This window comes from Rattus rattus, chromosome 3 (assembly GCF_011064425.1).
Source record: "Rattus rattus isolate New Zealand chromosome 3, Rrattus_CSIRO_v1, whole genome shotgun sequence".
Lineage (NCBI taxonomy): Eukaryota > Metazoa > Chordata > Mammalia > Rodentia > Muridae > Rattus > Rattus rattus.
In genome coordinates this window covers 80,021,417-80,148,551 of record NC_046156.1, presented here as the reverse complement: position 1 = coordinate 80,148,551, position 127,135 = coordinate 80,021,417, and the positions used below count along the sequence as shown (strand labels likewise).

The window sequence follows — 127,135 nt, the reverse complement described above, 5'->3', positions numbered from 1 at the left end:
ACCTCACACCAGTGAGAATGGCTAAGATCAAAAACTCAGGTGACAGCAAATGCTGGCGAGGATGCGGAGAAAGAGGAACACTCCTCCATTGTTGGTGGGGTTGCAGACTGGGGTTCCAGAAGCTGGAAAGAACCCAGATGCCCTTCAACAGAGGAATGGATACAGAAAATGTGGTACATCTACACAATGGAATATTACTCAGCTATCAAAAACAACGACTTTATGAAATTTAGGCAAATGGTTGGAACTGGAAAATATCATTCTGAGGATAACCTTAATCACAGAAAGACATACATGGTATGCACTCACTGATAAGTGGCTATTAGCCCAAATGCTTGAATTACCCTAGTGGCTAGAACAAATGAAACTCAAGACGGATGATCAAAATGTGAAGGCTTCACTCCTTCTTTAAAAAGGGGAACAAAGAATACCCTTGGCAGGGAAGAGAGAAAAAGATTAAAACAGAGACTGAAGGAACACCCATTCAGAGCCTGCCCCACATGTGGCCCATACATATAGAGCCACCCAATTAGACAAGATGGATGAAGCTAAGAAGTGCAGACCGACAGGAGCGGATGTAGATCGAATCTGAGAGACACAGCCAGAATACAGCAAATACAGAGGCGAATGCCAGCAGCAAACCACTGAACTGAGAACGGGACCCCCGTTGAAGGAATCAGAGAATGAACTGGAAGAGCTTGAAGGGGCTTGAGACTCCATATGTACAACAATGCCAAGCAACCAGAGCTTCCAGGGACTAAGCCACTACCTAAAGACTATACATGGACTGACCCTGGACTCTGACCTCATAGGTAGCAATGAATATCCTAGTAAGAGCACCAGTGGAAGGAGAAGCCCTGGGTCCTGCTAAGACTGAACCCCCAGTGAACTAGACTGGGGGGAGGGCGGCAATGGGGGAGGGTGGGGAGGGGAACACCCATAAGGAAGGGGGGAGGGAAGGGATGTTTGCCAAATGTACATAAGAAATACTCAATTTAATAAAAAAAAAAAAAAAAAAAAAAAAAAAAAAAAAAAACACCATTCGGCGGGTTACTTTAGGTGAAGAGTACTAATTTTCTAGTATCCTGTCTCTTGACAAATCCTGTTTTCAGTTGCTTAGAAATGTACATAACAGAGCACTGCCAGTTCCTCTAAAGGCCATTAATGGCTACTTTCCTTTCTTTTGCCTAGATAGGTCAAAAGTTTTCCCAGTACTCGCAGTCCTCCAGTCCTCCAGAGCTGGAGTAATCCTTCTACAATAAATATTCTTACCTATATGCTTAAAGTTTGACAGTGGCTTCCAATATGCAGTTCTCAACTTCTGGCCTCATCCTTAATCATCATTTTTTGTTTTTCCTAGGAGGCTTCACTTGGTATTTCTCTAAGCTTGTATGATTTAGTAGCTTAATCTCCCATAGTGTGGTTGATATATCATTTGTTACTGTAGCACAGAGAATGTGCCCCCTACAAATCTCTATTTGCTGTTTGACAAAGCTATATTTATTCATGGTTTAGCATTATATAATTACAGAGTTCTTTCTTTTATCTTTGTATATCTCATGCCACTAAAATATGAGCATCAAGAAATCAAAAGCCTTCTTGTTGTAAACACTGCTGTGGAGAAGTGCCTAAAATATGAGTGGACAATAATAGTAACTAGATTAAAGATGGAAATGTGTTCAGTCTGCACTGTGTAATGTTTTTCTAAAGCATATGAAATTAGTGATTTCATATATATATATATATATATGGAAGTCAGTATGGCTAGATTTATGGTATGTTTGATTTTTCAGTGAATGTATACTTGAAAATGAATGTCTATGTAATTAGCATATTTACAGATGAGGAAATAAAGATGATTTTAATATGGCTACAAGTGACTTTCTTAGTCATAAACTATACTGCTATGGCAAATATCATGAAAAAATATAGTGAGGAAGGATCCATTTTGCTTATATATCTGGGGTCACTTCCTTTGGTGAAAATCCTAGACATCTTGCCATGGCTTCCTCTGCATTCTTTCTTATATTATTTAGGATCCCTTGCCAAGGGAGTCTTATTGCTCTCAGTAAACTAAGGCCTTCCACATCAACTAATAATCAGGACAATGAACCTAAGACTTGCCTGTACACTAATCTTACACAGGCTTTTTAAAATTACACATCATTCTACACAAATATATCTAGGTTTGTGTCAATTTAACAAAAAAATTTAGCAAAATAACTATTTATGTTACTAAGTAACTAAGTTATTTTTAATATATATAATATATATTAAATATATTATATATATATATATTGACTTCTTGTATGAAACAAAATAGCTCTTTTCTGGAGTAGTTGTTAAAGTCTGACTGATTATCATATCTTAAAGAGGAAATGTCCCAAAAGGCTTTGTCACTGAATTTATCAAGAGGGGAGTCACAGTGAACATGTTTTCCTGTTGCCAACACCCTGAGCATAGGCATAGTAGCAGTCATGAGGTATATCAAATTCTTATTATCAAGACCTTCATTTATGAGAGATTAACTTTGTGTTTTTGGCAGTGAATGTAACACTATAATTCAGGCTTAAAAATAATTAAAAGAATGTACACTCAACCTCAGAATATTTTATAAAATTAAGAATTATACATGTGATTGTAAAGTATCATGTTTGTGTTAAAAAATGTAAAACCTTATGACTTCTGAAAACGAAGGCTGACCTCAGTAGGGTTCCTTCAGTATGCTTCAGAGTAAGTAAATGGTTCGTCTCTAATTGACTGTTACAATCAATTAACAAAGGAAGACTATTCTACCCAATTCACATCTTAAAAAATTCTGCAACATGAAACATGAGAAAGAATAGTACAATACACAATTCTCAGTGTTTTGCACAAGATTTCAAAGAGACAGCTCCAAGGGAGATTATTAAAATCATATCTTTTATGATTATGTGGAAATGATAATTCATCTACTGAGTAGAACATTAGGCAGACATTTAGTTTAAATTTGAAATACCACTGCAGATGTTGGCATTTGAGTTTTCCTTCACTTATTTTCTTACAAAAAGATAACAGTTTCCAAATTATCATATTACAATGTCATAAGAAAGGAAGAAAGAAAGATCATTAAAAAATTTAATGTTGAAGAGCCTCTGGAAAGAAAGAATATTCTAAAACTTAAACGGTCACTGAGGCAATGAACTTATGGCAGAAGAGGAAACAGCTAAGTCTTATTGTGGATATCCTGAAACATGTCTCTTTGGAAACTCTGTCTAAGAAAAGCAAGTGATATTTCAAGTACAATTAATTCAACACTTCAAAACTATTTTTGCAGTGAAGATTCATAAGTGTTACTAAGATAAACATTCTTCATGATACCTAAGTAAATATATATCTGCAGCTTATGACTATTCCTTGAGCACTGCCCAGGATCTTAAGCTTTGTTTACCATTAGTGGGAGGAAAAAATAACATAGTCATAAAAACATATCCCCCAAAATAGAAGAGAGACAACAAATGAGCCGAGGGAAAAGAAAGAAACCCAAGATAAGAGCACATTTGTTCAAATGCATCCAACCAGGAAAATCACATGGCCATGAACACAAGACCTTGATTCAGAGAATAAAAGGAAAAATACCCTGAAAGCATTAAGAAGAACTGGAAATGAAAACTGGTTTTGAAATTAACAGTTATTTAAATTATTTGCCTGTATTCTAAAAGACATTGGGAAAGGGTAACTGAAAAACTAGACTCAGAGGGTTAGGGTTGGTAATGCCAGCATGCAGTTACTTTTTTAAACACTATTAATATTCAATAAAATACCACCCAGACGTATTATGTTTTTCAGAGTAGTTAAATTCATACTTTATAACCCTTTTATAACCCTTTTCTATCTTGTGCTTTTATTTAACATTATGCCATCAAGCAATTTTTTTGGTATTTATTTACATTTCAAATTTGATTCCCTTTCCAGGTTTCCAGGGAAAGCCCTCCCACTCCCCTTCTATATGGGTGTTCCCCTCTCCATCCTCCCCCAATTACCACCCTCTCCCCAACAATCCTGTTCAATGGGGGTTCAGTCTTGGCAGGACCAAGGGCTTCCCCTTCCACTGGTGCTCTTACTAGGATATTCACTGCAACCTATGAGGTTGGAGCCCAGGGTCAGTCCATGTATAGTCTTTGGGTAGTGGCTTAGTCTCTGGAAGCCCTGGTTGGTTGGCATTGTTGTTCAGATGGGGTCTTGAGCCCCTTCAAGCTCTTTCAGCCCTTTCTCTGATTCCTTCAATGGGGTTCCCGTTCTCAGTTCGTGGTTTGCTGCTGGCATTCCCCCCTGTATTTGCCATATTCTGACTGTGTCTCTCAGGAGAGATCTACATCTGGTTCCTGTCAGCCTGCACTTTTTTGCTTAATCATCTTATCTAGTTTGGTGGCTGTATATATATGGGCCAGATGTGGGGCAGGCTCTGAATGGGCATTCCTTCAGTCTTGTTCTAAACTTTGCCTTCCTATATCCTCCCAAGGGTGTTCTTGTTCCCCTTTTAAAGGAGTGAAACATCCGCATTTTGGTCATCCTTCTTGAGTTTCATGTGTTCTGTGCATCTAGGGTAATTTGAGCATTTGGGCTAATATCCACTCATCAATGAGTACATACCATGTGTGTTTTTCTGTGATTGGGTTAACTCACTCAGGATGATATTTTCCAATTCCATCCATTTGCCTATGAATTTCATAAAGTCATTGTTTTTGATAGCTGAGTATTTGATATTGTGTAGATGTACCACATTTTCTGTATCCATTCCTCTGTTGAAGGGCATCTGGGTTCTTTCCAGCTTCTGGCTATTATAAATAAGACTGCGATGAACATAGTGGAGCATGTGTCTTTGTTATATGTTGGGGCATCTTTTGGGTATATGCCCAAGAGAGGTCGCAGTTTTAATGTGAGCACTTGGGAGGCAGAGGGAGGCAGGTCTCATCTATAGAATGAGTTCCAGGATAGCCAGAACACTGAGAAACTGTCTTGAAAAACAAATGAAAACAAAAACAAAACCCAAAGTAATAAAAAACAGAAACAAAGTAGACGCTAATGTCATTTTCCTCACATTGTCAGAGGACTCGCATTTTATGAAGGATGTCTACTGAAAGTAATGGGAATTTTTTTTTTTTCTGATACATGATGACAGAAAATTGGCAAAACCTGGGGTAAACCTGAGGCCCTTAAAGAGGAGTTAGATTTTGGATTTTTCTTATTATTAAAGTTTGAGCCAGAGATAAATGACAATTAAGATTTTCCTCAAGACTCCTGAATAGAGAGATACATGAATGAAAGGGAAGTATAGGCTTTTCTGTAACGTATTTGCATTGGCAACACTGACACGAACTGACATTTCCCCCTCACAGATTCCCCTCTTCTTTCCCTCATCTCTTTTCCTCTGAAAGGGTGCCCTTTGGCATTCTCCCACCCTGGTAAGTCAAGTCTCTGCAGGATCAGGTACATCCTCTCCCACTGAAGCCAGACAAGGCAGCTCTGTTGGGGAATGAATACCAAGTCAGGCTACAGCTTTAGGCAAAGCCTTTGCTTCAGTTGTGAGGGACCAACATGGAGAAGTTACATGCCTGCCATTTATATGCCAGGGGCCTTGGTCCAACCCATGTATGCTATTTGGTTAGTGGCTCAGTCTCTGAAAGCCTCCAGCATTCTTGTTAGTTGGCTCTGTTTGTCTTCTCGGGGAGTTGCTTTCCCCTTCAGGGCCTTCAATCCTTTCCCCAACTCTTCCATAGGAGTCTTTGACCTATACCCAGTGTTTCGCTGTGAGTATTTGCGTTTGTTTCAGTCAGCTGCTGGCTATAACCTCACAGAAGACAGTTACACTCTGCTCCCATCTGCAAGCATAGCAGAGTATTATTAATGTCAGGGATTACTGCTTGCCAATGGGGTGGGCCTCAAGTTTGGCTGACTATTGGTTGGTCATTCCTTCAGTTTCTGCTCCACCTCTGCCCCTGTATTTCTTTTTCTGGAACATCCCTCTAATGCTTGTGGAATTGGAAACTCTACAACTAGTCTGGAAATTAATCTTGTTTTTTCTCAAATATTGAAAATTGTTCTACCTGAAGATCCAATTATGCCACACCTGAGTATATACCAAAAATGTGTTCTGCCATACCACAAGAACATGAGCTCCACTGTGTTCATAGTAGCTTTATTCATAATAGCCAGAAACTAGAAACAACCCAGATATCCCTCAGCCAATGAATGGATACAGAAACTGAGGTTCATTTACATATTGGAACACTATTCAGCTATTATAAACAAGGACATCATGAAATTTGCAGGCAAATGGTTGGAACTAGCAAATATCATTCTGGATGAAGTAATCCAGACTCAAAATGACATGCATATATGTACTCATTGATAAGTAGATATTAGTCATAAAGTACTAGAAACCCATGATATACTCCATAGTGAAAGGAGAAAGAGGGCCTAAGAGAGGATACTGGATCTCACTTAGAAACGTTAATAGTCATAGAAGGCAGAGAGAGGAAGGGAAATTTGTGGTACGGGGGTTGAGAAGAGAATGGAGATCAGTATCAGGTAGAGGGAAAAACAGGAAAGATAGCCAGACGTTCATGAGAGTGAATGAAAATCTGCAACTAACAGGTTTGGGGGTTGGAGGGTATCTATAGGACATGAGAGAGACATGGGATAAAGGAAGCACCAAAGAATCAATGGGGATGACCTTAGTGGAGATGCCTAACAAAGGTGACAAAGCACATAAAGTGGCCACTTCCTGTAGTCAGGCAAGATCCCAGTGGAGGGATAAAGACACCTACCTACCAAAAACCTGTGATCTAAAAGAGGAAAGATGTAAAAGTGCTGAGGTAGTCCAGTGTGATGGGACCAAAGAATGTTGCAGAACATTGGCTAACAGGATGTGTAGGGCTCAGAGAGGTTTCCTCTAGATTGTTATGCGATTATGTAATCTACTAAGTAATCTGGGTTCATCAAAGTCCAGTTTTGTTTGTCTCATTCATGAATGCAGAAATTGCAACACTCTCCTAACATACATTCCAGAATGATGCTTCCTGGGTCCTTAAGAAAGAGAGCATTTCTTAGGTGGGAAAACTAAGGAAAATCAAAGAAAATTTATATGCTTCTCTATATGAGGTTAGAACTTTTAAATAAACACCTTTCAATTAATTTTTAAACAAAATATTTAATAGCATTTGAAGTGGAAATTTCTGGATTTTTTAGAATGTCATTTATGTTGAATGATGTTCTACTGGGACACATAGGTGAAAGAATGTTTACTGAAGCAAATGACGTATTGCTATAATAGACAAGTAAAAGAATGCATGGTGTTTAAAAGGAATACAAGCATGACCTCACAACAGTGGGAGCTGGAGCACTGGGTTGCCTTGTTCTGCCTTGCTATTCTTTCTGACATGTATATATCGGTTCACTTTATGTTGCTTTGCTAAGCTTCACTTGTGGTGACTTCACAGATAGAAACTTGCCAAAGAACTTCTCATGAGGTTTCTGTGGTTTCTGCAGACTCAAGCCAATTGCTAAGCCTCACGATTTCTTCTGGATTGGGGTGCAGTCGCTGATTCATGTGTGGTATCTGCTGAGTGGGTTGAAGTAACTTGCTGGATCACAAATGATGCTTACCAAGTGGATTGGTCTGCCGCTGCTGATTCATATTTCGTGTTTGCTGGACTGAGAACAGCGATGATTACAGTTGTCCTAAAGAACCATTTCTAAACAGGTCTAAATTCCCTTATGTTGTAATAATTTTACTTTCCTACTACACTGGTAGGAGGTGGGCTAGAGAGGAAAAACCTTTATTAGAGCAGCTTGAGAAAACTTTATGCCTAAAGCATTAGCATGTGTTGAGGATATATGAAAATGTTTGCTTCAGTTGTCACAATTGGCCTTAATGTAACAGATGAGAAAGTTGTTTATTTATATTTATAACTATATGAATATATTTCATGAAATATATATTTCACTTAACTAGCTTATAAAATATTACATTAATTATAATGATTAATTAGGTGAATATTGTTTGATCGCCATAATACTTTTCTCATGGTACATTTTCTATCAGATGTAGTCCCTTAACCCATTTCTTTATTCTACTTCACTAGTGGAAGTTAAGAGATATTTTTAAAAATGGACATGTATGCATGCAAGTCATATTACTTTTCTATTGCTGTAATAAAATACCAAAAACAAAGGAACTTCAGAAGGAAGTGTTTATTTTGTGCATGATTCCAGAGAGATAACATTCTACAATGGGAAGCATAGTAGCAAGCATCAGGCATGATGGATTGAACAGAAAACTGAGAGTTTACATCTTCAAACACAAGTAGGAAGTAGAAAGGGTGGAAAAGATATTTGATGATGCTATGCATTGCCGAAGATAGCTCACAGTGATACATTCCTTCCAGCAAGGCTGTACCTCTTAAGCCCTCCAAACAACACCAACTGGTGATCAAGTGTACAATATGTGCTGGTGGGGACAGATAACCACAATGTTATCTCACCTGAGAAAGTAGGCTTCCCACTCTTAGCAGAGGCTGGATCCAAGCATACTGCTCTATCCTTGCCAAGAAAATTTACCCAGTATTGTACACAAAGTTCATAATTACCTTCCCTGAAGGAGGTGCTAGGGAGCAAATTAAAGATGTGCCCCAGTGCCTACCACTTGTTGTCTATAGATCTTTAAGAAGTCTTAAAGCTACAAGGCCCCTAAAAGTGAGATACAGTACACTTTTAAATAAAATTCATTCAAGTAGAAGTCTGGGGAATGTGTGAGAATGGATCCTAAGGATATAGAATTTTGGTGAAAGAAACAAAACTGGATCAGGCTGATATTATTGATATGGACCAACTGAATGGATATTCTAGACCTATTATGGAAGCTTTCACAGTTAAAAGGGGTTTATTTGACTGGTAGCTTGTGTATTTCTCAAATGACATTCTATTTAAAAAAGAAATGGAGATGACGGGTAATACTTGGCTTATTGTTAATGAATGCAATTTTAAGACTCAGGGAATTTGGAATGCTGGAATAGATAAACTGTGCAAAACCTAATCCTTTACAGTGGGAGAACCTAGAATACATGTCATTCCCTACAGAAAATGGTGAATGGGTAACATGAAAAATGTTACCACTTCAAATGCTGGGAGAGACACCAGTACATTTGAACAGCCAGTGTTCTTTTCCTTCTGGCTGATCTTAGTTTTGCAGATACTGATACTCAGTGGATAAATTAATTGTAATGCTTGAATGGATCCCCAGATTAGCAGAGGTCAGAGGGCATTATTGGATTGTCAAACACACAGCAAGTATGGCAATGTAATGTGCAGTATAGGCAAAGCAATATGTGTAAAAGTCCGACCTATAGAGACCTTTGGTACTGGATAATTAAACATGGTGTTTCTAGGAATGAAAGAGAAGACTTCTAAGTGCTTTTCCCATCTATGTACACAGAAAAGCTCTAGAACAAATGCAAGAGAGGATAAAATTTCCTGTAGCAATCAGGAATCTTTGTCTGTCAGTTTCCAGACTTGAGCCAGTCAGAAGATCTAGAATTCCTTGATTGAAGGGAAGGCCAGTTCCTCTTCAGTGAGGATCATGTTAACACACTGAAGTTTTCTTTTTAGCCTTCTTCCTGTCTTTTCTTGGAAGGACCCTTGCTATTTTCTAGAGTAAATAGACAGTGAAGAATATAAACAATCAGATTTGCCTGGCCTGTTGTGTACTAGTGCTTGACTGACATTGAGGCCAGCATATCTAAAGGCAAGCTGCAGTAAATACAGTCAAGATTCTGTTGCAGACATGATTATAATTGATATGAATGATTCTGTCTTATTATGTTAAATCATGTTTACATGTACACACATATATTAGTCATATATTTGTGTTTTCTTCCCTCTATATTTTTATCATGTAATGATAAATAAAGATAATATTGTTTAAGTGTCAATCTATATTATCATATTTATGTTGTAAGGCATTGATAACTAAGCATTCTTCAATGAACTTTGCTAACTATTCTAAAATACATAATACATTTGTGGTTGTGCATGGGACGGTTATGGTATGTTAGGTAGAGTTATTACTTGATTATTGTTTTCATTGAGAAATCAAGCATGACTTAAGGGAATGCAGCTGTGTGTCATGCTGACAAGGGATGGATTTATAATGAGTAATTATGGTGTCATGTTGGATTCAAGTTAATGGCAAGTTTCAGGGCATTCCTGTGAGTGATTTCATTGATGAGGATATTTGAAATAGGAAGGCCAGTCCTAAACATGAGATGAACCTTATGATGGCAGCGCAGATCAAAAAATGTGAAAGAAGGAAATTTTGCTTTTTACTTGCTTCCTATAGCTTTGGTTGTGAAGTTTACTGAGTCTTGCAGTAGTATACCTTTACTGAGATTAGTACCTACTTCTTAGAGATGCCAAAGAAGACTCCAGTACAGACGTTCTCCATGAATTCTCCAGGATTGCAACACTTTACTACAACTGCCTACGTATCCAAACACGTGTATTTAACAACTTCTGTACTCTAGGCCTTTCTACGGTGAGGCAGACTATATATAATACTAGGCCATATCCTATAAGGCACTCAAATAAACTCCCTATTAATATAACTATTCATTTTGTCATCCTGTTCCTTGAGAGAACACTTATAAAAATTTTTATACATCTTAGATCTGATGGTGACCTGGTCTTTTCTTTCTTCTCTTTTTGTGTAAGAAAGTTGGATTTAACTTTCTTGTAGATTAAGTAAATTACTCATGGATTACCTTCGTATTGTAAAAGGATGGCAAATAACGGTTCACATTCAATATCTTTAGGAAAAGCCCCCTTCACCCTACATACTCCCTTTTCAAACAAGTTTGTAATGAGAACTGATGCCGTTGAGTATGGTACACACAACCATGATATAGAATTTCACTAATTCTTCATTTTGATTTCTTTTCTTATCGATGTGTAGATTGTCTTGTTTATTAGTTATTGAGCTAATTGTGTCACAGCTAAAATTATTTTAATAATCATCTAAGAAATTATGATTGGCATGAATTTAATTACATTAATTTTAAATTATTCTGATCTTTATGAACTTCAGTACAAGTGTAGGGGAATGTCAGGGCAGGGAGGTGAGAGGGAGCAGTGGTTGGGTGAGGGAGCCCCCTCATAGAAGGGGGTGTAGTAGAATGGGATAGTGGGTTTCTGGAGGGCAAACTGGGAAAGGGGATAATATTTAAAATGTAAATAAAAATATACAATAAAATGAAAAAAACATAAAGAAAAGTTAATATAAGAAGGTTCTTTTTTTAGAAGAATGAGACTTGATACTTTCCTTCTTATAAACCAAAATTTGAACATTAAACCACTAAAATACACATTTTCAGTTTATAGATTATCAAAATAATGTTCTGATCCACCTTAACTGGCAACATGTATTCTTATACAGTCCAAAGCATATTTATTTGTCATATTTTGAGAATGAACCACAAACTCAGCTAAATTAAGTGACAGTTCAATGGCTTTGTTTGATGCTCAAGCAATTGTTCCTCAAGCACTAACCCAAAGCAAGACTGATATGATGTGAAATTTGGATTCACAAACACTTCATCCATGAATAATTTAAATCAAACTTTTGTTTCTTCTGTGAATCTCTTAATGGTGAGTCTCTGAGAGTTCCCAGACACTGGTTTCTGCTGTCCATCCTATAGCACAGCGTGGATGCAGAGGAGTCTATTCTAGAATTTCTGTGCATATTAGAACCACATACTTTCTGCAGCTGTTGAATTCTGAAAGGGACATTTGACAAATCATGCTCACAAAATGATTCCTGAAGCATGATTTGTCTCTCATGACAACAAGTTGGCATGATTTTCAACAGTAACTGAAATTTCTTGTCTTTTTTGTTAGTTACATTTTATGTCACTACAACTGTTCCCAGATCCTGTAGCCCTATTTTCATATTCTCTCTTGCCTCTACATATATGAATAGCCAGCTTTTTGTTCGTTTTACTATTTGATATTGATACTAGACTTATGAATAAATTATAGGCAGCAGTAATATAAACTATAACATCCATTGTTTCAAAATCCAATTCAGGTTTTAACGATAGTTTTATATAGGTTTCTCTGAAAATGCAGGATTAAATAAAAGCAGATGATGTAACTTTGAGGCAAGAGCTGTAATGTTATTCAGAAAAGTAAGATCAAAGCAGCACATAATTAATTCTCAATGTTTATACTGTGAAAATTAATAAAAACCACTTTCAATGACTCAGTTCTGAGACATTAGGTAAAATACTAAGTGAAAGGTGTAAGGAATCGATATACTTCTGGCATTTCTTCTATGCTGTATAATAGCATTCTTGGTATATATGGTGAGAGCGACTGGTATTTTTGTCTTCATCTACAGGAAAATGAACATTTTATAAAGGGTAAATCTATTAATTAGAGATCTGTACAAGTCTCTTTCTTGCTAGTGTAATCGTTAAATTGATTTTTCCAGTCCATCATGTAATTGCTCCAGCGATGGAATCCTGCCTTCCACTCTTGCTCTCTTTCATCAATATCTCCTGTAAAACATGGAATACATTGCATTAATCTAAAGTTTAATCTCTGTTTACATCACCTGAAAAATAATTCTAATTATAGAAGCCATTTTCTGCAAGTGTACTTCACAGTAAGGTTTTAATTTTCATTATGTATATCAGCTTCTCTTACTACTGGCAGATCTCTTAATATATTTTTATGTAGCATATTAAACAATGAAAGCAAAATGCATATACAATGAAAATAAAGTAAAAGTACAAATTGGATCACGTCAGTTTATATTATATGTCCTATGGTTATTTTCCCAGAAGACATGTAGATATTCCTTCCATTATTTAACTCTTTGAAGTACTTCAAAAACTTCTTGCTTCATGATACAAAGTACACATGAAGCTATTATCTTCATTAAACATACTCACATGTGTGAATATTTGCTAACATATAAAGAGAGCTTTGTAATTAACATGCAACACAGGTTTTATACTCGTTAAAATACATTTCATCCCATATGATGCTCAGTTGCTGATGCTGTTGACCACGTGAAGGCAGCTTAGTAATTCCTTTATAAAACAGAAAAATAACTAAGGAAATATTAGCCTTCAAGTAGCTTGTGAATCACAAGCATTTTCATGTCATAATTAGATACATCATTAATCATTATTCTTCATGTGTAAATATATCTGTTTGAGAAGAAAAAGAAATTTTAAAAAAAACCTGAGGCTAAGAGAATAAAATTCAAGATTTATAAAATCATAGAAAGTAGAGTTCTGGCATTGAATTTGTAAAAAAAAATATTGATTCTATCATTAAGAATTAAAGTTGTGTCCTACCAAGACTGAACTCCTAGTGAATGGGATTGTTGGGGAGGGCGTAATCGGGGGAGGATGGAGAGGGAACACCCATATAGAAGGGAGAGGAAGGGTTAGAGGATGTTGGCCTGGAAACCGGGAAAGGAATAACAATTGAAATGTAAATAAGAAATACCCAATTTAATAAAGATGGAAAAAAATTAAAGTTTTATTGCATTCATTAGAAGAATGTATCTATGCGTACCTATCAGTTTGTTTTATAGAGACTTCTAAATTAAAGGAGGAATTATGACTTGTAACATAATTTCTTTTTTTCCTCTTTACAGTGACAAAACATTATGGCTTGGACACTGTGATGTGAAAAAGCACTATGATATGTCATAGTATGACTACATTTATAAAGAAGTTAAATCTATTGTGCAAACTTCCTCAGAATTTTTGCAAAGAGTATTTGTAAGACTCCTTTTACTGATGTGCTATAACAGTCACTAGATGGAAGGATCTGTATGAAAATAAATTTATATCATTTGAGATATGAAGTACAGTGAAAGCGAGAACTTATCCACTGACTTTATCACTTTCATTAATATATGAAAAATAAAGGAACACAGACAAGTCCAAACATACACAAATAAATGATGTGAATTTAAAATGTAGAGATATTAATAACTCATATGGAAGTAATGAGGGACAAGAACTATGTCAGTTAGTTAAAATAAGAAAAAAAACTTCCAACCATAAAATTAAGTGTGCATGGATTTTTTAACCATTAAGAAGACATTGAAATATATTAAGTACAATTACTTTTAATTATACATCATATAATTAGAAAAATTCTATTGCATAAGTTGATTTATATATACTATTTCTTGAATTAAAAATTACCAGTCAGAGGCAAATTTAACATTAAATATTTCTATGCGACAGATAAAGATGCTTCGAATACATTTTGAAAAAATGATTGTAAGTTAAATATGAAGTACAAATAAAAATAATGAAAATAGCAATGCCTGCATATTCTTGATACGGACTGGAAAATCAAAAGCATCACTCCCTGGGGAATGGACTGAATGTTGGGATGAGTATAACACAAAGCAGGAGAACTCTGGATGCAGCAAAATCCAATACATCCAGGAACCAACAACCAGGACCGCTAGACCTCCACTTTGAATTCATAAGCAGCTGTGCACAGGATACTTTGTTCAGCGTCCCTGGCTATCAGGCTCCCCCCTCCTGCATGCCTTCCTACTATGATTCAGTGCAGGTGTATTCTCTTCAAAGTTTTCCTGATCCTGGACCATGCCTCTGCCAGTTCATTGTGAGTTAGCATGTGTCATTCTTATGTGGGGCTCTGTCCAAGGGCCTCCAGAATAGAGCACACAAAGTTATCATATAAATTGACAAAAATGAAAAGAAGGAAATTTTTGTATTATACAATATTTAGTTATACTCCTCACAATCATATAAGAATTTGCTAGATACAAACTATTATAGAATAATAATCTACATGAATCCACTATAAACATTCAGTTGTTTAGTAACGGTTTCCTTTTTCAAACCTTTAATATTTTGTGGCTAATAGATGACTCTTTTTATTTTTTGAATAATAAGAATTTTTTGTAATTTGTATTAGCTAATGTTTTAAAACCCAATTTCTTCTTCAAACGTATTTTTAAACTCTGACCCATATTGTTCCTGTCTGAAAGAACTGTAGGGACAAAAATGGAGAAGAGCCTGAGGAGGTCCAACGACAGGAACAAAGGGCCCAAACTGGGATCCAGCTCAAGGGAAGGCCCCAAGGACTGACACTATTACTGAGGCTATGGTTTGCTCACAAAAAGACCTATCATGCCTCCACTCCAAAAGACCCAACAAGCCTCTGAAAGAGTCATATGTAGATATTTATACCCAACCAGTAGACAGAAGCTTCTGACCCCTGTGGTTGAATTAGAGAAAAGCTGGAAGAAACTGAGGATAAGGGGGACCCTGTAGGAGGACCAGCAGTCTCAACTAACTTGGACCCTTTAGATCTCTCAGACACCGGATCAACAACCAGGCAGCATATAACAGCCGATATGAGGACCCAACACATAGGCAGCAGAGGCTGCTGGGTCTGGACTCAGTCAGAGAATATGCACCAAACCCTTAAAAGACTGGAAGCCCAGGGAATGGGGAGGTCTGGAGGGGTGGGGATATTCTCGTGGAGGCGAGGTGAGGGGATGTATGTATGGGATATGGCACAGTTTGAGGGTGAACTGGGAGGAGGATAATATCTGGCCTATAAATAAAAAAGATTAAATAAAATTTTAAAAAAGAACAGGAAGAAAAAAGTGTTTCTGTTAGATTTTGAACTTATAATATAAAAACATCATTCCCCCATCTCTTTCTACCCTCATAACTCCCCAAATGCTCCTCTTTGTTTTCAAGTTCATGTCCTCTTTTTCCTTTAATATATATAGGATATATATCCTATATATATATATATATATATATAGGATATATATATATATATATATATATATATATATATATCCTAGCAGCCACCTAGACACCTAGCCATCCAACAATGAAAACATTCTAAGCTGATTTTAGCAAGAATATCAAGTGATATTTTGAAAAGAATGTTACACTATATTAGCCATACCAATAAACAATTTAACAATGTATTAATATCTTCAAATAGATACAAATAAACTTTATCCTAAACATGAAAGAAACTTTTTCAACTTTTCAAAAGAGCCAATGACTATAAATGTATGAATAAAATTAAATTCAGCAAAGGTAAAATTTTTATTTACCATATGATATAAAACAAATAGTGCAGTTTTATTTTCTAGACAATAATTGTCTAATACTAAAGTGCCAAATGCAAAGAAAACATGAATATTTATACTAAAATTTTCATAAGTGAACTCAAGGCATATTTTGACCTAAATATTTCCTGATAAAAGAAACGTTCTTTATGAATAATCTAGTAATCCCCATCTGAATTTCTATGACATTTTATTTGGGCATAAATATAATGTGAACAAGGTTAATTGTTTATTCAAATTGGCACATGACCTATTAATTTGCTACATAGTACTAAAACAATTTTTATTTTTAATTTTCTAAAAAAAATTATTTTATATTTTTAAATTTACATTTCAAATGTTATCACCTTTACCCATTTCCCATTCATAAACCCCCCTATTCCATCCCCCCTCCCACTTCTTCTATGAAGGTGTTTCCCTACCCATCCACCCACACCTTCCTGACTCCCCACCCTGACATTTCCTTATACTGGGGGGGTCCAGCCTTGGCAGGACCATGGGCTTCTCCAGCCGTTGGTGCCCAAGAAGGCCAATCTCTGCTACATATGCAGCTGGAGTCATGGGTCTGTCCATGTGTACTCTTTGGACAGTGGTTTAGTCCCTGGGAGGTCTGGTTGGTTGGTATTGTTGTTCTTGTGGGGTTCTTATGTAGAAGCCCTTCAGCTCCTTTAATCCTTTCTCTATGTCCTCCAGTGGGGACCCCATTCTCAGTTCAATGGTTGTCTGCAAGCATCTGCCTCTATATTTGTCATGATCTGGCAGAGACTCTCAGAAGACAGCTATATCAGGCTCCCATCAGCATGCAATTCTTGGCATCAGCAATATTGTATTTTTAATTAAAAAATTATATTCACTTTGTGTAGGTCTTTGTGGGGGAGGGGCTGTGTAGGTGACTGGAATGCGTGGAGACGGCAGAAGAAGGCATCCAGTTTCCTGGATCTGGTGTTAAGGGCAGCTATGAGTTGCCCGATCTGGGTGACGGAAACTGCTTAGGGTCTTCTGCAAACGCAGCATATACTCTTAGTTACTGGGCTCTCCCTACAGTTCATAAATTGATTTTTTTTATCTAATTTGTTTCTATGAGTGATTTAGCCACTTTTAAATTGCTTCAAACTGCACAAACAATGTTACTAGATATAAAGCAGGAACAGTTTGCTTCATTTCCATGTGTTTGGTGGGTTGTGGGTAATTGGAGACTATAAACGAATAATTTTATTTGTTTATTTGATGATTCACTGGAAAAAATGGAAAAGAGAAGTGGATAGGCATGGGAGGTTATATTTAAATTCATTTTCGTTATCATTGTTTCTTCTTACATTTTTGTCTCCTCTGCAAGTAGAAGATTCTCTTTTCTATGAAAGTGATTACTCTTTGTCTTCAAAACAAAAAAAAAAAAGTGAGCAAACATCAAGCAAAACTGAAATTCTTTGTTGGCACTGAGGAAAAATGTTTTCGGTTCCTTGGACAATGGTACACTGAATACAATTGAAACTTATATCTCACATTTCTGAGGATAAAACTCAAGACTCAGGGCACAGGAACTTTGGTGAAGATTTTATTACTGATTCATAAATGACACTCATAATTCTGTCCATGCACATACAGGAATTGGGAAATTATCTCAGTTTTGCCTTTAAAAATTACTAGTTTATTTCATTTTTAATAACAACACTCACTGGTCTTACAGATGATGGCCTCACTCTTCCAATGTCATCATTCCTTAAAAAACCCCCACCTTCTAATCCCTTCAATCTCAGAGTTTGTATTTAAATATACGAGTTCAGGATACAAATATTCAGTTCACAGTAGGCAATGAAAAACATTCCAGATTTCTCATGAAAATAGAGCTAGAATTCAAGTTGACAGACAATGACTTTGGCTATCTTGGTTTAAAAATCATCAAATTCATCAACTGAACAGAGGCTCACTGAAAAGCCAAATTCCCATCACTGCCTTACTTTCCTAAGTTCAACTTATCAAAAATTGCTAACTCTTTATGCAATATGTCAAAGACATTAATTTTCCTGTCATAATTTAGGGACTGAACGAGATGCTAGAGAGAGTCACATTATAATCGGATTGTGTATTGTAAAGGCTCCGTGTACACAAAGATAAACAGTTAATTTGATTTAATCATAAAGTTAACTTTTGTTTGCTTAGTTTTTTAATAATGATAAATCCATAAATGTTAGTGAAACATTTTTCTCCACATCACTTTTACATGGTCTCATCATTAGTTGTTAGTCTTGCTAACTAATTTTAGTTATTGGTAAATGATTCTGCAAATGACCAAGTTAAAGGATGTCTGAGATAAGTACTTTTTGTCCATTTTCATACGTGTGCATGATGTTTTTCATATAACCAGTGTGTCTCTCCTCCCCTATGTCTAACTTCCAAGAATGATACTGTATTTGCTTACATAAGTTTGGGGGATCAAAATTCCAGTCCTAATTTTTTCTTAGCCAACACTTTGAACACTGGGTCTTCTCCCCAAACCCTAAGAACACTTAAGTTTAGATGTGGTCTTCTTTAGATTTAGAAAGAAAGACTCCTCAATAGTGATCCAAGCAGTTAAGAAGTCACTGTGTCTAATGCATTTCCTTACGCCATAATTCAAAGCTAATGTAATTTTTCCTTAAAATCCATCCTTTACTCTTATTGAGAAATTATTTCTATCACTATTGAAAATAAATAATTTCTGTCTTTTTATAAAAATAAATATGAGAAACTATACTGTAATATTCTTACTAAAAATATGAACCTTAACATATAACACAAATACTGACTATTTTATTTTTGAGATACATGTAATAATTGTCAGATACGGGATGAAGTATAGCCTAGAAGTGAAGTGCTGAAATCCGTGTGTTTAAACAAGTCTTAAGAATCATAACTTTGAGAACGTTTATTGCTTAAATGTAAACTATGGCTGAAGTGGTGTTTAAAAAACTTATTGCTCTTATATGTGAAGTGAAGTAAGCATTTCTTGTTTAAATAAAAGTACTCTGCTGTAATTCTTTGAAATTTTCTTTTGTTTGTAGAGCTACCTTTGGAAAAATTAAACCTCAAACATATGGGAAGCATTATATGGTAAGAACAGTTAAAGTTTTAAATTTGAAAAATATAGAGTATAGCTTGAATATATTTTCTTATAGATGTAATCTCCCTAAAATTATTTGGTTTAAAACTAGAAGCATAAAATTTCAAACTTGATTAAATGTAAGAATTTTTAAATAAATACAGTTTTAAACCCCATATAATTTGTTTGCTTTAAACTTTAATACATGTGTGTGCATATGTTCATGTGTGTATATTATTCATTACTCTCTCTATCTCATGTGTGTGTGCATGTGTGCATGTGTGCACGTATGTCCATGAACAGATGCCAAGTTACTTTTAACTGTTTGGGTGTGAGTAGAGTTGGGTCATATTTGATGTGGAGATGTCTTCCTTAATGCCTCCATAACTTCCCACTGTCTATATGTGTATACACACACACACACACACACACACACACACACACACACAACATATATATATATGTCATGTAGTCTCTCACTGAAATTGAAGCTTGTCATTTCGAATAGGCTGGCTAACTAGAGAAGTCCCCATACCAAATCTACTTGTCTCTGTCCCCTTCGCCCAGGATTGGTTTGGGTGCACCTACATTCTGCTTTATGAAAGTTATTGTGGAGAATCTAAACCAGGGTCTTCCTGCTTATACAGTAAGTACTTGTCCATTGAGTTATCTCACCAGCCTCATTAAAGTATATTTAACTTGAAAACATTAGGTGTGATATTCAGAGTCCACTAGATTTTTAAACTCAGAATCCAGTAGATATTTAAATACAAAATAATGTTCAAGATGCACAAAATTTAACAACCCAAAGCAAATTAGGGCATTTTACAAATTTTGCTTAAGTTAAAAAGATGTTCATTGCTTTAGCAAGCAGCTACAGCTAAATAAAATGGACGTTTTGGTGATAGAAAAGTTTTGTTTTGTTGTTTTGTTTTGTTTTCACATGGAGATTTTGCATCCAACTTTCGAAACTACTGGTATTTCAATCATGGTACATCAATACGTAAACTATCACAGGTTCTCTGTTTGAACAACAACTCTGTTGCCTTGTAACAAACACATCATTTATAATAATCTCCTCACTCATTAATTTTTCTTCAATGTAGAACCAAACACTCTCATTTAAGCCCATTTCATGTAGAGATTAGAATATGTCATTTGTGGTATGTTCAATGGTATCTGTTTGGTTTCTTGGCAGATTGAGTTACCTCATTGTTACTCATAGCTGGAGCACACAAGGACAGCACTGTTGCTCTGCCAAGGGACACAGAGACCCATTTCTGGATATATATTATGTCACAGAACATTTAGTCATACTCACAGCACAGATATATCATTAACCTCTTTCAAACAGATGGAATAAGAATGGCTAGTTTGGGGATCAATATCTGATAAGCAAAGGGCATATTAAACAATCTGACTCATCTCTGATGAGCTTAGTTTTTTCCAAAAACTAACAGAAAAATCTCTGAAAAAGAAAGCAAAAAATGTACCTTAATGTTTGATTTATAGCACATACTTTGACAATGGGAATTGATAAATAGCCTGTCATGCAATGGCTAGTTGAAATCAGATACTTTTTATTAATTAAAATAATCCTATATTTTAATATAAACAAAACATTTAAATTTAGAGCAAATACCAATTATTGCTAAAGTAACATTAAGATATTATTCCATAAATATTTAAGTTTGATCATAAATATAAATTACTTCTCACATAAAACAATATATTTTAATGGCCAAATAAAATTGAACAATTAAAAATTAAAATTGACAATGCTACCTTCACTGTTTGATGACTAAGTGTTGTAGAGCCACACATACAATGACTAAGTTAAAATCATTTAACAAAAAACTTCTTGATAAAATGAGTGCAAATTCAACAAAATATAAATCTACCAATCATAAAGAATTACTGTTCACTGAAGAACTAAATGACATGCCATTAACATTTACTTTTACTGTAATAAATAAACAGAAGTAAAATTTCTGAAAATAATTATTAATGTTAGGTTAAAATATATCTAGTTAATAAAGATTCTTAGAGACAGAAATGTTAAATATTTTTCTAAGATTAAAATTAGAAATTGTAGCTACAAATTTAAGGCAATAATTATTTCATGTTTAATATTAACCACATTTGAGAGGAAATACACTACACATTATTTCTGTATGTGCACATGTGCTTTGTGAAGATAGGCTCTCTCAATGAACCTGAAGCTCACTGACTCTACTGGACTAGCTGCCATCATCCTCAAGGTGTCCTCCGGCCTTGGCCTCCTGGCAGCAGGATTACAGGTACGGGCTTGCCATAAGTTCAGAATTACTAGCATCAAAACTCAAGCCCTAAAGATTGTACAAGCACTTTACCTGACGAGCTATCCATCCAAGCAAGCTGTCTATATATATATTTTTATTATTGAAAATATTTTATATACAGTATATTCTAACCAAACTTTTATTTCACTAGTCTCCTCTAAGATCCTCCCCATGTCCCTGTCCATCCAAGTCCGTAACTTTCTTTTTCTCTTTACAAAAGTAACAGTTAAACCATTTTGGCCTATGATCAAATAACAACTATCCCAAGTCTGAATCATCTATATTTCCATAGTTTTGTACAATGCACAATCTATTAAAGAAGAAAATAGAAAAAGGACATACCTGTCATTTCCAAGACTTTTGGAAAAAATAGTCTCCAGAATTGGCACTGGGGAGCCCGGAGTTTAGAGTGTATTTTTGACTTCTCTGTGTTCAAGGTTAGGTATTTTTGTTCATTACTTGTGAAGACAGGCCACACTGTGCTATTGCCCTGAGTCCCATTGGGATGTCTAGATAATTAAACAGAGACATTACAGTTTTTATGAGAACATTGTTGGATAAAAATATTGTCCTCTGAACGTTCTAATAAATTTCAAACAATCTGAAAAGAGTGGCTCCATCTAAATGACAAGAAGAATAAATGAAATGATATTCAGGATGTCTAGCATAAATAAACTTATTTTAATAACTTGAACTAACATGTTAAAGGCAGTTATAGAAACAAATATTCCCATATTTTGGTATAATATGGGAAATATTTTAATTTTTAGAAAATATGTCTTGATTTACACTTAAACACACTCAATAAGGCAATGTTCATTTTACCCCATTATCTTTCTGTATAAGAGACCTAAATTTTGTTCTGTTACTTTTAATTTTTTACAGTCCAGTTTTAATAGTCAACATTTACCTCATGAATTCAATCCTCATGCATTCGGCTAATTTTCGTTAATGCAGTCAGGATATGACATTAAGCATCTCCTTATTATACTTTAATCTTACTCTTCTAGGAAAGTGTCATGCCTCATTTTAAAATCCTCTTATTGATCTTTTGTTTTACTATTTAAAAAGTATTTATTACGGACAACAAAATGTTTCATCAGGTACTTGCCCCAATTAATCAGGTACTTGCCCCAGATAATTTCCGTTTGATTCCAGGTAAAAGGAAAGAATTTATTCCTGAAAGTGGTTCTTTGATTTATACATGGGATATATATATATATATATATATATATATATATATATATATATATTCCATGTACACATATACATATACTCAAACAAAATTTCAATAATTTGCCCTTAAATTCAGTTCAAATTAAAGAACATGACTTAAACACATTTCTTACTATTTTCAAGTATATAAAACACTCAGTATGAATTAGAATTATTCTCTTTAATGTCCATCCTGTTTCCTTAAAAAGTTAGAGTGAGAACAACTATGGAAGTAAAGAACCACCAGTTTTACACGCCCTGAAACTGCATCTAACAGAGACAGGATATCACATTTGAAAAGACATTATCCAAGAAATGGGAATTTGGGTAAAACAAGGAAAGGAGAATAGGAGCAGAACCAGAAATATATTCAGGAAAGCCAGAGAGGGGACAGACATATATAAAGTGAAGAACGAATCTGATACTTACACCAGATAATGATAAGCGGTGCCTTCACGAATAAGAACCATGAAGCTAGTCTGGGGTTAGATTATTGCTGTAGTCACAATTACATCTGACAATCAGAAAGACAGTGGAGTTTCACTTGCGTAGGCTTACTGTTCTTCCAGGGAATGAGGCCTCAATTGTAATGTGTTATGTAGAATACTATGTAAGGCTCTGATGTAAGTATTCGCATTTCTTTAATGAAAAGAGGTCTGAAGTGACAGAAATCAAATTTTTTCTGTCCTCTCAGCTTTTTACCTTACCCAAAATAATAGAGGAAAACATTTACTTTAACTTTCTATAAACTTCCTATGAAAAACTCCATTATTCAACTAGGATTTATATATTGTTACTAGAAAGAAATTTGCAAGTAGTATTTGGAGATGTAAAACTTTGAGGTTGAGTGGAAACTCTGAAATGAAAAAAGTTTGGAAGAAAAGCTGATGTTCATCCAAAACAGTTATCTACAGCAGATTTTGCCAGGAACTTGTGCTGAATAAGCCCCATAAATTCACATTTCATCACAGGTGCAGGAATACTCAAGCATGAATTTAGGAGCTTTAGCAACAAATAGCTTCCTGACGGACTAGTTGATTTTATGTGGGAATGGGTGATTGGGTAAGGATTATTAATAAGCAGAGCTATTTAAGGTAAACCAATATCAACCTAGAATTGAGGCTTACAGCTTTAGGGTATTATTTGAAGGAGGTCAAGAGGAAAATATAGTCTGATCACAGATGGCACGCTGCCTGGGAGAATCACGGAGTTCTTCACCTTTCTTTAAAAGCTGTAGAAACCAACAGGTCCAGCTGCTGGAGGCTGGATATTAAATAAAGGGAACCAGTGGTGTGATTCAAAATGGCAATTTTGATGCTCCTAAACTACCTACTTTCATTCTAATTCCTCTCTAATTAACTTATGGAAATGTTGTAAATGCACACTCATTCCTGGCTTCTGAAATAGGGACCTAAGACAGAGCTGACGTTTTCATGAGTTCAAGAGCAGAGCGGTAATGTCAAATTCAGTGAGCACTTAGCTAGCTTTGTCCTTTGAAATGACTTATAATGTCCTACATTGTCACTTCGGGGCAATAAATTTCCTCTGCTCAAGGATGCAGATATGGTTTTCAAAAACATGACTGAAGCAGCTATTCAAGTGACAGAACAATTTACTCTCTAATTTGAACAAATCTCCCAAGAATTGAAACTTAAAAAGAGATATAATTGTCTTCCTGACTGTATCAATTAAAAACTTGTGAAATGTAGTATATTTCCCAGACACAGGATTCTGAAACAGAATGTAATTCAGAGCTCACTTAGAAGATACATTTGAACATCTTGAGTTTGCTATTTCTGTGAAACATTTTGTGCTTTTGTCACAAAATAAAGACTTGAAAGCGATTATAACATAAAATGTGTCAAGAAGCAGTGAGTGAACCTTTATTTTTATTGCCAGGTACTTTTCACTTTGAGATATACAAAATGCTCAAAAGCTCACTTATGATTTTTCTCTTATGTAAATGTGGAAGGTTATGAGGCACAGTCAGGTTAAGAAACAAAAGCAACTACTTTTTTTCTGCCTAGGTACAAAGCTGTTTTCCGTATCTTATAAATACCTGGGCAGACATTTAATAATTTCATTTATGGAACAGATTAAGAAAATCATAAGTATTATTGTAGGGCATCCTGGTAAGAAATGGTAAGCATTTAGTTTTATCTTTCAGTTTCCTTATAAAATGCAATCCTACCCCTGCTTTATTAACAGAAGAACTAATGTAAATTATGTGGCAGGGAAATGGTTCTGTCAGTAGTGTTTGCCAGAGAAAACATGACAAGCTGCATTTGGATCCTTGCTCTCCATGTAAAATCTTGCAGTGGCAGCTTTTCTGTAATTTCCAGGACTGAAGCAGGAGACAGATCCCTGATGCTTACAGTCTGGAGAGTCTAGATGAATTAATAAAATTCAGGTTCATTGATAAATCAGGTCTCAAAGTAATGTGGAAAGTGACTCCTGAAGAAACCTAATGCGTGTCTGTGGGCATGCATGCATACGCACGCGCACGCGCACGCGCGCACACACACACACACACACACACACACATAAACACAAACACACTCTAAAACATATATACATATACAACTAACATACACAAAGAATACTGTGAATTAATTTATAACATAGTTATAATAATGTAATAATGTTAGATATTTAATTTTAAAGTAAAAGTATTTGGGGTGTGCTTTAAAATTCAGTAAAATAAAAATCATGGTCAATAATTATAAATTGAAGAACCAACCACCTGAAATAATTAGATGTTTGGTAAAATAATTTGGAAGACAGAAGTACCTTAAATATACTATTAAATATCCAAATATTGATGAGTATGTTGTCCAAAACATAAATAAATGAAGTTCTATGTTAAGAACTGGAGGGTATATTAGAGAGTTTGAGCCCATCCATCCATTTGTTCCACCAAATATTTCAGTAGTTTTATTCATTTTTTATTTCAAATATTACTTTAATCATTTGATGCTGAACATGATATCTATTCTATAAAATATATACCAATGAGATAAATAAAATACAGTAGCAATGTGTATTAGATAGACTACAAATGAAGAGTGTGAAAACTAGTGAAAGGAGAATGAGTCTCAGAGAGAAATATAAATAGTTAACTCTTTATTCCATGTTTAAAATGACATCTGCCTTCATATTACTGAGATATTGTGTGATCTTTTCATACATGAATATACTGCATACATAATACACACACTCATTTCCTAAAAAATCATCATCAATATGTTGAAAAATATGACTTGATTTTGAAATTAACCTTCACTTTTTGATTATCACACTATATCTGATACTATATACTATAAGTTGTCTCATTATGTCCATGTGATAATTTTGTTTAATAGAATGACTCCAGTTAGGGATGGCTACACTGATAATTCCAGTCTGTAGAGGGCCGCAATAACATTCGCCACCACTAGATGGCGCTGGCTTCCACTGCGCCCCACGTGGAAGGCCAGGTCAGTCAAGATGGCGCTAGCCTTTACCGCGCAAGCCGGCTCCCTATGGGGAGGTTAACTGTGTGCGCATGTGCAAGAGTGCCTTCTTGCCAGGTCTTTGCCCATTTCCGGGGCGTACCTGATGAGGTCATGAGTAAGCAACCAATCAGGTGTGGGTGCGTACACGGGGGATAAATAGGGTGCGCCTGGCGGCGCAAGCGGGGCTTCCACCATGAGAGAGGAATAGACAGGAATAAAAGTCACTCATAGTAAGAATTTCTATGTCTCGCGTGCTCCTTGCCGGCGGGAAGTCGTGCGTGGGACATCTGGTGCCAAGAAACCCTGGATAAAAACATCGCCGGTGCCACGGGAAGCCTCCATTTCACGGGAGAAATTCAGAAGCTATGAGTGGGGTAAGACCCTGAGAGACCATGGCTAGCCTTGATCTGCTCCAACTCTTACCACTGCGGACGGCAGGTGCCGCTAGGGTTGCTCTGGCAACCCCTGGGGCTTTTTCTATTGACCTTTGAGTTTCTAGCTACCACCAAAGCGGCTTCAGAGGTCGCGTGGGAACTGCTCAGTTAAAACAACAAAGCGGAGAGTGTTGGGGCGAGGGCGGAAAAGATGGTCAGAAACAGGGGGTAGTGAAAAGTTGCAACGAGAAAAGGATCCTGACCGATCTCAAGCACCAGGCCCTTCCAATTCGGAAGCGAAAGATTGGGGAAAGAACGCCCGGGTGAGGAGAAGGGAGGAGATAAAAGGAACACAGCATTTTGGGAGAAAAATTTTGTCTTTGTGCCTGTTAGAAGTGTGCTTAAGCTCCGGCGCCGGCTCTGGGGACGCCGCGGCGTCCCTGCGCTGACGCGACAGCTTTACAGAGTCATACTGATCAGATTTGATAGAGACAGACCGCCTGAAAATTTATTCAGGAGAATCAAACAAAAGGACATCTCAGTGCCTGTGCACAGCCTGATGGAGTTAATGTAATTGGGTTGTGAGTAAAAATATTCAGGGCTGTGTTTCACTTCCATACCATTGGCAAATGTCGGTCGTGCCGCTCAGATAATATATCTTAGTATCTTACAGGAATTGGGTTTCAACACGTTGGTGGACTAGTCCAGGAATTAAGACAATCCATCGCCCATATCAACTCCACCCGAGTGGATAGTCACCGTGGACACCATCTGGTTTTTTCCCTCTTTGTCTATTGTTTGTCTCTGGTGCACCAGGATGTCCCCCTGTCTGTCAGTTTATGTCTGTAATTTATGTTTCTCGTTGTTTAAATGTTTTATGTTTCATGTTCAAAAGAAAAAATGATAAAAACCTTATCTGCCGGCCGTACACACCTTGACTTGGTTTTAACTCGGTTCAAAAGGGAACAAATGAATAGAAAAAGGTTTCAATCAGGTCTTTAAAGCCCTGTGCCTAGAGCCAGGTGTCTAGATTAGCTGGAGGAGCTGCTTAGAAGCTGGCTAAGCGTCTACACGGGCTGATCTTAAAGGTGCTAACAGCTTCTCAGCTTCTTTGGTACGAGAGTTGATAGCTGTTTCTCTTAGAAAAATCCCTGACTGGTTAATTGACTCAACAGGTGACAAGGTGCATCTCTTAAAATCATAGCTAAAAGGTAAAAATGGTGTTTGATATGTGTAGCCACTTCAATTTTGTTTCTCATTGGTTTTAAATGTATAAATATGCTCTGCTTGCCTTGGTTGTGGACTATTGGCTTTCAAGTTATTGGATATGGTTAAAAAGGTATAATATTGGTAACAGAAAGTTGGCTTAAAACTGTAATTTAGATGAAGTAATTCTAGATAAACGTGACATTGGGCCACCCTAGTGAGACAGGTCTAAATTGAGGTAATATTTTTATGGAATTCTTATGCTAGAAACCAGGCTTCTAAAAGAATTTAGGACATTGTCTCGAAAGGTATTGGAACCCGCGCCATTGTGCGTTCAAAAGGTAGAATTGATAGTCAAACTTTACAACATAATAGATAGACTTGTGGTGCCTTGGTGACTAGATTGTTGTTGGGGGTTGAGTTTTGCTTTCCATAGGTGTGGCTTGCCCTGAAGTTATCTGTATTCTAATGCTAATTTCCACTGCCCGGAGAACAGCTGCCTAGTCACATACTAAGAGCTCAGGTGACCTTGTGGTGGTGGTCTGCTGTTACAAGGAGAATTTAAGATTGTGATTAAGGATTGCCAGTGTTACATTGACTAACTCAAATTTATTTATAATTGAGAAAAAATCAGACAGGTAGAGATTGTATTGGATAGAGATTGTTACTAGATTTATAAAGGATTGATGAGGTTTTAGAACTTATGAGAACATTACCGCTTGTTTGCTTACTCCAACTGCCATTTCAAGATAGATTTAGAGGATTGTTTTTATACAGTTTGTTTACATCCTGTCGATTATGAGTTTTTATTTTGTGAGCTTGCTTATAATTTTAGAGATCCCATAGAGTGATATCATTAAAAGTGGCTAATAGCCTTATATTATGTAATTTTGTTGCTTCTTCAATGTAAGAAGTTAGAACTTTGAATCTTTCAGTGTATATGAAAAATTTTACTACAAACTTTTGCTCTCAAAATGAGCTTTAATATTTGGGGAGTAGCATGTTACACTACTCCAGAAAAGAATATTTGAAGCTAATTTCAAGCTTCTAAAGATATGTTAATTGGCTAAGTACCTCCCCTTACCAGAGGACTTAGATCTTTGTTATGAACATTGGAGATAAAACTTCAGCTGTGTTAATACAGAATTGTAGGCTAGAGTCATAGAAGTATTTTAAAAAGTAACCTGGTAAAACATACCTTAGTCCAAACAGCAATATAATTGGTTATTACAAAATACTGATATTTGGCCTATTACATATACAAATTTCAGACAAAATTGATAACTTTACTCCTTACATGCTTTTGTATTTACTGTAAATTTGTACATGCAACCCATAGAATATGCGCTTCCACTGTTTTTTAAATGTTAAAAAATCAAGCTTTCAATTCATATACTGATAGCCAATGTGTGGCTTGTGGTTTTACAATTGATTAAAAGGTTTTCCTTTTTTTTAGATACTACTAGCCCTCAAATTTTACAATTACTTAATGTTTTATTAGAGACAGGTTTTCTACTTGAAATCAGTGAGTGATTCCAGTGTAAATTGTCTGACAACTTACTGTCCTTTCAGTGCTCTGGCTCAGAGAACTAAACAAAACCATAGACCCAGCTCTTTGAAAATGATAATGGAGTTGATAACACACCCTCACGAAAAGAGGAAGACTCAATTTGCTTAATTTCAAAGCCCAGCCTCAACATGCCAAATAAGATTTCTAAACAAGGCTAAATTTGGACCTTGTTTAAAGGATTTGACATTTATAATTAATGCTTATGTTTAGGTAAATAAAGTTTGTGAGGTGCTGGAGAGATGGCTTAGTGGTTAAGAGCACTAAATACTGTTCCTTTATAGGACATTTAAGAACTCAAACTGGATTGCCTAGACTCCTTAACTAGGGAGGACAGATACCAGACAGATTAGGCCTTACATAAAAAAAATTAGTAAAAAAATCTCATTCTTTATATATCCAAAACAATAATGCTAGAAACAATAATTTGGTATACAAGTCAAATTATAAATACAAGTGCTCAGTGTCCTCAATTTAATCCTCGAGGACTTATCTTAATAAACAATATTTTAACAATTTTAATAAATAAAAGAGGGAGCTATCCCTGAATGCTAATAATGCTCCTTTTATTTCAATTTTAAAATTTGGATGCCAAAGTTTATGGCACCCTACAACTAGGCATACTCCTGCCTAGGTGAAATAGAGAGATCCACATATTGACATGATCCTGTCCAGATATTTTATATGGGAAGAGGAATGTTTGTGTTTTTCTACAGGATGCTACAAAGTGTACCAGCTGCCTGGGTGGTTGCTGAGACTTGCTGATCCTGGTTACATGAAGATTCAGCTCTCGTGGTTCGGGTCCCTAGAGTCATTCCTCTGCCCTGAAAGGAAGACGGAAGATCCCCCCTTCACCTTTTGTCATCACAGAAATCTTGCCGTTACTACAGTCAGTGTTACCGCTGCGTGTGTTCCCGTCCCACTGTGGCCTACGCTCAGACTCTGTACACTGCTGCTTGCTGACTCCAGCTGTTACCCCTGTCCCTTCATTTCCTTGGTGACTCTTGCTGCCTTAACTGGTAACTGGTGTTGCCATTTTACAGACTGTAGCTTCACAGAAAGCCACCTGTGTAAAGCTACAGTGACTGGAGAACTCTGTCCTGGTCATACAGATCTCAGAATTTGGTTCCATTGTTTGCTGGTTGTTCCAGAGAAAAATGACTGATCCTGAACTGTCCTGGAAAAGACCTTGACACTTTCGCTGCTATTGTAGCAGCCATTACAGCTGCAGACATTGTGTCTGCAGTGTCTGGAGTTATCCTCCACCAATCTATTGTTAGACAAGTACAATGGGTGAACTTTCTGGAGTAGTTACTAACAATTGGGAATTCTAAATTTCATTATAGGAGTGGCTTGACCATGGCCCTTGGTGACAACAGCTGAGGAGGACCAAATGAGGTGCCCACTATTTATCGGGAGTGGCTCTGTTTGATACAGCCCTATGCTGTGGATCAGTATTCATACCATGGTTGGTTTGCAAACTCAGACCTCAACAATAATGTGACAAGGCCGTTATTCACTCAAGCACTTATGGCCATTGTACAAAGGGCCTCCACTGAATTTGGTTATCTTGCTCAGGACTTACTCTGTATCTGAGTTCCCTGCTCCTGCACCCCAAGGACCTGTGGGTCCATTTGCACTGGGAGGAGAGGGTTTCTCTCTGTATTCTGAGTTCTCTGCTCTTGCACCCCATAGATATGTGGATCATTGCACTGGGATTGAGAGAGACTCAGTGATTTCCTTTGATCAGCCCCTGCACATCGCTGAGGTTTCCTCATTGCGCGATATGGGTGATCATGACTGCTATAAAATTTATAAATAAAAGGGTGAGATGTGAGGGGCGCAATAACATTCGCCACCACTAGATGGCGCTTCCACGCCCCACGTGGAAGGCCAGGTCAGTCAAGATGGCGCTAGCCTTTACCGCACAAGCCGGCTCCTATGGGGAGGTTAACTGTGTCGCATGTGCAGAGTGCCTTCTTGCCAGGTCTTTGCCCATTTCGGGCGTACCCTGATGAGGTCATGAGTAAGCAACCAATCAGGTGTGGGTGCGTACCAGGGGGATAAATAGGGTCGCCTTTTGGCGCTAAAGGGCTTCCACCATGAGAGAGGAATAGACAGGAATAAAAGTCACTCATAGTAAGAATTTCTATGTCTCGCGTGCTCCTTGCCGGCGGGAAGTCGTGCGTGGGACACCAGTCTTGGAATCTACTGGATGTGATACATAGGTGCCCTGTATGAGGTGGGCATAAATGAATGCAGTAGCTACTGCTGTTAATTTGGGGCAGGTGTCAAGTGGTCTTCAGATGATCTATATGGACACATTGCTTAGGAATTCTAAAATATTGATATATGAATACAAAGTTACAATCACTGAGGGATTAGAAGAATTGTAGAGAGATATTTGAGGAAGGTTAGAAAACAAATATGTAGAAGAATAAGTGTGAACATTAAGGTCCGATTTTACATGGTGAGACAAGATGATAATTGTTCAAATACTACAGGTGGTATGACTACCTATAAGAAAGTTTTTTCAGCATTTTAATACAGAGTAATGGTAAGGAGAAACCATATTGAATACCCTAATTGACCAGCACATATTGTAGACATATAGTAAAGTATCACATTGTGTTTTATATATGTCCAAATAGTATGCATTAGCTTTATGTTTAAAAAGCTGGAATGAGAGTGTCACTTATTTAATCATTTTTTATCCATTCCATAAATTTTATGTGATACTCTATAAGATACATAACTGAAATTCTAATACTATTTTAAAATATCAGAAGAGGCAAGAAGATACCTGTTTTGATCACTTATTAAAAAGTTAATTCCATATTAAATTTGAGATTGAGTAAATTTGAGTTAGTATTTGTGTAATGAATTATTGTGAATAATCCTTACTACTGACAGAACATCTACATTCAAAATGTTTTGCAATGTATTTAATATGGTGTTTTACTAGGAACACCAAGTCTGAGCCCGTGTGTTATTTTGAACACAAGACACTGCATTCAGAAGTGCACATTTTGCAGGCTGCATAATAACTGTTTACTCGGGTCATTTTTCAAGTCCTTCCCACTCATCTACTCAGAGAGGCCTTCCCTGATAAGTCCACCAAAGCAGTCACCATTTCTACTTTCTATTGCTTTATCCTATGTGCTACACTCTCCATTCCTTCTTCTGTCCTCCCTCCACTGTCACTCCTTCAGTTTCTCTCCCTTTCTTTCCCTTTCTCTCTTTCTCTGACTCTATTTTTTCTTTTGTCCTTGAAGTCTAAGATTCATCTGAACCTTCATTTGATTGTCCTATTCTCAGTAGGTAGCTAGGCCTGCATCGGTTAAAGGGAGGAAGAAAATCCAGGAATTTTTATGAGTAGTATATAACGACGTTTTATGTTATACATATGTAAATACATATAATAAATAAAATATATACAATTTTTACAGCTTCACATATTAAAATGTGTCACATGTACTCATTAATTTTCTATGATATTTTCACATTTAAACAAATTAATTGATAACAGAGTATGAACTGTGTCTAAAGTTTCACCTTTATAAAGTAAATATGGAATTTAGTGCTATCAGGAGTAATGACGGTCTACATTAGCAAAGAGAGCATGAGAAAGTAAGGCATGAATTTCATGACTAGCAGAGTTGCCAGCTAATGAAAATGTTCACACCTTATTTCTTTTATTTTGACATATTTATATAATGGACAGGCAAATTAACTTTCACATAGTAAACAAATCCATGCTCAGTCTTTCCATCCATGAAAAAAAATAAAAACATGGCATAGATCCATTTCAGGAAGACTAGAGAAACACCAGGCCTGTTAGATTTCTAAAGCTCTACTAGCGTAAGATATCTGAAGAAGGAAAGTATTATTTGAATCCATGGTCTTGTAGGTTTCTAATTATGGCCAAATGCCTCCATTATTTTTGGACTGCACAATGGTATAATACCTCTATGTTGGAATTGTGCAGAGTATGTGACCATGGAGATGTTGAAGCAAAGGTAAAATGGACAATTGGCCTATGTCCTCCAGTGCGCCTGCTTCTTCCTTTCGATTCCTTTCCACAAATGCAGTTACTTGTCAAGTCATAAATGGACTGATCCATGGATAAAGCCTGAATCCTTCTTGTCCATTTCTAACTTCAAAGCCCCTGAGATGGCAATACTGGAAATTTAGGGAGACATATCTGATCTAAACCACAACATGAATGAAACATACAATGATAAATGAAAGAATGACAAATGGAAATTAAGAAATAAATAAAAATAGGGTTTCTTCCAAGTTTATCTACTGGGCTTCATTTTGCGTAAACAAAATTCTTTAGGCCAAATTTGGTCATCAAGTAGACTTCAAATTCATTCTAAGAGAATTTTCTGCTGCTGTGATATCTTGATAAATTTGTCCAAGTTTTATTATTTATTTCATATAATTAAATGTTCTAAAGTCTTTTCAATCCTAGAAATATGTCAACAGTGGCCTTTTCAATTTAATGAATTAGCTATAACATTTATCCTAATTACATACTCAGCTAAAACAAAGTTTAACACCAGTGGATCGCATTAAGCATAGTTTATTAAAATTAAGCCATGAAACAATTACATATAGTTGATGTATAATCTCTCCATTTTCTTCCAAGGCAGAGTCCTTGGCTTAAGAAATTTAATATTTTTTTCTTTTCCTTTATAGGATATTTTTTTATTTACATTTCAAATGTTATCCCCTTTCCCAATTTCTCCTCTAGAAACCACCTACACCATTCTCTCTCTCCATGCTCATGGATTAACAGGATTAATATACTAAAATGGCCATCCATTTACCACCCTCCTTCTGCCTCCACACCTCTGCATTCCCCTACACTGGGACATCAAGCCTTCACAGGACCAAGGGCCTCTCCTCCCACTGATCCCTGACAAGGCCTGTCCTCTGCTACATATGCAGCTGGAACCTTGGGTCGCTTCTTGTGTACTCTTTGGTTAGTGGTTTAGTCCCTGTGAGTTCTGGGGTGTCTGGTTGGTTGATATTGTTGCTCTTCCTATGAGGTTGCAAACCCTTTCAGGTCATTCAGTCCTTTCTCCAACACAATTGGGAACCCTATTCTGAGCCCAATGGTTGACTGCGAGCATCCACCTTTGTATTTGTAAGAATCTGGAAGAGTCTCTCATGTGATAGCTATATCAGGCTCCTGTCAGCATGCACTTGATGGCATTGGCAATAGTGTTTGCGTTTGGTGACTGTATATGGGACGGATGCCCAGGTGGAACAGTCTCTGATGGTCTTTCCTTCAATCTCCACCCTTTGTCTACATATTTCCTCATGTGAATATTTTCTTAACCTTTTAAAAAGAACTGAGGCATACACCCTTTGGTCTTCCTTCTTGAGCTTCATGTAGTCTGTAAATTGTATCTTGAGTATTCCAAGTCTTTGGGCTAATATTGACTTATCAGTGAGTACATACCATGTGTCTTCTTTTGTGATTGGGTTACCTTACAGAGAATGATATTTTCTACTTCCATTCATTTGCCTAAGAATTTTATGAAGTCATTGTTTTTAATAACTGAGTAGCACTCCATTCTGTAAATGTACCACATTTTCTGTATCTATTCCTCTGTTGAAGGACATCTGGGTTCTTTCCAGCTTCCGGAAATGAGGCTGCTATGAACATAGTAGAGCATGTGTTCTAGTTATATTGTTGAGAATAGTTTTCGCTATCCTGGGATTTTTGCTATTTCAAATGAATTGGCAAATTGCTCCTTCTAACTCTATGAAGAATTCAGTTGGAATTTTGCTAGGAATTGCAATGAATCTGTAGATTGCTTTTTGGGAGATGGCCATTTTTACTATATTAATTCTGCCAATCCATGAGCATGGGAGTTCTTTCCATCTTCTGAGATCTTCGATTTCTTTCCTCAGAGACTTGATGTTTTTGTCATACAGATCTTTCACTTGCTTCTTTAGAGTCAAACTAAGGTATATTTTATATTATTTGTAACTATTGTGAATGGTGTGGTTTTCCTAATTTTTCAGCCTGTTTATCCTTTGAGTACAGGAAGGCAACTGAATTGTTTGGGTTAATTAAATTTAATTTTCTGAACTTCCTAGCATCTACAAAGTTAATTTTAAAGCATCTAAAATGATTCAAAACATTTTTACTTTTGTCCATACACATATATACAAAAATTAATCTGTCTGTACTGAGATGACAAGGAGCAGCGAAACAGGTGGCTTGTAAAGTATAAAGATTATTTGTCACTGATCTGAAGCCTGGAAAGCCCCAGGTCCAGTCACTGGCAGATAAGCTGTCTTTCAAGGGCCCATAACCTGGTTCATATTTATTTTTTGACTTCTTATTTAGTATGACAAATGAAGGAGGTTGTTTTTCTCTGGCACAAGGAAACCACTTCAGTTCCTGAGAAGTGGGCTATAAATAGCCTAGTAAAAGTCCATGGGCTGCTAGAGTCTCACACGTGAGTTTTAAAACTTTCATGCATGGGAATCTAATCTTGTGTTTAGATGTGGTGAAAACCACATTTGCTGTATAGTAAGTAAAAAGTGCAAGTATACACTGCCAGATAAATTCCTGGATGTGCTTTTTATGAACTTGAATATTAGAAACATAAAGATACAAAATATATAAACTTTAAGTATCTTTAAAATAGTATATAAATATAGTATAATATGACAATGAATAAATAAATAAATAAATATTAACTAATAAGAATTAAGAGTTGTAGAGAAAATCATATCTCATTTACTTCTACGGATGTTCAGTGTCTATCACATGTCTAAGCGAAATATTGTTCTTGCAGTTAGAACTGAAGGATTCATCTGCAAAACTTTGGCTGTATTTTTAGTCAATTCATCATCATTTTTAACATACAAAATAATTTTAATGTAATAATGAAAGATACTCTTATTTTCCATGTTTGATGGATGAGTTATAAATATTACTATTCTAAACTGAAGTAAAATGGATTCCTCAAATAGATCGATACGTGTGTCATTCATGTCACACAATACCTTGTGTCTTATGTCACATGTGTGCTTCAATCACATTCGTTCATTTAAATCATCTCAATTACTTATTATTTATTTATTCATTTATTTATTTATTCATTCATTCATCAATTCACTCATTCAGTTATTTGTGTGTGTCTCACCACAGGGTGATGATAACTTTTAGGAGTAATGTCTACAACTTTGGTCCCAGGATTACACTCACTCTGATAGATTTGGTTCTAGGTGACTTTCTTGTCTAAGCTTTCTTTCATTTTCAAATTGAAACTGAGCTCATTTTTATCAATGCCTAGCTAAATTTGTCCTTTTTGGTTCATTATACTATAAAAGAAGAATTATGACTGGAAATATTGCTTTCTGGTGTAATATTGTCAAAGTAATTATGTACTGAACCAGAGAATAAATGCCACAATAATTTACTGGTACATTCACCAGGTGAAAAGTGGCAAAACTGGTTATAATTCATACAAATATCTCCACCTAGGTCAGTTACTGGCAGCATGTATTCTACTCAATAGAAATATAAGCACTTGGATCACTTTATTTATGCCTTCTCTTATAGTGTATCTCTTAGAAATTGTGGGGATGCGGGAGATAATTATTTAAAAGCAATTTTCTAGGTTCATCACTGTGTTAGGTTCTTAGGTAAATCTTGAGGTTCGTTCTTCTTGTCACGAATCTCATTTCAGAAAGAAAAGAACAGTAACATCAAATCTCAGCAACTTTCAATAATTCAGTAATTCATATATTTTGAGTAATGCTCACATTTGCACTGCTTATAAATATTTTGCTGCTGGGTCTTGTAGGGTGACTCTGGAGTTAACTTTATATGCTGTTAAGTCTCAGACGCCCTGCTGCTCCAGGCTGCCCTTTAAGCTCCTTATGCATGTTATGAAACAGATATGCATGACACACAAAGAAATAAAGGTTATGAGAATGTTTTAATTACAGTCTTATCCTTCCTAACTAATGTGTTTCAAGCATTTTTTTGACTTCAAAGAGGACATAGAATACTGCTTTTTTAAAAGTAAGAGAAAACAATGAAAGAAAAACAAGTGTAGAAGAAAGTAAAGAAAGATTCAGAGAACATCTTATGAATAAAACCAAAACCAATAAAATCCAGTTTAATAATCTGATCAAAACACAAGATTTATCAATGTGCCAGGCTTCCTAAGGAAAGGAAATGAGAAGAATTATTTCCACTAAGGTTAGTAAAACATAATATGGTTTATTAAAGTAAATGTATATTAGAAACACAGGGTATCCTTATCACATTTCCTTCAACTTTAAAAGTAATTAATAGCTACAGCTACTGAAGGCATATAAACTATTAAAAGAAGTTTTAGTGTTGACCAAAAGCAAACAAGAATTATAATACTTCTAAAAATATATGTGGCAGAATGGTGCCACACATCTAAGAGAATAGTATTCACACTCAAGATTTCAACAGTGATCATAAAACTCCCCTAAATGTTCAGGGTAAAAAGTTGGGTAGCATCATGTAAACAAATTGATTACTGTAGCTTCCTGGTGCTCTTTATAATTATTTGAAATTGTGATCTGAGCTGAAGGGGCAAAGGGTTTCCAGAAAAGGATTTCTAAATCACTTGTGGAGTGTTGGTGAGATGGCTGAACATAGCTAACGGTCTGAAGATTATTGGTTTATTTTCCCTCCATATTATTTTGACAGAGTCTTGTTTTATTAGTGGGAATGTTAAAAAGAAATACCAGGGAGTTTATCTCTTCAAACTCTCCAGAAAATAGACTGGGGTGAATACTAGAACAACTGGAAGTTAAGCAAAACCTTTCCTTCCTTTCTGAACCCCTCCTATCTTTCTGTTCATTGCCTTTCTTTCCTTTTTACCATTCAACCTTCATTCCTTCACTTCCATTTCCTCCCCTCCTTCCCTTCCATTTCCCTTCTTCTTTCCCATCCCTCCCTCCTCCATCCTCTACTATTTCCTTCCCTTTTCATTACTTTTGCATGATTATCTAGACTTATAAGTTATTTTCTAAAAGCAAATATGCATGATTTGATGTCCACTGAAATTTTCAAGTGACCACAAAGTAAATGTCAACCTTTAGATGGAGTCTGGAATCCAGAGGAACTATAGCCCTATGCTTTTGAGAGTTCTAATGGCCCTTCTCTTGATAGCAGCAGAGTTCTGATTTAAAAGTGCTGAAGACGTTGCATTAAATTTAGATAAGGAAACAACTGGAAACTTGAGAATGTCTCCTCCTCAGCATTGGCTGAGTCTTCATGCTTTACTCTTCCTGCCTATTTGTTCAAGTCTAGACCATACAATATAGCAGTGTCAGGAATTAGTTGCAGAAATGCCAAGATAATGTCTTGGAAATTGTTCTAGTGTTTGGAGATCTGCATTTTAAAGGGGTGCAGGAACATTCAGAAATATTTGGGAAAATGAATGCCTTGAAAACAGACCCAAACCAAATGGGAATTTGAGCTAAACAGACCATTTATTTTAATTCCAATGTTTTGGTTTTTTATATTTTGTTTTCTTCCTTCCTTCCTCCCTTCCGTCTCCCCCCCCTCGCTCCCCCCTCTTTCTTTCTTTTCCTTTCTTTCTTCTTTCTCCTTCCCTCACATCATTCCTTCCTTCTTTACTTTTATCTCCCCTTTCCCTCTCACAATCCTTCCTTTCCTTCCTTTTTGATCCTCCATCTCTCTCAGTGTGTGTGTATTTGTCTGTCTTTCTGTGGTGTGTGTGTGTGTGTGTGTGTGTGTGTGTGTGTGTGTGTGTGTGTTTGTGATGTTTCAATTAGTGAAAAGGCATTACATTTTTTTGATCAATTTGACTAGACCATAAAGGGGAAAAAAACAGATATTACATTTTGTTCACTTATGTATCCCTTCACACAAATTTTATTGGCCTGAAGACTGATTAAGTACACAAGCTATGAGAGTTACTGATTTTGAATAGAACATCAAAGCCACTGAATTGTATTAAATAACATCATGAACTAGCAAGAAGTCTTAGTGGATAAAGGAGCTTTTCACTAAGACTGAAAATCTACATCTGCCACCTTGACCAATGTACTAAGAGAAGAGAATCTATTTTTGCAAGTTCTCCTCTGACCTTCACATGTGCACACACATGGAAAATTAAATTTAATAATAAAGTACTATAAATTATTATATATTACAAAAGTCAAACTCTTCAGTGTGACTATGAAAAAAGGACTGGTTATTTTTGTGTCAAGCAACTGGTATTTATCCTGAATACAATGTACTTAGTGTTCATGTAAGATCTACCACATCAAAAGTTTAGCCAGAATACAGCAAATACAGAGGCGAATGCCAGCAGCAAACCACTGAACTGAGAACAGGACCCCGTTGAAGGAATCAGAGAAAGAACTGGAAGAGCTTGAAGGGGCTCGAGACCCCATATGTACAACAATGCCAAGCAACCAGAGCTTCCAGGGACTAAGCCACTACCTAAAGACTATACATGGACTGACCCTGGACTCTGACCTCATAGGTAAAAATGAATATCCTAGGAGGAGCACCGGGGGAAGGGGAAGCCCGGGGTCCTGGAAAAGACGGAACCCCCACCAGGGAACGGGGGGGGGGGGGGGGGGGGGGAAGGGGGGGGGGGGGGGGGGGGGGAACACCCATAAGGAAGGGGAGGGGGAGGGGGATGTTTGCCGGAAACCGGGAAAGGGAATAACACTCGAAATGTATATAAGAAATATTCAAGTTAATAAAAAAAAAAAGTTTTAACTAAATATGAATGGTGTACTTCAACATCTAGTTTTTGGATGTTTTTTTATTTTAGAAACTACTTTATGGACTATAATAATAATTCATTTATTTGAGTTTTTTGTTTTTTGAGATTATAATATAATAACATAATTTCTCCCTTTTCTTTCATTCTTTCCTTCCTTTAAGCCCTGCAATTACCCCTCCCTCTTCTCTTTGAAATTCATGATTGGAATATTTCACTAATTATTATTGTCTACATATGTGTGTGTGTGTGTGTGTGTGAGAGAGAGAGAGAGAGAGAGAGAGAGAGAGAGAGAGAGAGAGAGAGCGCAGAGGGAATTTTTGTATATATATTATATATGTATATACATATCACACAAATATATTATACATACGTACACATATGTGTATGTATGTCTATGTTATTGTTGTTCCTTCTAATGTTATTTGTATGTACTATTCAGAGCTGATTTTTATGCACCAGATACTCATCTGGTGTATTCATCCCTGGAAAAGACCACATCTCTCACTCCCAGCTTTACTTTGTTACCTATAGTTCTTTGTGTATGGCTAAGGCATAAGTTTTCCTTGTCCACTTTTGCATATCCATTTGTATCATCCATGATTAGCACACATTTGGGCACTCATGTTGGTAAGAGGATGGATACACTTTCTGACAATACCAGGAGACACAATCTCAGCAAAATCCCAATTTACTAGATATTATAATCTTTCTTATTCCTCCTCATCAATGTTCCTTGATTCCTTTTTGTCAGAGTATTTTGTAGATGTATCCTTTGGGAATGAACTCTGCAACCCTGAATTTTGATCAGTTGTGATACCCTGTAATGGTTTCTGTCTGACATAAAGAAAATATGCTTGACAAAGGTAAAGACTACACTTATTTATGGGTTTAAGGGAGAAATGTTTATAGATTATTGTTAGAAATTATGCTGGTTTAGTAAATTAGTGACTTAGATTCTACATGAGTAACTATGACTTACACTGAGTAGTTAGGATTCCAACACAAGGCATTATTCTCCTCTTATTGAGAGTGTACTTCGTCCAGTTAGGGAGCTATGGGTAACCATCAAACTATGTCGTATGCTATTGCTCCCTTAGGGTTATCAGGTCATGCTGCCCAGATGTGGTTCACAAACATCTCAGCTGGATAAGACTATGGGCTGACTGCCTCCTTTTAAAGAGAAGTAATTGAGACCATTATTCTAAAACCACTTAGGCACTAGTTCCTAGGTAAAAAAACAAATTAACAAATAACAAAGGAACAAACAGCAACCAAACAACACAATTCAGTATAAAAACAGATTAGGGACCCACCTCTTTTGTAGCAAGTAACAACTACGTTTCAGATATTGCCAGAGGTCCAACTGAGCAAACTTTGTCCAAATAAGGTAAGTAGCTCTGACATTTTGTCCAAAACTGATCACGTGGTTTCTGTATTTTGCCTCCTTGCTGAGGCAATGGAAACCTACTGTACACTCTCCCCCTGAACTCACTGATTCTCTTCTCATGTTGTGTTACAAAATTGCTCAATTGTTCTTTGTGGTATCAACCCTGCACATTTGCTTGGGCTCCTGAATGATCTCAGAGGAGAAGTAAATATGAATGAGGCAGAAGTAACAGCTAACAGAAAGTTCTAGTTGACTTAGTTCAAGAATTTTATATTTATACACTTATGGTATACCCTTTTCATCCATTTTTTTATGAAACATATTGTATCACTGTTATTCATACATGCTGCAACACTTCGCCAAGTCATATTTCAACCTGCATGTGAGGGCCAGTGGGACACATTATTTAGAAACAAAAACTTTGAAGAGGGGTAGTTAAAATTTAACTTGTGTGATTTATGTTATAAGATGTGGTTTACATTTGAAACTATCACTCCTATAATGGGGCTGAATTACTGAGTAGATACATTGAGGAAAAGGAGGATGATTATTGGAGTAAACCGGATAAAATACTATGGACGACTTAAATCAGGAATGTGACCATGAACAGAGCATGGTCCAAATTATTATGGTATATATTTTAAAGGCAGACTAATAATATTTGCTGATACGCTAAAGAAAAAAATTAAACACAGCAAATACATGTTTTTAAGCCACTAGTAAATGAGACATTTGGAGAGCGATGAATAACTTTATGAGTTTACACATGATAGTTTATACCATAGTAATAAAGAAGGTGATTTATGAACAAGTACAATAAACTAGAATGCAAAATATCTGAAAATGAAGCTCAGCAAAAGCAAGAAAACCAGAATCCAACCAATTATTTTCTTGTTTCCCGGCAACCCCTATGTCTCCTTAGTGAATACATGATCATATTATAAGTACTGTTATAGCTTTTGGACAAGATAAATATTTTGCTTATATATTTGTGAAAAATTATGATGAGGGAGATCAACTAGTAACTAATAAGAGGAATTAAAGAAATATATTTTTAAATATTTATATGTGTGTGTGTGTGTGTGTGTGTTTGTGTGTGTGTGTGTATGCACACACGTGAGGAGGTATTTTTGGAGGCTCGAAAAGGACATTGGATTCCCTGTACCTCACCTGGGTTTATATGAAATTGTGAACTGTCTAATGTGAGTAATAATAACTCAACTTTATTCCCTTACAAGAGTAGCAATGTCTCATAAATTCCAATTCATGCATCTCTCCAGCCCCTGGAAATGGAACTATTATGTGTGGAATATTACAGTAAAGTTTTATATTTTATTTTTATAAAACTTTATATTTGTCTTATACTATATGATACAACCATATCATTATATTATTAAACAGTTCAACACATATTTACCAAAATGAAACAAAAACCCTACTTAGACATACGTTTAGCACTGCTACACCTAATAAACTTTTCAGTAACCTCTTAAATTTGACTAACAACAAGGCTAGACTATATAATACGCAGTGAATGCCAAAACTATAAGCATACTGTTTAAAAGAGGAATCTAGGTGAGTTGTATTTTTAAAGGTTAGATAGACCAAATTTAGTGAAACACTTGGACACTTGCTTTGGGGATAGATCAACTGGATCATCGATGATCAGTCTTTTTTGTTTTCTTTTGTTGTTGATATTTTTTCTGCTTACCTTTTTTGTTTTGTTTTGCTGTGTGTGTGTGTGGGTGTGTGTGTCTGCACGCTCAAGCCAGGCCTTTGCATTTGTTTGTAGTTCGGAAGACAATCTGTGATATTTCACCTGCCACCATTAGAATTCCAGACAGGGCCAGGAGGCAGGGGGCTGTGGGTAGGTGGATGGTGAAGCACCCTCACAGAAACATGGGGAGGGAGGATGGTGTACAGGAGATTCTGAAGCGGAAACCAGGAAAGGTGATAACATTTGAAATGTAAATAAAGAAATATCCAATAAAAGATAAGACAAAAAAAAAAGAATCCTAGACATTGGACTCAGGTCATCAGGCTTAGTAGCTAAATCTTTCAAGCAATAAGCCTTCTTGCTGGCTCTGGTTTTATGTATAAGCATATGAAAGAGCAGAGTTGTTTTTGAGATAGGGAAGTCTATGAAGAGGTTATTAAACATATGTGCTAGATATATAAAGTTTGACATGTTTATTAAAAATGTCTAAGGGAATTTGTGCATAATGCCTAGGGTTTCAGTGAAAAATCCAAGCTGCGGTTGTAGCTGGATATCACCATTGCCTATATTAAGAGCAGCAAAGTAGAATTATATTTCCTATGGGATAAACGTAAAAATCATAAAAGCTGTTAAAAGAATGAGCTTGGCTTTATACATATTAGAGATGAGAAGAGGAAAATGGTAAAGGAGATATTTTTAATGACTTATTTCATTTTAAAATGTGTGTGCATGCACATGTGTGTGGGCATGTGAGTGTGCATGTGCGTGTGTGTGTGTGTGTGTGTGTGTGTGTGTGTCTGTGTGTGTCTGTGTCTGTGTCTGTGTCTGTGTACATGTGTGAATGTAGAGAACCACAGAGTTCCAATCAGGATATCAGTCCCTCTAGTTCTGGAGTTAGATATAGTTGTGAGTCAACTGAAGTGATTACTATGAATCAACCTAGGGTCCCGTGTGGAACAAGCAAGTGCTCTTAAACATTGAGAGTCTCTCCAGTTCAGCAATGGAAATGAAACAGGAAGGGGATGTGAAGCCTGATGATTTAGGAGGTTCTCAGCAACTCAACTGTAAATAGTGCTTCAAGGCATGAGTGCGTGCCAGGTCCTGGATGGCTGTTTAAGGGGAGGCATGACACAGTTCCTGCCCTGGAGTACTGCCAGGTTGTTGATCCCCATGATTCCCATGTGTGCTGATGGTTGCTGTTGCCCTGAGCTAATCTGCTCTCTTTACTACTTTACTTTCAGTCTTTCACTCTTGGGGATATATTTCCCCCTGTAACTCAGAACTAACCACTCCATAGTAAATGAAACAAAAGCAGTTCTCAGGAAGGAGGAATAGAGATGGTCATGATGCTATGGAGGATGAAGAACATGCCTTCTGCTTGGGAAAGGATCTAGTCAACAAAACCACAGAGGCCTAAAACCCTACATGGCACTTTGTAGAAATAGTTCATTGCTAGACTTGGCCTTGAATTTGGAATCATGAGGAGATACATGTACCCACTGTTCCAATGACAACTACATTAATTAGCCAGGGTTAACTTGGGGATAGAGTTAAAGTTGTCTGAAGAAGAAAAGGTATGGATAGAAACAATAGGAATTTATATATGATTTAGGAATAAATACTATTAGGAGGAGGGTGTACAAGGCTATGGGATATCTAGGATGAGAAAATGAGGATTAGAGAATTAAGAGGTGATTCAAAGCATATAAAAATTTAAAGCTTTGTTCTAGTTATTTGAAAAATTGGAGATGAAAATGCCTGGAAAGATGTTAGAGAGAGCTAACCAGTTTACTTCCACAGAATTCAAAACTTTGTAAGGAATCAGTTTACTTTTAGTAGGCTGTCATCTTTCCATTCTTACATGAAAATAGTTATGAAAGACAGCTATCTGCTATACCAGGAAACTGCAAGAGCTGTGCCCAGCTATCTGTGAAGAACAGAATGTGTAAACCTATAAGAACACGTGCTTTTGCTTTGTGTTGAGTTTCTGCTCTAAGGAAATGGGCATTGGGACAATTGATCAGGGATTCATAGAATTTATGGAAATTTAAGGATTTTTGAAGATTATTAACAATGATCGAAGTCTTGATGATGTTCCTTTAGTATACAAATGGTTGGGTTCAGATTCTCTGGTTGGGAGAAGGCAACAGCATGAGAAGTGAGAAATCAAAGGAGTGAAGAAAGGAGAAGAAAGAATGATAAGAATCTTCATGGAACGGAGAAAGTCCCTGAACTGACAGCTTGCATCTACTATTGACTCCAAGTCATTATCGAATCAACACTGTTCCCATTCCTGCCTTCTCAGGACCCGTCTCACACTTAGGCTGGACTTCCGGCAAGTATGCCAATACTGAATGCTTCTGATAAGCAAGAAACCAGGGATGATCTTTAAGAATGATCTGTTAGGGGTTGGGGATTTAGCTCAGTGGTAGAGCGCTTGCCTAGGAAGCGAAAGGCCCTGGGTTCGGTCCCCAACTCCGGAAAAAAAAAAAAAAAAGAAAAAAAAAAAGAATGATCTGTTAACTGGGAATGCAGGAACAAGTTTATGCACTGTGAAAGTGTGCAATGTGTGGTCACAGGGATTGTGGACTACTGAAAATGTGGAACAAGGAGAGAAATGTAGGCAATGGGGAGAAGTATTTAATTTTCTAGCTGCACTGTCAAAAAGAAAAGAGAAGCAGGGAACTAGAGAAACATTTAGAAAGTATTAATAAAGTGGTGGGGGATTGGGCTCCATAGAATCCTTCCTGAATGTAGGCAGAGAGAGAAAAGGATAGGATAGAGCAAACCTGCCGCTAAAGGGATGTGGAGACTTGTAGGTTTCATGTGCATGTGTTAGTCTTGTTTTTTGAGGCAGGGTTTTATGTAGCATAATCTGGCTTCAGATTATCTAGGATGCTGAGGATGATCTTGAACCTCTGACCGCCTGTCTTCACTGCCCAAGTGCTGGAATTAGAGGTTGGTAACCATGCTAAGTTTTGGACTGGTTGATTTGATGAAGTAATTGAATCTCAGACATCGTTTTTGATTTTTTGTCTTTTGCCTATTGTTTTGTCTCCTTTTCAACTGACTTTTATTTTAATATTTATTCCTTTGCACTAGTGTATGTGTCTGTGTGTGTGTGTGTGTGTGTGTGTGTGTGTGTGTGTGTATGTGTGTGTGTGTGTGTGTGTGTGTGTGTGTGTGTGTGTGTGTGTGTGTGTGTGTGTGTGTGTTTGTTCCCAGGCAAAACTGTGATTACATATTTAGGTTTTTAAATTGTGATTTCTTGGTGAAAAAGACCAAAGCTAGGTATAGAATATTGCATGAGCTCTGAAAAAAAAATTAAATTCCTACCTGATTTTGGTGTACAGCAGAGAAGAAGAATACTGAATAGTAATAATCTGCAGTGAGTGCGCTGTGTAGAACTCAGTGGTACAGAAATACTGGTAAACTGCTTAATCACCAAAGCATTCTGGGAATAAGTGTATAATATGTATATAGCATGTCACATAGACAAGTTCATGACTTATAACTGATACTCTGTAAATATTTACTAAATTAATTAAATTATAAATTATTACGCAGATGTGACATAAAATTTAATGCAAAATTGCTTTATAAGTATATTTATATTCATAAGGTTGGATAAAACAAAGAAGCTGGAACCAGATGCCCAAATAAAGACTTAATTTCATCTTTATTATAATAATTATCTAGTTCAGTTTAATATGTTTGAATAATAGTTGAAATGAAAGACATATTTTTCTGATAATTTTAATTACCAAAATTGGTCATTTTGATATCAGAATTGATTATGCAAAACTCTATTATTTAATTAGAAAGGGGAAAATAGCATGAGTAGAACTCTGTAATTTAAGGAAGCCATAAATAATACCATGTCACTTAGCAGATAGAAAATCCACTATTTCTAAAATAACTCTTCTTGCTTAAGAAGTCATTTTTTATTTTCATTTTTCTTTGATGGAAGAATGGAGAATAAAACATTGTTAATAATTTGTATTTGCTAAAAATTGAACTGAGGTGTGACAGACAAATGTCATTAAGTTTCATTAGGAAATGAAAAGCATCCAATAGGTGGTATACTTTGGATATTTCTAACACAAGTTATGCTTCCTGAGTTATAGTGTTGTACTTCATTTTCTGACTATTTTTCACATTGCACCCATAATTTTATATTGTAGTATCTCATGATAAAAGACATTTGCTGTCACTTTCCCTTGAAAATTATATGTCTAATAATAAATATGTAGGCTTATATTTTTATTTGAATGATCTCCATGTATAAAGCAAAAAACAAAAATAGTACCTGCAAAGAAGCTTTAGTTGTTTTTAAACCTACTTGCTCTAAGACAACTCATCAGTTAAGAACATTTATTCTTGCAGAGACCTGGGTGGGGCTTGGATTTAAAGTCTATGCTACAATGAAAAATAGCAGTGAAAACTGAAATCTAAAGTGAGAAGATTTTAGTGGTATAACAGAATTGGATAAGAAGCACATTGCATGCCATATTTAGTAATTTGATCTTTCCCAATTTAAGTGTGTGTGTATGTGTTTGTGTATGTGTAATTGTAAGTTTGTGTGTGTGTGATGTGTGTGTGTATGTATGTGTGTGTGTGTGTGATGTGTGTGTGTATGTGTGTATGTATGTGGTGTGTGTGTGTGTGTGCTTGTGTTTGTGTATGTGTGTGGGGTTTGTGTGTATGTATGTGTGTGTGATGTGTGTGTGTGTATGTGGTATATATGGTATGTGGTATATGTGTGTGTGATGTGTAATGTGTGTGTATGTGGTGTGTGTGTGTGTGTGTGTGTGTGTGTGTGTGTGTCTGATACTTTTGAGAAGATGTATTCAGAAATTAACTAGGTCAATGACTGTGAAGACTCTTTGTTCAGGACTATAAATGTGGTAAGTTCAGGTTGCCTCTCTGCTCTTTCTTTTTTTTTTGTTCTTTTTTTTTATCTGTCATCTCTAGCATTTCCTTCCAGTTATTCACTTCAATAGTTCAGAGTGTCTGCAACTGGATCCTACACACTGTGAACACAGACTTTCAAGACAAGACAAAGAATTCTATCTTGGGAAAAACTTGCAATTTATAAAAATGACTATTTTGGGTCTTTACACATTTTCAGAACATTGATATTGAATTTGAGATACAATTTCATCAAAAGTTGAATGCCTAAAAAATAAGAAATCTTATGCTTACAGAAAGAATACATGTATATGAATCAATAGATAAAAACTCAGAAGTTAAGTAAATGTCTACTGATATTTGTAGGCCTGCCAAAAAGAAATGACAAAATTTTTATAGTCAACTTGTAGTCTGGTTGAGTTTTAAGACATTTGTCTCTGTATGACAATTATTTATCACCCATTAGATTAAAAATATATTTAGCAATTATAAAAATCATAGTGTGTTTGAAAATAAACAGGTTGATTATTATGCATCTCATGTTTTGTTGATATGGCCTGGAAGGTTATCTCTTTTCTGAAGGTAATTGGAGGAGAAGTAGATATGGACAGGAGGGGAGGTGGTGAGGAGAGATTGGGAGGAGAGGTCGGAACAGAACTGTGGTTGGGATAAAAGTTATGAAAGAACAAAAAAGAATTACAGAAAGAGAGAGGTGGGCAGGGAGGGAGGAAGGAAGGAAGAAAGGAAGGAAGGAAGGAAGGAAGGAAGGAAGGAAGGAAGGAAGGAAGGAAGTGAAATAAAGGCTTCATTTCCAATGCATCTTGATTCAGAGGAGGGTTCCAACCTCAACACTGCACTGTTAGTGTATAGATTAGGATTCATTGCTGAAAGCACTATGCAGAGGAGTTAGAATTTACATACTAGAGCCAACTTGGCAGAAACATCTCACTGTTGACACTTCTTGAAAGTTTATCCTTTTTTCTGGGGCCTTCCTTCCTTTCTCTGTTTACTAGCTTGATTACATTACTTTCTCTCCAGTGTGAGGTTTTGCCTCACCACAGTGTAAACAATGGAAGCCAAATGACCACAGACTTTACCCTCTGAGACTGAGCCCAAATCAACATTTTTACTTCCTGAAATGTTTCATTGAGCACCAAGAAGCAACCTACCTCACTAGGTACCTGACCTGATTATATGGGGGAACAGGACAAAGGTGTCTTTGGAGCTTGCCTTCTATGTGATAAATATAATCCAATCAAAGAGACAGTGGTCCAGAGCATTTACAGTGGATGAGTTCTTCCAGATTTTAATGTTGTTTGTAACTACTGGAAGTGTTACTGATGCCATCAAAACGTAATGGTGCTTCTACAGCTCCATAACTCCTGTGTACCAGTCTCATTCTCAACCAATCTGCAAGTGTTCTCAGCATCCAGTGATGTAGTTGTTAAATGTTGTGATTTTTAAATTTGATTCAACAGATTAAAAATGATAATTCAAAGTTAGTGGGGAAAAGAACAAGAAAAGTACCAGTTATAATACACCAGTTAGGTTGTTCAATGATAGCATCTAAAATTAAAAGAAACTTTAATGTACCTGTGACAATTTTCTTGTGTTGATTTAATTTTCAAATTTTCAGGTACTAAATGAACAGTGCATTGTGTTCCTGATTTTACCACAATAATATTTTCCTCTCTCCCCTATATTTCTACCTGATTAAGTGAGCATATTCCAGTTTCTAACTAAAATGTGAAAATAACTTTTAAATTTTCATCATTTGATTGTTTCTCTTTATATCTTTGCATGTTTATCTCTCTAGTACGATCAATGTGAGAAAACATCAAATGACATATCAATAAACTCTTAATTTATTCCCTCTTTAAAAGAATCATGGTTATTGACTCTCAGTCATATTGAAAACATGGCTGGGAGATGTATTATATTTAAGCAATGCATTTTAGCATTTTGATTCACTTATTTATACCCAAATACATCCTGGACCAAAATTATAATACTAAAAAGCAATAAAATTATGTTAATTTTCAAAGCCTATTTCTGTTTCAATAGAAAGTGTAATTAAAAGAATTTTAATATTTGAAAGTTATGAAATATTTTTAATGAAATCTATATACTCATTACATATATGGTCTCCATTGTTCTAACAGCAGAAAAGTATACAATTAAAATGAAAAATAAAAACTTTTAAATATCTCATGATATGATTTAAGGAAGAGATGATTTTTAAAGCACTCCTAATTTTTCCCTAGTTCATTATAAGCCTAAATATTTAGTAGAGTATTTGAACTTTAATTTGGTGGAGAAGTCTATACTAAGATTTGTGTATCTTGAAAACTTACACATTTTTTTGCAATAATTAGTTCTATTTAACTTCTACAATGATTTTCTTTTGATAAATAGGTGGTTTTCTGTGCTACAAGGTCTGAGTAAATTGCTTTCTCATATTTCTAACTTTAAATTTTGGGAGAAATTAGTCTGAATATTCTGTAAAAACACTCTGGTTTAATTTTTGTTCGTTTGTTTTCTATTTTTCTCTCATTCTTTGTTTCAGGGTTCAACAATTTTTCAAATAACTATTACAAAACATTCACTTCCAAGAGTAACTAAATAAAAAAGAAAAAAGTCTGGAAAAAATCTATAACAAATTGGAGAGCTTAAGATACTCCAGCTAAAGGAGTATCTACCTCTCTTTCATAAAGCTCAGATTAATTTCTGCCCTGCAGTATCAATCCTCCTTTCCTCAGCTTCCTAGCATCCCTGGGGAATCTGGACTGTTCTTGCTGAGCCCCTGGGACAATCCCTGGAAACACAGTGGACAGCACTGAACTACAATGTCACCCTGCAGACTCTGTTCTGCGGTCTCCACTGCAGTGACTCAGTTGTCAAAATCAACTTCCATTGCAGTGTCCAGATATGTATTTCTCCTTTCTTACCAACCCATGTACCCTTTGCTAATTTCTCTCTGACACTTTGCTCCACTTGCCACCAAACCATTGCTCATGGGGGAAACTTTCTCTTTTCTCCATTCTATTAACTTTAAGTTGAGTTTATCAGAGCTGGCAAAACTTAAAAACAAAACATACATTCAGCAAAATGTAAAGGTAAAATTTAAAGATATAGGTAGTGAGAGAGTATTTGTCTGATATAAATGGATTTGGTCTTAGTACAATAGGAAATAAAGAAACAAACACACAAAAAGGAAGGGCAGTGCATTTCTCTATCATGTGACACAAGCAAATTCTTATGTATTATCTTACAATCCTCTATCTTACCTACCTACTTACCTACCTACCTACATGCATACCTACCTACCTACCTACCTACCTACCTACCTACCTACCTACCTACCTACCTTACCTACCACCTACCTTGTGATGGAAATGATTGAATTCATAGCCAACAGCATGATATACTAACAGTCTACCACTAATCTCCCCATGAAAAGAAGAAATAAAGACATCAACCCACCACAAAACCTTCAACTCAAAATTTGTCCTGCCTTCAAAATGTGCAGAGACAAAGAGAGCAGAAATGGAAGGAATGACCAACCAATGAGTGGTCAAAATTGAGACCGACCCCATGAACCAATCTCTGAAACTATTAATTCCTGAAACTGTCTACAGCTATACTTGTAGAAGGAGCCTACTTCAACTGTCCTTTGGGAGGTCTCACCCAGCATCCAGTGGTAACAGATATAGAGATCCAAAGCCTAACATTAGATGAAGCTGGGGGAGTCTTGTGGTAGTGGTGGGGAAATGAGTGAGGACAAGGTCATTATTAACTATTAGTTTTACAACTGAGAAATACTGACAGAGTAAACTAGCCTGCATGCATGGGACATCCCAGGAACTGAACCATCAACCAAAATGTGAGCTTGGGCTTAACTTAGGCTCTCTGCTCAGGTGTAGCCAAAGTGCTTGGTCCAGTTCCTGAATGACTCAAGTGGAGCTGTCCCTGAATCTGTTGCTTTCCTGTAAGTGTTCTAGCTACACGGTTTCTCTGGCCTCAGTAGGAAAGGATGAAACTAGTCCTCCAGTGACGTGATGAGCCTTGGGAAGGTGAGGACATGGGACCTGGAAAAGCTCCCCCTACTCAGATTAGGAGAGGAGGATTGAAGGAGGGGGAGAATCTCTGTGAGAAGATATTGGGAGCACTACTATTGGGATGTAAAGTGAGCAGATAAGTAAATTAATGTTTTTAAAATGTGTGGCTAATACTGAGATAATTCTTTGGAAAGTATACACAGAATACTAAAAAGAAACCAATAAAGACATGGACTTTATCAGAAAACTTCCATTTTTGGGGGGAGTTGTTATTGTTTGCTTGTTTGTTTTTGTGTGGTCATAATCTTTATTAATTATTCATTTTACTACTAAGAATGTTCTATGAAAATACTGTGATATTAATTTATTAGTAGTTATTTCTTTTATCAGCTAAACTTTACATTTAAAAAGATGTCCTGTATATTATGTAGTGATTCCACTTAAAACCAGAATGGCTTAAGGTATTTTATGTATAGCTCTCAAATATCCAAAACAACGCAGAAGAGAAGAAATTAATATTATTTTAGAGAAAAGGAAACTAAGGGTACAATGCATAGAATTATTACCTCTTTTCCTTTTCCAGATGATACACAAAACCTTTATTAGAAACAGAGCAAAGTTTAGGGAAGATGTACCTTGATTTCTCCACATTACACAGAATTCAATTTGAAGCACTGGTTTGCAGTAAGAGCTGTGCAATTTTGAATAATGTAAGCTTTTAAGCCTCCCAATCTTATTTCCACCTGCTGATGGTGATGAGTGCTGCTGCGGCAATGAATGCAGCACTAAGCAGGACGCTAGAGTATGTCAGCAGCTAATACACAGAAGCTCTTACGGTAGGAACAATGCTAGATCTCAAACTCACTTATCCAAATGCTCTTTGGTCAGTACTTTCTTGAGCTATCCTTGGGCACAATGAACTACATTAAGTGTGCTTATTTATAAAGTGAAAATAAACCTTCATTAAGGGGTAGGCCTAATCATAATCACTCTATTTTAAAATATTAATTCTCTAGCAGGTATTCTATTACCCTGAATGTTGAAGAAGATATTAAAAACTCTACATGGTCTATGGATTCAGGGCCAATATTCTGTGTCTACTTTAATATCACTGTATGTAAGATGTTTTATTATGCTCCATTTTTGTTTTTTAGGCTCTTATCTTGCTTTTACTTTGAGATAATTCAATTCTGGTATAATGCTTGCTTTCTGCTTTGGCTTCCACTTGCAAATATGAGTTTGCTCTCTTACCCAAAGGGAGCCAGGAGCATGGGAATCTTCTGGACTCCTAAGGTCAACACTATATCCTCTGCCAGCCCTCTTACTGCTCCATTTTTCTGTTACTTTTTCTTTCCTCTATCTTTCAAATTGGCATCATTGGAAATCTGCTCTAACTACAAGTATATAAGTGATACAAACCTGTGTGGTAGCTTATTAGAGACCAGCTTATTTCTCCCAACACCTTTGGAAAGTTTAAAATTCTATGCTTCTATGTTATAGCAAAAAACTTTTAATATTTCATGTATCTTAAAATGTTAAAAATTGAGCTTTAGATTTTGCTCTCTCAAATGCATCTAATGAAACGATCATGCTGTTCTTTGGTGTCTTTTAATTATTTTTATATTCTAGATCCATTTCAACAGTAAACCCAGTCGTATATTGCTATTGCAACTGGTATAATTGCAATTTCCATTTCTCTTATGGATAGGGAGACTATCCTTTTTAAAAATATCATCCATTTACTTTTTGTGAACTATTCAATTGACTGATTGTGTTGTGTTGATTGTTGCTTAGCTTTTGTAGTTAGCATATATCCTGGATATTAATCCTCTATCAGGTATAAATCTAAAAAGTATTACTAGATGATTAAAGGGAATTAATTGGAAGGGTAATAAAAGTAAATTAGTAGTTGAGCCGGGGAAGTATGCTGAACATTCAATTTATCTGTTAAACATTTTAAATAATAAATATTTTTAAATTAAACAATTCTATTTTTATCATCTTGCACACAATTCAATGCCAAATGGATCAAAGACCTCAACATAAAACCAGAAACACTGAACCTCGCAGAAGAGAAAACAGAACTAGCCTTGACTTAGTTGGCACAGGAAAAAGCTTTCTGAACAGAACACTGCTAGCATAGGAACTAAGATCAACAGTAATTGAAACCTCATGAAACTAAGCAGCTTCTGTACACCGAAGAACACCATCATTCAGACAAATTGGAAGTTTATAGAATGGGAAATGTTTTTATCAGCTACACATTTGAAAGAGGCTTAATATCTAAAATATACAAAGAACTCAAAAAACTATATATCTATAAAACAAATGGCCAAATTAAAATATAATGTACAGTTCTAGACAGAAAATTCTCAATAGAGTAAACTCAAATTGCTGAGATTTATTTAAATAAATGGTGAACATCCCTACCCATCAGGGAAATCAAGTCAAAACTACTTTGAGATTTTGTCTTATATCTTTCAGAGTGCCCAAGAACAACTAAAGAATTGGCATCTCATGCTGTCAAGGATGATGTAAGAGGAACTTATGCATTTCTGGTAGGAGTGCAAAGCCATACAGACACTATGGAAAGCACAGTGGTGATTCCTCAGGAAAATGCGAGTGAGTCTACCTCAAAATCCAACGATATCAGTCCTTGAATAAGGGTATTTCATACTATCAGAGAGACCCTTACCCAAACATGTTCATTGCTGATCTCAATAGTCAGAAATTAGAAACAAACTAGGAGCCCCTCAACAGGATAATGGATAAATAAATGTACATTTACACAGTGCAGTATTACTCAGCTGATAAAATAAATGACATGAAATTTGCATTCAAATGATAAAAATAGAAAAATTACAAGTAAGTTATCCTAGACCCAGAAAGACCAATAGAGTATGCATTTATTTATATGTGGGTATTAGCATTCAAGTCAATTATAATCAAACTTCAATGTATAGAACCAAGAAGCTAAGTATAGAACAAGTGGCTTGAGGGAATAAACAGATCTCATTAGATAATAAAAATAAGAGATATCTATGCAGGAATGAGAAAGTCTGGATATGGAGGATGAAATCAGGTAGAAGGATGAAAGAGAGTCATAGTGGGGAATATGGAATACTTGAGGGGTAGTACAAAACCTAATACAGTAGAATCCTCCTAAATTATATATGTATGTAAAGGTGATATAAATCAAATCACCAAATGATGGAGAAAACAGAATCACAAAGAAGCATCAACTACTGGAATTGAGTTATAACTAATTGAATTATTGGCTAAATGGACTCCATGAGAACCTCCAAAGTGTCCAGACCATTCCCAAGGCTAGAGATTGGTCTCCACAAACTGAAAGAAAGGTCCCATTGTGGAAGTGACCATTAGAGTAGATATCCTTCGGAATTAAGGCAAAAACAAGTAACAGTGATAAAAATGATGTACTAATAAACTGACCCCTAACGATGTCCTGCTATATTCAATATACAAGGGCCTTGTTCAACCATTATCAGAGAAGCTTTGCCTCCTCTTATATCAAATGGGAACATATATAGTGACACATAGTCAGATACTATGCAGAGAATGAAAGATCTATAACATTCAGCTCGAAACAGGATGTTTTAATCTTTTCCTTCAGAATTCAGGGAACCCTTGGAAGAAAAAGCACAAAGAATATAAAAGCCAGAGTGGATGGAGGATACCAAGGCATCAAGGCCCCATGAATGAACTAAGCAAAACTAATTTGAACTACAGAGACTGAGGCAGCGTGCACAAGGCCTAAAGATATCTGCAACAGATCTTCTACATAAATATGGGTTCTAGCTTAGTGTTTTTTAAGGAATTTCTCAGCATGGAAACAAATGAGTGGGTCTCTAACTCTTGCACCATTCCTTGGGCTTTTTTTCTTTATGTTGGTCTCTCTTGGGTCAGAGATTATCTTGCATACTGGGTAGAAGTATCACCTGTCAATAAAAGTTTGATGGCCAATGACCTGAGGTAGGATTAAAAGGAAGAACATCTGGGAGAGACAAGGGAACAGTCATGTTAGTCAGTCATGGAAGATTTGCGACCCAGACTCTGAGGAGATAGACATGAAACTGAGGGAAAGTAGCCAGTCATGTTGCATACATAGAATGGGATAATCAGATTGTGTAAGTTATAAGCCAGTCAGGGAATAAGCCCAACCTTACGGCCAAGGCATCAATTCATAAATAATTGTCAGAGTTGTTATTTAAGAACTGGGATACAGGTAGAATGAGTTGAGGTCTTGTGCAAATTTAATGTGATAGTTTAGTTTTACCTTTTTATATTTTACTGTGTTATATATTTTAAAAAATGAATGAATGTAAATTTAGATACTTCAATAAAGGTTGACAACAGAACTGGCATGTATACCTGTTGAAAGAGTGAAAATCAGTTTTCTCTTATGGAATGACATTGGATACATTAACCACTCTTGTGACGATATAAAGTATATGAGTAGTTATCCAGCAAATAATGACCTCCACAGTTTTGTGTCTTGTTTTATTTGATTTGTGTGGTTTTTATTTGTATGGTGTGTGTGTTGCTTTTATTTATTTATAGTTTGGTGTGTTTTATTTGTTTTATTTTTGTTTTTTATCTTTTTTAAGATATACTTGTATCATGTTTTCTTGGTTTAGGGCATTTTTCGTGCAATTTTTTGTTTTTATTTTGGTTTGTTTCATTGTTGGTGTTTTCCTTGTTATTTTTTGAGAAAGAACTTCAAGTAGATGGGTAGGGTGGAAGAAAGGAGTTAGAAGAACTTGGTGAAGGGAAGAATATGATCAAAATATATTTAAAATTTAGAATGTACAAAATAGCATAGAAGTACAGTTATAGTCCCTGTTAATATTAATGCTGAATACATAAAAAGTCAATAAATAATGTCATAATGTTAATATAATAATACCTATCCTGGTGACATAAAGTAGGAAATAACCCTAGTAATTTCTAGCTTACTTATCTCTGGTGTTGCTGACTGCAATAGGAAGGACATAAGAAGAAAGAAGAAATTCTTGAAAGTCATCAGTCTAACTAAACAGAGTTTAGACAGAAACGACTGTTAAAAATATGTCCTATTTTATACAGTCATATATTCACAGTAACATTTGACTACTATGTTATGATACTGTATCACATTCAATGCTCTCTTTTTATATACCTGATCTTCTGGAATACAATTAAATGTGCATTCTTCAAATAATTACTTCTAAAATATGACATTAATTATAACATTAGGTTGGATATATGTATAAATGGGTAAATGTTATATGCTTTCAAAATATAAGCAATATTTGGAGGAGTGTATGAAATAATTCACATTATTACCAAGTAAATTGCTGCAATAAATGTGGTTTTATGGTTTAAATTGTCTTCTTATATTAATGTAGATGTTCAACCTAGAGCATAACAAAAGTGTACTCCAAATATTTATAGAAATGTACTTTATTTTCTACCCTTCTTCATGTATTTAATCTTTGGTAGAAGGGAATATCTGATTTTTTCCCTTCTCTTTCTACTATTATTGATGATAAAATAGTGATGCTCTATGAAAGCGCTCTCCAAGCAATATGATCTTGAATTTAAATTGCCCCATAATACAATTTGTCCTTTTCAAATAAGTTCTATTAATGCATCATTTTTTTAAAACCTACATTTATATTCTATCTGTTACAGGAACTTCCAGGAATGCTGCAGTTAGCATTTATTGTTCCATCCATTTCTAAGTAATTCCTCACCTAATTCCTAGGGGGAGAAAGACCTGAAATAGTAAAACACCAAAACTGTCAAGATAGCAGCAGAGTACATCCAGAGGGATTTCAGACCTGGTCTTTCTGCAAAGTCATCAAAATGTTCCATTAGGGTTAATTATGATAATGTACCACAAATAATTATAGAATCAGAGGGTAAGGATATTTTTCGTCAGTCTGGAAATCACATGAACTATTATCTGTCACAGAATCTAATTATAAATCTGATAAAAATTGGAATAGAAGGCCAGATGACAGTCTTTCACAAAGTAAGCTTATTTCCGCATTTCACGATGTCTAATTTTAGTCTACTCTCCGTCCTTATCTCTGAAACATTAACTGGGAAGGCAGTAGCATGCTAACACATTGGAATTACAAGTCTGCAGTTAAATGCATTTTCTAAGCAGACTTAATGACTGCTTTTAATAATTCATGGTGAAGGTATAAGGAACTGAATGTACTGGATCATCTCTCATCAGCTGCCTACCAGCTCCAATGCACTGTATGTCCTTAAACTACCAAATTTCATCGTAGAAATTAAAAAATTTCACTATTTCATCATTTCTTTATTCTAATGATGGTACACATTCCATACCCTGCCAGACTGATGCCCCCAGTTAATGTATCTTGAACCGATTTTCTTCTCCTGTATTAAAGATGACTCCTATTAAGATTTATATTTGAAAAGAGTTCTAGAATCTAATTGTTGAAGTGGAAAACACAATGAAAATCAAATTAAAATTAAGGTGATAGCTCACTTAAGTCTGCTTGAGGGCATGTAACTATAACCGTCAATGTGGATGCAAACTAACCCTCTATCCTGGTTAGATGACTTTGGAGACTCCTTCCAACTTTTTCATGGCTTCCCTATTTTGAGAAATTGCATGAAGAAAGAAAAATACAAATGAGATTGAAAGAGCAACATACTTATTTTAATTTCTTTCTTTTATATAAACTAATACATTAAAAGACAAAAATTAAAAGCAATTTCTTGTAATAAATTTTAAAAACACATCATTATTGATATATTCCTACTTGTATAATAACATCATGCTCATGGATATGAACTTTTCTGCATGTGTGTGAGGTGTATGTGTTTGTGTAAACATGTACAAAATCTTAGTATTCCCAAAAGGATTTTTATCACATTAGGATCTATAAAAAGTCCAGTTTCTAATATTATTTAACTATGTAGCATGGATTTAATGAAATTAGTCCCCACAGACTTACATTTCATATACTTTGTCCCTATAGCTACTGAAACCATTTGGAAAGGATGAGGAGTTGCAGTCTTTTGGAGAATGTGTGATGGTGGATTTTGAGGTTTCAAAAGAGCAGGCTGGTTAGTGATCACTGCCTTGTGCCTACATATCAGATGTCTTAAGATTTTACCTAGTACAGTCTCACTATGCTTGCCTGGATGTAGCACATTTACTTAAAAAGGTCATGTACTCTAACACTCTGAAAACGTAAGTCCAAAATAAACACTTTCTTTTGTATGTTGCCTTTATCTTGGTGTCATAACATAGCAATAGAAATAATTAAGACAATTACATATATTATTTAACAAAATACAGTTTTAGAAATTAATAATATCACTGTCTTCACACTAAAAAGAGGAAAGAGCTGTATATATTTATTTTCAATTATTTCAAAAGCCAAACAAACAAAATGTTTGTTTAGAAATACTAAGCCTGATAAAGAACTTCAGCAAAGTGGAGGGGTATAAAATTAATTCCAGTAAATCAGTAACCTACCTCAACTCAAAGGATAAACAGGCTGAGAAATGACACCCTTCAAAAGAGTCCCAAATAATGTAAAATACCTAGGTGTGACTTTAACCAAGCAAGTGAAAGATCTGTATGACAAGAAATTCACATCTCTGAAGAAAGAGATTGAAGAAGTTCTCAGAAGATGGAAAGATCTCCTATGCTCATGGATTGGCAGGATTAATAGAGTAAAATGGCCATTTTGCCAAAAGCAATCTATAAATTCAATGAAATCCCCATCAAAATTTCAACTCAATTCTTCATAGAGATAGAAATAGCAATTTGCAAATTCATTTGGAATAACATAAAACCCAGGATAGTGAAAACTATTCTCAACAATAAAAGAACTTCTGGGGGAATCAGCATCTCAGACTTCAAGCAGTATACAGAGCAATATTGATAAAATGAATAAATAGTCTTGGTAAAGAGAAAGGCAGATAGATCAGTGGAATAGAATTGAAGACCCAGAAATGAAACCACACACCGATGGTCACTTGATCTTTGAAAAAGGAGCTAAAACCATCCAAAGGAAAAAAGATAGCATATTCAAAAAATGGTGCTGGTTCAACTGGAGGTCAGCATGTAAAAGAATGCAAATCAACCCATTCTTATTGCCCAGTACAAAGCTTAATTCCAAGTGGACAAGGACCTCCACATCAAACCAGATACACTCAAACTAATAGAAGAAAAAGTGGGGAAGAGTCTCGAACACATGGGCGCTGGGGAAAATTTCCTGAACAGAACACCAATGACTTATGCTCTAAGATCAAGACTCGACAAATGGGACCTCATAAAACTGCAAAGCTTCTGTAAAAGAAAGGACACTGTGCTTAGGACAAAACTGCAACTAACAAATTGGGAAAGATCTTTACCAATCCTACATCTGATAGAGGACTAATATCCAATATATACAAAGAACTCAAAAGATAGACTCCAGAGAGCCAAATAACCCTATTAAAAATGGGGTACAGAGCTAATCAAAGAATTCACAGCTATTAATTCTTTATAATAAATAAATGGAATGTATTCCTAACCTAATGGAATAATATTCCTATCCATTAGAAATGGATAGGAATGTCAGAGAAGTACCTGAAGAAATGTTCAACATCGTTAGTCATCAGGGAAATGCAAATCAAAATAACCCCGAGATTCTACCTCACACCAGTCAGAACAGCTAAGATAAAAAAACTCAGACTACAGCAGACACTGGAGAGGATGTGGAGAAAGAGGAACACTCCTCCATTGTTGGTGGGATTGCAAACTGGTACAACCTCTGAAAATCAGTCTGGAAGTACCTCAGAAAATTGGACATTGCACTAACTTAAGACCCAGTTATACCTCTCCTGGGCATACACCCAAAAGATGCTCTAATATCCAACAAAGATACATGTTAGACTATGTTCATAGCAGTCATATTTATAATAGTCAGAAGCTGGAAAGAGCCCAGATGCTCTTCAACAGAGGAATGGATACAGAAGTTGTGGTACATCTACATAATGGAGCTATCAAAACAATGATTTCATGAAATTAACAGGCAAATGGAATGAAGTAGAAAATATGATCCTGAGTGAGGTAACTCAATCCCAGAAAATCACATATGGTATGTACTCACTGATAAGTAGGTACTAGCCCAAAAGCTTGAATTACAAAAGATGCAATCCACAGACCCCATGAAACTCAAAAAGAAGGATGACCCAAATGTGGATGTTTCACTCCTTCTTAAAATGGGAACAAAAATATCCATGGGAAGTGATAGGAAGGCAAAGTTTAGAATAGAGACTGAAGGAACAGCCATTCAGAACCTTCCCCACATGTGGCTCATATATATACAGACACCAAAACTAGATAAGATGGATGAAGCTAAAAGTGCATGCTGACAGGAACCAGATATAGACCTCTTTTGAGAGACAGAGCCAGAACATGTCAAATTCAGAGGGGAATGCTAGCAGCAAACCACTGAACTGAGAATGGAACCCCTGTTAGAGGAATTAGAGAAAGAATCGAAAGAGCTGAAGGGGCTTGCAACCCCATAAGAACAACAATGCCAACCAACCAGAGCTTGCAGGGACTAAACCACTACCATAAGATCATACATGAACTGACTCATGGCTCCAACTGCATAGGTAGCAAAGGATGGCCTTGCTGGGCACCAATGGAAGGAGAAGTCCTTGTTCCAGCCAAATTTGGACCCCAGTATAGGGGATTGTTGGGGGTAGGCGTATGTGGAGGGGAACACACTTATAGAAGGGGTTAGGAGGCTTATGGACAAGAAACTGGGAAAGGGAATAACATTTGAAATGTAAATAAGAAATACCCAATAAAAAAAGAAAAAAAAGTACATTTTTACTAATATTTAATAAGTCATTCCTCCTTTTATAAAATTCACTATAATAAGAATCCAGAGAGTAAAATGGTGTGTTCAGTGATTAACAACATGTAAACTGTGATAGAATTTAAATGTACTTTTTGAACGTACAATTTTATTTCATGATGCTAAATTCAAAATCAATGATCTGTCACAACATTCATTGCTAACAATAAAAGATAGCAAAATACTGTGCTTTATTTATGAAACAAAATGGTAAAATAATTTTATTAATTCTGAAGCTTTTTAATTTTATGAATTTATAATTGAATATTTAACTAGTTCTAAGTCAAGAAGGCTAACATTTGTTTATTTTAGGGGTGTAGAAAATATATTTAATATAACGTAAAAATAAACTTACATATTTTATTCCCAGTGAAGAAAACTTGAATTTTTAAATGGAAAGGACAAATATAAAGCCCTTTTGATAATAAAATATTTTTAATATGCCAATGGGATGTGTATATTGAAATTCTCATTTTATAGGGAAAATATGTATGATTTAGGAATGGCATTAGAAGAAATTCAAGAATAAGCAAAGGATATGTATTACTAATTGACATCTGTAAATCTGAAATTAATTATATTGTAGCTTCTAATTTGTAATGAATGTTCCACTAAATTTGGCTTGGTATTACTATTGTTTGTTATCACAAAGTAGCTAGAATAATAACTGTTATTATTTTCTTTTTTAAAATAAACAAAATGTAAAGAGTTTCCATACATATTTGAAAATACTTTATTGGGAATAAGAAAAGAGTCTAGCCCTGCTAAGCAAAACCTCTGATGCATGCCTTACCTCTGAAAGGTAAGATAAGGTAAGTTAAGATAAAAATCATTATATATAACATAGTGATGTTTGAGTAATTGAATGCCATATGTAAAGGGTGCTGCTGGGTGCCATTTATAATAGATCAAAACTAGATTATCCAACAAGTAATCAACAATTTAAACAGTTGACAAGGCAAAAAAAAATGAATTTCAAAATGGAGTACTAAGCATGAGAAAACATCTTTAGAAAATGAATATTCCCAAGCAGGTCTGCATTTGCCGTAAAGCTTTACTTAAAGTAACTTACTATGTGGGCTGATGATAGAATGATCTCAGACACAGTAACATTATCCCTAGGAGATAAAGAGATGGAAACCAGACCTCCTGGCAACTGAAGACTGTTGGGTACAATAGCAGAACAGAAGCATGGTGACCTGGGTGCGGCATGCTGTAGTTCTTGGCTGAGTACTGAGTTGAATATCTACAAAAGTCAACTGTGAGAAACTGATCAGAGACCACAGAACCGGAGGAAAAATAGAAAAGACAAAATAGAGAGAACTGGGAAAAACTGTGTGTGTGAATAACTGAGTTTGTGAATATTTTAGTTTTATCTCATTAATATTCCATTAATACTCAATACTTAACTAAGTGGAATACTTACAGGAGGAGTAGGAATCAGTGAGGCATGGTCTTTTGTCACAGCAAAATACCCTCAAGCCCAATAAGCTGTATTATCTTCTACGAATACCAAAGTTTTAATTCAGTTTCTGCATCATTGATAAACCTGCAATTTTCTTGGCTTTTTATCTGCCAAAGGCCCTTGTGTAAAGGCTCTTTTGCTGACCTGCTCCATGAGATGGCATTGGAATCTTTAAAATCTGGATCAAGTGGAAGCAGTTCAGGTACTAGGACCATGAAATACATTTTACTATTGTGGGAATATACTTGACAGAACAATTTAGATTTCTCCTGTTCTCAGAGGATCTAGTCACTGGATGCCATACTCCATACAGCTAAGCATAAGCTCATGATGCTGAAACTGTGTGCTGGAAGGACCAGGAATGAGAATTACAAGGAGTTTTGTCACTCTACTCATATGTATACTGTTTTCAGTCTGTTCCTATAGACAGTCCATACTTACAGTCAACTTTCCTCTTCAATAAACCATATCTGGAAAATCAAGAACACACCCAAAAGTGTGCCTCAGCAATTCCCCCTGTGATTTCAAATTCAATTAAATTAAAAATGAACACCAACTGTCAAATTTTAAATTGTTCCAACTCTCGTTTTCTTTTTTCTCATTTGTTTCTCTCATAAGAGAAAACTCATTGATTCTCTAAGTTGATTTTGTGCATTGTGTCACAGTGATGGAAACCTGACTAAGACACAACTAAACACCATATTTGTAAAGAAAATGAGTTTAAATATTAGTTGAACTATATGTTAAGTAAAAAACTTAACATTCTGGTGGACATACATTCTTTGGATCTGGATAAAGTAAAAGAGCTTTCCTGCATATATGTTAAAAATCCAATTTAATTTTGAAAATTATTGTGGACGATCATGAACTTACACACATACCCCTGTCAGCTAAGGAGACTTGGCTGGTGGGAGAAAGAGATAAAGACAGAGATGGCGAGACATGGACAAAAACAAAGACAGAAATACAGAAACAGAGACATGAAGATGGGAGGAAAATTAGATCCTGGACAGACATTGGAAGAGTTAGGAAGGAGGGAATGAGGCATGGGTTTGATTGAAATTATTTATAAGCTGTCAAATAATAATACTAATTTTCAAAAGAACACAATTACTCAGGGCTAATTATATGTGCATTTAGGAATATGTAACAATAAGTAAAGAACAAGGCCATGAATTTAAGAGGAACCAGGGAAAAACACATTAAAGTGGTTAGAGGAACTACTGGAAGGATGGAAATGATGTAATTATATGGTAATTTTTAAATTAAAAATATAAATGAAACAGACAATTACTATCAAAATTAAAATAGGAAAGTAGAGACTGACTCATGATGGCCAAGATATTATAAAAATGACAAAAACATTAGAGCATTCATTTAAGATTTTTTAAAAGAGTGAACACTATTTTATGAAGTAGCAAGAACAGTATTCCTAAAATAAACAGAAGAGTATAAAATTTAAGAGCAGAAGCTATAATCAGTAAAATAAAGAAATGACAGGATAAGGAAAAGCTCAAAGGAGATAAAAGATTAGACATGGTGGGACTGAACAGAAATTAATAAGATGTACCTAAGCTGAAAATAGAAATAAAATTGAAATATAACTAACAGGGCTATGAAATAAAGTTAACACAACAATGAGCATCCCAACATATGTACAGAAGATGGGCTTGAGAGGAGCTCAAGGAATAGCTGATGAATTACCAGTAACCACATCTCTCAAATAGCACCTGAAATGTCAACTTGGGAATAATCACCCAGTTCGTAATTACTGACCCAGAATTGTTACTGTTTAATGGAAATTCAAGGACAAAAATGAAGTCTCAAAGAAATGCCTCCCAGAGACCACCCCAACTTTGGATCCATCCCATGCACAGGCGCCAAACCCAGGCACTATTGCTGATGCCAAGATGTGCTTCCAAACAGGAGCTTGGAATGGCTGTCATCTGAGAGGCGCTACCAGCACCTGGTTGAGAGAGATGCAGCTATTTATAGCCAACCATTGAACTGAGCCAGGGGATCCCAATGAAAGAGTTAGGGGAAGGAGCTGAAAGGGATTGCAACCCCTTAGGAAGGACAACACTAACCAGATCCCTCAGGACTCCCAGGGACCAAGCCACCAACCAAAGAGAATATATGAGCTGGTTCATGGTCCCCAACATATGTAGCAGAAGACTGTGCTACATGGCCTCAGTGGGAAGGAATGTGCTTTGTCCTTTGGAATCTTGATGCTCCCAGAAAAGGGTGATGCAAAGGGGTGAGATGGGCAAGGGTGGTGGGTGAGCACTCTCTTAGGGGTTAAAGGGAGGAAAAGGGATAAGAGGCCCCTGGAGGAGGGCACAGAAACAGAAATAACACTTGAAAGGTAAATAAATAAAATAATTAATCAGAAAAGAAAGGAAGGTAAAATAACTATTAGAATTTCTATAAAGTCATAAGGAATCATACTATCATATCTACATTTAAAAAATATACATAAATACATACACACACGCTCACATACATACATACACATACACATGTATTTATTAAATGAAATGTCTTAATCTGTGCTGATGATACTTCCTCTATGAGTCAAAGGCCATCCAATATAAATTGCAATACCAGACAAGAGAATCCTCCTTTTGAGATGTTGTTCATATTACAATCTTATTGGACAGAGAAAAACTTGTCATAATATAGTTTATACACTGTGCTTAACAGGCATGAGAAATAAATAATAAAAAATCCATGCAAACTGAACAGGGTGTAAATATTTGAGGTTGCAATATGATGAATTATAGACTTTATTCAGAGTTTTTCAAACTATGTATGAACATTATATAGCTCCTTATATGAAAGGAATCTCGTGAAGTAACACATACATGTTTAACTAACACGTAAGAGTAATTTATTAAAAGAGTGGTGGAAACATGAAATTCTACTTCTTACATAATTACAGTTTCAAATCCTACTCCTCCTCTCTTTAATGTAACCAAAAGCATGATGTCTAATAAAAAGAAAAGAGCTTGGTACTCTGGTAGCATGGACATCAGCTTTTCAACAAAGAGCTACAGCCAACTTTCCTTCTGAAAAGAATAGTTTTGAATTGTGGGGAAGTACAGTGAATCACATTTTTTTAACATGGTTTTTCTAACATTTTGGAATGAATAAACATTGGTTCGTGAAAATGCCATGAGTATTATATTATCTTCCTAACCCTACATTTCCCTCCCCAAAATGGACTCCAGAAGGTGTCTATTGTCTTCATAGTCCAATGGGGTGGTATAATTGGCAAATATTTTATCCTTGAAATGTTTTGTTTTAAGGCTTATCTAATTTAATAGGTGGCCAGTTTGCCTCCACTAGAGTTCACTTCAGATTATCATTTCTTTTCTACTAACTGGAAACATGTATGACATATGTATGTTTGGCAAACTTAAAATATTGCCTCTGAGAAAAATCACCTCCCCAATGAAATGTATTGTCTAGTTATGCTTCTTTGCAGGGCATTTTTCTTTGATTATTTTTATGAATCTCATTTTATAAGTGTCACACAATCATTAGTAAGTCAGCCTTCATATATCCCAGGAAATCACACTCACCACAGACATACTTAATTAAGGTCAAACCATTCCATTAAATGCCAAAGACTTGTCTTTGATCTGATACTGTCTGTGTCATAAATAAGACATTAAACATATTCAATTAGCACTGTTCAATTCAGGTAGGTTAAATATAAAATGTCTGGTGATTTTCACTTGAAAATATAAACTGATTTAAAAATTACAAAAACAGATGGAATGAAGAACCATTTCTCTTTAGCAATTTATAATTTTTTTAGAATTGTAATAAAAATTAAAAACATATGCAAATGACTAACTACAGATATAGCCTTTGGAGGGAGAACAGAACAAGGCAAAAGAAATCTAACATAGCTATTAAACAGATGCCACTTTCCTGAAGCAAAAATTTAGGATCATATTGAAAAGCCAGAAAATATAGTATAACTGGCATATCTGGATCAATAAACTTATATTACTAGATCTCATTCAGCTACTAAGCAAACTTTTTTTGTGATATACCTATTCAAGTACTTTAATTAGTTTCCATAGACCTGACATTTGAGTTTCAAGAAGAAAATTTAATATAACTTAGAAAGATTATCTTCTAATAGATGACTGAACATTGACAAGTTAGTGACTGCTTTGTATGCCAGATTATAGTCATAGCAAAGTGTACTTTTGCAGCTTAGGCATTCCTAAATATATGTCCTACTTACAATTGAAACCTGTTGGCTAATATACATGGTAACAAGAATACAGAAGTCTCTTAAAGTTTATCAGGAGGATTCCAATTTAAATAGAGTATATAAAGAGATGCAGTACAGTGAGGAAAAGTTACTAGTAATTGATATTGTAGAATGACACAGCACCGTTGAATTTGATGAAGTCTAAGTTGGGGATGAAAATGAGAAATTGAAATAGGTAAGACAGTTCAGGAGGTTAAGTGCTTTGAGTTCAACTTGTTTATCTCAGTTCCATCCCCATGACTAACATGGTGGAGGGAAGGAACTGACTCCTACAAAGTGTTCTAAGACCTCCACAAATGCACACATAAATACACACATACACATATACAAACAAACACATAAACACAAATATACATATACATTCAGTTTAAATAGGTAATAAAGAAAAACCATATATTAATGATATAATTTACATTATATTAGACTACTGAAGTATCATTATACTGAGAAACCCATCTGCTTATAATAGATACAGGTTCTCATTTAAAAAAATAGTATGGTATTTCTAATTTTTATTATTCACATTAATACATTTATATGGAATTATAAACTTAGTAACTAAGATTGTATTTGTACACATTAATACACATTTAAAAATTTATTCTAGAGCCATGTATTGTGGTACATCCCTTTAAAGCCAGCATTTTTAAGACTTAGGTAGGAGGATTTTTGAATCGGGCTAGTTTGGGCTATATAGAGAAAGCAGGTATTAAAAAGATTAGAAAAAGCAATGCAAAGGTGGATTCCAAGAGATTATACATGCTTCTTGGTTTATGATGGAGTAATCTTCTGACAAATTTATTACAAGCAGGAAATACTGAAAATAGCCTTAAAGGAAACAGTGTAGCTTAGCAAGAGTGCCAAGAGTGTCAGCTGTTTGCTTTGCTATGACATGTGTGGGATGAAGCTACATTCTTATGTCTGTGCTGTCCAACATCCTGAGAGACTATCATTCCTCACATTGCTGAGCCAGAAGAGTAGGAAGATCCAAAGTATGATTATTAATGAACACTATCGAATCTGAACTATCTTATAGTATAACGAGCCTCAGCGAATCCATATGCAATTAGACTTGGAACAACATAACAAAATTAAGATGAACATTAGCCACAAAACTCTTCCAGTAGGAAAAAAGGACAATCTAGGTAAACATGAGGGACCTCAAAAATCAAATGAAACAGCTTACCTACAAGGTCTGATAAAATCTTTCAGAGGAAAATGGCAAATGCTGAGTGCTGTGAGTTTTAAGAGTAAGGTGGCCTGGGGTAGAAATACCTCATCTTTATTGCTCTCTCGTATTCCTAAGAAGGGACATGTTTACTCCTGTATAAGATGCCACTACCTCCCTGGCTTTAGACAATGTGAAGATGTATTTCTCCTCTTTCTTAAATGTGGTAACCTTGTAAAAGTACAGGTTGAAAGGCAATTTCATTTACTGCATTCTGATACAAGCATTTGTTTCCAAACCTTAGTTATCATCATTAAAGTATTTTGCAACAGTTTGCAATTGAAATCAAAAAATAGTTTACAGAAAAATTATCTGGTAATTCTTCTAAAGCACTGAGAAACAAAGAGCTAAAATTCAGTATATAGTGAGACACAAAGGCAGCTTGGATGTAACGAGAAAATACTTGAAATGCATCTATTGCTTTTAGTGATGTCGGCAGTAGAGGTCAAGAAAAGCTAAGCAACGCAAAACCAGGCAACAATTATAGAAATCAGCACTTACCCATATTTTGCAAAATTTGCCCAAGTTTTCATTATGGATCGACTAAAGATTTCTTCAGCTCTTGTGTAATTAACTCTTCTTTCCAGGGGTAAGCCAAACACAAATTCAATTTCATAGCCATGCATTACTCCCATCCATTCTGGCCAAGGTAGTTTGGAAGATCGGTGTTCAAAATAGTAGAAAAAGGCATTAATTTCTAGTTCTGCAAATTTCTTGGTAAACTCCAGTGCAGGGCATATGATGTTGTAATCTCCAATAATATCATCCAAAGCTTCACGGTAGACTTCCGGTGTCTGGTCACCTAACCAGTCCACATAGTAGAAAAGGATTGCTTCCTTTCCCAAGCTGCTCACTCCAGGGAAATACATATTTATACCTTCTTGAAATTCCCTCCGTGTGATAAGACTATCATTGTCTTTGCTGAAACCAGGAACACCATACACTAGGAAAGCTGTCCCTTCATCTTTGTTAACGCCCACTAAGATCTGAGCTGTTTTCACTTTTCCAAGTTGGAGTAGTGTGTGGGGCATATCAGTGAGAAAATCGCCATCCACTGTTGGACCGAAATTAACCGATCTGATGGAATCAGAGGGGAGAACTAACTTTTCATTCAGAAGAATTTCCTGAGGATCTTTACTTCGAAGGCATGTAATTATCTCCTTCTCATTCTCCTTTGAGCAACCAATAAATTTAGCTAAGGTTAAGGTTCTGTTTCTGGCTTCCTCTGGATGCTTTACTGCCCAGGGGGCATTAGAGGAGCCACTTTCTAGAATGGCTCTAGTAAACAAAGGGTAACTTTGGGGACATAGCAAATGTAAGCTAACTGAAGCCGCCCCTGCACTTTCTCCAAAAAGTGTTACACTTTTAGGATTCCCTCCGAAAGCAGCTATATTTCTTTGGATCCACTGAAGTGCCAACTGTTGATCAAATAAACCCATGTTTCCTGGAGCCTCAGAATTTCCTGGAAAAGCTAGGAATCCTAGGGCACCTACCCTATAGTTCATTGAAACTACAATAACTCTTTCAACACGAGTGAGAAATTTCCCATCATAAACGGGTAGAGAGGAGGTCCCAGTTTGAAAGCCACCACCATAGACCCACACCATGACAGTCGCATTCTTGGGCTTAGGTACTGGAATCCAAACATTCAGATACAAGCAGTCTTCACTGAGGTTCGTGTTTGGATTCCACATTTCTGACCCCTGGAAGCCTGGGAAGGCTTGATCTATATTCTGATAACAAGAATTTGCATATTTAGTGGCATTATAGACGTCAGGCCATTTGTTTAAAGGTTGTGGCTTTTTGAATCTTAGGCTCCCCAGAGGAGGCTGTGCATAGGGGATACCGAGAAAGGCAGTCACTGTGCCACCTAGAATGGGCATGCTCAGCCCTCGGACTCTTCCAGTCTTGGTTGTAATTATGACGTCTTCTTCAGTGTGTGACTTCCCAAAAAGCATGCACAGCAGAAGAATCCATAGGAGGAAGTGAATTTCTGTGACCATGGTATGCTGAGTCTGCAGATTGATTTCTAAACAAAGAATAAGCAAAATGGTTTTAAACAGTTTTGTACATTCTGATAGATATCATGTACAATGATGACAATCACTAAAACACAGTAGTTTCTATTCATCTTAAACTTATGAAAAATAATAAATAAGGTGCCAACCCAAGAGTATGTGTAAAAACTAAAAAGTAAGCAGAGATGATTCAACTTGGAAGAAATATTTTAAGAAGATAAAAATAACTGGTCTTGTCTTTGTAATAACATATTTAAGAATATGTAAGAAGTTTCACCATGGAAAAGAATATTTTGTGGCAGGTACATATGATATCATGCACTATACATAGCCACATCAAGTATGGAATTAGCTAGGCATGTTAGTATTGACTCCAACATGACTCTAGGAAAAGGTACATGTGTTTTCTGAAATATCTCTCCTCCTCCTCATTTTTTCCATAGTTCTTTTCATAGTCCTCCTTTAAAAAAATTATAGCTTCCAGTCTCAATCAGCACACTGGGGATAAGGGTGTCCAAAAGTCCTCCATAACCTGTTCTCCCAGGAGTGATGACACTACTAAGCTCACAGGTAAGACGTCCACTTTTGCTCCAATAACTGGCCAAACAGGGACCTACAAGGAGTCCACAGGGCACAGGAACCTCAAAATTGTTAGGAACAGGATCCTTCCTGTTTCCATCATGGCCCAAGAGCTAACCATGTGACACAGCTCTCCACACACAAATCCTACCCTGAGAGAACTTTGCTTCCATGAGTTCTGACACACCTAAGATCACAGTTCTCTATACCCAATTAATGGTTAGAGAGAGCTAGTCTCTCAGTAATGTTGACACACCTAAGATCACAGGCACATAGGTTCCAGTCAGAGACAGCAAGACCACCTAACACCAGAGGTAACAGGAGGGTGAGAGGCAAGTACATGAACCTAAGCAACAGAAACCAAGGCTACTTGGCATCAACAGAACCCAGTTCTCCTATGACAGAAAGTTCCGTATACCCAAAATCACTGGAAAAAGCAAGATTTGGATTTAAAATCACAATTCATGATGATGAGAGGACTTTAAGAAGGACAAAAATAATTCCCTAAAGGAAATGGAGGAGAGCACAGGTAAACAGGTAGAAGCCCTTAAAGAGGAAACAAAAATCCCTTAAAGAATTACAGGAAAACACAACCAAACAGGTGAAGGAATTGAAAAAAAAAAAAAAAAACTATCCAGAATCTGAATATGGCTGAATATGGAAAGAGAAACAATAAAGAAATCACAAAATGATAAAAGCCTGGGGATAAAAAACCTAGGAAAGAGATTTGTAAGCCTGACAAACAGGATTCAAAAGATAAGAAGAGAGAATCTCATGCACAGAAGATACCAAAGAAAACATTGACCCAGTAGTCAAGGATATTGCACAATGCAAAAAATCTCTTAAACTAAAAGATCAAGGAAATCCAGGAAAAAATGAGAAGACCAAACCTAAGGATAATTGGTATAGAAGAGAGTGAAGATTCCCAAATTAAAGGGCCAGTAAATATCTTCAACAAAATTATAGAAGAAAAGTTCCCTAACCTAAAGAAAGAAATGCCCATGACCATACCTTATGCCTCAGACATCCATTTAGATTGGACTAGAAAAGAAACTCCTTTTTTCCCATAATAATCAAAACACCAAATGCATAAAACAGAGAAAGAATATTTATTAAAAGCAGTAAGGGAAAAGCTCAAGTAAGATATAAAGGCAGACATATCAGAGTTACACCAAACTTATCACCAGAGATTACAAAGATCAGAATATCCTGGGCAGATGACATACAGACCAAAAGAGAACACAAATGCCAGTCTAGGCTACTGTGTCCAGCAAAACTTTCAATTAACATAGATGAAGAAACCAAGATATTCCATGACAAAACCAAATTTATACAATATCTTTCCACAAATCCAGCACTGTAAAGTATAATAGATAGGAAACTCCAACATAAGGAGAGAAACTACATCCTAGAAAAAAAAAAAAGTAAGTAATCTTCTTTAAACAAGCCCAAAAACAATATAGGCAAAAAACATAATTCTACCTATAACAACAGAAATAACAAGGAGCAACAATCACTTTTCCTTAATATCTCTTAACATTGATGGACTCAATTCTCCAATAAAAACAATATAGACTAACAGATTGGATGCATAAACAGGAAAAACACTCAGAGACAAAGAAGGACACTACCTCAGAATAAAATACTGGAAAAAAATGTTTCAAGCAAATGGTTCCAAGGAAAAAGTGGAAGTAGTCATTCTTTTATTTTTTCATCTTCAAATAACTTTTATTGAAAACTATAATACAGCTGTTCACAAAGCATTTTAGTTACATAAACTTCAATTTTATCTGATTTAACTTATAGTTTTCTGGTAACATTTTATAATACAGAACTCCCTAATATCATTATGAAAGAATACAAATGTGCTGCATAATTTTTAATGTATAACTGAAACTTAACTGAAGTATGAGCGAGTCTCAACTGGGGGGAAGGCTAAGACAAATAAACACCAACATCTTTATCAGCTTTATACCACTCAGATGTGCAAAGCAAGCAGGAGAGATTACCTTCTCTGACATACTCCTAGTAGAGACTGTGCATAGTGATTTTTCATGGATATCTCCAATCAGAGACAAGATTTTTGATAATTATGTACTGTTAATTAATAAATATTTTTGTTCTATTTTTTATTAGATTTTATTATTTACAATTTCAAATGTTATTCCCTTTCCTGGTTTCCTGGACATAAGCCTCATCTTTATCCATCCCCACCTCCCACCTCCCACCCCCCCGGTATTCTCCTACACTGGAGGTCCAACCTTGGGAGGACCAAGGGCTTTTCCTTCTGTTGATGATCAGCAAGGCCATCCTCTGATACTTATGCAGCTGAAGCCATGGGTCTGTCTATGTATAGTCTTTGGGAAGAGGTTTAGTCCCTGAGACCTCTCAACCAGAGAAAGTTGGTATTGTTGTTCTTCTGGGGTTGCAAGCATCTTAAGCTCCTTCATCCTTTCTCTAATTCCTCCAACAGGAAACCCATTCTCAGTTCAATGGTTTGTTGCTAGCGTACACCTCTGTATTTGACACGCTCTAGCTGAGTCTCTAAGGAGACCTCTATATCTGGTTCCTGTCATCATGCACTTCTTAGCTTCATAAATATTATCTAGTTTTGGTGGCTGTATATATATGGGCCACATGTGGGGCAGGCACTGCATGTCAGTTCCTTCATTCTCTGGGCTGCACTTTGCCTCCATATCCCCTCCTATGAATATTTTTGTTCCCCCTTTTAAGGAGTGAAGCATCCGCACTTTGGTCATCCTTCTTGAGCTTCATGTGGTCTATGGATTGTATATTGGGTAATCCGAGCTTTTTGGGCTAATATCCACTTATCAGTGAGTGCATACCATGTGTGTTTTTCTGTGATTGGGTTACCTCACTCAGAATGATATTTTCTAGTTCAATTCATTTGCGTATGAATTTCATGAAGTCATTGTTTTTCATAGCTGAGTAATACTCCAGTATATAGACATACCATATTTTCTCTATCCATTCCTCTGTTGAAGGGCATCTGGGGACTTTCCAGGTTCCAGCTATTATAAATAATGCTGCTATGAACAAAGTGGATCATGTGTCTTTGTTATATGTTGGAGCATCTTTCTGGTATATGCCCAGGAGATATAAAACTGGGTCCTCAGATAGGACAATGTCCAATTTTCTGATGAACCTCCAGATTAATTTTGAGAGTGGCTGTACCAGTTCGCAAGCCCACCAACAATGGAGGAGTGTTTCTCTTTCTCTACATTCTCACCTGCACATTAATATTCTTAAAGCAGTTTTGACTTTTGTGCATCAAAATCATGAGTTGCAAAACCACGGATAATGATACAAAACACATTCAGAGTTGGCAACAGTCATATTGATACAGAACAAAAACATTATTTAAAAATAATATGAAACAACAATCACTATTCCTTAGTATCTCTTAACATCAATGGTCTCAATTCCCAAATAAAAAGACATAGACAAACAGACTGGATACAAAAAGAGGACCCAGCATTTTGCTGCATGCAGAAAACAAACATAAGAGAAAAAGACAGATATTACCTCAGAGTAAATGGCAAGAAAACGACTTTTCATGTAAATGGTCCCAAGAAACGAGCTTGAATAGCCATTCTAATATAGAATTAAATCAACTTTTAACCAAAAGATATTATAAAAGTGAAATAAAGAATGACGCTTCATATTCATCAAAGGAAAAATCCACCAAGATGAACTCTCAATCCTAAATATCTATGTTCCAAATGTAAGGGCACCTACATTCATAAAAGAAACCTTACTGAAGCTCAAAGCACACATTGTACCTCACACAATAATAGTAGGAGATTTCAACACCCCACACTCATCAATGGACAGATCATGGAAACAGAAATCAAACAGAGACATAGAGAAAGTAACAGAAGTTATGAACCAAACGGTCTTAACAGATATTTATAGAACATTTCACCATAAAACAAAAGAATATACATTCTCTCAGCACTTCATGGAACCTTCTCCAAAATTGACCATATAATTGGTCACAAACAGGCCTCAACAGATACAAGAAGATAAAAATAACCTCATGCATCCTATCAGATCACCATGGACTAAGGCTGTTCTTCAATAACAACAATAACGACAGAAAGACTACATATACAAGGAACTGAACGACAATCAACTCAATGATAAATTGGTCAAGGATAATTTAATAATTTAATTTAATTTAATAATTTAATTTGATAATTTAATCAAAATGAATGTACAAAATACCCAAACTTATGGGACACAATAAAAGCAGTGCAAAGAGGAAAACTCATAGCTCTGAGTGCCTCCGAAAAGAGAAGGGAGAAAGCATATATTAGCACCTTTACAGCACAGCTTAAAGCACTAGAATAGAAAGAAACAAATACACCCAAGAGGAGTAGAAGACAGGAAATCATACTCAGGGCTGAAATCACCAAGGAGAAATAAAAAGCACTCTACAAAAAAAAAAAAAAAAAAAAAAATAAGGAGCTAGTTCCTTGACAAAATAAAAAAAGCTAGATAAACCTTTATCTGGACTAACCAGAGGGCACAGAGAGTGTATTCAAATTAACAAAATCAGAATGAAAAGGGAGACATAACAATAGAATCTGAGGAAATTCAAAAATTCATCAGATCCTACAACAAAAGCCTATAATCAACAAAACTGAAAATAATTTTCTAGACAGATACCAGGTAACAGATTTAAATCAGTATCATTTAAACCATCTAAACAGTCCCATAAATCCTAAAGAAATAGAAGCAGTCGTTAAAAGTCTAGCAACAACAAAAAAAGCCCAGGACAAAAAGGGTTTAGTGTAGAATTATATCAGACCTTCATAGAAGACCTCTTCACAATACTTTCTAAACTATTCCCCAATAGTGAAAGAGACAGAGCACTTCCCAATTCCTTCCATGAAGCCACAGTTACGTTTATTCCTAAACCACACAAAGACCCAACAAAGAAAGAGAACTTCAGACCAATTTCCTTTATGAATATTAACGCAAAATACTCCATAAAATTACCCCAAACAAAATCTGAAACCATATACAAATGATTATCCATCATGATCAAGTAGGCTTCATCCCAGGGATGCAATGATGGTTCAATGTAAGGAAATCCTTCAACGTAATCCACTATATAAAAAAACTCAAAGATAAAAACCGCATGATCATTTCCTTAGATGCTGAGAAAGCATTTGACAAAATTCAACACCTCTTTATGATAAAAGTCCTGGAAAGATAAGGAATTCAAGGCCCATACCTAAACATAGTAAAAGCAACATACAACAAACCAGTAGCTAATACCAAACTAAATGGAGAAAGACTTGAAGTAATCCCACTAAAATCAGGGGCTAGACAAACCTGCCCATTTGCTCCCTACTTACTCAATATAGTACTTGAAGTCCTAACCAGAGCAATCAGACAACAAAAGGAAGTCAAAGGGATACAATTGGAAAGTAAGAAGTCAAAATATCACTATTCGCAGATGATATGATGGTATAACTAAGTGATCCCCAAAGTTCCACCACAGAAATACTGAGCTTGATAAACAATTTCAGCAAAGTGGCTGGGTATAAAATTAACTCAAACAAATCAGTAGCCTTCCTCTACTCAAAGGAAAATCAGACTAAGAAAGAAATTAGAGAAATGACACCCTTCATAATACTTCCAAATAACATAAAATACCTTGGTGTGACTCTAACCAAGCAAGTAAAAGATCTGTATAACAAGAACTTCAAGTCTCAGAAAGAAGAAGTTGAAGAAGATCTCAGAAGATGGAAAGACATCCCATGCTCAAAATTGGCAGGATTAATAAGGAAAAAAGGGCCATTTGGTGAAAAGCAATCTACAGATTCAATGCAATCCTCATTAAAAATCCAACCTAATTCTTCATAGAGTTAGAGAGAGTAATTTGTAATTTCACATGGAATAACAGAAAACCCAGGATAGTGAAAACTATCCTCAACCACAAAACAACTTCTAAGGGAATTACCATCCCTGACCTCAAGCAGTATTACAGAGCAATAAAGATAAAAATTGTATGCTATTGCTACAAATACAATCAGGAAGATCAGTGGAATAGTATTGCAGACCCAGAAATGAACTCACACACCTCTGGTCATTTGACCTTTGACAAAGGAGCTAAAACAACTCAATGGAAAAAAGATAGCATTTTTAACAGATGATGCTGGTTCAACTGTAGGTCAGCATATAGAAGAATGCAAATCGATCCATTCTTATGGTCCTGTACAAAGCTCAAGTCCAAGAGGATCAGGAATTTCCACATAAAACCAGGTATACTCAAACTAATAGAAGAAAAAGTGGGGAAGAGCCTTGAAAGCTCGTATTACACAAGATACAATCCATAGACTACATGAAGCTCAAGAAGAAGGATGATCAAAGAGTGGATACGTCAGTCCTTATTAAAAAAGGGAACAAAAATACTCACAGGAGGGGATGTGGAGACAAAGTATGGAGCACAGCCTGAAGGAATGGCCATTCAGAGACTGCCCCACATGGAGATCCAGCTTATATATATCAACAAAAACTAGACAATATTGATGAAGCCAAGAAGTTCATGCTGATAGGGGCCTGATACAGCTGTCTCCTGAGAGGCTCAGCCAGGGTGTAACAAATACTGAGGCAAAAGCTAGCAGCAAATCATTGAACTGAGAACAGGGTCCCCATTGGAGGAATTAGAGAAAGAATTGAAGGAGTTGAAGGGGCTTACAGCCCCATAAGAACAACAATTCCAAATAACCAGAGCTCCCAGGGACTAAACCTCTACACAAAAACTATACACAGACAGACCAATGCATCCAGTTGCATGTGTAGTAGAGGATGCCCTTGTTGGGCACCAATGGGAGGAGAAGCCCTTGGTCCTACCAAGGCTGGACCCCACAGTGAAGTAGAATGTCAGGGTTATGAGGCAGGAAGGGGGCTTGTAGGGCAAGGGGAACACCCTTATAGAAGAATGGGAAGGGGATGGGATAGGGGGCTTATGGGTGGGCCACCCGGAAAGTGAATAACATTTGAAATATAAATTAAAAAATGCAATAAAATATAGTGGGAGACTTCAGCACCCCACACTGAGCATGGAAAATGAAACTAAACAGAGACACGGTGAGCCTAACAGAAGTAATGAACCTAATGAATTTAATTATCTATAGAACATTTCATCCTAAAACAAAAGAATATAACTTATCAGCATCTCATGGTACCTTCTCCAAAACTCACAATATAATTGATCACAAAGTATGACTCAAAAGGTAAAGTCTGAATTATTCCCATGAATCCTATTAGATCACCATGAACTAAGGGTGTTCTTTAATGACAACAAAAAACACAGAAAGTCCATGTTAACATGGAAGCTGAATAACACTCTACTCCATGATAATTTGGTCAAGGAAGAAAGTAGAAAGAATTAAAGGCTTTATAGAATGAAAATGAAGGCTCAACATACCCAGACTTATGGGACACAATGAAAGCAATGGTAAGAGGAATACTCATAGCTCTGAGTGCCACCAAAGCAAAACTGGAGAACACATACAATAGTAGCATGACAGCATAGCTAAAACTACTAATATGAAAAGAAACAATTATACCCAAGAACAGTAGACTGCAGGAAATAAACTCATAGCTGAAATCAACCAAATAGAAATAAAAAGAACTAACTATACAAAGAATCAACAAAACCAAGAGCTGGTTCTTTGAGAAAATCAACAACATATAAAAAAACACTTAGTCAGACAAACTAGAGGGCACAGAGAGACTATCCATATTAGCAAAGTAAGACATGACAACAGAAACCAAGGAAATACAAAAAACATCAGATCCTGCTAAAAAATCCTATACTCAACAAAACTGGAAAATCTGAATGAGATAGACATTTTTCTAGAGAGACACTAGGTACCAAAGTTAAACCAGGATCAGATAAACCATCTTAACAGTTCCATAACCCCTAAAGAAATAGAAACAGTCATTAAAAGTCTCCCAAACCAAAGAAAGCATGGGACCAGATGGGTTTAGTGCAGAATTCTATTAGACCTTAAAAGAATACCTAATACAATACTGTCCAAACTATTCCACAAAATAGAAACAGAAAGTACACTACCCAACTTGTTCTATGAAGCCACAATTAAGCTCATATCTAAACTGCACATAGGCCCAACAAAGAGAACTTCCGACCAAATTCCCTTATGAGTATTGATGCAAAAATTCTCAATAAAATTATTGCAAACTGAATCTAAGAACACATATTAACAATCATCTATCATGATCAAGTAGGCTTTATCCCACGAATGCAGGGATGGTTAAATATATAGAAATCCCTCAGCGTAATCCACTATATAAAAACTGAAAGAAACAAACCACATGATCATCTCATTAGATGCTGAGAAAGCATTTGACAAAATTCAACACCCCTTCATGATAAAAGTCTTGGAAAGATCATGAATTCAAGGCCCATCCTTAAACATAGTAAAAGCAATATACAGCAAACGTGTAGCCAACATCAAACTAAATGAACTGAAAATTGAAGTAATCCCACTAAAATCAGGGACTAGGCAAGGCTGTTCACTCTTTCTGTACCATTTCAATACAGTACTGGAAGTCCTAGCCAGAGCAATTAGACAACAAAAGAAAGTAAAGGAGCTCCAAATTGCAATGGAAGAAGTCAAAATATCCTTATTTGCAGATGATATGATAGTATACTTTTATGACCTCAAAAATTTCACCAGAAGACTCCTACAGTTAACAACTTCAGCAATGTGGCTGTACATAAAATATATTCAAACAAATCTGTAGCCTTCCTCAACTCAAAGAATAAACAAGCTGAGAAAGAAAATAGGGAAACAACACCTTTCAGAGTAGTCACAAATAAAATGAAATAATTTGGTGTGACTCTAACCAAACAAGTAAAAAATCAATAAGAATGAACTTCAAGTTTCTGAAGAGAGAAATCAAGGAAGATTTGAGAAGATGGAAAGTTCTCCCAGACTCACGGATTGGCGAGAATGATATAGTAAAAGGGTCAACTTGCCAAACGCAATCTACAGATTAAATGCACTCCCCATCAAAATCCAACTTGATTCTTCATAGAGTTAGAAAGAACAATTTGCAAATTTATTTGACTAACAAAAAACCCAAGATAGTGGAAACTATTGTCAAACTGAAAGAACTTCTTGGGAAATCATCATCCTTGACTTCAAGGTGTATTACAAAGCAATAGTGATAAAAACTGTGTGGAATTGGTAGAGAACCAGGTAGGTTGATCAAGGCAATAGAATTTAAGACAAAGAAATGAACCCACACACCTATGGTCACTTGATCTTTGACAAAGGAACTAAAATCATCCAATGGTAAAGAGAGCATTCACCACAAATTGTGCTGGTTCACCTGGAAGTCAGCAGGTAAAAGAATGCAAATTGATCCATTTTTATCTTTTTGTACAAAGCTCAAGTCCATGCGTCTCAAGGACCTCAACATAAAACCAGATAAATTAAAACTAATAGAGGAGAACATGGGGAAGACCTTTGAACAGAAAGGTACAGGGGAAGTTTTTCTGAAAATAACACCAATAATACTCTAAGATCAAGAATCAACAAAGGGGACCTCATGAAATTGCAAAGACTCTTTTAGGCAAAGGACACTGTCACTAGGACAAAAAGGCAACCAACAGATTAGGAAAGGATCTTTACCAATCTTACATCGATAGAGAGCTAATATACAATATTCAGAAAGAACTCATGAAGTTAGACTTCAGAGAACAAAACAAGCATATTAAAAAATGGGGTACAGAGTTAAAGACTTCTCAAGCGAGGAATACTGAATGGCTGAGAAGCACCCAAAGAGATATTCAACATCCTTAGTCATCAGGGAAAAGCAAATCAAAACAAGCCTGAGATCCAACCTCATACCAGTCAGAGTGGCTAAGGCCAAAACCTCAGGTGAAAGCAGATGCTGTTGAGAATGTAGGGAAAGCATCAATCATCCCTTGTTGGTGGGATTGTAGCCTGGTAGATCCACTGTGAAAATCAGTCCAGCAGTTCCTCATATAATTGGACATAGTAATACATGAGGACCCAGCTATCCCACTCCTGTGCATATACATGTTAATTATAATAGCCAGAAGTTGGAAAGAACCCAGATATCTTTCAACAAATGAATGGGTACAGAAAATGTGGTACATTTCCCCAATGGTGTACTACTTAGCTATTAACAACAATGACTTCCTGAAATTCATAGGCAAATTGAAAGAATAAGAAAATATCCCTGAGTGAGTTAACTCAGGCACAAAAGAATGCACATGGTATACACTCACTGGTAAGTGGATATTAGCCCAAAAGCTAGCAATACCTAAGAATTGTGAATTCTCACAGACCACGTGAAGCTAAAGAAGGAGGAAGACCAAAGTGTGGATGCTTCAGTCCTTTTTAGAAAGGGGAACACAATATTCAAGGGTGGAAATATGGAGACAAAATTTGGAGGAGAAACTGAAGGAAAGGCCATTCAGAAACTGAACCCCTGGGGATCTATCCCATATACACTATTGCAGATGCCAAGAAGTATTTGCTGAAAGGAGCCTGAAATAGCTGTCTCTGTAGAGACTCTGCAAAAGCCTGATAAATACAGAGGTGGATGCTCGCAGCCAACCATTAGACTGAGTATGGGATTCCCCAATGAAGGAGTTAGAGGAAGGACTGAAAAAATTGAAGGAGTTTGTAACCCATAGAAAGAGCAATATTATCAACCAACCAGATCCCCCAGAGCTCCCTGGGACTAAACCACCCACCAAAGAGTACACGTGGAGGGACCCATGGCTCCATCAGCTGTGTAGCAGAGGATGCCATCGTTGGGCATCAATGGGAGGAGAAGCCCTTCGTCCTGCCAAGGCTGGACCACCCAGCGTAAGGGAATGTCAGGGCATGGAGGCAGGAAGGGGTGGGTTGTTGGGTGGGAGAACACCCTCATAGAAGAGGGGTGAGGGGCGATGGGATAAGTTTATGGAAAAGAAGCTGAAAAAGGGAATAATATCTGAAATATAAATTTAAAAAAATCCAATAAAAGTTATAATTTTCTTTTGTACATTCTTAGTTTAATCTTAAAAGGGAACCAAATCAATTTATTCATAGAATGTTAAATAAATATTAGTAAGTGCTATTTATTTATTGAAATCCATAATATCAAGCTAGCTTTCAATATGAAAGGATATTATTAAAACATGGGTTAATGAGATGTGCTACTCATAGTTTTCAGGTAAGTTCTCTGAACTTTATTAAATAGATTATTTTTATCTGCTTGAATCTCAATCCCTTTGGTGAGAGCTCTAGCTGATAATTATGTGGAAGAAAATATTTGCTTAGGAGGAACTTTTACATGACTAACAACAATTAATTTGTAAACTGATTAAAGCAAGTGTAAATAGTTAAATATATTAACAGAGCATATGGGCACTCATGTATTTGTAGCGTACAAAATCATTGAAATCAGACGGTCAATGCTGAGAAATTACTGTAAAAAGTGGAAGGAGTATATTTAATCTATGTAACCTGCAAAATGACATGCATTTGGTATTACACTGTAGACAATATTTAAGGTCATGTAGAAACTCTTTAGAGGGATAACAGGCTTTTTAAAATTCTTAAGAAAGACATGAGCCTTTTGGAAAAAAATTTTCAAAACTTTACATAATAAAAAGAAATATAAAAATGTAATACAAATACCATTTAAAAGAATCAAAACATTTTTTATAAAGTTGCAAGAAACATAATTACATTATTCATTACCAAGGCTGGCTTGCATCCACATAACCATGTCCAGCACTGAAAAACGTACAGCCTTTCAGTTATTTTTTCTAGTGTTCTAATTTTAAATCAAAACTGCCTGTTCAGGAAACTAATCTTACTAACACCAACCATTTGCTTTGGTTTTCTTTTTGTATGTTAAATCCAGTTTGCTTTGGTAAGCCATGATCATGAAGAATGTTGTTTTAATTTACGTTACTTATTGTCATTGTGGGATAGGGCATGTGCCACAGCACAAGTTGAAGATCAGAGACTAACACAAAATTTTATCTCTTTTCCACCCTTTACTCACCAAGACATCACCTCATCCTTTTTACCAAAAGATGCTAATCTTAAATCACTATCATTTACCCCTACTTACAGGATATCTGGTGATTAAGTCTTATATTTTGGTTGTGAGACAAGCCTTTAATGGCTGAGCCATCTCTCCAGCCCTAGTGAATAAACCTTAACAAATATGTAAATAAACTATAATGGACCTTTACTTTCAAGCCCCATAGATATTGACATCACTGCATCATTTAATTAATGCCTATGCCTGTTCAAAATAGACTTGTTTTATGCAAATAAGTCTATGTATAAGATGATTTCTATGGTAATAAGTTTAGGTTCTTAAATCAAGTCATGGGATTTTTATAATGTCTTCTGTTTTGATAAAATTGAGTATGTGCTAAGATTCATTAAATGTATTATTATAACATACTATTGAATGTTTCAAAAATTTATTATAATCACAATGAGTATCATTTGTATTTATTTTTAAATATTATACTCACAGTGAGTGTAATTTGCAAGTAATGTTAACCTAACCTAATGGAAGGATAAAGTAAGGTTCTGGTAACCTGACATTTGTGAAGGCAATTTCTGTTTCAGCCAGGGGATGTGCTTTTTTTTTTTTTTTTCCTTTGGTTGTTTTTTCCTGGTGATTACAAACCCTTTATTCTTAAACAAATGGAAAAGAAAGCTCATGTGGAATTTCTTTTCCTGTCTTTGAAACTCAGCCTCTGTTCTAAGCACATTTCAATAAACTCACCTAGGACCCCTGGTTGCTCATCTTTCTGTCCTTTTTAGCCCACTCACAGATATTAGGGGTTGGTCTATTATTTTTATTTAAATATTATCTCACTTACAAAGTTTAAGTGGAATTTTTAGTAATTTTAATTTTTTTATCATTTAAAACTTTTGTTTAGAGGCTGGGAAGGTGCCGCCATTGCTAAAGTGCTTGTGGAACATGCAGGACTTGTGTTCAGGTTATCAACACCTGCATAAAAAGAGCCAGGTGCTGGGGCGCCCCTTTGTGACACCTGGGCAATACAGGCGGTTGAGACAGGATGAGGTCCTAGGGTTTTAATGCCCAGACTCTCAAGCAGAATCGGTGAGCCTTGGGTCCCTAAGAGACCTTTTCTGAAAGAAAAGTGGAGAACCATGAAAGAAAGACACTTGACATCAACCTCTGACCTCCACACACCATGTGGGCATACCTGAACACACATGTACGCACACAAACGCATTGTACATAAATCCATGAGCACAACTGCACATGCACACAAATATTTCATCCATTTCTTGTAAGGTAAGCACAACTACCTCCATCCTGTATTTGCTGGGAGTGTAGTTAACAACGATGGAAATTTCATAATATCCTGTAGCTAAACACTGCAACTATATTTAACCTATATTTATATAATTTTTTCTTCTTTGATTTAGTATCTATTTTGGAATTTCCAGAGTCCTGTTTACATGAATAAGAATCACGTACTCAATAATGACACCTATGAGCTTTTCTTGTACACAAGGTAAAAGGTAACATAAGAAACAACCATCACAAGCATTCATTTATTTAAAGATGGCAATGCACTTCCTCCCTGAATGCTACCTGCTGCGAAGGTTGATTCTCCTTATAGGAAGGTGAATTTTGTCTGATATTGCTATATTTCTCTGGCTATAGTGGCCTGGCAGAAATGAAGAAATTCTAATAATACACTTGGTTCTCTCAGTATGACTGACATAGTATCAAAACAATGGATCCCAAAGAGATGGGAATTTCATCAGAAAATGCAAGCTGCAAGAAGAAAACAACATTAACCAGACATGAACTTAGGTCCTTGAAGGAGATTCCATACAGCTCTTGAAACTGGTGAGACCACCTTACAGGATGAGACTGAAGTCTAGATGATGATGGGCCAAGGCTGGGTGCGACCATACCTTGAACAGGCTGCTTGGATGGGCACATTCTTGGGCCACTATTAAACATTAACCTGGCTTCGGGACTCTGAAGATGGACAATGGGAGGAAAAGCTTTGTCTCTCTTCCCAGTGTATCCTCACGGAATACATCTCCCTTTTCTGCTTGCCATTATTAGTTTAACTCTTTAAATAGATTTAATAAGGACCTGTGTGGACAAACCTGGCTTAGGACAAGGGTGGTGACCTCCAGATTTGATAATACAGTCAGTCACTTTCAGTAAGAAAAGAAAGATGTTGGAAAAACATCAAAACAAACCAATGATGAAATATAAAGTGTATTATCATTTGTGGCCAAGAAATCAAGTCAAAGACTAAATCTATAGTGGAGAATAAATTCATAGACCCTGTAAAATTTTCTTTGCTTATTTTTAATAATAATATGATATGGAAACTGTTTCAGGTTTCTTCTTATAATTCAAGGTGCAGGATATTATATAGCAACAAAAATAACACTCTAAAGTAACAAGGCATGTCTTTGTAAATCAAGCTAGACATTTATTTTGCATCTGAAGGTAATGGTATTTTGTCGGCAAAATCCCCAGACTTATTATTAAAAACACTAACTTAGCTTTAAAAGCCTGCTGTCTTCAAAAAACATGACTTTTACCAAAGTGAATTGTAGTCATACTTATTATAAATATTATATATTCTATATTAAGGAAGCATTGTGCCTGTTCATTGGAGCACACTCCTTCAGATGCTGAATATCTGCTTAAGAAAAAATGTATAGCACATAGATACCTCATAAAATGATTTTGTTGGTGTTTCAATTTTCTTTTGGTCTTATAAACTTTATAGTCAGTGACTGAACTGATTCTGATGCCATAAAATACTGATAGATTTCTAGGATTCTAGGATGAGCCAAAAAGCTCAATTTTTATACTATAACTATAAAAAATGACGGTAGCATAAGATATTTTTGTCCAGTTTAAACACTCAAAGTTGACCAATCATAGATAAGGAAGTATTTGAAGATTAAATAGAGAATAGATTTTCTTGGATAGAGAAGGAGTTTTTGATTTCTGCTTGCCAGCCGTTGTTGAGAAAAGTTTCAGTGGACAAAGTGTTACTTGGTAAAAGTGCCCGGTTGAGTAATAAGAGAAAATTAATCCATGTCATTGCAAAAGAGAAGACATTGAAAACTGTCAGGTGTGCCCAAACAAGTACTTCTGTTAAGAAGTTGATTAACCTCTGCATTAAAGGGTAACCTAGCCGATAATAAGTCTCCATAGAAAGAGAATAAATAAATAAATAAATAAATAAATAAATAAATAAATAAATAAATAAATAAATAGACTCCACAGGTGCTATGCCCCTTTGGTCAACGTATAACACATTCACTCTGTCTTCAGGAGTGAAAGAAATTGAATTCGTGCTTCTGGAATAAGAGAAAGCTCCCATTTAGTGTAGAGTCCCTGAGTCTTCTGTCCTATTTATTCCCTTGTTAGGGACTAGTCCCAACGGAGCACTCCAGAGCTCCACAAACACTTGAAAAAAAAAAAAAATCTCCTTCCCTTCTTGGCCTGATCTTTCCTGGAATCTCCGCACAAGATTTGGAATTTCAGAGCAACTCACCCGAATCGCTGCAGAAAAGGAAGAGGGAGTTTGCAAAGTGGCAATCTTGTAACGCTTCAGGGAAACGCGGGATGCAGCGGCCGCCCCGCCTGTGAATTGCAGGGCTCTGACATTTCAGTCAACTCTTCCTGACAAAGCTCGCGAGAGCTGGCAGCAGCAACTTGATTTGGCTCTGGTCAGGCTTCCCAGGCTGACATCTGTTCGCACAAAAGCAGTGGTGACTCCTTCAGAGAGGGCTGCTCAGGGTCTTCCTCTTCCACCGCAGACAGGCTTCCAGGGGAGGAGGAGGGGCAGAGGGGCGCCTCTGTGATAGATAATGAGCGAGTCAGTTTGCACTATCAGGACTTTGGCCTTTGGTGTTTTGGTTTGCTTTGTTTTTGTCTGTTTTGTTTTCATTGTGTATTGTTGGCTTTTTTTTTTTTTTCTTTTAAGACTTTTACAGTACTAAACATTTTGCACAATCGTAGTATAAACTATGGAATTCAAAAGATTGCTTACACTAGCTGAATAGCTCACTATTGTCCCTACCCCACCCATTTACATCCTGTACTTTAACCCTTATGTAAGTCCTAGAGATTTCACAGGTCCTGACAACTTGTCAAAAGTTCCTCCTGGTCATATATATAAGGAAAACCCATGATTTATTATACACATTAAAAGTCCAAAGTTCTTCAGCCAACAGTTAAAAGGAGATTTCCACCCTGACAGTGACAGTGTTTGTGAACATGCATTTTTGTTTTTCAAAAGAATTATGCTTTACATACTTTTTTTGCAAAACAATGAGAAAAGAAATGAACAACAAAAACTAAACAAGAAACCCTTCCACATCACTTTAATGACCGCCTTTCAATGCAGTTGCACTTTTAAATGTTTGTAAATGTCAGCTTTCATTACTTCTCTCAGCTGAAGGCTCACTACAGATTTAACCTATTACCTAGATTTGTAGAAATGCACCCTTTTGTTTTTAATAGAGAGTAACACTTCAAGCGTGTAAATATATGAACTGGTACTTAGATTCTGGCCAGTGCTCATGACTAATAATTTACACGAATTCAGCATGATTAATTAAGTTTCAAGGTGCTAAAATTTGATCTTAAAAATCTCAAAATCTTGCTATGTTACTAACCCTATTAATTTTGGGGTTAAAATTTCAAATTTATATATATATATATATATATATAATATTATTTCATACCAAACACTTCCAAGATAACAGACATTTTTATTCGTTGACTATCTTTTCTCTGGAAAGTATTACTTGGGTAATATTGATTAGATGTCAAGCATAGCTATCACAAGCAGTCTTAATGTCTAATGATATATAGCCTTTGTACCTACAGGACAAAGCCATATAAAGAAGTGAACTGTTTTTCTCTGTAATTGGTGTTACATACATATATGTATATTCATATGCATTCTTAAATATGTAAGGAAAGCCTGCTCAGTTTGTATATTGTGTGCACGGATGTTTCCTTTCTTGGTTGACCATTTGGTACTGTAATACCAATTGGTGCTGTCTCCCTTGGGGAAGATATTTCCTCCAGTCTCAACCTTGCTTAGCTGTCCATACTTCTTCGTGTAATTTTGAAGCCTCATAGGTTCTTCTTCAACCACTTTAACAAATCTGTTGTGGTTCCTGTTCAGTTCCTTGCCAGGCTGCTATGCTGGCGAAATTTTATGGATGTAGTTTCTGACATCTCTAGGAGACACAATCTCAGAGCTCAACACCACTGACTCTTAAAATCTTTCCACTCCCTCTCTTGTAATGATCTCTTGGCCTTGGGTTTGAGCGAGATTTGTAACTATATCCTTTAGGAATGGGTCCCATAAATCTACCCCCCCTTGATTAATTGCGTTTGTGAATTTGAAAGATAACAAGGGGGGTTGGGGATTTAGCTCAGTGGTAGAGCGCTTGCCTAGGAAGCGCAAGGCCCTGGGTTCGATCCCTAGCTCCGGAAAAAAAAAAAAAAAAAGAAAGATAACAAGGAGGGACATAAGAGTGTGTGTGTGTGGTGAGAGGAAAGGGAAGGGAGAAAGATACAATTATGATACTAAGAGAAATAGATTTAAAAAACAACTATGCTGTCTATTTTCCAGTGTTTTGAAAGGAATGGTACTTGTATTTAAATCCTAGTTATTTGTGTAGGCACTGGACAACCAACTAGTTCCTGATGTATTGTTCTTTAACATTTTATTAGTTTTCATTCTATATCTGTGTATGTCGGTTTTGCATACTTGCTCTCACAGGCCAAAGGAAGTTTCTGAAACCTCTAGAACTTTAGTTACAGATTTTAAGTAGTCACAAGGCACTAAGAACCACACCTGAGTCCACACCACGTGCTGCTAAATGTTGAATCCTTTCTATAGCCACCAGAATGCGTATTTTTATGAATCCTAGATGTCAGCACTATTTGCCCAATACAACTACACTGCATTGTTTTCTATAGAAGTATAAACTTAGATTTAAATACAAGCCCAGATTGTACTGAGTGACTTTATCTGAACTTTTATGCATGCTGCTCATATCTACACCATATTGTATAATAAATGGATCGACTATAAAATACCAATGAAAAATAAATAAATTATTTACTTGAAGATGGTAATTCATGTGTAAAATGGATGGCAAACTATATTAAATGATCATGAAAATGATTTTTTTCTTTTGTTCAGCTTTTTTACTTCAGGGAAGCACCTGGGTTCGAGGCCTAATAGTTCATTTGTGCCTTGGCTTCTCAGCTCTTCCACTTTTCATTACTTTACTTCCTGCTTAAAGCATTTCTTCTTCATGTGTTTGATCTTTCCTGGTGGCTCAAATGCAACAGGCACTTCCCTTCTGTGCTGTGATCTTTTTCCTATTTTTCCAGTGTGGTGTAATTGATCATGTGCCCTGAGGCTTCTTGAGTCAGGTGGCCAAGCTGCATACTGTTGCCCAATAGTCTTGTGTTTTGTCAGCACTCTGGCAAATGTTTTGTACTGCTGGGTGTGGTTCTCATTGGAATACCTAAGAATTCATTCATAATTCTTCATTCCAAATGCTCACCTGGGCCTGCCCTCAATGAATATATTTAGGGAGCCTGTCACAGCACCTCTCAGGTGCTGTTTTGGGGGATGCCATGTACAAAAGTGTTCTGGTCTTTATCTTTTATCGATATATCCTGTTGTTCTGCATTTTTAATCACCTTACAAGGAACTACATCTCTTCATAGCATTTTTCAAACAATTCCTCCTTTTTTCCTCTCTTCTTCCCTTTTTTTTTCTTTTTTCCTTTTCTTTCTTCCTTTTTTTTTTTTTATTCTTCCTCTATCTCTTAGCCCAGTAGCCTTATTTTTGATTTTGGGCTATATTCGGCCAACTCCCCTTCTATTGCTTTTTAACAAGAACAATTTATTTTCCTTTCAAACTATTCATAACAAAGAAAAACACCTTGCATTTTTGCATTTTACATATTATAGTTCAGGAAAATACCACTTTCCTATTTTAGAGTTATATAAGAATGGTCAAAGAGTTTGTTGTAAGCTTTCCTGGTTCTTAGCATTTAATAATGTAAACTATAAATTGAACTATTTCAATGTCTCGCATAGGAATGTGTAAGTATTTTTATCTCTATAATGATGATACAATGTGAAGAAAGAAGTAGTATTTCTGGGCCAGAATATAGTTCAGTGATTGTAGTGTTTTGAATCAAAATAACTCATTGGCTCATAGGGACTGGGACTATTGGTAGGTGTAAGCCTACCATGATTCCTTCCCTTACTATGGGTGGATCAAGATGTGGAACTCTCACCTCCTCTAGACCCTGTCTGTCTCTATGTCACCATGCTTCCCCAACTTGGCGAATATGGACTAAACCTCTGTAAGTCAGCCTAAATTAAAGGTTTTCCTTTTTAGGGGTTACTATGCACCTGATGTTAATTCACAGAAAAAAAGAAGATGGTGATAGAACTCTCACAGGGCATAAATAAAGTTCTGGGTTAGAACTTCAATATGTAAAGGCAAAAAGGACAATTATTATTATTTTCAAACTGTTTAAACATTCTCTGAGTATCATGATTAATTTAAAACTTATAATAATGAGGTTAAAGAAATAAGAGAAATAGCAACTATCAGTAAATTAAGACCTGATGATAATCTTATTGCCTAGTTGACTAGTTGACAGAAGAATGCCACAAGAAAATTATGTGACTTGTCTCAAATCATAAGCAATCAATGTTGTCTTCTCATGTACAAGGTGTCAATAACTATAATAGGAATTTCTATGTATGGATATTTGATACATATTTTATATTATCTGTTTTGGTATTTTTATTGGTTTATTTTGTTATTTGATATTTACATATATCATATATTCTCAGTAGTATCCCATTCCTCTACACTTTCCACCTCCCTTTCTTGTCAGAAATCTAACATAAACACACACACACACACACACACACACACAGAGAGAGAGAGAGAGAGAGAGAGAGAGAGAGAGAGAGAGAGAGAGAGAGAGAGAGAGAGAGAGAGCACTAGACATCTTTAGAACTTCCTTTTTAAATTTATGGTGTTTGGCTTTGGTCTTTGACTGATTTGTTTTTCTGTGCCTGGGTTATTTCACTAACTATCAGTTTTTCTACTCCAGTTTTCCTTTATCTTCCATTAATTCATTACCTTCACAGTTGAAAACATTGTTTTATGCTTGTACTACTATGATTCCACTTTTTGCTTCCTCCCTCATTCACACCAAGAGGGGAAGTAAGGAGTGGAGCTGAGTTCTGAGATCCATGTCTTCCCTTGGGATGTCCAGAAAGAAAAGTTTGAAGTGAAATCTGGAAAAGGTTTTTCAGCAAGATCCAGGGCCATCAGTAAATGCTGGGGGTGAAGAGATCTCCTAGGAAGATCTCAGTGTTACAGCTCTTCAATGTTTTAATATTACAACTCTTTTGGAGGATGTTCAATAAAGCAGCTCTCTCAAATGCCATTCAATGAAACAGATTGTGTGCATACACTTTAATTGGGGTGATCCAGAATTAAATTTCAGGAAGTAGGTGGGGGTTCTTCTTAGGGCAGTTTCTTTGGCTGAGGTTAAAAAGTCTGGGGATACCACATTTGCTTGGAAGTTGAACCTGTAATTTTGCCAAGAATTACATGACATTCCTCAGGTTGAGTGTGGGTGTTGGGGCTCCTCAGATAAGGTAGAGAAGAGGAAACCTTGCGAGGAAAGGGAGTCCTCAATTTTGTACCGAGCTCAGGGAGCTATCTGGACATGGTAGACTTCAACTTTAATTAACAAGGTTTCCCAACATCTCACATTTCATCACCCATTCATCCATTGACAGACATCAGCTCTTTCCATTTCCCCAACATTGTAAATAGGGTGGCAATGAACATGTATGAGTGAATATCTTTGTAGTAGGAAATAGAATCCTATAGATATATTGGCAGGAGTTGTCATGAGTTATTCTTTTTCATTTTCTTAATATATCTCTTCAGAATTGAATTTAATGAAGGTTTCCTTTACAAAGTAGACTTTGAGAGTTCTCAAATTCTCCAGTGACTCTGGAATAGGAATTTCCAACAGCTTTTATAAAACTGGCAAATGTTAGTAGTCAGAATAAATCTCAAAATACCTTTGGACCTAATGATATGAACATTCCTTCTCAAATACAGCATGTCTCTTTTCAGCCATGAAAATGGAAACGCTTTGAGAAAACAGGGACAGCTACTATAAAGTGTCTGTTGGTGGTGCCTTCAGTGAGGAATAACACAGGTCTTTTGAGGTTATGGAAAAGGAACAATGCGTCGGGGTTGGGGTGTGAAGTTGTGCTGTTTTAATGTGTAAATAAATGTCATTTAAAGAAAGTTCTAGAAAGGTATTTGAAGACATTAGTAACTGATAAAAATCCAAGCATAGTAAAAAGATATCCAGTATCCACACCAAGTTCCTAAGGGCAAGCTGTATCAAGAAGATACTCCAAACCTCCCAGGAACTAAACCACCGATCAAAGAATACACATGGAAAGACCCATGGCTCCAGCTGCATATGTAGCAGAGCATAGACTTGTAGGGCATCAATGGGAGGAGAGCCTCTTGGTCCTGTGAAGGTGTGATGCCCGAGAGTAGGGTAATGTCAAGGTGGGGAGACAGGAGTGGATGTGTGGGTGAGGGAGCACCCTCATAGAAGTGGTGGGAGAAGAGATGGGATGGGGGTTTCTGTAGGGGAAACCTGAAAGGGGGATAACATTTGAAATGTAAATAAATACAATATCTAATTTTAAAAAGTGCTTGATATAAGCGGAAAGGCGAGGGAATCAAAATCTGACAATTAATTCCCAAACTGATTTCTTTGAGCCTGAGATAGAAGAAGAAATATTTTGGTTTTAAATAGACATTGTGAAAGAAGAATCTCTCTCTCTCTCTCTCTCTCTCTCTCTCTCTCTCTCTCTCTCTCTCTACACACACACACACACACACACACACACACACACACACACACACAGTAGAACAACACATTGTAGCATTTTGGTTCTTTCTTTTATTTGGCTTAAATTTACTGGTACAAAGCTTTTTATTAGTCTTGGGGTTCCTGTGCCAAAGTGTACATTAGCCATCTTATAGTGTTTTGTTTTGTTTTTAGTGGATCAGGACAGAGATTTCCAAGTTGGCCTACTATGATTGTGAAATCCAACTAGGTATATGCTATGTGTGACTCACATTCAACTAATTTGTAATGGTTGTCAGATGGACTGTTCTGTGACCTAAGGCCACATAGACTATCTTAAGTTTCTTCAAATCACTCTCTGTCTTATAGTTTCTACTGTTTCAATGAAATGCCATAACCAAAAAGCAAGTTGGGAAGGAAGCAGTTTCTTTGGTTTACACTTTCATAAACTGTTCATCACTGAAGGGAGTCAGCACAGAAAGTCAGTCAGGGAAGGATTCTTGAGGCAGGAGCTGATGCAGAGGCGATGAGAGGGGCTGTTTACTGGCTTCCTTTCCCATGGCTTGCTCATCCTCCTTTCTTTTAGAACAAAAGACCACCAGTTCAGGGATGGTACCACCGATAACAGGCAGCCATGTCTCATCAATCACTGTTTAAAGAAAATGCTTTACAGTCAGATCTTGTGGAGTTATTTTCTCAATTAAGGCTCCCTTCTCTCTGATGATTCTAATTGTGTCAATTGACATAAAACTAGTCAATACACTATAAAATATTTTCACTAAATTGTCCACATATTAACAGATTGAATGAATATACTATAATTTTTCTAATGTAGTGCAATTACAAAAGTAGAAAATTCTCATAAAATTAGTACTCTAAATACCAGAATTTGTGTAGCAGGAGAATCAGGAGTTCAAAGGCAGCTTGGATACCTAGTGAGTTTGAGGAAAGTATGGAGTACAGGTTACTCTGTTAAACAAACAAACAAACAAACAAAAACAAATTTGTACAATTGGATCTATCTAATTTTGTGAAATAATATATTAAATCACAATTACCCATCAGGTATGTATGCTTATGGATAAGGACTTTATTAGAAATTATCCACATGAAATATTAGCAACCTTTACACTGAAAGTACAAGACATACCTCTTTGAAAAAATATTTTTGTTTCAATTTTTCCAGTCTTTCTTATTTGATAAAATTAACTTTCAAATTATTTTATCACATTCTTTTGATCAAACATATTTTGATATCTTTGTAGCTTTTATGAAGTGTAAGTATATATACATATATAATTCAAAAATATAAGCATTTTAGGTAATATTTTTAAAATTATCATGTAGTTTTTATGCAGATTAGCCACCTAGGAATATTTTAATAAATTTTCTTTAATTTTCTGTCACTCTCAGTGAGAAAATATGTAAATAACACCCATTGATACTAAAATATGCAAATGTTCAAATATTTTATCTAAAGTGGTAGCATATTTGCATATAATCTAAGACTGATTGGATGTACTTTAAATTATCTCTAAACTACTTATAATATCTATTACTATACAAAGACTACATGGAATATTATTTAATAGATCATGATGAGAAAATGTCTGTACACAGCTAGTCCAAAATTAACCTTTAAATGAGTAGTATTAATATTTGAGAAGTTGTATCAACAGATAAAGGACAGAGAGTGAATGTATGTGCATGTTTTCTCTGTGAGAACACAAACATGCATGCATTTTTTTCTAAATTATTTGTATCTATCATGAAGCTTTATTTCTAAACATTCCAGTAAGAAAATTTTTTAGATGTTTTGGAAGGATAAGTTATACAAGGTTAACTTAACCAACAGTTCAATGAACATATTATAAGGTAAAACTGTCTCGTTATTGAAGTACATCTCTAATTTTAAAAGGAAGAAAAGTTCTAGCGAGAACAATGTGTTAGAAACAAAATTTTCACAGGCTTGATGAAATATTGACTCACAAAAAAACTAGCAATTGGTCAATTCCACAAGTTGTGTGACTGAGGGAGCTGGGCTCCTTCCTATTCCTGAGAAACAATGCGGACCTCGTGTAGAATTTCACAACTCAAGCATAGCGAATTTGGAAATCAGTAGTATTGGAACCTGTGTAATTATTAGGCATATAGTGTCAGCTAATCTAATTCATTTCCCTTGAACCACTGATGTATTCATTCAGGAGTTTTAAGTCTCAAATTTTAGTTTGAATAAAAAATATAAGAAAAATTGCACTTGCAATGGCATAGGCCAGCTCATAAAATGAGGATGTTCTCAGTTAGTCTTTGCTGCAAAATACTGAAATATTGGTTGACTGGATATCTTGACAAAACCTAAGGACATGATTAAATAAAATGTGTGCCTCTGTCAGAAAAGGGTTCATAGGACATTTTGATGGTCAGTTTGTAAAATTTAAATAATTGTTAAATATTAACTCATAAAAGATTAATTGCAAGTTTGGGCAAATTAAGTAAGCTTTATTTTCCTTTTTTTCTTTTTTAATTTTTTTTTAAAAATTATTCTTAAACATTTTTACAGTTCAGTATTTAACCCCATCCGGCTCCACTCTCCAACTGCTTCACATTCCATACCTCCTCCCCACCCAACAGCCACTATCTCCAAGAGAATGTCCCCACCACCCTACCCCATAAGACTTCACCAATCCCTGGGGTCCTAAGTCTATCCAGCATTAGGTGCATCTTCTCTGATTGAGTCCAGCATTCCTCTGCAGTGTATGACTTGGGTCCCTCGTATCAGCTGGTATTTGCTGCCTGGTTGGTGGAGCACTATATGAGCGATCCCAAGGGTCTAGGTTTGTTGAGACTGCTGGTCTTCCTATAGGGCTTCCCTCCTCCTCAGATTCTTCCAGCTTATTTCGTAATTCAACCACAGTGGTTACCAGCTTCTGTCCATTGGTTGGTTATAAATATCTCTATCTGACACTTTCAGCTGCTTGTTGGGCTTTTCAGGGGGCAGTGATAATAAGCCACCATCTGTAAGCACGTCATAGCATCAGTAATAGTGTCAGCCCTTCTCCATTTTTGTCTTTTCAGTTCTTTCAGACAGGAACAATTCTGGGTCAGAGTTTGTGACTGTAGGATGGTAACCCCAATCCTCCACTTAAGGCCTTGTCTTCTACTGGAGGTGGACTCTGCAAGTTCCTTCTCCCCACTGTAGGGTATTTCATTTAAGGTCCGTCCCTTTGAATCCTGAAAGTCTCTCACCTCCCAGGCCTCTGGTACATTCTAGAGGTTCCCCTACCTCCTATCTCCTACCTCCTGAGGTTGCCTGTTTCCATTCTTTCTGCTGGCCCTCAGGACTTCAGTCCTGTTGCGCTCCCTCCAATACCTAATAATGTTCTCCTCTTCCTCTCCTTGTCTCCTTTCCCACCTAGATCCACCCCCCTTCTTCCCCATGATTGCATTCTTCTCCCTTCCAAGTGGTATTAAAACATCCCCACCTGGGCCCTTTAGTTTGTTAGCTTTCTTGAATTCTGTGGATTGTATCCTGGGAATTCTGTACTTTTTTTTTTTTTTTTTTTTGGCTAGTATCCATTTATTAGTTAATGAGTTCATACCATGTATATCCTTTTGGGTCTAAGTTACCTCACTCATTGGAACAGAGATAGACACTTTGATCAGTGGGATGGAATTGAACACCCAGAAATAAAGCCACACACTTATGTATATATGGTCTTTGACAAAGAAGCAAAAAATTATAAACAAAAAAATGAAAGCATCTTCAATAAATTGTACAGGTCTAACTGGCAATCTGTATGTAGAAAAATGAAAATAGATCCATATTTCTCACCTTGCACAAAGCTCAAGTCCAAGTGGATCAAGGACTTCAACATAAAACTAGGTACACTGAATCTAATAGAAGAGAAAGTGGGAAATAGCCCCGAACTCATTGGTACAGAGGGAAATTTTCAAAACAGAACTCCATTGGCTTAGGTTTTAAGATCAAGAATTGATTATGTGGAACTTCATGAAACGGGAAAGCTTCTGTAAGGCAAAGGACATAGCCAATAGGACTAATTGGCAACCTACAGACCGGGAAAAAGTCATCACTAACCCCACATTAGGTGGGCTAATATCCAAAGTATATAAAGAACTCAAGAGGCTAACCCCCAAGAAACCAAACAACCCAATCAACAAATGGAATATAGAACTAAAGAGAGAATTCACAACAGAGGAATCTCGAAAAGCTGAGAAGCACTTAAAGAAATGTTCAAAGTAGTTAATCATAAAGGAAATGAAAATCAAAATAACCCTGAGACTCCACCTTACACCAATCAGAATGGCTAAGATCAAACACTCAGGTGACAGCACATATTAGAGAGGATATGGAAAAAGAACACTTCTCCATTGCTGGTGGGATTGCAAACTGGTACAACCACTGTGGAAATCAATCTTGATGTTACTCAGAAAATTGGACATAGATATACCTGAAGACCCAACTGTACCACTCTTGGGCATATACCCTATGGATGCCATAATATGCCACAGGGGCACATGTCCGTTGTGTTTATAGCAGCTTTATTTGTGATAGCCAGAAGCTGGAAACAATCCAGATGTCCCACATCAGAAGAATGGATACAGAAAATATATTTCATTTACACTATGAAAAAGAATGAGGACATCATGAGTTTTGCAGGCAAAGAGATGGAACTATCATTTTTTATTGTAAAATATATTAAGATAATTATGAATATGAACTTACCAAGGAATACATTTTCGTAGAGGCACACACACACACACACACACACACACACACACACACACACACACACACACACCAGTAGACTTCCTGTATGGTTAGCACAGAGATTTAACTGCAAATATTTGCTTTTTTACTCTACAGTTCTCAGCGGTGGAAAGTACTTTTTGTATAACTATTAATTCTCCACATTGGAATCAAAAAAAAAATAAATTGAGGGGGTCTATGCTTAGATGACTTAGTAAGTAATATTTTTGAATATTAAGAAAATAGTTTAATTTTTATCTTAAAACAGGAAAAGGCAAAGCTTCCCAGTTCATACTATCGAAAAGATAGAAATTTTTAGCAAAACCAGTAAAAAACAATGAAGGCAATGGAATCTAAACTGCCATAGTCTTGTTAAAATATATAAAATTAAAATAATTAACTAAGATTCATTAATATCTCAGTGAATATACTCACATTGTGACTTCCAAAAGATTAGATGTGATGTGTGGCTATGCATGTCCTAAAGGCTTTTGAGAAATTTGAATAGGGTATAAATCTCTCCTAAATACTCAATTCTCATGGAGAAGTTTTCCAACAGTTATGGACCAGATGTGCATGTGGGCTGTGTGCACCTGGGAGCATCTCTTTTTGTCCGCACTTTGGAAGACACAGGCTACAAGCCTATCCAATTAAATCTGAAACCCTTTCGAAAAAAGAAAAAGAAAGAACAAAACAAAACACTGAACTTTACTTAGTATGACATGAAGTAGTTGAATGCTTATATTTGGGAAGTAGGAAATTGAAACATTTTAAAATCTATATTCACTTTTATAATTTTTAAAAAGTCACATACATTTAAATAAAAGTAAACTCACATGATGAATTTTGTCATTGTGAGCCTTGTTGTAATTAGAAACAGCACCTTTTATGTCAGACACACATATTTAAAACTATGATAATTTGCCCTTCAGATTGCTTTTTACCTTGTGATGAGCTTTCTGCCTTCTATGGTATATCACTATTGTATTTCCACACATATGTCACGATGCTATTTTGGACATTATTTCATCACCTTAAATTGACTTTACAGATGTCGAAATTTATAGTATTTTGGCAGCAATGTGGAGTAATAGTATCAAGGAGTCAGTGATCTGTTTTGTAGAGTCCACCTTTACTTTAGAAGTCAAGCCCAGGGTTTATGTTTATGGCCGGACATTTCACTGAGAACTGATTTGCAAGGATTTCAGTACAACTACATGTAAACACACAAGTGATAATCTTGTCCCTCACACAGTCTATACCTTGATAATGTTGGTCATTTTTTTCCCATTTGGTGATTACAGTCTCAACATGCCTTCATTATGCAAAATAGATTTACTTAATGTGTATTCAAAACAGAATTACTATGTATGTTTATGACATAATAACAAAGTCATTTGCTGTTTTTAAGTAATAGATTTTGCTCTGGGACCTATCAAATAGTACCTTAGCCATTGTTTTGTAACTCAAGTACATTCAAATCATGTGGGCACCTGTGAAGGCCTGTGGCTATACCAGGTCGACTTTACCACTCTCTGTCTTTACTTTTGACATTAAGTTTCTCACTAAACCTTGGACTCCTAGTTTGTGTTAGTCTGACTTTCTATGGAGCACCTAGAATATACCTTCATGCTCCCCCTCAGCTCTGGTATTGCAGACGTTTTAAGACCAGGCTTTTATATGGGTTGTCAGGGATTGAATTACACATGTCATTCTTGCATGACTTGCAATTTACCCTCTGAGTCATCTTCCAGGGAGAACTCAATTATTTTGAAATCAGAACTTTGCTTCCGTATTAGTGATTAATGTATCATAAAACATAAAGGTCAGTGTTCCACGCTGAAAGGTGAGTCCTACTTATTCAGTTCTTTAACCTCTTCCTGGAGATTACCAGATCATTTGCTTTCCCTGGATTTAAGGACTTCATATCAGTGTGAATTATGCCACTGTCTTTCTTAGCAGATGATATGTTGTATGTCTTTTTCTCCATAGCAAGACTTTTCTTTAAAAAAATCTCTCCTCTCTCTCTCTCTCTCTCTCTCTCTCTCATATATTCACACACACATTCCCACTCTGACTCACAAGGTACTTGCAATCCTCTTGTTTAACCTGACAGGACTTACACAGAATTTTGAATATAGGTAGCATGAATCTTTTAAGGTTTGCTGCTAGTCTATGAAGCTGTACCTACCGGACCTGCAATAATTTTTGAAATGCTATCCTGCCAAAATCAATTTATGGATTCAAGAATGTTGCCATCAAATTCTAATGCAATTGTTGAAAGAAATTGAAAAATATTAACTTTCATACAAAAACACAAAAATCTAAGTATAACCAAAGCAATCCTGCCCAATAAAGAATTGCCATAACTGTTACAATCTCTGACTTTAAGCTATGTAAAAGACACATAGTAATTTTAAAAACCAGCATGGTACTGGCATAAAAAAACAGTTACAAAAATCAATGGAATATAATTAATGACCTGAGTGTATCCACCTAGCTATAAACATTGAATTTTGATGAACAGGCAAAAATACACACTGAAGAAAAGTCAGTCTCTTCAATAAATATTGCTGGTCAAAATGAAGAGGTATAGATAGAAGAATGAATTGAGATACTTATATTTGACCTTAAACAGTAATGAACTTAATACCCCCAGATAAATGTGTTTTTCACTTTTGTGAAGTCAATGTCTCTTTAGAACTGGTTGAAACTATAACAGAAAATCACAACCAATCAAATTACAGTTGTGGCTTTGAGTCTGATGGGAACATCTTCAAAGGAATGTTTAGAAAAGGTTCAGAAAGTTTGTAGGAGCCAGAAGTCAGGGAGTTTGCTGTGAGGCTCTTTTCTAATAACATCAGAAGTTATTCCCATGAAGTCTCACCCACAAAGTCTTGAACAAGGACAGCAGCAATAAGTAAAACAAAGGGGGAAAGACCATGAGGTTTCATCTACAGGCAACTAAGGTATTCTCATAATGGGAGAAAAATCATTCTTTAGGAAAGAGCACACCAATTGATTATCCTATACCAAATATTGTACCCTGAAAACATGCATACAACTAATATTATACAGACTAAGTAGGTCATATTGATGAATACATGACTATGTGTGTACATATATGCATATAATAACAACATATGAATTGAGGCTATGAATTTATAAGAACAAGAAGGAGTATATGGGAGAATTTGAAAGAAAAGATGCAAGGGAGGAATTATATTATAATATTATAATCTCAAAAATAAAAGAAAAAAATGAAAAAAGATCTCAACTTCCAATAAAACAAGAACCTCAATACTGGACCTGATATGCAAAATCTGTTAGAGAAGAAAGTTAAGAAGACACTTGATTTGTAAGGATGACTTTCTAAACAGGATTCCCTCAGCATAGGCATAAAGACCAGCAACTCCTGAATGGATCCAAAGAAACTAAAATATTCCTGTAGAGTAAAGGATATCAAGACTCAAGTGAAGACTCACCCTACAGAATGGGGAAAGCATGTAGAGTATACAAAGATCCCTCAAAATAAAAGAAAAAACACTGCATCAAAAATTAATTTAAGTATAAAAAGGAAGATGGATCAATGAACATATCTACAGCATAGGTCTTGCATTTATGGCTTAGTAAAATGGAAATAGAAAGGGCATAAGAGTCAAAATACCATAATGTCTAATGTGAAAGTCTTTCACATAAATGCTATCACAAACAAGAACGGAACAATGGTAATGTCAATAATTCTTCTAACATGGAATTAGTTTTTTTTTCATTGGGATTCCACTTCTAAACAAAGAACTATAAGCAAATGATCACTGCTAAGACTGGAGTTATTAACACCATCCAGAGATGAGGCTCCAAATTACGTGCCCAATAAAACAAGGTCATCTCTGAAACCATATACACACAAACAACAAAAATGGACTTAACTGATCGCATCTACCTATTTGTGCACAGATATACACAGACACCCCACACACACACACCACAGACACACATGTACCTTTAATAATTAGAGTAGAAGAGACTATCAATTTGAAAATGATAGAGGTAGAGAATATAGATGGAGTTGGTAGGAGGAGACTTGGAAGGGGATGGAAGGAGAAAAGATCAGGGGAAAAAGAAATGAAATAATCCCTACTTTATGGCTTTTATAGTGTTAAATGATGGTATAAATTCTCTTAGAGGAAAACAATCATTAATCCAAACTAACCATGAACCCTGTGAGCTATAATAACCTCCCTGATAAGATATGCTCACTATTACAGTAATGGTATACTTGGAGGGGAGTGTAGGAAAGGCAATGTGGAAGGTAAAAACTAAAACTAGAAGTCTCTTGAAAATGCCAATTGGAAAGCAACTATTGAAGAAGCTTCCTAAAATGAGTAGATATACACTTATAAAACTATACCACTTCTGGGCATATATCTAAAGGATGCTCAAACCTATAACAAGGACACATGCACCACTATGTTCATAGCAGCCTTATTTATTAATAGCCAGAAGCTGGATGGAACCCAGATGCCCTTCAACAAAAGAATGGATACAGAAAATGTGATGCATTTATACAATGGATACAAAAACAGATATTAAAAACAATTACTTCATGAAATTCTTAGGCAAATGAATTGAACTAGAAAATATCATCCTGAGTAAGGTAACTGAGTTACAGGAGAAGCTCATGAGACTGAGAAAAAGTTTTAAGTTTCTTGGGTACAGCCCTGTGTTAGAATGGAAAGGCCAACCTGTTTATCTTTCACTTACAGCTCTGTTTGAATGTCTTGCAACATGTTACATACATCGTAGAAAAATTTGGAAGCATCTTGTGAGATTAATGAATATGCAAAACGTGAAGAACATTTTCTTTCAAACTGTTTCCCTTCCTCTGACAGGTTGTTATTATAGAGAGAAAATGGAGAGTTCAAAAGTGTTGCTCATAGCTGGTGTGTCTTTTGAAACTATTCGTCTGCTCTAGATGGTTATCTACCTTGGAGTTTTGTCAGTACCGTTCTCCAGTGAACGCTAAACCACTTGTGTTCTAACTGGATACTCTCAAAGCAACTTATTTGAAAGGTAGACATAAATCGTTTGTCTCAGGAAAGCAATAACAGACCTGGGATAACAAATTCAGGAAGATATTCCTGACCTCATTGGATATGTCTCTAAGGTTCCTTATGTTGATTGTGGCAGTCAGAAATAGAAAACCAATGCTCCACGGAATGTTCTGGCACACAGGCCTAAGTCATTAGATTGCAGTATGGTATTCTTCTTGGTTTTAGCAAGGCTTGTGTAAAATTCACCACATTCAAAAATTTGTTTATTGTTTTAAAATCAACATTAGCAAATGTTTTGCCTTACTAAAGTCAAAAAACTTCTTTGACTTTCCTTTAGTTCAGTATTTTGATATTTAGTGATGTACATACTATATTTCTCTAGGACATTTCTAATTTTCTGGGCACAGTTAATAATAACTAGATTCTCTTATGAAGAATACAGTAGTAAATTATGTAGGCCTATATTGCTGGTGTGTCTGACTCAGTGAGAAATATACTAAATTTCAATGAAAAAAGGATCAAATATGAATGCAACATTTTCAATAAGATTTTTAATGCAATAATATAGGTATTACAAGAGCCAAGTCCAGGTGTGTGGTACTACTGCAATAAGGGTTTGTGTTGATGTCCTTGACCATGTTGCCACTGAAGGCCATGCAGTTGTACCTGGTCTGAACTATGCCTCATTGCCCATGCTGTCACAGGAAACAATAGTAATCTGAGTGGTCCATAATCTGATCCCTGCTGCTTCAATGGGCCTTGTCTGGGCTCATGGCCTTTCTGCAGCTGAAGGCCATGCTTGTGGTTTGTGCTATCACCAATGGCCATGTGGCTATCCATGACTCATGCTCCAGCTGACTTTAAAGAGCAACAAAGCTAATTTTACAGTGACATAGACGACTGAGGAAACATAGTTGAGAAAGAGAGACATGGAAGTTTTCTGTGGCAACTCCTAACTCCACTGCCCCACCCCATAAAAAGTAACCAGCAAAACAGAAAGCCATTCAGGCAAATGCTTAAAAAGTGCAATATGGATGCTGAAGTGTAGCTGTCCATAATTGATGGCTTCTGGCCAAGGGACAGAAGAGGAAGAACTCAAATCTATTCAAGGGTTTGACCCTTTTCTCCAGAGAGTCTGATCATGCTACAATGAGTATATAGATAACACAAACCAGACTTGCTTCTTTTATTTTTCTATTGTTCTGATTCTAATTTTTATTAATTGGAAGTTTACTTTTTGCAGTGGGAGGTCAGAAAGGTGAGGGTATAGACATGGAAGGATAGGGAAGTGCCTATAATGGGGTGCATGATGTGACATTCTCAAAGAATGAACACAATATTATGTTGAAAAAAATTAATAAAAATAAAATAATATAGGCATTAGTGATACATTTGTACTCACCAAAGTAAAATCTATTATTACTCCTAATATCATTCTGCTCATCATGTAGTTGGAAACGTTTTCAATGTTCCTGGAAATAAACCATTTTCATCATTTTTTAAGTGAGTCGCCAGGGTAGTACATCGCTTATCAAGATGAAGCAGTTTATGGGACTGGTTTGGCTAAGGAAGGACTTATTGACTGTGTAGTCAGAACTGTTATATGGGATGAACAAGAACCCTGCCTCTTGCCACTCTTGCTGCATCTCAAAACATTGCAGCTGTGTTTAGCAACAAAATGCCAGATGGCACAGAGGCATCAATTGATTATTGCTCAAGAACAATGTCACCTACCAGAGTGAACTACAGGCAAATTGACAAAGACAATGAAATGCTTGCAGGTCTGCATAAAGCAGCCCTGTAAGTAGATTAATGCATGAATTTTAAGACTGTTTACTGTTTGGAAACTTTGGTAGAAGGATATGTTTGCAAAGTTCATTTAGGAAGCCTGTTTCTCAGGATTCTCTTTACCATTTGTTGTTTCTTTGCTTGTCTACACACCTACAGATAAAATATTTTTTCTCCAGTACATAACAATGTAAGTCCAAAGCTTTAGTTCTGCTTTGAATTGTATTTTTGACCTTCTTTGGGTGGTGATCTGTTAACATTATAAACTTGTCCCAGAAAGAAAGGCAGAGAAACACAGCCAAAAGAATTCTGGAATTCACAAGCTGTCAGTGTGAGCTATCTGTCCACAAAGAATGTCTCTTATGACTAAGTCTTGTTTTTATAGAAGGCGTTTATTATCACATTTGGTAGTGTTTTCTGTAGCATATCTTGGATAGTTTGTACTCAAACCATGGCTGTGAGCTGTATCTGATGGCCTGAAATGGGTGCCAGTATTTGAAAACCACACACGCCTTGTTACTTGGCTAAACTTTGGTAAACAAGTCTTACTGGCTTTTTAAAAATATTCTTTGGAACTTCTTGAGTGTGTTAGCTTCTTTTCAGATTTATTTCAAGGCATTCTAGAATGGGAACAAAAATTCTATTTCAAAAAACATAGCATAAGGCTGCTCTTATGCAGTACATAAATCGTTCAGAAGTATTGTTTTTGATAAATGTGTGTGTTGATGTTAGGACAAATACAAAATTGCTTTGGACAGAAAATTGATCCTCTCATCCGAGCTGTTACGAAAGTGGATTGCTTGCTGCAAAGAAGGTTTTGCTTGAAAAACCCCAGCTTATTGGGAAAGGCAGTTGAAAGACCCAGACTTCTTCTGTGTTTGGTTTTATACTTTATCTCTGATCATGTATATTTATTATTATAACTGACTTCATTGTTTCCTAAGAACACATTTCTTTTAGTGGTATGAGAAGAATCATCCTCATTTTTTTCCCCACTCTTCTAGTTTGTGTTTTTTTCTTATTAAAGATAATGTCTATACTCTATAAATAAAAAGTGAACGACATTTATTAGGGTATTTTCTTCAAATCGTATCTTCTTGACATGACATTTGAACATTTGCTCCTGGTTTTAGGCCAAGTTTTCATTTGTTTTAGAACATAGCCATTCCCATTCTTGTGTTCTCTGGGCTTTGCTTAGCAGTTGGTCCTGGACTGAAGTTTGCTAAGTTGCCCCTGCCGGTAGCTGATTTTATACTAAGACAGCACTCAGTATCCCTATGTGGCTCCATGTAGCAAGGGATCACAATGCTGTCAGATTCTGCTGGTTTCTCATTGCAGCTCCGGGAACTTTGGAGGGCACAGGTTTTCTTCGTGTAAATATGTAAACAAAGAGGCAGCAACGTGTTCCTGTGGCTCCCACACTTGTCTAACGCAGGCTCTAAGCTCTTTGAGGCACATTCCTTCTTTCCCTTCTCACTGTAAGCCACGCTGCTATTTCTGGTCTTCTGTGGTTAGAACGAGCTAGGGAGCAAGACCTTTTTGGTACACCTGCTCCTTCCCTACCTTGATTATTTTCTTTCCTTCTCTTATTTCCAGATGGGCATGTAGATTCCTTGCCTGAAACTTTCACAATATCAATTTTCTATTCTATTAATTTACAGTCCTGTCACTGCTGAAACGTTTATTTCTTAAGAAAGTCAGTGTGGAGGTAACTTACATGATGTCTATCCTGTATCCTCTCTATAGATTTTAATGTGAAAATATGTTAGAAAGAGCAACTTCCATTTTAATGTTTGAAATAACCTTCAAACTTTCAGAAAATATAGAGCACTAGGATATATGCACAGACTAAAGCATTTCCATCCTAAAAGTTGAAATTAATCTGTAAATAGTTAGCCAGGGTTGGATTTTTATCTTCATCTAAACAATGGATGCTATATAGCACAGAAAAAGATCGTTGTACCTGGATGTCTGTTGTCTTAATCTGAAATCTGTCCGAGTTTCATTCTGTCCTATTTAATATTGTTCTCTATGGAAAATACTCTTATGCAAGAATGGTATTTAGTCTTATCAGTTGAAAGCTGAATATTGCAACAATTAAATTTTCCTACTGGCAATTATTACTCTAAATGTGGCTTTTAAAATCTGGGCACTACTGGTTATTCTCCCATGTAACCACAGGAGGGCACTATGACTTACAAAGAATAGTCATTACCAACGTATTTGTGTACTTGGAATTACTAGTCTCTAATTCAGTAAATCCGGTTTCCTTTTCACCCAGCAGCTTTCATTTTTGGACTACTACCTTTGCACCTGCACAGTCTCAGCCTCCTCTGAGCACTTACAAATCATATTCCAATTGTGATATGCACAATTGAATCTGGTTCTAGATAACCCAGGTGTTTTCCTATCCTGAAAAATAGCACAACATCATGTGGAATGCATCTATGGCTTCTTAAGACCTCTCCAAAGGGATGTGGTGTCCATGGTTGAAGCTGTAAATTTTTTTCTAGCCTAGAAAGTCATTATATTCTTATAAATTCAAAGCATCATAAATATTTTCAGAGCACATTTGGAGAGTGAACTGTAGAAATATGTATTCTGAACCTAAAAAGTAGTCAGATATATTGTAGGCTCACAATGTGATGGAGAAAGATAGTATTCTCTGTTCTTACTTTCTTTGTTTTCGTACAAATCTTAAATAATCTCTTTCTGCTTTAAGCTGTGTGTGTGTGTGTGTGTGTGTGTGTGTGTGTGTGTGTGTGTGTTTTCCTTTAGGAAATTATAGGATTATAGTCTTGGGTTTTAATAATAAGAATTTGTACTAGCAATGGATAACAGCTCTATGGTGTGGATATAAATCCTTACTAGTAATAGGTCTGGCACGAACTTCCATTGTGAAACACTGTAGTATTTTCTGTATTTATTAATCTAGGCTCATAAATATTCAGGTATTAAACAGAAGAGTTATAAAAGATGTGGAAGAAAATATTGAAGTGTCACATTGGCAATTTGAGATTGAGCTTAGAACAATCCTGCAGCTTAATTGGGAATCAAATATATGGAATACTCCCCGAGTAACCTTGTGGAAAGTGGCTTAGTTTGTCCCTTGCCATGTAATATTGAGAAGTAGAACCAGCATGCCTCATAGGGCACCATGCATGAAGCTGTGCTCAGGTAGGAGATGGTGTGCTGCATATCTGCTGTAAATGCCAAGCAGATCTGTACATTTCTTGGACCAGTGCTAGCCAGGCTTATGCATGACTTTGCTTCTTTATATGTGATCCACATCAGTTACACTTTTTATGGCATATATTAGTGTCTTCTATCCTCATGAGCCACCGCCCGTTGTTTCCTTTGCTTACTTTAAATTTTGTAGTGTGAACTACTGTGTCCTGCTGTGTTTAATGACCCCTGCCATTTGCTTTTGGAGAATATTTTATTGTCCTTACCTAGCTCAACTTTGACAAATCAAAGGCTTTATTCTTAATATCCACCACTAACAGGTTTATTTTACTTTTAAAATATTTTTCTCCATTTCTCCAGTGATGAATTTAAATTTTCTTTTTTGTTTGTTTGTTTTCCTTTATTTGTAGTAGAATTTCATTTTATTGGTGAGGCTGTAGGGAGACTTATACTATCACCTGGACGACCCTGGCCTTTCAAGCACTGGAACTGTTCAAACATGGATGGACTTGCATCTTTAGCCTGCATCTATAACCTGAATCAGGTCATGTTTCCATGCAGCTGTATGTAGGAAAGAGAGCTAAGAAGCACTCTGTGCTGTGGTTTGATAGCTTTCAATTTATGGTACCTATCTCCTTCATGATTTGAGACACACAACTCATGGTGAACTAACTCTTACTATGTGAAATTTCCTACCCTCCTAAAAGGGTATAAAAATTCAGACTTATGCTTTGTTTTGGGGGTAAAAGGCATTAATTGGGTGGTCATCTCATATGTTATATCTAAGCAGGCTCCTCTGGCCTTATCTTACAATATCTGGCTCTCACAATTAACCCTGCAGCATGTTCTTATGTTCCTCCCTCTCAAATCACTGGCTCTCTGTGTCCTTCTCAATCTTAATGAAGCTCCTCTCTCGAGTATGAAGGGAAGCCCTTTAAAGTCCCATCATGTTTATTGTTTTGAGCATGCATGGTATTGCTTCTCTCTAGTGGTTTCCATTTCACCTCCAGGAAAAATCAAGGCCTCGAGGCCCTTTCATTCAGGTAAATATCATGTAAGGGAATTATGTGTAAGCTTCCTTTGTTTCCTTTCCTAACTCAAAAAAGGAAATAAACTTCAAAGCTCCAGGCAAAGGCTTTATAAGAATCAGCTAGAAGCATCTACCTTGAGAAGAGACCTCTGGGAAAGAAAAGTAGATTATCTCATTAGGCAGATAATAATTCTTGTCATTTCTGTGAAGAAAACTGGATCTACCAAGTCTCTGTGCAGAGCCAGAGGTTGTTTCAGAGGAGGGAAATAAGAAAGAAAGAGAGAGAGAGAGAGAGAGAGAGAGAGAGAGAGAGAGAGAGAGAGAGAGAGAGAGAGAGAAAGAAAGGAGGAAAGAAAGGAAGGAAGGGAGAAAGAAAGGAAGAAAGGAAAGAAAGGAAGAAAAGAAAGAAAGAAAGACAGACAGACAGACAGAAAACTCCTTTTGATCAAGAGAAGGAATGAGTCCTAACATTATAGTTGGTCCTGGTCAAACCCTTGTCTAAGATACCTTGCCGAACAACATTGGCTCACCTTTATTCCTTTACTAGAGATGGGAGAATAGGTATCTCGTTAGTTAGATGTTGAACATTTCCTTCCCAGAATTCCTTCTGTAGTGTAGTAGTTTACTGGGTCCCAGGCATAGTAAGTCTGAGTTTGTTGTTGTGTTGTTTCTCTCTCTCTCTCTCTCTCTCTCTCTCTCTCTCTCTCTCTCTCTCTCTCTCTCTCTCTCTCGTTATTGAGAAAAGATTAATCTTTCTATTACGTGAGTACTTAACTCTCACATGCCTAGGGCTTCCTCTCTGGCAAGAGTATCCTATTTGGTAAAATCTAGGCCAGTTAGAGAAATTACCTAAAACATAAGAAAACAAAACAAAACAAAACAAAAAAGAAGGCCCTCCTTGAGACAGTCATTTAAGATTATTCTCTGCTCTGGTTGTGCTTGTAGATATGTAACACAAGTTAAGCACATCCAAAGGGAAACACAGTTTCAGTGTTAGGGAAGGAAAGTGCTGACTTTTTATAATCCCTGAAAATATCTCAGAAAAATCCAAGGTTTCATAACTATATAATTAAACCCATTAGTGAAACTGTTTTGAATGACTTTTTGTCTCCTTATAAACACTGAACAGAGAATCCTCATAGTAGTCTTTTGTAAGAGGTAATAGTTTAAAAAATATAGGGAAAGTTGTACTTTTTATAATCTCAGTGCAACTTATGCCCTCATAATTTTTATCAACATTTAGAAAAAGTTTTTGAAGAAGGTATATTTCCTTTGAGGTACCAATTGCAAACACGAAATATATAACTCCCACAATAAACATTGATTATAAGTTTTCTAAAAAGAATTTGATAATAGTCTGAATCACAAAAAGGAAACAGTGTGGGATTTGAACATTCCAATTTTATCTGCTGTAAAGAGACACCATGACTAAGGCAACTTTTAATGAAAAGCACTGAACTGGGGGCTTGCTCACAATCTCAGAGGCTTAGTCCATTTTCATCATGGCAGGATCATGGTGGCAGGCATAGCAGTAAAGTAGACAAGAGCTATATTCCCAGATCAACATAAAGGCAGCTGAGTGTTGTTTGGGTTTTTTAAAGCAAAACCCTGCGTAGACGTACCTCCTCCAACAAGAACAACCTAAGCAGTTCACCAATTGTGGATTAAGCATACAAATACATGAGTCTATGGGGACAATTTTCATTCAGACTATAGACTGTTTTATGTTGTGTTTGGTGCTGCTGTTATTGTTGGTGGTGACAGGTGTGACTGTGTGTCTGTGTGACTGTGTGATTGTGTGACTGTGTGATTGTGTGACTGTGTAATTGTGTGACTATGTGACTGTGTGTGTGTGTGTGTGTGTGTGTGTGTGTGTGTGTTTCCTGTTTTGTTTCTTTGTGTTATAAGAAAGTTAAAGGAAAAGGAGTAGGGAGAAAGGATCTGGGAGGAGTTTGAGGAAGGAAAATGAGTGATCAGAATATATACTATAAAAGGTATATTGTTTTGTGCACAGTGTTATATGAGACTTAAAGAGGCACAGAGCAAGAATAATAATAAATTATTGTGCCAAGAATGGGTTACAATCTTTAACAGTGTTGCATTCAGAGTTAAGATTTATATATTTCAGTGTTAAAGCACCAGAAACTTGTCCTGACCAGTGCCACTGGCTGCAGTTATTTGTATTCATATTATGTCAAGTGATTTATCTGCCTTCCTTGGGAACTGTCACTCAACCTTCTAACTCACTAGCTCCTATTCATTTTATCTCGAAGTCTTTTACATCTCAAGTCTGATTAGCCTTGTGCCTTGGAATAGAAGATCTTTCTCTGAATGGCCTGTTTTATCTGTTAGTATGTAACCTGTATTTCATGGAGAGCTGATGCAGCGCCACGATTCATAAATCTTGATATCAGTATTAGGTTTACACTTGAAACAATATTTTCTCCAAATAAAAATATATTTATTCTCCTTATAGAACAGAGAGGTCTGCAGTTGAAAAATCCAAAGTATATTGAAATCTGGAAAGCTATTTTTATTTACACCTTTAAGCATAGAGTAATTTTTGGCACTTTTTATTAAAATGAATAAATTCTCACTTGATTGGTACAACCAAAATTTTCTCTCTGAGTATCGTTCTAATGTTAAGTATTAAAAACACTAAGATGCTAAATATTATATATATATTAATATGCATATATATACATATAAATTTTTTCTTAGGTTATACTTTACCCTTAAACAAAAGTAGCATGACTAAATGCTAAGAACGGTTCATCACCTAAGTATCTTTCTTAACAGAAGGCTCTGTCATTCTCAGAATGTACCAGTGCTGTATGATCATGAACATCACATCATAGGCATCTGTGCAAAATTTCTGTATTCATGCCATGATTTTTACATGCTGGATAATTTATCACAGTGCCATCTGCTTAAAAATCTTAGTTGCCAGACTGGATGGATTTTCAGGCAAATAAATTATTTTGTGTCTGTATGTAGATGTGATTACTAATATTTGCATGACAATATTTTATAGATTGCTAGCTTTTAAAAGCAAAATAATAATGCTCAGGTGGAATAACAATTGAAAAGAAATTAATATCCATTGAATAAATAACTTTTAACCAAATAATAACCAAGTATGAGTTGTCATGTTTAGCCCATGATTTGAAAATGCATGAAAATTGATAATTGTGAATTTCAGGTATGAAGGATATCTTGATTGTGTGTGGGAGTCGTTCATGACAGAACCATATGATAAGAATTTCATTTTTAATAACATGGTTATAAACACAATACATACATGTACATATTTATTTTAGGTAATAATACTTACCTTTACAATTTAAATACAATTACATGTCATTTGGTATGAGGAAATATTAAAATGCAAATAAACAAACATGGGAATACAATACAGATATTTAAACATTTCTTCATGACCCTTTCATGATACATCTTTAAAACAATAGTTCACTAGGCTAGGGAGATAAGAGGGCTGTTTGAGTAAAAGTGCTTATGATTCAACTTTGAGGACTTATTAATCTCTTAAAACCATAGGTGTGGTTGCCGGTGTAACCTCAGCACCTGCTGAGGAAACAAGGAACTTGGAAACAAGGATCATTTCAGCTTGTTGGAAGCAAGACTAGCTGCAGGTTTAGTGAGATTTAGAGATTGTGGGAAAGGGGGCAGAGCAATTATTTGATGATTTGATGACCTTATCTGGCCCTGACAGGCACCTGTGTATATGTATGCACAAGTGCACATGAGTGCAGGCGGGCCCATACAGACACACACACACACACACACACACACACACACACACATTATAATTCACAGAAAGTCTGGCTATATATGTGCCACCTACATACCTCTTTTGTATTATGGCTAGGAAATTGTTATTTACTTTGCTTAGATTTTTTACAGTGACACAATTAGCTGTATTAGCCAGAGCTGCACAGAGAAAAATACATTGTGTGTGTGTGTGTGTGTGTGTGTATTTGTGTGTGTGTGTGTGTGTGTGTGTGTGTGTGTGTGTGTGTGTGTAGTAACAACATACATCCCTAAACCGAGAAAGGGATTCCAAGGAAGTGACTCTATTAAGAGAAGTGAAAACTTCAAGGATTACAAATTGTAAGCTGTAGGCTGGAGACATGGCTATACTTTGAGAGGAATTAAAAGGCAGCCTACTAAGCATAGTTCCTTCTTACTCTCAGGAGGCAAGGTATTCTTCCATTAAAGTCTTCAACTGTCTGGAAGAGTCCTGTTATATTATGAAGGTAGTCAGTTTATACAACAATGTAGTAGTTATACTTCAATGTAGTCTCAACAACAACAACAACAACAACAACAACAACAACAAAAACAACAAGAACATCACTGAAACACATCAAAGAAAATGTTACTAAATATCTAAACACTATGCTCTAACTGTAGATGCTGATTTCAATTGCCCTCTTATCAGCACTTGATGTCTCTAGAAATTTATATACCCTTTCCTTTCTTACACATCACCATTTCTAGATATTTGAAAAAAACTAGAGACATGCAAAAATTACACAAATAACTGATAACAAACTCTTTGGGACTAAAAAACAACAACAAACAAACAAAAAACCAACCAAACAAACAGACAAGAACAGATAAATGTTTATCATTAATATGCTAATTTTGCTAAATATTTTCCATCTATGACTGATTGAATAAATGCACACAGAACCTACATTTCTAGAGAATGACTATGCATTTCTGAAAATTTAATTAGTACATAACTTCCCCTGGAACTGCTCTCAGGTAGATATTTGATTTATAGAACCAAGTTTTAGAAAATTGTATAATAATTGTTAAAAAGTGTATGTGGGGTTGTGTTATACTGGATATGAAATTAAAGTGATATAACTATAGTTCCTTTTTGAAAGCAAAACGTGCATTAGTTTATCAATGAGAAAATAACTGGCTCGAGGATCCCTGCCCACAGCAGCTCACTGCTCTCAAACTCCTTGGGAGAGAGAGCTCACTGCTCAGACAGGTGGGCACTCCTGACACTGCAGAGCTGAAGAGACCACCAACACTGCCCACTCCTTCCCACATCCATGGCCCAAGAGGAAACTGTATGCGGTATCTGGGTTCCCATAGATAAGGGCACAGGAGCAGCAGGTCCCCTGCATCTGAGACACCGCTGGAACCTGAAGGGACCGACCAGATAAACAGTTCTTTGCACCCAAATCCCGTGGGAGGGAGAGCTAAACCTTCAGAGAGGCAGACACGCCTGGGAAACCAGAAGAGACTACACTCTGCCCACATTACTGATTCCAGAGGAAAACCCCAAACGCCATCTGGCACCCTGATGCATGGAAGCTTCTGGAAAGGGCCGCACAGGTCCTCCTGGTTGCTGCCCCCGCGGAGGCGAAGAGCTCATAAGCAACACCCAGTGAGCAAACTTGAGCCTAGGGACTACAGGTAAGACCAACCTTCCTGCTCCAAGCGACCTGCCTGGTGAACTCAGGACACAGGCCCACAGGAACAGCTGAAGACCTGTAGAGAGGAAAAACTACACGCCCGAAAGCAAAACACTCTGTTCCCATAACTGGCTGAAAGAAAACAGGAAAACAGGTCTACAACACTCCTGACACACAGGCTTATAGGACAGTCTAGCCACTGTCAGAAATAGCAGAACAAAGTAACACTAGAGATAATATGAAGGCGAGAGGCAAGCGCAGGAACCCAAGCAACAGAAACCAAGACTACATGACATCATCAGAGCCCAATACTCCCACCAAAGCAAACATGGAATATCCAAACACACCAGAAAAGCAAGATCTAGGTTCAAAATCATATTTGATCATGATGCTGGAGGACTTCAAGAAAGACATGAAGAACTCCCTTAGAGAAACGCAGGAAAGCATAAATAAGCAAGAAGAAGCCGACAGAGAGGAATCACAAAAATCCCTGAAAGAATTCCAGGAAAACAAAATCAAACAGTTGAAGGAATTAAAAATGGAAATAGAAGCAATCAAGAAAGAACTCATGGAAACAACCCTGGATCTACAAAACCAAAGAAAGAGACAAGGAGCCGTAGATACAAGCATCACCAACAAAATACAAGAGATAGAAGAGAGAATCTCAGGAGCAGAAGATTCCATAGAAATCATTGACTCAACTGTCAAAGATAATGTAAAGCAGAAAAAGCTACTGGTCCAAAACATACAGGAAATCCAGGACTCAATGAGAAGATCAAACCTAAGGATAACAGGTATAGAAGAGAGTGAAGACTTCAAGCTCAAAGGACCAGTAAATATCTTCAACAAAATCATAGAAGAAAACTTCCCTAACCTAAAGAAAGAGATACCCATAAGCATACAAGAAGCCTACAGAACTCCAAATAGATTGGACCAGAAAAGAAACTGTTCCTGTCACAAAATAGTCAAAACACCAAATGCACAAAATAAAGAAAGAATATTAAAAGCAGTAAGGGAAAAAGGTCAAGTAACATATAAAGGCAAACCTATCAGAATCACACCAGACTTTTTGCCAGAGACTATGAAAGCCAGAAGATCCTGGACCGATGTCATACAGACCCTAAGAGAACACAAATGCCAGCCCAGGTTATTGTATCCTGCAAAATTCTCAATTAACATAGATGGAGAAACCAAGATATTCCATGACAAAACCAAATTTACATAATATCTTTCTACAAATCCAGTGCTACAAAGGATAATAAATGGTAAAGCCCAACATAAGGAGGCAAGATACACCTTAGAAAAAGCAAGAAACTAATCGTCTTGGCAACAAAACAAAGAGAAGAAAAGCACACAAACATAACCTCACATCCAAATATGAATATAACAGGAAGCAATAATCACTATTCCTTAATATCTCTCAACATCAATGGTCTCAACTCCCAATAAAAAGACATAGATTAACAAACTGGATATGTAATGAGGACCCTGAATTCTGCTGCCTGCAGGAAACACAGCTCAGAGACAAAGACAGACACTACCGCAGAGTGAAAGGCTGGAAAACAATTTTCCGAGCAAATGGTTGGAAGAAGCAAGCTGGAGTAGCCATTCTAATATCAAATAAAATCAATTTTCAACTAAAAGTCATCAAAAAAGGTAAGGAAGTACACTTCATATTCATCAAAGGAAAAATCCGCCAAGATGAACTCTCAATCCTAAATATCTATGCCCCAAATACAAGGGCAACTACATATGTAAAAGAAACCTTACTAAAGCTCAAAACACACATTGCACCTCACACAATAATAGTAGGAGATTCCAACACCCCACTCTCATCAATGGACAGATCATGGAAACAGAAATTAAACAGAGATGTACACAGACTAAGAGAAGTCATGAACCAAATGGACTTAACAGATATTTATAGAACATTCTATCCTAAAGCAGAAGGATATACCTTCTTCTCAGCTCCTCATGGTACTTTCTCCAAAACTGACCGTATAATTGGTCAAAAAACGGGCCTCAACAGGTACAGAAAGATAGAAATAATCCCATGCATGCTATCAGACCACCACTGCCTAACGCTGGTCTTCAATAACAATAATGGAAGAACGCCCACATGTAAGTGGAAGTTGAACAATGCTCTGCTCAACGATAATTTGGTCAAGGAAGAAATAAAGAAAGAAATTAAAGACTTCTTAGAATTTAATGTAAATGAATGTACAACATTCCCAAACTTATGGGACACAAGGAAAGCTGTTCTCAGAGGAAAACTCATAGTGCTGAGTGCCTGCAGAAAGAAACAGGAGAGAGCATATGTCAGCAGCTTGACAGCACACCTACAAGCTCTAGAACAAAAAAGAAGCAAATACACCCAGGAGGAGTAGAAGGCAGGAAATAATCAAAATCAGAGCAAAAATCAACTAAGTAGAAACAAAAAGGACCATAGAAAGAATCAACAGAACCAAAAGTTGGTTCTTTGAGAAAATCAACAAGATAGATAAACCCTTAGCCAGACTAATGAAAGGACACAGAGAGTGTGTCCAAATTAATAAAATCAGAAATGAAAAGGGAAACATAACTACAGATTCAGAGGAAATTCTAAAAATCCTCATATCTTAATATAAAAGCCTATATTCAACAAAACTAGAAAATCTGCAGGAAATGGACAATTTCCTAGACAGATACCAGGTACAGAAGTTAAATCAGGAACAGATAAACCAGTTAAACAACCCCATAACTCCTAAGGAAATAGAAGCAGTCATAAAGGTCTCCCAACCAAAAAGAGCCCAGGTCCAGATGGGTTTACTGCAGAATTTTATCAGACCTTCATAGAAGACCTCATACCAATACTATCCAAACTATTCCACAAAATTGAAACAGATGGAGCACTACCGAATTCCTTCTATGAAGCCACAATTACTCTTATACCTAAACCACACAAAGACCCAACAAAGAAAGACAACTTCAGACCAATTTCCCTTATGAATATCGACGCAAAAATACTCAATAAAATTCTGGCAAACTGAATCCAAGAGCACATCAAAACAATCATCCACCATGATCAAGTAGGCTTCATCCCAGGCATGCAGGGATGGTTTAATATACGGAAAACCATCAACGTGATCCACTATATAAACAAACTGAAAGAACAAAACCACATGATCATTTCATTAGATGCTGAGAAAGCATTTGACAAAATTCAACACCCCTTCATGATAAAAGTCCTGGAAAGAATAGGAATTCAAGGCCCATACCTAAACATAGTAAAAGCCATATACAGCAAACCAGTGGCTAACATTAAACTAAATGGAGAGAAACTTGAAGCAATCCCACTAAAATCAGGGACTAGACAAGGCTGCCCACTCTCTCCCTACTTATTCAATATAGTTCTTGAAGTTCTAGCCAGAGCAATCAGACAACAAAAGGAGGTCAAGGGGATACAGATCGGAAAAGAAGAAGTCAAAATATCACTATTTGCAGATGATATGATAGTATATTTAAGTGATCCCAAAAGTTCCACCAGAGAACTACTAAAGCTGACAAAGAACTTCAGCAAAGTGGCTGGGTATAAAATTAACTCAAATAAATCAGTAGTCTTCCTCTACACAAAAGAGAAACAAGCTGAGAAAGAAATTAGGGAAATGACTTCCTTCATAATAGACCCAAGTAATATAAAGTACCTCGATGTGACTTTAACGAAGCAAGTAAAAGATTTGTACAATAAGAACTGCAAGACTCTGAAGAAAGAAATTGAAAAAGACCTCAGAAGATGAAAAGATCTCCCATGCTCATGGATTGGCAGGATTAATATAGTAAAAATGGCCATTTTACCAAAAGCGATCTACAGATTCAATGCAATTCCCATCAAAATACCAATCCAATTCTTCAAAGAGTTAGACAGAACAATTTGCTAATTCATCTGGAACAACAACAAGCCCAGGATAGCTAAAACTATCCTCAAGAATAAAAGGACTTCAGGGGGAATCACTATCCCTGAACTCAAGCAGTATTACAGAGCAATAGTGTTAAAAACTGCATGGTATTGGTACAGAGACAGACAGATAGACCAATGGAACAGAATGGAAGACCCAGAAATGAACCCACACACCTATAGGCACTTGATTTTAACAAAGGGGCCAAAACCATCCAATGGAAAAAAGATAGCATTTTCAGTAAATGGTGCTGGTTCAACTGGAGGTCAATGCAGATCGATCCATGCTTATCATCCTGTACAAAGCTTAAGTCCAAGTGGATCAAGGACCTCTACATCAAACCAGATACACTCAAACTAATAGAATAATAACTAGGCCAGCATCTCGAACATATGGGCCCTGAAAAAAATTTCCTGAACAAAACACCAATGGCTTTTGCTCTAAGATCAAGAATCGACAAATGGGATATCATAAAACTGCAAAGCTTCTGTAAGACAAAGGACACTGTGGTTAGGACAAAACGGCAACCAACAGATTGGGAAAAGATCTTTACCAATCCTACAACAGATAGAGGCCTTATATCCAAAATATACAAAGAACTCAAGAATTTAGACCACAGGGAGACAAATAACCCTATTAAAAAATGGGGTTCAGAGCTAAACAAAGAATTCACAGCTGAGGAATGCCGAATGGCCGAGAAACACCTAAAGAAATGTTCAACATTTTAGTCATCAGGGAAATGCAAACCAAAACAACCCTGAGATTTCACCTCACAACAGTGAGAATGGCTAAGATCAAAAACTCATGTGACAGCAAATCCTGGCGAGGATGTGGAGAAAGAGGAACACTCCTCCATTGTTGGTGGGATTGCAGACTGGTACAACCATTCTGCAAATCAGTCTGAAGGTTCCTTACAAAATTGGACATTGAACTACCTGAGGATCCAGCTATACCTCTCTTTGGCATATACCCAAGAGATGTCCCAACATATAAAAAAGACACGTGCTCCACTATGTTCATAGCAGCCTTATTTATAATAGCCGGAAGCTGGAAAGAACCCAGATGCCCTTCAACAGAGAAAAGGATACCGAAAATGTGGTACATCTACACAATGGAATATTACTCAGCTATCAAAACAATGCCTTTCTGAAATTTATAGGCAAATGGTTGAACTGCAAAATATCATCCGGAGTGAGGTAACCCAATCACAGAAAAACACACATGGTATGCACTCATTGATAAGTGGCTATTAGCCCAAATGCTTGAATTACCCTTGGTGCATAGAACACATGAAACTCAAGATGGATGATCAAAATGTGAAGGCTTCACTCCTTCTTTAAAAGGGGAAGAAGAATACCCTTGGAAGGGAATAAAGATTAAAACAGAGACAGAAGGAACACCCATTCAGAGCCTGCCCCACATGTGGCCCATATATATACAGCCACCCAATTAGACAAGATGGATGAAGCAAAGAAGTGCAGGCAGACAGGAGCTGGATGTAGATCTCTCCTGAAAGACACAGCCAGAATACAGCAAATACAGAGGTGAATGCCAGCAGCAAACCACTGAACTGAGAACAGGACCCCCGTTGAAGGAATCAGAGAAAGAACTGGAAGAGCTTGAAGGGGCTCGAGTCTCCATATGAACAACAATGCCAAGCAACCAGTGCTTCCAGGACTAAGCCACTACCTAAAGACTATACATGGACTGACCCTGGACTCTGACCTCATAGGTAGCAATGAATATCCTAGTAAGAGCACCAATGGAAGGGGAAGCCCTTGGTCCTGCTAAGACTGAATCCCCAGTGATCGTGATTATTAGGGGGAAGGCAGCAATGGGGGGAAGATGGGGAGGGGAACACCCATAAAGAAGGGGAGAAGAAGGGGTTATGGGGATGTTGGCCGGGAAACCAGGAAAGGGAATAACACTCGAAATGTAAATAAGAAATACTCAAGTTAATAAAAAAAAAAAGAAAATAACTGCTAAAATATTACAACACTTTGTTGAAGGAGTAGATTTGGTACTGAAATATAGACATACATGCAAACACATACATACAGACACACACACACACACACACACACACACACACTCTCACCCCTACAACTGTGTGTTTTTATATAAATATTTATTATATACATGTATAAAAATACACATGCACACACAAATATAAGCATAAGCTTTTCACACACCATTTCTTTGTACTTATGTACCTCTAATGCTGATTTTTTGATTTTGTAATTTTTTGGAGGATAAAAGACACTTATCCGGGAGCTAAATATGAATAAACCACAGCCCTAGGAATACAGATTTTGGTTATCCTAAATATCTTGGTTCAATGTGATAATAATTTATGAATATTTTCTAGTAACAGAACAAAGAATGTCATTAACCAAAGCAATTCTTGAAACATTTGAAGATGGGTGGGTGGCTCCATGTCTCTAATGGGGTCCATGTCTATTTATGGGAGGTGGTCTTTAGGTTCCATCTTCCCACTGGTAGGCATTTTGACTACATTCTTCCACATTGAGTCCTGGATGCGACTGCCATCTCTGGTGTCTGGGACTTTCTAGAAGTTCTCCTGCTCCCACCTCACACTGCTGCATATTTCTATTCTCCTGTCCCTTTGGGCTTCTCTTCTATCTCCCCTCAAACCAGATCCTGCCTGCCTTTTCCCACCACCTCCAGTTTCAAACACCATTTCTTTTTATTTCTGCATCTCTAATGCTGATTCTTTGATTTTCAAGTCAAATCCAAATCCCAAACAAAACCAATCCACCATGTACTTCCAATTAATTTCTAAAGGCCTACAGCACAACCTGAATTTCAATACTACCATGGCCTATATAGTAATTTGTAAGTTTCAATAAATCACTATTACTTTCTACAATAAAATTTTAATACATTTTTGAAAAGAATTTCTATATTCTGAAAGTTCTGGGTCAACAGTTTCTGGAGGTATGAGAAAATATATCTTTTTAAAAATATGAATACTTATAGTTATGAAACTCTTATTTCTTTTTTTTTTAAATTTATTTTTACCCTCCAGATTTTATTCCCCTCCTGGTTTGCACCTAACTGTTCCACATCCCATACCTCCTCACAACCCTACCCTCCATCAGTTTCTCCACAAGGATGTCTTTACCCAACCCCTATCAGACCTCTAAACTTCCTGGGGCCTCCAGTCTCTTAAGGGTTAGGTGCACCTTCTCTTACTGAACCCAGACCTGGGAGTCCTTTGCTGTATATGTGTATATGAGATCTCATCTCAGCTGGTATATGCTGTCTGGTTGGTGATCCAGTTTCTGAGAGATCTTGGGGGTCCAGATTAATTGAGACTGCTGTTCCTCCTACAGTGTTGCCCTCCTCCACAGCTTCCTCCAGCTGTTCCCTAATTCAACCAGAGGAATCAGCAGCTTCTGGTCTTTGGTTGGGTGCACATATCTGCATCTGATCTTTCAGGTGCTTGTTGGGTCTTTTGGAGGGTAGTCGTGATAGGTCCTTTTTGGTGAGCACTTCGAAGCCTCAGGTCTTGTGGCTTCCCCTTGAGCTGGATCCAACTTTGATCCTGTCACTGGACCTTCTTCTCCTCAGGCTCTTGTCCATTTCCAGCCCTGCAGATCTTTCAGACAGGAAGAATTATGGGTCAGACTTTTGACTGCCCATAGCAACCCCATCCCTCACTTGATGTCCTGTCTTTCTGCTAGAGGTGGGCTCAACAAATCCCTATCTCCCCACTGTAGGGCACTTAATCTAGGTTTCCCCCCACTTTTAGTCCTGAGTGTCTCTCACTTCCCAGGTCTCTGGTACATTCTGGAAGGTCTTCTCAACCTTATTCCTCCCGAGTTGGGCAGACAGATCTTTGGCAATTTCGCTAAATGAAATTGAAATCAACTTTCTAATGATGTTTTATGTTGTGGATCCTAGTTTTCCTGTGATAAGTACCATATGAATATTTGTGAATTTGTTTTATTTATTTAAAAAAAGTCAATCTTTGCTCCAGTAATATATATTCTATAATATCAAATCTTCAGACTGGAGAGTTGGCTCTGTTAGGATGGTTTCTTAAAAGTTTTTTTTTTATTTCTTATTTCACAAGCTTTAGGACCTGAGGTGAATTCTAAGCACATGAATAAAAAGTTAGGTATGATCACATGAATGCATAGAGCTCTGTTTGTGGACGTAAGAAGTGTAAAGACAGGACCATCTTTGAGGCTTGCTGACTCTCAAAAAAAATGGTGAATTCAGGGGTCTGGTTTCCAGCTTAGTCTCTTGGATGCTTGAACTCTAAGGCTGACTAGTTGTTGTGGAATTTTCCAGAGGCCTTATTGAGAAAAAACATCTACTCTCAGGTGAACTTTGGCTTTGGGCATAGTTCATTTCCTGGCATCTGTTTTTTGGACAGAGTTTTTGGCTAGCTAGAAGTGTAGGTCACCCTGAGTGGCTGGATGTTTCTCAAATTCCTCCAGGTGTATCTTTTCTCTGGTTTCTGGCTTGCCCAGGTCATCTAATCAGCCAGCAAGGAGTAGCTCCTAAGGAAACCACGAAGCAAGGAAGAATGTTACACACCACAACCTAAAACTTGAAGTGATGTCCCAACACCTAAGGTATTCCAATGCTGTAATTAACACCCAGCTGCAGCTATTATCAGTGAACAATTGAGGAGAATATTGTATATAGTCAAGGACCCAAGAAGGGATATTTGCAAGGGAGTGGGAGGGTTTCCGAGTCTGGTAGTTGCAGTTGGCAGAAAGCTTTATTGAACATCATGGAAAATGGCAGGAGAATGTCTTTCAAGTCTTAGCACCACAAGCAAATGACACAGAGGCTTAAAAATAGATCTTTCCACTTCCAGAATTTCAGACTCCATATGATGGCAAGTTTTTATTTAGTTCTTTTTTTCTTGGATCCTTGACTTCTATAGCACACACAAGCCAGTTGGTCCCTGAATGCTATCCCTTCCCAGCTTTATCCCTGGCCTCTATTCAGTGATCACCACTGCAGATTTTTGGCAGATGAAATGTTCCAATGCTGCACTCTACACCTGTTCTGGAAATATAACACACTGAGAGGGGAAGTATGGGAACCAGACCCACAGAAAAGGAAGCTGATGAGCTCCAGGCATGCAATGAAGCAGAAGTTAGAGAAGAATCAAGTAGAGTACACAACCAGTAAGATAATAAAGTGGGAGGTAGGGAAATGATCTTCCTTATGTTCTTTCTTCTACATGTTAAACCTGGAGGATTCATTTTTCTAATTTCAAACAACTGTAAGTTCAAAATTGTAGATGGTAAATTGATACCTTAAGGGCTGAACATTTTAAGGGTACAATGTACATCAAACTCTTGCCTTCTCTGTCTTTCATAGAAAGATGCTAGAGGTGTTTCTGGATGGATAGTTATGAATGAAACCATAGATATATTGTGGTGTGAAAGATAAAAAGTCCAACTGTAGTCCAAACTAATCACTAACATTAAAGGAACAGAACTTGCATAATTTTGAAGAACTGAGGCAGGGGCATAGAAGCAAGTATAAAAGTCCTGGTTTTTCTCAATTCTATGCTCCCAGGAATAAATTTCAGAGTCAGACTATATTTACATATACCTTGGTGAGAAATCTATGCTATTCTATGACTATATAGTGATTTAATAAACCTATTCATTCTGATTGACATTCTGCCACATGGCTTGTTACGTTCTCATCACATCTTCCAGGATAAATCACCCACATCTGGCTCTATCCCAGATTTCTTTCTGTCTCCCAGATGTCCACCTTCTATTCTACCCTTTTCTCTAGGACATAGTTTTTTTTATCTCTTAATGGAGAGGTGATGGATTCATACAATACAAAGGATATTTTCTCTACAGATGACTAATCGGGAAGGCCTTTCAAGTGTTACTCTGGGCCATCTTCTAGCTTGCTTACTATGTAAGGAGTTGCCTATGTTTTAGGAGTAGAACTTGTGGTAGCAGACAGGTGATATATATCTTTGTAATATCTATAGGTACTGAATTGGAATTGAGGAGTTGGATCACTATAGAGTACTTATTTCTGTTGCAGAGGACCCACATTTGATTCCATGTACTCATAGTGATGTCTCACAACCACCCTTAACTCCAGTTACAGGAAGCCACAGGCACACATGTAGTAAATATGAATATAAATGTAGGAAAAATTAATATACATAAAGAAATATAAAAAGAAACCATGAATTTCCTATGCTTCATCCTATAGCATGGAGATTCCCATTCTTTCACCCAAGGGACGAGTGAATGAAAGAGATGAATATAATGGCACTGGTGGAGATTATACCTAAATCAGAAAACTCAGACTTTGACATAGCACATATGAACATCATACCATGGTAGGTGATAAGTCTCATAGAAAACAAATCAGCAGGTTGGAGAGATGATTCATTGAGTAATTTGGTAGCTGTGTCAGTGTGAGGTTAAGCACTTCAGGTTCTCTGGAGAATATTAAAGTTGCCTGCAGTAGTGTAAAAATCCTAAAAGACAATAGGAGATGGAGAGAGTCTCTAGAAACTCTCAGGCTGGCTAGCTTGGTGTCCATACCTGTCAAAAAAGGTATCCTGTCTAACAGTATGATGTAACATGAAATGTGACAAACAACAGTGTCCTCTGACTTCTATACTTGAGCCATGGTGAGCACATGTGTCTCCCACCTCTCTTTCTTACACACACACACACACACACACACACACACACACACACACACAAAACACAACAGATACATAAATCACACACACTTGAATCTATTACCATTCAACCCTGAGAGACTGACATACAGAGTGAGGATTTTGTGTCTGGGAACTCAAAGTGGCAATTGGCTAACACACATTAAGGAGATTCGAATTTCAGTTCTTCAGGAAAAGGAGCTACATAAATCCTGCCAACACTGTACTCATGAGTAGATTCATCCTGCCTATTTTTCTTCCTCCTCTATATCCATTGAGAACTTAGCTGATCCAACATTGTGACTTTGTCTCTGTGGGAGTTTACATGGGGAACCTAGACAAGACTGACACATTCTGATGTAAGGACTTTGAGATAATAAGTGGATGTTGATGTAAAAATAAATAGACTTCAGAAAAATGAGGGCTGTATCTATAGATGGTATTGAGAAGAAATCAAGTAGTTAGGTGGAGTCAATCATACTGTTCCTAAGAAAGAGAAAAAGTCTAGTGTTTCTGGGGCAGACTGAATGATAATTATATGAACAGAAAGGGAAAGTATTGGTTCCCTTCATTGGATCTTGTAGATCAATAATGGAACTTTTGATTTACAGTTGAGTAAAAAGGTGTCACTAGAGAACATAGACTGGTAACAATAAGCTAGATACTGTTAGTGACATGTTATATATGCAAGCATACTTCAAGTGTTTTCTCCTATGATCCATTCCCTTTTAACTAGCTCTAGTAACATCAATCCTATTAAATTAAAAGAAGTCTCTTGACCTTATGTTTGGACATAATTCTTGAGTCATAACTGTTGGTGTTCTTTAAACTGTGTTATATTTGTTTATTTATTTTATTGTGTGTCTGAGTATTTATGGGATAGCTCACATTTCAAGGTCAAAGAATACATTTTGGGAATTGGTTCTCACATACATCTCCAGCATTTCTTTTAATATATCCTACAAAATAACTGATTCACAGGCTTGGACAACAGTATGTAACGATGATCATTATGATTTTTTTTTCTATCTGGCATTTGAATGTAGATCATTGAAAACTTTTGTCTGAAGTTTGCATAGGACTCTTCTGCTGTTCCAAACCAAACTTCTCTTATCTGTGCACTGGTATCAAATGTTTTTCCAAGCTTAAGCCAGTGATGTCTTCAAATTCTATCAAGATCAGGAATATTCAGGGCACATTCTTTTGATTCATTGTTAGGGAGCAAACTAATTTACATTTTTGACTTTAACATTTTTAAGTGTTTTCTTCTATATCATTTTAAAGATGTGTTGTTTATTATTATTTTATTTATGCATATGATATATGTAGGTGGGCATGTGTGCCATGGCATGTGTATAGAGGTCAGAAGATAACTTTGTGGAGA

At 36.3% G+C, this 127,135-nt stretch overlaps 1 protein-coding gene and 1 long non-coding RNA gene across 2 annotated transcripts; one reads left to right on the top strand and one right to left on the bottom strand.

The window, feature by feature from the left end:
* Nucleotides 1-5,966: 5,966 nt before the first annotated feature.
* LOC116896781 lies at nt 5,967-45,712 on the top strand. Its single transcript, XR_004387367.1, has 3 exons — nt 5,967-7,744; nt 19,234-19,282; nt 45,639-45,712. It is a non-coding gene; the product is annotated as an uncharacterized LOC116896781 (long non-coding RNA).
* Bche (butyrylcholinesterase) lies at nt 12,185-87,785 on the bottom strand. The gene is made up of 4 exons (XM_032898240.1): nt 87,420-87,785; nt 69,696-71,223; nt 21,935-22,101; nt 12,185-12,593 (listed from the first exon to the last, which is right to left on the bottom strand). Exons 2-4 carry the CDS (start codon nt 71,195-71,197, stop codon nt 12,469-12,471), a joined length of 1,794 nt encoding a protein of 597 aa, XP_032754131.1. The 5' UTR covers nt 71,198-71,223; nt 87,420-87,785; the 3' UTR covers nt 12,185-12,468.
* Between the last annotated feature and the right edge of the window lie 39,350 nt (nt 87,786-127,135).

Coding starts and splice junctions, on each gene's coding strand:
- Bche (XM_032898240.1), bottom strand. CDS start 71,197: ATGGTCACAGAAATTCACTTCCTCCTATGGATTCTTCTGCTGTGCATG. Junction 22,102..69,695: donor GCAAATTTTGCAAAATATGG/GTAAGTGCTGAT, acceptor TTAATTATCTAG/ACATCCCAATGGGACTCAGG. Junction 12,594..21,934: donor AAAAGTCTTGGAAATGACAG/GTATGTCCTTTT, acceptor CATGTTTTACAG/GAGATATTGATGAAAGAGAG.